Raw genomic sequence first — 143,386 nt, 5'->3', positions numbered from 1 at the left:
AAAAAAAAAAAAAAAGAGAGCATCATATCAATTATCTTTTCTGGTCATGATTGTATGAAATGAGAAATCAATAATAAGAAGAATCAAGGAAAATTAACAAATATATAGAAATTAAATAATATGCTTCAGAACTACTAGAATAACTATAGGGTCAAGAAAGCACTTAAAAGAAAGATTAAAAAATATCTTGAGACAAATGAAAATGGAAGCATAACATAACAAAATATTTGAGATGCAGCAGCCAAAGCAATTCTAAAAGGGAAATTCATAGCATTAATTGTCTATATATTAAAAAAAAAAAAAGAAGAGAGAAATAACTCCTTAAAAAAGCAACTTACTTCTAACCCTTAGAAAACTTGTAAGAAGAATAATAATCCAAGTCCAAGGTTAGCAGAAGGGAGATAATATTTCAGAGAAGAAATAAATGAATTAGAAACCAGAATGAAATAGAGGAATAAATTAAATAGAAAGTAGAAAAATAATACAAAATTTCAATAAGTCTAAGAGGTGTTGCTTGGAAGAGATAAACAAAATTTTCTAACCCTTGATTAAGAAAAAAAGAGGCACAATTCAAACAAAATCAGCAATGAAAAAGGAGACATTATAGCTGATAACATAGAAATGTAAAGGATCATAAATATTTACAAACAAATTAGACAACATAGAAAAAATGGTCAAATTTCTTTAAACATATAAGTTACCAAGACTGAATCATTAAGAAGAAATCTGAACAGATCAAGACTGAGCAAGGAGATCGAATAAATAATTTTTTTGTTTGCTTGTTTGTTTGCAGTTTTTGGCCAGTGCTGGATTTGAACCTGTCACCTCCGGCACGTGGGGCCAGCGCCCTACGCCTTTGAGTCACAGGCGCTGCCCATTGAATAAATAATTTTAAATCTCCATCAAAGAAAACCATCAGATAGTTTCATGACTGAATTCTACCAAACATTTAAAGAAAAAAATGATACCAATCCTTTTCAAACTCTTCCAATAAATTCCAGAGAAGGAACCCTTGAAAACTAATTTTATAAGGCCAGCATTACTCTGATATCAAGGTTATACAAAGGTACTACCAAAGGGTGGCACCTGTGGCTCAAAGGAGTAGGGCACTGGACCCAAGTACTGGAGGTGGTGGGTTCAAACTCAGCCCTAGCCAAAAAAAAAAAAAAAAAGATACTACCAGAAAGAAAATTATAGGCCAAAATCACTGATGAAAATAGATGCAAAAATTATTGATCAAATACCAGCAAACCATATTCAATAGGACATTAAAATGATCATTCACCATGATCAAGTAGCATTTATCTCTGGATGCATGGATGGCTCAACATATGCCCATCAATGTACGTGACTTACTTTATTAACAGAATAAAGGACAAAAACAAAATGATCATCTCAATAGATACAGAATAAGTATTTGACAAAATTCAACAATATTTCATGATAAATATTCTCAAAAATTAGATATAGAAGAAAAATTCCCCAACACATAAAGGCCATAGATGACAAGCTCACAGAAAACATTATAATTAATGGTGAAAAGTTGAAGGCTTTTTCTCTAACATCATGACCAAAACAAGGATGCCTACTCTTATTAACTCTGATCAACGTACATGTAGTAGTGGAAGTCCTAGGCAAAACAGTCAAGAAAAAGAAATAAAAGGTTCCCCCAAAGAAAGGAAGAAGTGGAAGTGTGTTTACTAACATGATCTTATATAGGAATACACTCTTCTTAGTAAAGCATCACAAGAATGAAGAGGAAATAATCCAGTGTATTCAATTCTAATATGAAGGCAGCAGATGATCTAACACAAGGTGGGGGATAGGGGAATGAGAGACGGGGAAAGGGAAGAGAGAGGGGGATGGGAGATCATGGTGTATGGCACATCTCTTGGGGGCAGGACACAATTATAAGAGGGATTTACCTAACAAATGCAATCAGTGTAACCAAATTCTTTGCACCCTCAATGAATCCCAAACAATAAAAAAAAAAAGAAAATAATAAAGAATCCACAAAAAAATTCTGTTAAAATTATAAACAAATTCAGTAAAGCTGCAGATTAAAAATAAACTTACAGAAATCAGCCCTTTCTATAATCTAACAGTTTCAGTACATGAAAAAGAAATTAAGAAAACAATCTCATTTTAACAGCATCCAAAATACACACTTAGGAATAAATTTATACTGAAAACTATAGAGCATTGAAGAAAGAAATTGAAGATGATATAAATAAATGAAACTACATCCTGAAGTTATGAATTGGATGGAGTAACATTGTTAAAATTTTCATGCTACCCAAAGAAGATTCAAAGAAATTTCTGTCAACATTCTCATGTCATTTTTTGCAGAAATAGAAAAATAATGCTAAAATTTGTAGAAACCACAGAAAACCCAGAATAGCCAGAGTAAAAAACAGCAAGCTGGAGATATGACACTACTGTATTTTAAAATATATTACAAAGCTGTAATAATCAAAACATCATGGTACTGGCATGAAAACAGACATATTGACCAAGAAAATAAGATAGAAAGCCCAGAAACAAACCCACATGCCTATGGATAGTTGATTTTCAACAAAGGTGCCAAGAACACACCAGCAGGAAAGGACAATTTCTTTAATAAATGGTGCCGGGTAAACTGGACATCCACACACGGAGGAATGAAAATGGACCCTTATCTCATTCTTTATACAACAGCCAACTCAAAATTGATTAAAGATCTAAAAATATAAGATGTGAAAATGTAAAACAAGGGAAAATCTCCATGATGTTGTTATGGGCAGAGATTTCTCTAATATGATGCCCAAATCAGAGTCATTGAAAACATGAATGAATAGCACTGCCTCAAACCAAATGGCTTCTACACAGGAAAGGAAACAGTTTTAAAAAATAAAGAGACAACTCATAGATATGGAGAAAATATTTGGAAATTATTCATTGTATAAGAGACTAATATCTAAAATAAACAGGAACTTGAATTACTTAATAACAAGAGAACAAAAAACCCTAATAAAAAAAAAAATAAAGGGCAGGCAGTGCCTGCTCAAGTGGGTAGGGTGCCAGCCCCATATACCAAAGGTGGCAGGTTCAAACCTGGCCCCTGCCAAACTGCAACAGAAAAATAGCTGGGTGTTGTGGGGGGCACCTGTAGTCCCAGCTACTCAGGAGGCTGAGGCAAAAGAATCACCTAAGCCCAGGAGTTGGAGGTTGCTGTGAGCTGTTTCACTCCATAGCACTCTACCGAGAGTGATAAAGCAAAACTCTGTCTCTAGGAAAAAAAAAAAAAAGGCAAAGGTCCTGATAGACATCTCTCCTAAGAAGACATACAAAAGGGCAACAGATGTGTGAAAATAATAATCAATTTCTCTAATTATCAGAGAAATTTAAATTAAACCATAGTGAGATTATTACCTTATACCTCTTAGACTGGTTATTCTAAAAAGATGAAAATAACAGTTGTGGACAAGAGGGACGCCTCATACACAGTGCGTATTATCATAAACTAGTAGAGCTTTTGAAAAACTGTATGGAAGTTTTCAAAAAAAACCCCCAAAATAGAATTAACTATACAATGCAGCAATTCCCCTTCTTTGTACGTATACAAAGGAATTGAAATCAGTGTGCTGAGGAGGAGTCAGCATGCCCGTGTTCACGGCAGCACTGTGCACAACGGGCAAAATACAGAAACAACCGCAGTACCCATCAACAGACGAATGGAGTGTAAAATGTCGACTATCCACAAAAGGCTATTTTTCACACTTTAAAAAACAGAAACCAAAACATTTGTACCCCTGTAATATGCTAAAATTAAAAATTAAAAACAAATTCAAGCTGGCCACAGGGAGGCAGGTAATCTCACTTATATGTATAATTTAAAAAATTAAACCTATGGAAGTATAGGGTACAATGGTGGCTACCAGAGGCTGGGACTAGGGGCTGGTCAGAGAAAGGGAAGGTATATAGTATTTTAATTAGACAGGAGCAATATGTTACAGTGATCTATTATACAGGATGATAACTATAGTTAATAATAACGTATTGACATATTCAAAATAGCCAATTATCTCCAAGTAGGGAAGAGATATTTGCTATCCACCTCATAGTCATGTTCTTCCATATTTCCAGCTTTTGTGATCAGGAGTCCGGTGACTGTATTTGTCTATGAACTTAAGTGACATCTATCACTTCCAGGCCAAAGCATTTTAAGGATCAGATGCAACCCTCCAGCTCCTTCTCCTGTCTCAACAGCTACAAGACCATGGGTCATAATGTAGAGACATTTATCAGTCTGGGCCTAGTGTGACCCTGTGCATGAGAGCCCCTGCCAACCCAGATTGGACACGTAGCCTGAAGGAGAAGTTGGACATTTGTTGTAGTAAGTCATTGGCATTTTGTGGTTAGCCTAGCCTATCTTACTACATTGAGCTATAGGCTGTCAAGGATATTAATGCATCAGACAGTGTTTATAAATTTCAGTTTCCACAGCTGAAAAGTAAATAGTCAATAGAATGGAGTTTGAATGTTCTCACCCCAACAAAAGGAAAAATATTTCAGGCAATGGATATATCAATTAGCCTGATTTGATTATTCCACAAGGTGTACATATATCAAAACATTATGTTGTTCCCCATAAAGGTATACAGTTATAATTTGTTAATTACAAATATAATAGAATTTTATCATACAATTAAAAAGATTGATTCCCCTTCCGGAAGGGCATTTATTACCCGTAAGTGTGTGTGGTAGTAGTTCCTCCTGTCCTCCTCACAGCAACCTACTACCAATAATTGAGTAACTATAGTGCCCATATTTGGGTATTTTTAAAAATCCTTTCTATAAATTGTTTTGTGTGCTTGACCGAATTACATCAAAAACTTTTCCAGCTGCTTTTGTTCTTTGCCTACTACTATAGATTTCTAAATAACTTTGACTTTTCTATTGATACTAAATTTCTTGCCAACATATAATTTCATCATGGTTGAATTATTACAAATAGAATCTAGGAATAACGGTGTTTGAATGTCAGTACTTTCCAAGGTAATCTGAGCTTTCATTTTTTGAAATGTTTAGACAACATTTTCCTTTTGAGAACCATTCTATTGCCTTATTTTGCAGAATTATACCTTTCTTTTTCTCACGCATTTCCGGCTACTTTGTATTTCTCTCCATGTTTTCCATCCACTGTATTTTTTTAATGCTGCTATGTACAGATCGCTCCCCAAATTTAGTGTCTTAAAGCAATAATCATTATCACTATTACTCATACTGTCTGTAGGCCTAGAATTTGGGTGTGGTTTACCCAGATAGTTTTGGCTCAGCTACTCTTTAGAGGTTGCACTCAGATGATTATTTCAGAGGGCTGGTCTTCAAGCTTCTTCATCACTTGCCTGGTGCCTGAATTGTGAAACCTTGAACCACTGGAAACCCTTGGACATAATCTCTATCTCTTTGTAATTTCTCTACGTAGTCCTCCCAACACAGTAACTTCAGAACTAGCTGAACTTCTTACCTGTTAGCTGGTGTATCCTTTGGCACCTGTCCCAAGTCAGAGCCAGACAGAAGCCATTATTGACTTTTGTATGTTAGCCTCTGAAATCATGCAACTTTATTCCCGCTGAAATCTATTGGTCAAGAGACAATTACAAATGCTTGTTTAGTTTCCAGAGAAGTGGGCATAGAACCCCACTCTCTGGAATGGGGCTAACGGAAGAGTGTCAATACAGCATTATAACAAAAGCATGTGTGATGGGATACATACATATAGATATACATACACACACACACACACACACACACACACACACACACACGGTGGCCATGAAGTTCATGTGCAATTTAAAATTGCACTCAAGCTTCATGACCACCTGTATTAGTGCAGCCATTATCGAAAGATACAATCTGCCATGCGACTCAAGCACTGGGCTCTTTCCTCTTTGACTCATGTTTCTTACTCTGTGTTCTTATTCTTCAATGTCACCTTTGGTCCCACGTGATTTTCATATTCTCTCATCATCTCCTGGCTTCACTTCCTTATCCTCTAGCCTGACCCTATGTTTAGTAATTTCTTCATACTCTTAGTTATCTTCAGATGCCTACTCTTTGTGATTCTTTTGTTTTGTTTTAATTTTTTGTCTTAATCACAAGTATTTATTGATGATATAATTTTAATGGAACAATAAGGCACGTCTTGTGATTCTTAAATACATTACACACAGTCAGCCTTCCATGGTTTCTGCATTCATAGATTCAACCAACCCTGAATTGACAATATTTTTTAAATGACAATATACTGAACATTCATGTGCTTTTTTTCTTGCCAGTGCTCCCTAAACAATGTAACAATTAAATATAACAACTGTTTACACAGCATTGACATTGTATTGGTTATTACAAGTAATCTAGAGATGACTTAAAGTATGCAAGAGGATATGTGTAAATTACATGCAAATATGGCATTTTATATAAGAGACCTGAGCATCTGTGGATTTTGATATCTCCACGGAGTCCTAGAAACAATCCCTCCTGGATATTGAGAGACAACTGTCAGTCCTTAAATTTAATTATCTGTTTTTTGCACTACTGAATCATACTAAAGAAAATTGCTTGACTGAATGTGTTGGTTTTACTATGAACTACTATTATGCTAACTACATGCTTAACTAGTGTTTTCAACACTGCCCAAAGATACTTACTCAACGAGTGAGAAATACTCCCCATTCTCAACATGGCTATTGTGAACACTTACCACTTTTTTGGAACCTTTTCACAACTCTCTCTTATTAGCACAAAATTCAGCCTCTGCTAAAAGAAATTTCTCTTATTTTCTGACTTAATTTAAAAAATATTTAATCTCTAAAATTTTATTAGTAGTTCCCTTATTTTCATCATTTAAAAAGAACATTTAAAACTTTCTTCCCTTTTGTTTTTAGTTATAGCTATATTCCATTTATTGTGTTCAAAGTCTTCTGTTTTGTTGTTTTTTAATTAACAATGTCATTTCATTTTGATTTTATTCTAAGTCAAGCATTATCTAAGGTCATCACCTTAACTTTTTAGAATGACATTTGTATATATCATATAAGTATGTACTATATGTCAATAACAGTTTTCAGTGTTTGCTATGTAGTGAGTCATTTATTCCTCAGAAAAAGACCTCTGATGTAGAAACTATTGTTATCCTAATATTTTTGATGGTTAAACTGAGGTACATAGAAGATAAATAACTCTCCTGTATCACAAAACCGGGCTACTGTAGAATTTATGTTCACAACCACTGTATGCTCTTGCCTCCATTTATAATCCAGATTATTAAATTATTCTTAAATTGACTTATAATATATTTACTATCATAGCTTTATTAAGGGTTTCTGAGTGGCCAAAATATTAATTTGTGTATATGCTTAACATTTTAAAATGGCAATTTATAGTCTTATTTTGTAAGCTCCAAAGTATAGTATACATGATATAGGTATATATTCTTGTTTTAGTTTGATATATTACTTTCTGGTATAAATGTATTAATGTTGCCTAACAATTTATATTTTATCAAGTTCTTTTATTTTTACATTGTCTCTGTTTTGTCAATATAACCTTAAGTCCATAAAAGTTTAGACCATCGTTGTATGATTTATCATTATTTAATGATTGTCTTTGTTATATTTTCACCTTAAATTATATTTTGTCTGATAATAACAGCATATTACTTTATTTTTGTTTGCATTTGCCCATGATATCTTTGGTCCTAATTTTAGTTATAATATTTTCTTATCCCCTTAAAAATAATATTTTATTTGAGACAGTCTCATTCTGCCACCTCAGATAAAAGTACAGTGGTATCACTGAAACTCATTGCAACCTCGGAGTCCTGGGATCAAGAGATCCTCCTGCCCCAGCCTTCATAGTAGCTGGAACTACTGGCATGTGTCCCCTCACTCAGCTAATTTTTATTTTATTCTTTTTATTTTTAGTAGAAATGAAGTTTCACTCTTGCTCAGGCTTGAAATATACTTCTCATAAACAATATATGACTGGAATTTGTTTTAATAGAGTTATTCAATTCATTTTTACTGTAATGAAAAGAGTTGCTTTTATGCTTTCTAAATCATTTTATTTTCTTAATCTTGGTGATTTTGTTCAAATTCTCTTTGTCCTACCCAACATCCCAACTCTCCACAAATTTTCAGATTTCTATCTGAAGTCATTAAACATTTTTAACCCCAGTCTGCTCAGAAGTTTTTCCTTAAATTTTACTCCTTGTTTTCAAGGACCATTTATTCTAAACACTTCCAGAAATCTTATCATCATTGCAAAAAAGACTGCTGGTTTTCTGTCTGATACCCATGTCACCATTTTTCTCCTAATTTTATTTAAAATATCAACGATTCCAATTAAAATACTTTATATCCTGGCCTTTCTGACAAATAGAAGTGGTTGGTGAAGGTTTCCAGGAAAGCTCCTTAAAGAGGAAAAGGCAGATATCGTGTGTCTTTCCGTCCCTCCTCAATGAACGGAGCTGTTGCAGCCACCTTGCGCATAATGTAATCTCAAGTGAGCATGAAAACCTTGCTCTAAGGACATGAGACAAAAACGTAGGAGCCTGGCACCCCCAGGACTGTGAATCCCACATGCCAATTCTTCCCCCAATTTGAACTTCCCATATTCTGCAGTTAAAACTAATCCTATCTAATGAATATCTAATTTTGATTTGACTCTGTTAACATGTATGCACATGGAAAATTTGCAGCTTCACCAATTTCTTGTCACCTTCAGTTTTTTCCCTGTTTTGAAACCTCAGATTAATTGTTATTTTAGTGTAAGTACTTTTTTTATTATCTTCCTGGAAAAATGTTCCCTTTGACTCAATAAATGTCCCAAAATGTCACCTTTTGGTTTGACATATTTTTAATTGGGAACCCACAGACCCTTTTGATGTCCGCTGCCACCCAGGCGCAGATTTCAAGAAGGTCTGAGGAAGAACTCAAAATAGACTTCCCGTTTGATTCCACAATCCGATTAGTAGGCATCTACCCATGAGATAAAAAACCATTTTAGAATAAGGACATTTGCACTAGACTGTTTATCGTAACTCAATTTACAATTACCAGGATGTGGAAACAATCTAAGTGCCCATCAACCTGGGAATGGATTAACAAGCTGTGGTATATGTCTACCATGGAATACTATCCTGCCATTAAAGAGATGGAGCCTTTACATCTTTTGTTTTAACCTGGATGGAGTTGAAACACATTCCTCTTAGCACAGTATTGCAAGAATAGAAAAGCAAGTATCTAATGTCCTCGATGCTAACACAAAGCCGGTAGACCAATACAGGTGCACACAAGAGAAAAACTCAATTCAATTCAAATTGGGGGGGGGGGTGTTAGTGTGCTCCCACCTAATGGGTACAATGTAATGTCAAGGGACGCCTCCTGGGTATGGGACACAACTACAACAGGGACTTTACCAAACAAATGAAAACTTTGTAACCTAATTATTTGTACCCTCATATTAACCTGAGATAAAAAAAAATAAAAATAACAAACAAGAATGTCTGAGGGACATTCTAGAGTTGGGCTGCTATGGTAAGAGGTTAAAATCTCTACTGGCAAGAAAGGTGGCCCTTAAGAAGCAACAACCCGAGTGTAAGCTGTGCCACTACAGAGCTCTTAAGACTTGGACCTGGGGTAGGTTTTTAATATGAGACACCCCTGGTGGTGTGTAACCTGAGAGGAGAAAATGCAGCCCGCTTCTCCCAGTGAGAGTAGACAAGCAAAAACCCACACTCAGCGGAGGGGGAGAGAGCAGAACCCTCGGGGCCCACACTTGAATGCGAGGCCGCCATTCGCAGGCCGGCAGCTAGCAGAGCAGACTGTGCTGGGCCAGATGGTGGCAGGTTCTTGGCTCTAAGACTAGCAAATTGGCAGCATGTAGGCATGCCTCGGGCAACATATGCCAGAAGGAGGCGAGAAGAGAAAGCAAACAGTTCAAGGAGTGAATTTCTCTGTGTGATTCTAACCCAGCCTCCTTCTTTAATCCACACACAGAAATTAAAGAAAAGAAACAGGTTAATGAGGGGAGGAGGAATTCACAACGGTATCTAAAGCATCTAGTACTCTCAGCTACTAGAATGGCACCTCTGCTAAAGTGGCTAGTGGCTGGGATCCATCGTAAATAGAAGTTAAACATTAATGTGCCTGCCCTTATTTCCCGAATCTTCATCTAGACATGAGATCTAGTATTTACTTTTCAGCCCACTGCTACTGCCTTTGTTTAGTTTCAAACTGTGTTTCTTGAGGATGCCTATGGCTATAAAAAGCTATCTGAGATCTAAACTTTTACATTTTCCATCTTTCACATTCCCTGTCTATCTACAGGGCTACTTCTGTACTCTCCGGAACAAAAGCCTTACCATGCCACTCCTCTGGGTAGAATGCCTAAATTGTCCCCACTCCCTAAGTTTCTAACGTCCTTGAAAACTATAAAATGCTTTCCACTCTCTGTCCTTTTCCTCCTGACCATTGACATTCCCTGCCATGGGCCTCCACTTTCTCTTTAAATTATGTGCAGTTCCTTGAAAGGTGGTGCTGCCCCAAAACCCATCTCTGTGTAGACCCATCCTTTCTGCCCAGAATGTGGTTCCTCATCTTTGTCTTCACATTTTTGGAAAAGTCGCCTTCCCTCCAGGCAGGCAAGCTGTTTTATACTGCCTAATTTCTACAACTTAAAAATAGATTTTTCTGCATTTTGTTTACATTCTTCTGCACAAAAGGGTTACCTTCTTGTGGGTAGAGATTTAGGACTTTTGATCTGTATATACCTTCAGAGTAAGCATTTAGATTAGTAGTAAGCACACAATATTTTTTTTCTTCCATGTCTTGTGTTATTCCTAACACATTTCAAAATTGAACAAGATTGGTGGCTGGGTGTGGTGGATCATGCCTGTAATACTAGCACTCTGGAATCTGAGGTGGGTGGATTGCCTGAGCTCACAAGTTCCAGACCAGCCTGAGCCAGAGCGAGACTTTGTCTCAAAAAAAAAATAAATAAATAAAGCTTATTGTTGTGGTGGGCACCTGTTGTCCCAGCTACAGCTACTTGGGAGGCTGAGGCAAGAGAATCACATGAGTCCAAGAGTTTGAGGTTGCTGTGAGCTATGACGTCCCAGCACTTTACCAAGGGTGACAAAGTGAGACTTGTTTCAAATTAAAAAAAAAAAAAAAAAAAAAAACAACTAGAACCAGATAAAGCCAACCCTGGGTAGGGGTTCCTTCACTTCCTGGTTTAGTCAACAAAAGTTTATTGAGGGCACATATTTTATGAGGTAATTAGCTTAACTCAAGGCTAGATGCACAAATCTCAGCAGTGTATGGTGGTTTCTTCCTACAAAGAACATATATTCTAACAGGGAAAAACATGGCAGAATCAAAAGGCCTAGAACTATAATTAACTGAGAAGAAACCTGGTACTATAAGGTTGCAAAAGGCTATCTAGTAGGTTACCAAATTAATAATTTTGAAAGGAAAACAGCATATACTTCTTGAAAAAAAATTTTTTTATTCTCCCAAAAATCATAACTGAGATGTTTGTTAGGATTTGAAGTCTTCCCTGGGAGACATTTGTAATTAAAAGTTATTAATGTGACGTGAGGTAGTATAGAGGGTTAGTGAATTTTATCTGGGGAGTCTTGAGATACTTAAAGCAAGGATAGTCACTCTCCAGATGTACCAGGGGCAAAATCAACTTGGCCAATCTTCAGTGGAATTTGTAGGCAGCAAAATCATTTCCAAAGAAGCCACAGTCTGGGAGACAAGGATTCCAAATCTGCATTTTGTTCCTCATACAAATTTTTGAAGTTCAAGTCCTGTCCCTATAACAAAGGTTAGTAAGTTTTTTTAAAAAAATAATTTGCTAAAATGATAGAATTTTAATTGTATCTGTAGCTTGTTTTCAGTTTTGCTTTAAATTTTATCTCTTTAAATTTTTCCAAGTGCAGTTGTTTTTTGTGTGTTCTAACACACTTTGTTTATATTTATTTGTTCCAAAATTAGTTAAGTGAAAAATGCAATTAGCAAATTAAAATGAAGGAAATGGAGGCAAAGAGGGAAGGAAAATAGAACAGTAAAGTGAAGCAAATGGAGATTAGCACATACAATGTTTGCTATGATGTCATGTGTCTCTGTGAAGGTGGGACTGGGCAGGTCATACATCTGCCTCCCGTTTTTCTCCCAAGTGATTGTTCCCAGTCTGAGGTGAGGGAGAATGATTTGGAAAAAAAAAAATAGCACACTGGCTCGGCGCCTGTGGCTCAAGCGGCTAAGGCGCCAGCCACATACACCAAAGGTGGCGGGTTCGAATCCCCAGCCCGGACCCGCCAAACAACAATGACGGCTGCAACCAAAAAATAGCCGGGCGTTGTGGCGGGCGCCTGTGGTCCCAGCTACCTGGGAGGCTGAGGCAGGAGACTCGCTTGAGCCCAGGAGTTGGAGGTTGCTGTGAGCGTGATGCCATGGCACTCTACCCAGGGGGATAACTTGAGGCTCCGTCTCAAAAAAAAAAAAAAAAAAAAATAGCACATTGGGGAAGGAAACAAAAAAATACAAGTAACATTGGTACCAGGCAGATATTTCTTTGCATATATTTTTGTATATAAGCTTAGAATCAACGAACATTGTCCTTACTACTTTTAAGTAAACAGAATAACATTTTTTTAACTGAGACAGAGACTCACTTTGTCATTGTCAGTAGAGTGCCCTGGCATCATAGCTCATAGCAACTTCAAACTCTTGGGCTCAAGTGATTCTCTTGCCTCAGCATCCCTAGTAGCTGGGATTATAGGTGCCCACTACAACACCCAGTGATTTTGTTGTGGTTGTTGTTTAGCAGGCTCTGGACTGGGTTCGAACCCGCTAGCCCTGGAGCATGTGGCCAGTGCCCTACCCACTGAGCTATGGGCACCCAGCCAGATGACATGTTTTTAATAATCTTTTTCAGAATAGTTCTTAAAGAAGAATAATAGCATATCAAAGTGACGGCATACACACAAACGTACATGCTCAGATAAAAGGCAATAAGAGGACACAGCTCCACTTGGGGTTCATATGGGAAGGATTTTAAAGTAGCAAGAGGAAAAAAAATGACTGCTTAATTTTAAATATTCTTCAACAATGTTATTTTCTGTCATAGGTTTTGATATGCAAAGAACCGTAGTAAGTCCCATAAATTCTTCAATTACCTCCTGTCAGTTTCTGAAAGGCCCCTTGGAAATCTATTTGTAGATAAGTCCAAAGTGACACCATTTGGAGGTAGTGGAAAGAGTTTTCCTTTGGCTTAGAACTTTTCTGATAGAAAGTATTCATTAAAATTTTATAACTGAGAGAATATCTTTGAATCTCAACAAGTGCTTAGAATGAAGCTATGTTATCAAAAGGAAGAATGGAACCATGTTATTTAGCCCCAGTTTCATAGGTATTCAAATTTTCTAAATGTTGAAACCAAATAAGATATAAATAAAGAAAAAAAAGAAGCCAAATAAGATGACTTGACTAAAATGGTGCCCATTCTATCAGAAGCAGGCAAAGAAATACTTGTTATAAATGGGAAGAGAGACCAGTAGACTATAGATATTCTCCTGAAAATATAATGGATTCTGTACTAAGTCAGTTAGTGAAAGGTCAACCTCCTAGAGTTCTAGGTGGTAAGGCAATGGTGGAATGCCAGTTTAGACCAGCTAACTCGGAATCCTTGCTATCATCCCAGACTACCTGAAATAGTATATTGGAGGTTGTATCAAGGAATCTGCATTCTTAACAAGAATCTCAGGGAAGTGTGTGTGAAACAGGGATGGTTTGGTAGTGCCTATAGGGAAAGCCTTTTCACGGCTAATTAATTTGTAAAAAAAGGTATAGTCAAACACCCCAGGAAAACACTTGCGCGATACCCAGTTTTAAGTATCACTAGTTTGATATACCCTCCAAGACCATCTGGTTGGATAACAAACACGAATGTGAATGGATAAAATGCCTTACTATATTGATGACCATGATTTCTACTAGCTAAAATTTTAGGGGCATCAATTTGCATACATATTGGTTGCTGGTCTCATTGGCATATAGCTACACAAAATGATCTTCTATGTTGAATATATTTTATTTAAAGCTCTTTATGATGGCAGTATTCAAAAAGTGTTTCAATGGTCTATTCTGGGTACCCCTGGTGGCAACATTGATTATCTCATATGTATGTAAAATATTCACTACTATTGGGTGCTCTATAGAAGAGAAGGGGATCTTAAAGCTATCAGATTTAAACATTTTATTAAACTAAAATTTTCAAATATTTAAAGGAGGAAGAGGACTCATTAAAGTTTCACTTCGTTGGAAAATCTTTATAAATGAATGTCTTGACAAATTCCTGCTCTTTAGAAAATACTGAACTTCAGAACCAGTATAAGCATCCCTAGCAGGGCTTACCTACACTCTGAGAAACAAAGACAAAGGAAAAATGGTTTCCGTTTCCTGAACAAGTTGCATTCAAGGCTGGTTTGACCTGCATGCAAGTTGATGAGTGTTAAGCCTGAAGAATGGCCTATAAGAATACAGAGGATGTGGTTAACTTTTGAATCACAGATTAATGTGAATGGAATGAGAGAAATATTTTGTCTTTCTCAACCTTTTAATGCTATGATCTCCATTCTGCTTATTTGTAAAATAAGTCTTAACTGAACACAATTTATGAACAAGAGGTAAGAAGGAGGTGGTACCTTTCAACAACAGGAGTATAATGGCCATGAGGTACCTTCTGAAGCCAGACAGCCACGTTCTATAATATCAGAAAGACAAAACAAACAAGCAAAAACATAGATGTTTCCTTAGAATAATGCATGCTAAAGGCCTACACTAGATTTTCACATGGAAAAAAGTGGGCTTTTAGAATTGGCAGAATATAACTTCACAAAGGGATGCATGCTTTTTAAAGATAATTTTCTAATGAAAAATCTTTTCCTTAATTAAATCAATTCTAAAAAGTTAGAATGTTTGACAGAGCACATGAAGAAAGTTCCTCTGACAGTAGGAAAAAATGTTATTTGTTTAGTAACTAAATAAAGAGAAGTTCTGCTACCTTTTCAAACTGCCAGAGTCTGGTGAGTTAAGTTCTATTATTCTAACAGCTTTGAATGAAAGGGATAAACCCTGGGTAGGATTTACAAAGTCAAAAAGAGTCCCTGCTGCAGATGAATTTGAAATGAGTACTTTGCAATTAAAAAAAGATGAATAAATAATGGAATTATTAATAGCTAGTGCACATTTAAAAATATTGCCACCCTCACATATACCCAGTTAAAAGAGATAATTGGACCTGAGGAAATATGGTTTGGAGAGGATTTGAGAAATAAAATAAGGCATCTGTACATGATCTTAAAAACAATTTGTAAATAATAAAATCCTTTTCAGAACAGCTTCTGAAACAGGAGAAAAAAATCATATGGATTCATAATAGCAGAGATAAGTGCATAAAGTGTTATTGGTAGCATCAGGTCAGACTTCCCACCTGGAGTGTCAGGAGGACAGTCCTGAATAGCAGAAGAGTGACTGGCTTGCCTGGCCTGGCCATGAGATGTTTACACCTTACCTGAACCATTTCCTTTCAGTGCTATAAAAGAGTGAGCTCTTTATTGTACGAATACTGTCATGATCTTCCTCAGGAGAAAAAGTAAGCATTTATCAGACATAAATAATATCTAGTAATAAGTCATTGGAATTTGATGGTCTTGCTTTTCTCTGAGTAAGCAAGGAGGTAAATCCAGGGAAGGACAGATAGACTAGGATAAAATTAAAGGGAAAAAAATCCAGTCATTGCTTTTGGGATGAAAAGGGAAGTTGTAGGGGGAAGAAAAGCCTGAGAGAAAAGGATGGAGAAGGAGTTGCTGGCTTAGCACAGAGTGTTAGAATTTTGAGTGTCAGTGGATGATAGATTGTCATAGGAGATAAAAAAGGACAAGGTACAGCTTATGAGTTACACTATGCAAAACCATAAGAAGAGTTTGAGGGAGAAAAATTGGAATCAAAGTCATTCATATCGGCTCTGCGCCTGTGGCTCAAGCGGCTAAGGCACCAGCCACATACACCTAAGGTGGCAGGTTCAAATCCAGCCTGGGCCCACCAAACAACAATAATGGCTGCAACCAAAAAATAGCCAGGCATTGTGGCAGGCACCTGTGGTCCCAGCTACTTGGGAGGCTGAGGCAGGAGACTCGCTTGAGCCCAGGAGTTGGAGGTTGCTGTGAGCAGTGAAACCATGGCACTCTACCCAGGGGGATAGCTTGAGGCTCTGTCTCAAAAAAAAAAAAAAAAAAAAGTCATTCATATCAAGGAAACCAAGGAAGTGTGAAGCTGGATTCCTGGATGCCTCCTCGACACTGACGAGGGCCTAGACAGTATTGCTATAAGCAGGTGCCTGAGAAGGGACTCTAAGAAAGAGGATTCAAGGGGGAGGGGAGAGAAGCCTGCCCTGCCCATAAGGATGAACAGAATAACCATTGATCAACAGGAAGAGACAATCAATGGCCAGTAGAAAAGGACAACATTGCCTGGAGGCGCAGAGAAGCCAATGAAAGCTCTGCAACCAATTTCACATGGACAGAGTGTTTATGCCCCTGCAGGCCTGTGTGTCTCCTCACTCTGACTTTTCCTCCATGAGAGGGACCCACTCCCAACTTTCTTTGGAAGTATTCTAAACTTTTCTCTTTGTTCTTTCTAAATAAAATTTCTCTTTATTACACTGAAGCTCGTACAAGTTACTTTTACTTCCTATTCACACTGCCTGTGTTGCTCCAGCTTATTTCCAGTGTCCATTCATTTTGCTTTCAATTACTGCCCTGCCTTGGTGGAACTTTCTAGCTCAGCAGAATGATTGAATCAAGTCAATGGGGTTCAAGGATAAGGTGACCAGATTTTAACATTGGTAAACTGGGACACCATTGATGGTGGGCAGGGTCTGACAACAATGCAAACTTTGATAAGCAGTTCTTGATAATCACTTCTCAACAATTATTTGTTATTATTACGATTTAACATTATAAAATTAACAAAAATAACATAAAACTCATATCCTAGTGAAATAGCCACATGGCAGCCGAAAACCGTATATTCCCTTACTGTTCTCCTGCCCATTGGTGCATTCTTTCCAAAAATCGGGACTTTTTTAAAACGCCGCAGACCCAGGACAAATTGTTAAAAATCGGGACTGTCCCACCACAAGCGGGACGTCTGGTCGCCCTATTCAAGGAACTGGGACCAACGACCCCCAGCAGTGCCAATGTGTGTGAGGAGAACCCAAGAGGCTGACAATGTCAGTAACAAAGAGTGGTTCACCATGGAAATGGTTTTACTCATGACAGAAAGAGGAGAGCACAAAATTGGTGAGCAAGGAGAATACTGGGTGCTACCTGCCAGTTTGATGATGTCTAGAAAATGGGGATTGGTGTTCTCAAAGTATGGTTTAATTTTGGTAAAAGAAGGCACGCACTTTGAAGACTCTCAGAATATTGGGTATTTTGTTCACAGTGGAAAGAGAGCTCCGCAAAGCACAAAGAAATTGGGAGAAAACGAAGCAAAAGAATAAGTTAGGGAAAGATTTCTCATAGTTATTACTAACTCGATAATTGAAGAAATATTTATCAGGTGACTTCTATGTGCCAGGCACTGTTCTAGAAACCATGAAAAGAGCAGGCAGTTACCGTCCAGAGAAGCCTGGAGTTGAGGACTCCATATTCACATAGACTATTGGACATGGCATTATGGAGGAAATAGGTTGCTCCTTTTCACTTTCTCCAAATTGCTATAACCATATAAACGTTAGCCCAGAATAAAACAGACAAAACAAATTAAAAGAAAATATATTACTGGGGGGCAAAAGCTCTATAGAAGAGATGAAATATAGAAGCAGGATATTTGTGAAAGTGTGAGCAGAACCAGCCACCAAGCTAAAAGATATAACTTAAGAGAATAAATTAGATGAAGAAGGGAAATTTTTAAAAGGCTAAGATATAAAATGAGTATACTTTGTGAGATTTACTTAAATAATTGTTGCAAATATCTAGAGGTACAAGACACATAAGCTTAGATTTAGAATAACTATAATTGTTTTGAATGTGTATATTGGTATTACTCTAGAATTGTAATTTTCCCAGTCTATGATGGATATTCTACATAAACTAGACATAGTTTTATAGACAAATTCTCCCATAGGTCACCTGAGCCATATAAAGAGAGCTTTTAAATCTGTGTCCCTGTGAAATGGAACATCATTTTTTTTCCTGAAGGTGTTCTCCTGATCACATCTGCAGTAAATTAAGTTTATGTAGACATGCACCATTCAAGATCCTCCAGTTCCACGAACATTTTGTTCTTACCACTCTTCCTTGGTAATTAAAATATTACCTAAAGAATTCTGACATTAACTAGACATTGATCACTTCCTTGGTAATTAAAATATTACCTAAAGAATTCTGACATTAACTAGACATTGATTAGGTAATAAACAACATTTTAAAAAATTACTACCACATTTCTTTGTTATTGCAGAGAGGGTGGGCCTATGAAAAATTATGCAATAGATATTTTGTTTCTGAAGGTGCCCCCATGTGGTACCACCTCAGGTATAACTATCCACTGACTTGCCATGGCTTTAACCTGAGGTTCTCAAAACTGGAATTCCTTCCAGCTTAAGGCAGCAAACTTGGGAGCTGACACTGATTCAGAAGACCATCTGAAGAATCAGAAGAATATCTATGATAAACATAGATATTCTAAGAAGAAAATGAAGAACTTCTTTACAAATTTAGAATTGTAATTTTTTTCAGATATTGAAATGTAAAATTTTACTTTCTCCTTGAGCTGTGCTTCATTTATTCTCAGATTAGCTAGTTGGTACTTGTGCCCCTCAGGAGATAACAGGAGCCTGAGGCAGCTGGATAGGGTTGGGCTGAAGGAAGCCCCAGGTGTTCTGAAGGGCAAGGCAAGCAGTGGAGGGCCTTGGCTGATGGTAAACTTGAGGTAGGACTGCGGGTAAAAAGGATAGGTAGAAAGTGAGAAAACAGTCAAGGACAGCAAGACCAAAGTGGTGCTCTAGCAACTTTCCTTTGCTAACCTACTTCTCAGACACCCCTGCCCCTTGCCTGGGTGAAGGGCCTTTGTCTTGAATAAAAGTGAAGAAAGTATCTAGTCTGCCATGATGAATTACTCACAGCAGAACATTTTCGCCACTGTAATAGCTTGTTTTTATAGAAATTTCACAATGGGAAGATTTACTTCATCTGAAGACCCTGTTTATTTCCCTAGAATTTAAGTACTTACCTTGACAGGTTACTTCAGCTTATACTTTGATAAAAGTCAGAATTGACAGTGCTGAATAAAAATGGGATTTTACATTAAAATCCTTGGCACTTAATTTTGTAATTTATCAGAATCACTTAGGAAAAAAATTTAAAAATCTGAAAATATACATTTTTAAAATGCATCATTGAACTTAAAATAGTCCTAAAAGTCTTATCTATAATGGCCAAAGAAAAAATAATTATGTTAATGTCATATTTACTAGTCCAATAGCAAGTTGAAAATCATGAAATTATCATTCCCTCTATATCAAAAGTAGATTAAATTTCTTGACTCAGATAAATGATCCAAACTTTTTTTTTTTTTTGAGACAGAGCCTCAAGCTATCCCCCTGGGTAGAGTGCCGTGGCATTACAGCTCACAGCAACCTCCAACTCCTGGGCTCAAGCGAGTCTCCTGCCTCCGCCTCCCAAGTAGCTGGGACCACAGGCGCCCGCCACAACGCCCGGCTATTTTTTGGTTGCAGCCATGGTTGTTTGGCGGTCCGGGCTGGGGATTCGAACCCGCCACCTTAGGTGTACGTGGCTGGCGCCTTAGCCGGTTGAGCTATAGGCGCCGAGCCAAATGATCCAAACTTTAATGTTGTGTGAATGAAAATAAAATCTAAACCACCCGCCCAGCTTACAGATTAAGGCGACCCCAGAAAAACCTTAAAGCTTGAGTTGCAGGACGTAAGGAGGAGGCCTAGTTACACCCTGTCCTTTTTGAGTTATTCTTTATAACAATCAGATAGTAAATCATTAACAGGCCTAAGGCCATGTAAGATGAGAAGGGACACTAAGAGAAGGGCTCCAAAGAGGGTGAGAGGAAACCAGCCCTTGCTGAACCCATGTTTGAGGGCCCATAACAATGTGAGTAACCATGGCAGTAACCATGGTAACCAATGACCAATTAAAAAGAGATCATTAATGACCAATAGAAAAGGGCATTACTGCCTGGAGCCAGAAAGGCCAATGAAAGCCTTGCAACCAGTTTCAAATGGAGGGAGTATTTACACTCCTTCAGGCCTTAGGTCTCTCTCCCTCCCTCTCTCTCTCTCTCTTCCCTCCTTCCCTTCTTCCCTCTCTCTCCTCTCTCTCTCTTCCCTTCCTCCTTCCCTCCCTCCCTCCCTCTCTCTTCCCTCCCTCCCTCTCCTCTCTCTCTTCCCTCCTCCCTCCCTCCCTCCCTCCCTCTCTCTCTCCCTCCCTCTCTTCCCTCCCTTTCTCTCTCTCTCTTTCTCCTTAATGAGAGGGACCCACTTCCCCCTCCCTTTGGAAGTACTCTAAACTTTCTCTTTGTTCTTCCTAAATAAAATCTCTCTTTGTTACCCCGAAACTTGTGTAGCTTACTTTGGCTTTCTACCCACACTGCTTGTGCCGCTCCAGTTTTATTTCCAGTTTACACTGACTTGAGCTTTCCATTATTATTGTGCCTCAGTTCAACTCTAGCTTATTGGATTACTTGAACCAGGTCAACTGAGTTTGAGGAACTGGGGCCCTCCACCGGAAACATAAGACAAATATTAGAATCACATCTTCACTCTTCAATTTTCTTAACAGATCACGTGAGTTTCAATTAATATCCAGCAGCTTGTCTCTAATTAATGGACTTCTTTATCATAACTTAAAACATTACAGGCCTTTAGATAAGGTTCATTTCCTTAACTAGTTACAAATCAATGAATCTTTTAAACCCACCTGTATCCCATAAGCACGCCACCTCCCCCTGATTCTAGATATCCTGCTTTTAAGTGGGGCCAAACCAATGTCAGTCTTCCATGTATTAAATTATTATTTTGCATGTAATTCCTGTCTCCTTCAAATGTATAAAACCAAACTGTATCCCTGCCACCCAGGGACCACTTGCTCAAAGCTTCTTGACCACAGCTCTCCTTGACACAGTCACATACATTCAGTTCAAAATAGAGTTTGGATTCTTTTCTGTCTATATATGTATCTGGGTTTATACAACTTCTATGAAATATTTCTGTGGATGTTAACCTTCTTTATTGTAGTACCTGTTCTTAAAAACAATATTAAAAACACTTTATATCATGATTATCTCTAGTTATGTAAACTTATTGGGAAAATATTTTGATCATTAAGTACTGCCCCAGAGGGCTTAATTCAATCCCTAACTGAAAATATTTGACACTAATTAAGAGTGAATATCCAACTCATCTAATGAACAACAAGAAGATTTTTCATACAAAAGAGAGGGCAGTGTGAATGTGATTATAGAAGTCTCAATAGGTTTTTTACTTAAAAATTACATAATGCACATCCTTTACAGCAATAGGTGTGTAATCACATTGGATTGGAAAAGAAATTTCTTTATGAAGACACAGTACAATCAGGCATAAAGAACACTAAAGAGATAAGATAATTGTTAAACAACTGATGTAACATAACACACATGGGGTATAACAATTGTAGAAATACATTTCATGAAAAACTTAAAGGACATTCTAACTCCAAAGATTATAATGAAAATTTAAGAGAATAGAAATACGTGGCAAGTGGAGGGGGTATTGCCCCCCTCGTTAGTAGTAGTAGTTGTGTAGAAAACAATTCCCTTTGAACTTGGGAAATAATAGTGTGTGTCATGCCTTGGCACTTTATTTTCTGTGGTACAGAAGGTAATAGCACAGACTTAAATTAACCTTACTTTCTCTATATATTGTCTCTAAAAGAAAATCTGTGATTTGCTACATGCAGTTTGAAGACTAATTGAATCAAACCTATTAGAATTTATTCTTTTTTTAAATTTGTGACTTGGAGGAAGTAGAAAAGTCATCTGTTGTAAAATTTCCTGGTATTGAAAGATTTTCTAAATTATAATGACTTGCCAATTTTTTGAAATGCAGTTAGTTGCTAATATGACTTACATCAAGTACATTTTATTATTATACTAATATTAAAACAGTAATAGCCCTCCTCACAATTTGGGTCCCTAAACACTTTTGGGGTTTTTGCCATTCTGGTATTTCAAGTTTCAGCATATCCAGATTCCATTTTATAAACCTATGTATTTACCTTAATTTTCATTAAAACATTGTATCCTGGGAGTGAAATTCATTATCACTGAGCTTGTCACTTGCAATTAACTCATTAATAATTGTAACAGGTATTTGATGCCTGATAAATTCTGCAAGCTTTGGAAAATGTAGAAGTGGTTTTTCTAACAGAGTAATCTTTTTCCAAGAATGAATGAATTCAACATCCAGGTGTCTATGGTTTTTGTAGAAATTCAGGAATAATTAGGTTCAAGTGGATGCAATATCAGATAGAATTATATCATCATCCCTGCTGATAACAAAATTTCAGTGACATTGATCTTACATTAAACCTTTGAAATACAGGAGAGAGAGAGACAACAGAGAGAGAGAGACAGAGAGAGAAGAGAGAGAGAAACATGTAGTTCAATGCATAATATAAAACAGTCTCAACACTTTCCTTTCATAAGACATCTTCACATTGGTGTCACTGGCACATAATGAGGAAAGGAGTTGACCGTTTCATATGACTGGCAGGATTTTGGGAACACCTGCTTATTTACCATTTGTCCTATTATAGTAATCATACAAAATTCAGACTGCTCAGGATTCCTGGTTCCACACGTTGAGTGCTATGTACAGTCTGTTATTCCATTCCCAGATTTTCTTGTCATTACTGGTTTTAGTTTATCAGTTTTCGTTCCAGGCAATCATCATTCTCAGAAACTGTCTGCTTCTGCAAAATTTTAACTTTAGCAAGTATAAATAAAATGGGAGAGTTGAAAGTTTTAATTAAAAACTCAGGTCATCCAGGTGGACGTGAAGTACACCAGTGCCTTGACCCAGTCTTCTTTCACACCTGGCTCACAGCACGGTGGCAATGGCTTTGTAAACCATTGTCTCTCTGAGTGAGATGACAGTGGTGAGGTTCAACATCAACACTCAGCTGCTTCTCCCAGACCTCCACAGGTTGGCAGTACTGATGATGGTGGCCCCTGTTGTAGAAACCTGTGCAGTAAGAGACTTTAGTTCACACAGGCTAAAAATCTGATGTCAGGTAGTATCATTTAAAGCAGTGGCTCTCAATGCTTAGGATGCTTCAGAATCACCTGTACGGCTTGTTAACACACAGATTCCTGAATACCCCCCCCAAATTTCTGCTTAGTTAAATTGGGACAGGATGGAAGTCTGCATGTCTGCTAAGCTCCCAGGTGATGCTGACGCTGATGGTTTAGCAACTGCACTTTGAGAATCATTGATTTAGAGCCAAAGAACTCTGACTTCTGATTGATGTGTCATAATGGCTGCCCAAGTCAGTCTTTCTCATTCCCTCCCCGTGCCTCCCAGTCTGTCTGTCCCACTCTCTCTCTCTCTCTTTCCCCTCCCTTCCCCCCACCTCAAATGACAAGACGTAAGCATACTAAAGTCTAAAGAATTTATTCTTACTCTGAGCTAATACTTTGCTATTAAGGCATATATCAATGTTATTTGATGATATCCTCACACTATTTAAAGTGCTTTCATGACTATCTGAAAATTACAACTCTCCTTTCATGCAGCATAAATAAGAAGTTCTCTAATGTCCAAAGCGGAGAAAGGAGAGAGTTAAAATAGTTTGCTTTCATCAATATAGTGTGGCTATGTAATAATATAATCTCAATAAGTCTTGCATAAGAGGGTAGTTTTTCTTTGTGTAGTGACAAGGCACAGGGTAACAAAATCTCAAATTCTAAGATTTAAAAAATAAAATGTGGATAATTTGGTAGTATCATTTATCTCAGAGGTTGGTGAGTGGGAAAGAATATATTAACTATCTTCTGTGAAAATCTTTTAAATACCATGCTCCATATCTTTTTTTCAATACAACCAAAACACCTGCTGGTATAGCAAAAGAGGAAAAACGTCTTTTTCATAAATACCTATTGTACTTTTAACTTAATTTTAAAGTGAATATTTGAAGCAGAAGAATTTTTCAGGGGTACAAATTTAAAATAGTCAAGGCTTTGACTCCCAGATCTTCCAGTTGGACAAAATATGTGATAGTCTTATTCATTTGTGAGTTGTGAGTGACTCTCTGGAGTCTCCTAACCACCTGGTACTCAGCCCCAGGCTCTGGTGGAACTTGCTGATACTAACTGTTACCTAATTAAATGGGAAAGAAATAAAGTGTAGTCATACTACCAAGGTTCTAGAGAGGACCACTGTGCTTGGTGGCTCTGCCATGCCCAGGAATTGTCCCCCCACCCCAAGTCATTCACAGCTTTGGTCTTCATCTACATCTCTCCCTCACTAGACTACAGCTCCTTTGAAAGCATGTTCCCACCCACCACCACCCTCCCATTCCCTAGCACTTAGCACAGTAGTGAATTTTTAATTTGATCCGTCAAGGCTGTCTACATCATTTTTATTGGTTAGGAGAATAAAATAATGTGATTTTCTCTTATTCTTAAATGGTAAAGTCTTTCCTTAGAGATGGAAATTATTATGTATTAGCAGTTACTCAGAAACTTTTATTTTAATTCAAAATCTTTCTGGCTATAGGCAAGAGAAAACTGTTAGCAACGGTCAATTTAGAAACCTGAGAAAATTGTGTCAATGAGTGATGAAATTCATGGAAAAATAGGGTTTGCTAGTACATATTTCATGTAGTTCTGAAAGCTAGATTTTGAATTACCTAATATAATATGCTATTTTACTATTTTCTATGTAAATATTTTCTCAGATGTCACCTGTAACCACAATCTTTTGTGATTTTTAAAAAACTATAAACTCAACTAATGTGCGTGTTGTCAATTAAGTTTGCAATGGCCACTTCTCTTAGTAGCCAAAGAAAATCAATGGGCTACTTTAGGTAATTGGGGAGAATTTGAATGTGAGAGATCAAAATAATAAGGACTTAAAGAAGAATTAGAAATGTTCAAACATTTAATTGACAAAAATTACCATACATGAAACCTAAAGTGAAATCCTCTGAATTAAATTCAGTTGAAGGTTAAACTTCTAACACATTTAAATCAAAACTTGAGAGATTATTTTAATACGACTTTTTTTATTTCCAAAGAACAATAGTTTTTTTTTTTTTAAAAATGGATCTACAAGTAATTTTAGCTTCCAATCATTGGGATAATAAAATTTCTGTTTTCCAGTGATTTTAAAAAGAATAGTTTTTTTTTTTTTTTTTTTGAGACAGAGCCTCAAGCTGTCCCCCTGGGTAGAGTGCCGTGGCATTACAGCTCACAGCAACCTCCAACTCCTGGGCTCAAGCGAGTCTCCTGCCTCCGCCTCCCAAGTAGCTGGGACCACAGGCGCCAGCCACAACGCCCGGCTATTTTTTGGTTGCAGCCGTCATTGTTGTTTGGCGGGTCCGGGCTGGGGATTCGAACCTGCCACCTTAGGTGTACATGGCTGGTGCCTTAGCCGGTTGAGCTATAGGCGCCGAGCCGAAAAAGAATAGTTTTACTCAGGTATCTTGTCATATGAATAAATATTCTACCAGTTTTGAAGTGGTCCCGCTCCATTGGCTGCTGGGAGTGTGCTTATGCTGGTGAGCACAACTTGCTCTGAAAGTTTTGACATGTTATCAAAATTGCTGATCTGGGTGGTCAGGGACTTCCGGCTCTCTGTGCTGGTCCGTCCCCTGGTAAGCCGATCCTCCTGGCGATGGTGAACTCCAAGGCAACAGCAAGAAAATGCAGCTTTAAATTCCTCTCGAAATTTTCCTGGCAAACCAGAGAGAAGGAAAGGAAAAGGAATTATGCGTAACTGTTTCAACAAGTCGTGAATAGGGTCCAACCGACTTGCTCCCTTGAGCCACACTAACGATGAGGTGTAATATTTTGCAAAGATGGAGAAAATAGAGAAAGGAAATTGAGTTTATTGGAAGCTGGGTAGACTCTTGAAACAATGATGTATTTCCATAAAATAATGAGACCACTTTTCATATGTGAGGTTTAGAGTTTGTTTTATTCCTCTACAGTCAATCCTCATATATTTGTGTATACTTAGGTAGACTTTTACCATAAAACTATAATAGAAGCGGTCATCTGTAGAGGAATGCCCAGAGATTCTTAATTATTTCAAAAGCAATAAAATCTATTTTAGGTACAAATGCCACTACTGACACAATTCCACACAGTATCCAGAAAAATATATTAAAATATCTAGAAAAGTTTCAGTTTTATAATCTACATAAGGCAGAACAAAAAAAAAGAAGGGGGGGAGCTTTAGAACGCGTGTTTTAGTTTTAAATTACTGATGAGAAAGTAGAGAACTATGAAGATGAACAAATCACCTTTATTAGAGTAAGTGACACTGTTAGGAATCTTTTTTTTTTTTCTCTCTGAGCCTCAGTGACTCCACTGAGTTATTAAGTAGATAAATGAGAAGATGGACATTTAAGGACCTAGCACAATAGCAGGTGTATAACAAGTTCTCTAGGACTATCAGTGGCCTCTCCTAACTCACCCTTTACCCCCATACCAGGATCGGACTTGGTTTCGTGGCTTCCACTTCAAACACTTCTTATCACAACTTTTTATCGGTTTTACCTGCTGGTGCAGACTTAGAGTCTTAGTACAGTAGTGCAATCTTTTCTTTGTTTCTTAAGACAAAGCTATTTTTAAAAAATCGAATTGGTTGCCTTTTTCTTTTTAACCTATGCCGTCAGAAGGCCAAAGATGAAGTTGATTTACATAATTTATTAAGTATGCAATAAAATGAATTGCTATTCTTCCTTATAAAATTACCATATACGTGAAGACAGAAATAGCAAAGGAGCAGCCAATGGGTTGGAGAAGAAGGCAATGTAAAGATGTAGCTAATCAAAACATAAAACATAATTCTAAAAGGAAGATAGGCAAAATATAAATCAAATGGTAGTAGGAAATGATCGTATTGAAAGGATTTTTATAATTATGTTGACTTCACAGAGATAGACATGTGTATGTGTGTCATTTAGATTATTGGTTAATATTATTTTTGGTGGTCAGAGAGAATTCTTGAGATGAACCAAGAGATGACAATCCCAAGAGAAATGTAAATATGGGAAAATATCTCAAAGTGAATAGTTTCCAACTCAATCTCAATTAGGCGAGACATCTTGGTTAAGGAATAATGCAGCAAGGCAAAACAGTTTAAATTATTTTATTTCCTTGTAAATCGTAAGTTTAAAGAATGTCACATAGACTCTGTATTATTGATTTCTCACAATGCTTTTCTCTTATTTCAACAATTTTTATGGAGAAAAAAACTTAGATGATTTTATCTGATGAGTTAAATAACATGTATTTTATCACATAAAGGAAAACAAAAATACTCAACACCAATCAGGCCAGGAGAAAAAAAATCTGAGTAGCAACTAAACTTTTCTTATAGTTCAAGAATGTTTGAAACCTTCCGATCATTGATTCCTCACCCTTGGTTGGGTTTATAGAAGAAACAGCTGAAACTCACCACTGAGAAAATTATAAATAATTGGGTTCGCAGCACTATTGGCATATACAAGCCAGTGTGAAAATGTAAACCAGGCGTACACAGTCTCTCTGTCTTCAGTGTGGGTGAACATTCCAAATACTCTGCAGGGAAAGAAGCAGTAACAGAAATTCATTGTGATTCTGGAAAGTACCTTCAATGAACTAAATTCAAAGGTGAATAAGGCTCTTGATAAGGGCTGTCTGACAGCTGTTGTCTTCTGCGCAGGCATTGATTGACCACTTACAGTTTTCTGACACTGCAATTGGTCTTAGATAATTTCAGCACCTGAACAGAATCTCCAGGGCACAATTAATAAATCAAAAACCAAATCAGGTCTGAGAAGGGCCTCTTCCTTCTGTAAACAGCTAGGGCAGTATTTCTTTTGAATAAGAATGCAGAATTTGAATTTCCCTTATTTCACTTTGTTTCAAATACAACCCAGCAATAGTGTGTTGATAATTCAATTATGTATGTTATTTAAAAAGCACTTTGAAATTGCAGGCTGCAAGTATCTTTTCCTACTTTCATGTATACGTTAACCAAAGTACCATAGGTCAACTCCAGTTTTCCTGGCCTTTTGGAAATTTGGCCTCTGGGGCTGCCGTAGGACCCAGACAAGAACTCGTTTTTAACAGGCAGAATTCTGGTAATTTCTTAAAATTCATCAGTTTTAATTTTTAAGCTCTGAAAATATTTTATTATGATATCCTTAAAGATGATTTTAAGATTTTCTCCATACTTAGAAATATCTAACCTACCAAATTCTATTCACTAACCTACATCAGATAACTTATACCTACTCCATAAGTTAATAAATTATTATCAAAGATAATAATGTATCTCCTGTCAGAGGCAGCATCATGGATTATATGACTTGTGCCCTATCTGTATTTATTTTTTTAAATAAGAAGATATATGATAGAAATGCATTCACAGAATGCAGTGATGTTGTACATTACTAAAATTTTATCAGAGTATACAGTGAAACAATATAGCTACCTCAAAATATCTCTTTTTTTAAGTCTCCTTCTGTCACCTTGGGTAGAGCGCTGTGATGTCATAGCTCACAGCAACCTCAAATATTTGACCTCAAGTGATCCTCTTGCCTCAGCCTCTCAAGTAGCTGGGACTCCATAAGGCCTGGCTAGTTGGCTAGTTTTTCTATTTTTTTAGCTTTTTTTTTTTTTTTTTTTTGCAGTTTTTGGCCAGGGCTGGCTTTGAACCCCCCACCTCTGGCTTATGAGGCTGGCGCCCTACTCCTTGTGCCACAGGGGCTGCCCTAGTTTTTTTATTTTTAGTAGAGATGGGGTCTTACTCTTGTTCAGGCTGGTCTCCAACTCCTGAGCTGTGACAGTCCACCTGCCTTGGCTTCCCAGAGTGCTGGTATTACAGGCACAAGCCACTGTGCTCTGTCCCTAAAAATATCTTTGAAGTCTAGTCTTAGATTAATAAGGATTGCTTTAAAGAAGTAGGTTTTGACTAATCAGGCAAAAAGTTAAATTTCAAGGAAAGAGACCTAAGAATTTTTATTTCTTTGAGAGAAAGAAAAAAAAATTTAATATGCAAGGGGAAAGCAATAAATATTTGAAGAAAAGGTATAGGGTAATGAGAAAAAACATTTTCTATTTTATTTTTAAAAGTTTTTATTGAATGTCTTAACACAGTAATTAAGTAAACGAGATGAGGTATACATTAACCAGTGTGATGTAAACACTCCTAATTCTATATGAAATCAGCACATTGCACCCCATAAATGCAAGAATGTATACATGATCTATGTTTATGATTTAATTAAAAAAAGCTTTTATTTTGTGCAAAAGAGAAGAATGTCCAATATGATTTAAATAATTTAAATGCATCACGGACTTTCTCCCTTGAAAGTTATTTGTTTTCTTTGGAAAGAAAAATATTTAAGTGAGATGAATAAGAGAAATATTATTTATAAGTAGGTATTTGAAAGTAATTTTTAAGAGGAGCAAGTGCTGAGATACAGAGAACCCAAACAAACAACTCAGGGATTATTAAATCTGATTTTTCTTGAATTTAGACCAACTAAAAGAGTAAAAAGAAAAAGAGAGAAAGGGAAGAAAAACTATCCAGTACATAACATATTTATAAAGTTCATAAGAAAAGAAAACATCATCTAGCAAAAGACCAGAATAAATTTAAATGGAATTTCTGCAAGCAAAAACAATAAATAAATAAAAATAAGAGAGAAAGCATGAAAAGATATGGAAGGCAAAATAATTTTCATTTTCTTTGGAGCTGGCAAATGTCTCAAGGACCTAGGCTTTAAGGTATAAGATTCATATACCTTTAAAGCTTTGCCTGCTATAAACAATACTTCTGAATAAAAGTTTATTTTCCACTTCTTCTTCATTGAAAAAAAAAGTATCAAGCAATCAAAAACAAGGGCCAGGGGCAGCACCTGTGGCTCAAAGGAGTAGGGTGCCAGCCCCATATACCGAAGGTGGCAGGTTCAAATCCAGCCCTGGCCAAAAACTGCAAAAACAATAATAATAATTAATAAATAAAATAAAATAATAAAGGAGTGTAACTTTTTTTAAAAAAACAACAGAAAACAAGGGCCAAAGAATGAGAATCACTGCAGCTGGTTATACCATTGTTAGTCCAATTCTAGCCAGAGCTCTAGGACTCCCAGCTGTGAGGAGTACACCACTGACTCTGACTCAGGGAAAAGTAAGAGGAGCAAGTCTAGTTTAAGTTTGAAGCTGATTATAAATAAAATTAGTATTGCCTTGGGAACAGTCCATGTACAACAGTTGTGATAATTCCTAATTAAGTTCGTTGGCCATGAAGTGCAGGGGGTCCCACTGCCTCTGCCTCTGCTGTTCATGACCTTGGTCAATGGTTTGAACTTAATAGTTGACTCTGCAGCATAACAAATAACACACTTTCCCTCACTGAAAAACTTTGTGCTGTCTTTTATTAACAGTTGTCCTGAGTTTGATTCAGACTCCAGGAAATGGATTTTCTTTCTTCTTTCTTAGTTTTAAAACATTCAACACATTTCATCTGCCTTGATTACTGTGTAGCTGTTGTTGTCTAGTGCTCAAAAATGCGCTTTTAAGTATATGATGAGAAAACTAACAAAACAGTCTTATCTCTGTTTTCATTAGAGAGAATTCTGTCAAGATTGCCTGTGTCTTTGAAAACAAAAAGTTTTGGAAAACCCATTTGTTCTCATCAAAAAAGAACTGCAGGCTGTAAATTAGTTGTTTAGCGTTAGAACTTTTTCCGTATCTGAGGCTTAGCAATTAGCTTGAAGAGATTGGAGAAACATCTGTTTTATATCTGCCATTCAACCGAGAATCGGCCCGGACACCGGCGTCAGTGTGTGTGAGCATTCTAAAAGGCTACTCACCTTACCTCGGCCTGACAAGCTATCTAGGCGGAGAGTTTAAAATTTTGTTAACTAAAAATACACACAGCTCTTAATTAGGAACCAAGAAATGACAGGCAACTTCACTTTCAAACAAGAGATGAACTTTACCTCTTTAGCACATTGAGGATGCTAATTGGTAGATAGCAAATTGCAAACACCAAAAGCACCACCATCAGCATCCGGGCCGTTTTCCTTCTGGCTCGGATCTGCTTTATTTCAGCGGCCACAGCGCTTATCCTAGACTTGGTCTGTTGTCCTGATCCCCGAGGCTGTGACACAGGCTGCAGGGGCTTCCACTTTCTCTGAACTACAGACGATGTTCCAGGGATCTGAATGGAGGAAGAGAGTCTGCATTGCTATTTGACTTAGGAAAATTCCACTTGGGAGATTTAATTAGAAGACAGTCAGGAAAGTGTCCCGGACGCTTGGGAGGTTGGAGCGCCTGTTTCTCCAGAACATTTGCTGAGCTGAGTATTTTCTTGGCATTTACTCAGCTGAATGCCAAATAGGGGTTTGGGTGGACAAAAAGTTAAAACATCACAATTTTGTGGACGCCTAAAGAGAGCTCCAAGTGGAAAAGATATCTCCGTGTAAGAAGGGGAAAAACCTATGGAAGGGCAATGGTACAGGGATGTCAACTATATTATCTTGTTCGAGTTCTTTACCTAACTTAGTTTAAGGAAAAGGAAAATCTGCAGGGACTGTCAAGGGGAACGTGGACGGATTTTTCATGCGTCAACACTGCCATCTGCTGCCCGATAGAGAGATAGGCCCTGACTACCTAGTGCTTTTATTAGGTTTTCTGCTTAAGTCTTGACAAAGCAAACCTTTGAATGAAAAGTATAGGAAAACAGATCAAATATTCTCTGTTCACTACTTGTATTTATGAATTGTTTGAAACCAATTTTGTCCTGCGGCTCTTTAAAATGCCCACAAAACACTGAGAATTCCTGATGGTCTTATATCAACATTTCAAATAGCTGGGCTATGGAACAACAGTTACACAACTTGTACTTTTCCGTTCCTTTTCAGTTGTATTTGATAATAGCCTGGAGTCCCTCCAAGTATAATATTTTCTTAATTATAAGCTCATGAAGATGGATAAGGCTTAGCGAGTAAAACAATAAAAATCAGCATGTGTAATTTTTTTAAAGAGGAAAAACTCCAGCAAGCACAATATAAGGCCATCTTAGTTCTATTAAGATTATTCAGCTGTTGCTTTTATCTCCCTGCTGCAAGCCAGGAGAGACCAATGTGTCCCTGTGGTCTCTCAGAATGGATGTCAGAGGGAGTCTGTTGTTTTTTACACCATATGATCAAAGTCTGTTAGATAATCTTTAACTTGAGAACAGATTTTTACTTTTATGTTCACACACATAAATTAATATGATGCTCCCTTTGACCATCTTCTGTCTTGAAAAAGAGGCAGATGATATTAATGAAAACTTTCCGCTAAGTAGAAAAACCTCTGATAGGTTATTTCTCTCCCAACTCTATTCATCTCTCAGGTGGGGGACAGGAGCTGAGAATCCTCTTTCCCCTGTGACTTTCTTTTTACATAGCATTTTTTAAAATAATTGACAGGAACCAACATTGAATGCTGGAAAGTTCCAGAAGACTCTAGCACAGTGTCTGCTAAGTGACTTTGAACTGTTTTCTAAATGATATCTGAGAGATAATTTAAACTTTATTGATTTTACCATTGAGTTCTCCCCTCAAGGAGAGAGCCAAGATTCCACATCTGATGATTTCAGCAATCATTAAATACAGTTCCCATAAGGAAAAATTACCATGGGGAGCAGAGTTATGGTCCCTGCAATCAGGGAAAAATGTGGCTATGGACCTTTTAGATGGCTACTTAAATAGGGACAAAAGATGGTTAATCCTGTACTTATTTTGAAAACAGGTGACTTTCTCAATTGATAAGCTGTCCAGAGAAACTGAATGTCAAGGGGAACTTTATATAAAATTAGTAGGAATCAAATCATTGATGATAACTGAGCTTCAGGGACTATGTATGTCATCTTGAGTAATCCCTAATGCATCGCTAAAAGTAGATGATTATAAATCCCAGTTTACAAATATTGCTCCAGGAGACACTAAGAATTAAATAAAATATCCAAGTTCATATTTACATATATATATATATATATATATACAAAAACTCAAGCCACAATTTGCATGCACGTCCATGTGACTACAAAGTTCATCTTTTTACACTATGGTACAAAGTAATAAACACAATATGATACAGAAGTTAGTAAATCCTTGACTACTTGCCTAGTTATATAAAAGCAATAATAATCATACAAGTCATACAAGAGGACTTTGAAAGATCCGCCCTGGGATGCTGTTCATGTGGGAAGGTCATTCACGTCAGTGAGGGCCCAGTGACCTCTGACTGTGGAAAGTACTCATGTCATGCCCACACACCCACACACCACTTTTAGTCTACTATTATGAATAAACTTTATAAATCCGCTTTCACACAAAAATACATTCTGAGGGAGGTACTACCACAATTATGAACTGGAAATACCATGTAAATGATAGACCTTAAACCCCACCCTGTCTAAGAAGTAATTTTTGACCAGGCTGAGGTTGTAGGGAAAGAGAAAATATGCTCCAGGCATTGAAAAGGGAAGAAGAGATCATGAACAATCAATCAGTTTGCCAATACACAAGAAATGCACAAATCCATTAAAAACCAGAAATTACCAAAACTGACACTGTGCTTATAAATTTTGGTACAAGTATTCTCTAGGTCTATGTGTATAGTTCATTAATGAATTTTATCAAACATTAAAGAATAAATGATACCTATCTTGTTCAGAATCCTTATGAAATTGATAAATAAGTAATATTTACTAGCCATTTTCGTGAAGCTATTATTATCTTGACAATCAAAGATCTGACAAAACCAGACAGCAAACAACTAAATATTCCACATGAATAAAGTTAAAAAACACCTTAAAAATATGTTATCAAGTCAGCATTATATAAATAGGATAATAAAGTTTGCTCAATTAGGCTTATTCCAGCTGTGCACTATAGGCTCAACATTCAAAAAACAACCTACATAATATATCATATTAACAATATGAAGAAAGAAATGATCGTTTCAATAAATAAAGAAAAAGCATTTTAAAAATGCAATACCCATTTATGATTAAAATCCTCAGTTAATAGTAATAGAAGGAAAAATTCTCTACCTGATGAAGGGCGTCTATGAAAAGAATTTAGCTATTGTCCTAAAGTTACTAGCCAGTACAAGAAGACAAGAAAAATAAGTAAAATGCATACAGATGTATTTTATTGAGAAAAAATTATTGCTTACCAAAAATCCTAAGGATTCTAAAAATAATAAAATAGAATCCCAAGTGAACTAATAAATGAATTTAACAAAATGCAAGACACTAAATGAATTAGCAAAAATAAATTGCATTTCTATATGCTGACAATATACGAATAGGAAATTAAATTATAAAACAAAAGTTTTAATAACAAAAGAATGCATTTTGGGGCATACATATAATAAAATGTGAACAAAACATGTAAAAAGAAAACCATGAAACATTGCTGAGAGGTACTAAGAAAGATTTAAATAAATGAAGAGATTCAGTATGCTTATGGTTTAGAAGATTTAATATTATTAACATGAAAATTCTCCCAAGATTGAGCTATAGATTTAATGCAATCAATCTCATTTAAAATCATAGCAGATTTTTTTGTAACAATTGAAGCATTGATTTTAATTTTTTTATAAAAATGCAAAGGACTTGGGTTAGCCAAAGTAAATTTTTAAAAGAGTAAAGTTGCAGGACATTTGTCATCTGATCTTAAGACTCATAATAAAAATAAAGTGTACGTTTATGTGTATTGGGATTGTGTGTATCCTCGAGGACTAGTCTGTTGTATGAATTTCCAATTTATCTCATTAAGAAAGTGTCTAAGAAAGAGACTGACCACATAAAGGTATGGAGCTGTGACGACATTCGGCAAAGTGTCCTCTAAGAGCCAGGGAAAAGAGGACAACTATTTAAAGTAAAGAGAAGCAGAAAGACATATTGGACAGCCACAGGAAGGGAATATATGAACAATGAAACCATGAACAATGTTGCTCAATGTTGCCAAAAGAATAAGCAAGAAAACTTTGGTAAAATATTCTTTAGAAATCATTGGTGACTCTAGGCTGGGTATGGTAGCTCACATCTGTAATCTCAGAACTTGGGGAGGCCAAGATGGAAGGATTGCTTGAGGCCAGGAGTTCAAGACCAGTTAGGACAGTTTAGTGAGACCTCCATCTCTGCAAAACTGAAACAAAAATATTAGCAGGACAGGATGGTGCATGTCTATAGTCTAAGACAGTAGGAAGGTTGAAGCAGGAGGATTTCTTGAGTCTAGGAATTCTCTTGCATCACTGCACTTGAGCCTTAGCAAGAAAGAAAGAAAGAAAGAAAGAAGGGAGGGAGGGAGGGAGGGAGGGAAGAGAAGGAAGGAGGGAAGGGAGAGAAAGAAAGGAAAGGGAAGGGAAGGGAAGAAATAATCCTTGACGTTAGTGCAAGCTACTTCATAATAGTGATGAAAATATAGTGATGAAATTCAAAGGCAGATGAGGTAGGCTGAGAAAACAGTGGCAGTGAGATAGAGTGAGAAAAGGGAGAGGATTAAGTGGAAATAAGTCAAGAATTTTATCTGTTAAGTGGGAGCGAGGGGGAAAGCTGGTAGCTTGTAGCTAGAGGGGCCTGAGAGTTTGGATGACGCTTTCCTTGGCACTTAGCAAATGCTTGCTCTAGGAAGTCAAGTCTGCTTTACTCTAACCCTGTTCCAGGACTCCTCGCCCATTTCGTCATAATAAAGTGCAACGTGGTACACATGGGCTGTCTTACAAGAAACAATAACTTGAAACAGCAGGGAGTGTGGGACATTTTCTTGTCTCTCATATTTGAGGATGATTGTGTCCTGATTCTGTGACGTTTCCCCACTAACCTCTATGACTTCTTAACACATTTGTTTTCTTGCCTTAGCATTGCTCTGTCAAAATTGATAATTTGCATGATAGATTCTTATGATGAGGATCATAATTTTCTTTGTCCCTTATCGTCATTCTCACCCTTTCAGAGTCTCCAGATAGATTTGTGGACTAGAACTGCAATACCTCATCCTGTTACCTAACCCCACCAACCTGTGCTTCCTTATCCAACCCCAGATTTGTTGTCTTGCAACATTACCCCATCACCCAGTCTATTAGCTCTTCTTTATGGAAATTCGTTTCTTCTTTCCTCTCTGGAATCTCGTATATGGTTATCCCTGGATAGATGTCTAAGTTTCTTCACTCCTCTAGACCTTAGAAATTTCAGTCACACACTAAACTCACACTCTTGCTACAACATGTTAAACTGTGCATTTAACCTGTTTTCTTTCCTTGTTTCAGGAGAATTTTCGAAAATAATTTCTTCAACTATCTGATTTAAAAAAAAACATAATTGTGTTCTTCTTTTTTTTTTTTTTTTTGAAGAAAGAGTCTCACTATGTCTCCCTCATAGAGTGCTGTAGAATTGCAGCTCACAGCAACCTCCAACTCTTGGGCTTAAGCAATTCTCTTGCCTCGGCCTCCCTAGAAGCTGGAACTACAGGCATCCGCCACAATGTCCAGCTATTTTTTGTTATAGTTATCATTGTTGTTTGGCAGGCCTGGGCTGGATTCGAACACTCCAGCTCTGGTGTATGTGGCTGGCACCATAGCCACTGAGCTACAAGTGCTGAGCCATGTTCTTTCTTTTTTAATAAGACAGATTTGTTAATATAATATTTATAATTTAAGGGATACAAATAAGTGATTTTAGAATATTCACAGAGTTGTGCAACCATGGAATCATCGCTATCTAACTTTAGAACATTTTCTTCATCCCAAAATGAAGCTCCAAACCCATTAGGACAAATCTTTTTGCCTTTATAATTTTGCCCGTTCTTGTTTCATGGAAATAGAATCAGATCATATGTAGTCTCTTTTACCTGTCTTCTTTCACTTAACACAATATTTTCAAGATTGATGTTGTAGCAGAGATAAGTACTGCATTTCTTTTTTCTTTTTACAGCTAAATAATATTTAATTGCATGCACACAGCACAATTAGTTTACTCATTTATCCATTGATGGATAGTTGGGTTGGTTCTAATTTTGGGCTACTATGAATTATGCTCCTATGAACATACACATACAAGTTTTTGTATAGACGTGTTCTCAGTTCTCTTAGCTATATATGTAGGGATTGAATTGAGGAGTCCTATGGTAATTATTTCTTTAGGATTTTGAATGACTACCGAACTGTTTCCCAAAGTAGCTGCTTATGTTTTTATTTCTTCCCACAGCCACAGAGTTTGAGGGGTTTCAGTGTCTTCACTTCCTCACCAACAATTGTGATAGCCCGTCTTTCCAAAATCATTATTGTTATTAGCTTTCTTCCTGAGTGTGGACAGGCATCTCATGGTGGGTTTGCTTTGCATTCTCCTAATGATGAAATGATAGTGAGCATCTTTTTATGTGTTTACTGGCCATTTATATATCTTCTTTGGAGAAATGTCTATTTAAATTTAATTTTAAGTGGGAATTTCTTTTTTATGATTGATTCATGAGAGTTCTTTAGATATTCTGGACACAAATTCTTCAATATGTATATAATTTGCAAATATTTTCTGCCATTATATAGATTGAAATTTTGCTTTCCTCATAGTGCTCTTTGAGATACAAAAGTTTTAATTCTGATAGTGTCCAATTTAGCTATTGTGTCACTGTGGTTTATGGTTTTAGTGTTTTATTTAAGAACCTATTGCCTAACCCAAAGTCATAATCATTTACTTCTATGTTTTTTTCTAAGGATTGTTGGTATTAGCTCTTACATTTAAGCCTATAATTCACTTTGAGTTAAGTTTTTTATATAGAGTGAGGTGGGTCCAACTCTATTCTTTTGCACGTGGCTATGGAGTTATCCTAGCACCATTTGTCAAAACTGTGATTTACTCTGTTGAATTGTGTTAGAACCCTGTCTAAAATCAATTGAGCATACATATAAAAATGAATGAATTCTATTTGTGAATTCTAGTTCATTGATCTATATAACTATCTGTATCCAACTACCACACGACTTGAACTCTGTAGCTTATATTAAGATATGACATTAGGAAATAAGTTTACCAACTTGTTTTTCTTTTTCAAGATTTATTTTGGCTATTCCTCTGTCCCTTGAGCTTCCACATTAATTTTTGTATCTGTTTGCTAATTTGTGCTTGAAAAAAAAGACATCTGAGATTCTTATAGGGATTATATTGAATCTATAAATCAATTTTGAAATTATTGCTATTTTAACAAGATTAAATTTTCCAATCCCTGAACAAATAATATATTTCTATGTATGTAGTCCTTTACTTTTTTCCATGATATTTTGTAGTTATAAGTGTACAAGTTGTGTACAGATTTAGCAACCATTATCTGAAATGCTTGGGGCTAGAAGTCTTTAAAAGTTTGGATTTCGAATTATTTTCATATACATAATGGAATATCTTGCAAATGGAGCACCTTATATACAAGTAATTTTATATAATATTGTCAATAATTCTCAATAATTTTGACCATGTTTTGACTATTGCATGTCACAAGATGAGGTCAGTTGTGAAATTTTCCATTTCTGGCATCATGTCGGCACTGAAAAAGGTTTTTGATTTTGAAGCATTTCAAGTTTAAGTCTTAAAATCAGGGATGCTTAATTTGTAATACATGTAAATCAAGAATCCTGGCTGGTAAATTATCTAAGACTAAATACGGTGATGAAGAATAAGACCGTAGAAAACTGAGTTGATGGAATTGGTTCTGAGCTAATTCTGAATTTCCCTCTCAGCATTTATTATGTTGCATTTTGTATGTTTTGTTTTCATTTTCATGGATTTAAAAATATTTTCTAACTTTCTTTGTGATTTCTTATTTTACCTGTTGGTTATTTAAAAGGTATTGAGGGCTTTTATCTGTCTATCTATATAACTATGCCTTACTCATTGAAGTTGCTAGTAGTTATGATTGTTACTGATATTCATGGTTGAAAATATGAAAGAAACATCTATTCTTCTCAGTATTCTTTGGAACTTCATTATATGAGCTATTCTCACTGGGATTGGCTTTGTGTTCCATAAAAATTCTAGAAGAAAATGTTGGAGATACTCCTCTAGATATTAGCATAGGCAAAGAATTTATAAAGAAGGTCTGCAGGGAAAGCATAGCAAATTAAAAAAAAATGGGATTTGGTTAAATTAAAAAGCTTCTGCACATCCAAGGAAACAATTAATATAGCAAATAGACAAGCTACAGAATGGGAGGAAATATGCATGTGCTATCCATTCAATAAAGGGCTAATAACCAGAATCTATAGAGAACTCAAGTAAATCAGCAAGAAAAGATTAACCAGTCCATTAAGAAGTGGGCAAATGACATGAACAAAAACTTTTCAAAAAAAGATAGCCTAATGGCCAATAAACATATGAAGAAATTGCTCAACCTCACGTATCACCAAAGAAACACAAATTAATTTGCAATGTCAAAGTCTTTCTATTTTTATTTTCATAAATATTATTTCTTGAATAATTTTTCTGGAGAGAATCAGTTCTACTTATTATTGAATGGAAGTAGTTATAGCAGACTTTCCTGTCTTGTTCCTGCTCTTTGTAGGGAAACATTGGGTCTTTCACTGTTAAGTATGAATGAAGTTTTTAGACGTCCTGTATTATATTCAGTAAGTCTTTTTTATTGCTAGTTGGTTGAGTGCTTATGAAAGAATATTGTACCTTGTCAAATGCTTTTATTACAACTACTGAGATGATTGCTTGATTTTTACCTTTTATTAGTGATAAGATGCACTACATTGATTGATTTTTCTTTATGAAACCCACCTTGCATTGCTGGGTTAAATCACACTTGGTCATCATCTATAACCCTTTTTATATACTGTTGGATTGGGTTTGATAGGATTTTGTTGAATACTTTCACATTTATATCCTGAAATAAAATTGTACTACTAATTTCTTATAATGTCTGTGATTTTAGTATCAGGGAAATTTTGGCCTAATGGCATGAAATGGGGAATAATTTATCTGTTTTGTTTTGTTTTTTTTTTTTTGAAAAGCATGTAAAGGATTGGTGTTAATACTTTTAAACTGGTTTGGTAGAATTAGATGGTGAAGCCACCTGGGTGGCTGGGTGGCTCTCTGGAAAGTTTTTGAGTACTAACTCAATCTTCTTAATTATCACAGGTCTTTTCAGATGTTCTCACTATTCTTCAGTTTCAGTAGTTTGGGTCTGTCTACGAAATTTTCTATTTCACCTAGGTTATCATCTAATTAGTTGGCATTCATTTTTTCATGATACCCTATTATTTTATTTTTGTAAAATAATACAAATTCATTTTATTTTTGTACTGTCAGTAGTGATGCCTCCCCTTTCACTTCTGAGGTTAGTATTTTGAGTCTTTTCTTTCATGGCTAATTTACAAAAAAGTTTGACATTTTCTCCAATCTTTTCAAAATATTAACTTTCAGTTTAATTTTTCCTCTTTCCTATTTCCATTTTAATATTTATTATTTTCATCCTACTATTTGCTCTGTGTTTAAATCTTTTCTATATTTTTCTTTTCTGGTTCTTGAAGGTAGAATGTTAGGTATTGATTGAAGGTCGTCTTTTTAAATGTAGATGTTTACAACTATCAATTTTTCTCTCAGCCCTTCTTTTGTTGCATTTTGTATGTGTTTGGAGTATGTTATCTTTTAATTTTCACTGATTTAAAACTGTTTTCTAATTTTCTTGGTGATTTCTTCTTTTACCTACTGTTTTTTTTTTTTAAAGACCAGTACTTCATTCCCATAGAATTGTAAACTTCCAAATTTCTTTCTGTAGTTAATTTCTAATATAATTCTATATATTTTCATTATTTCATTATTTTAATTATTTAAAATGTACTGAGGCTTGCTTTTGCCTATCATGTGATCTATCCTGGGGAATGTACTATGTGCATTTTGTACAACTCTGTAGCCTTTTATTTGTGATGGTATGTTCTATTGATATCTGTTAAGTACAGTGGTTGATCATTTTATTTAAATCTTCATTTATATTTTTGTTGATCTTTTACTTGTTTTTGAATGTATTACTGAAAATGGAGTATTAAAGTTTTCAACTATAATTGTTGAATAGTCTGTTTAATGTCCCAGTTTTATTAATGTTTCCTCAGCGTATTTTGAGTTTCAGTTGGTAAGTGCATCTATGTTTATAACTTTGGTATCTTTCTGATGGATTAATTCTTTCAATATTATAAAATACCCCTCTTTGTCTGTAGAAATACTTTTTGTTAGGGTTAAATTTATTTTATCTAATTTTAGTATAGCCACTTCCACTCTTTTTTGGTTACTGTCGCATGGTACATCTTTTCGTTATATTTTTAACCTATTTGTATATTTGAATATGAATTATGTCTCTTGCAGACAGCATAAACTTTAATCATTGCCTTTCTAAAAATATTGGTTGGTTTTATTTATTTTGCCAATCTATGCCTTTTGATTATAGTATTTTATTGATTTATATTTAATGTAATTATTGAGAAAATACACTTTACATCTACTATTTTGCTATTGTGTTCCTCTGTTTCTTAAGTAGATATTTTCTAACATACCATTTTAATTTTCATTTCTTTCACTATATATGTATATATATATAGAGAGAGAGAGATAGATATAAAATACTTTCTTAGTGGTTACACTTGGCATTAAAATAGTAACTTAATCAAAACAACCTGTTTGAATTAACGTCAACTTAACTTCTATAGTACAAAAATTTTGCTGCAATGTAGCTCCATTTTCTCTTCTATCCTTTGAATTATATCTTTCCAGTTTTCTATAATATAATTGAATCTTTCCAATTTTATGATCATTTGTTTATTCAGTTGTCTTTTAAGTCAATAAGAGAAGAAAACATTTTCAAAATTATTTTTATACGATCCTTTATGATAACTATGTAGTTACATTCACTGGTGCTTTTTATTTCTTTGTGTGCACTTGAATTTACTGCCTTCCTGATAGTGTCTGTGTGATTTCAACTTGCTGTTCATTTCCTCACCCTAGCCAATTTTTCATCACCTAATGTTATTTATCTCAATTTCTCTTAGAATAGTGTTGCAAATAAAGGGCCTCATAAGATATTGTGATAAAATCTGGGAAGGGGAAGGTCTTTCATAGTCCCTAGAAAATTGAAATACAGCTTAAGATCCTACTAGCTATTACAGCTCACACCTAGTGCTTCCCACATTACCTGACACATAGTAAGTGCTTAATACATATTTATGAAAGGGATTAACGTAAGTGCACATGATGATTAAGGTTTAAGTGTTGAATTATCTGAAGGTTCAGAACCGGCAAGAATGCTAACACAGGGACAAGCAAGCTAAGATTAAGAAGTTCTTGAGCAGTTTTAGAGAAGTCTGCAAAATTCTCTGAATGAGTTCTCTGAGTCACATTGTCAAAAAAGAGAATTTAAGTAATTTATTTTAGCAAAGTGTTAGCCAACTTTTTAAATGAGGCTGAAACTTCTTGAGAAAGTCAGACAAGGACACACAGTTTACTCACTAATAATCTTACACTTGCTAATTCAAAAGTATACACCAGATTTCATGCATCTCTGTAATTTTAAGCAAATAGGATGGGCCTTTCATTTGATGGCTGGCTTGATGTAGCCTATGGCACACATAAGCCTTGTGACTCTGTTTATAGATGCTAACAGTTGGAAATTGAGAGTTGCTCAAGCAGAATTCTATATAATCACCCATTTGGGGTTAATTTGCTTTATTGTGGCTGCTACAGTGAGCTCAGCTGAACTTGGCATTTTCCATTGCAATCTGTTTTGTAAATGATTTTAGTTTCACAGCCCAGGCATTTTGCTGCAAATCTTCTGACTCATGTAGCTTATACTAACCAGGGCAATTCATACAAAGAATGTGGATTATTTCTTAACCTGTGATATGGTTTTTAAAATTTATTTTAGAGTTTGAGAAATTGAGAACCAGATGTTAATAAATTATGGAGAGGTAAATCTTTTTTAGAGTTTGGGAGTCCTATTTATTCAATAAGTATTTTTTGAACCCTTGATGTGAGGTACCATATAAATTTTGGTGATATGATGGTAGCAGGACAGATCTACATACAACCCTGAAGGACTTCTAAAGCTATGCCAATTTGCAAATAAATGAATAAGCAAATATAAGCATCTATTACATATTGTGTACACCAACGTATAAAAATATAAAAATAAGGGATATTAACACTGAATATGCCCTGTCAAAATCTAATCTCAATCAATGTGCCCTTATACCCACATGCTCAATAAATGCTTTTCCCCTTTATTACATTTTTAAAATTCCAGTTTTTTTCTGAGAAGTTTTTTTTTTTTTTTTTGACTGGGGCTGGGTTTGAACCTACCGCCTCCAGTGTATGGGGCTGGTACCCTTCTCCTTTGAGCCATGGGTGCCGCCCTTTTTGGAGAAATTTTATGTGAGTAATTGGAAATGGATACTTTATGTTTCATTTATCTAAACTTCCCAGCACTATCTTGTATTCTTTGACTTTTTCTTATCAAGTTTTTCCGAGTGTCTGATGTGTTCTGAGCATATGCTAATTGGAGGGATACAAAGATAAATACAAGAGTGCACTGTCCTTACCTTAGAGGAGCAGAAGAGACAGACAAAGGAGTCACTGCAATGTGATTGAAGAGACGCATTTATACAACCACAGCTGCATGCAACCAATTCAGCACATAGCTGTGGCTTGGCTTCCCATGAGCATGAGAAGTTCAACGTACAAGAAGAATATTTAGAGAAAGAGAGAAGTACATCACTAAGAATTGTGGCATTTTAAAGATAGAATTTACAAAATGAAGGAGACTGAGCCATATCCTTTGTCCGTATCTTTGTAAGCCATTATAAGTGTGTTACTGATTTCCTTCAAATCATTAAGATGCAACTTAACATGGCACTTGTCCTGGATTAGATACCCCTTCACTCTGATTCCCTGCACCTATATGTATTTTCACTCTGCATGTAAGTACTCTGTCCTATAAACTGAGAAATTCCTCAAAGGCAAAACTAGACCTCTTAGTGTTTGTGAGACATGAATGCAAAAATTATGTGATTAATATTTGAGGAATGAATCACTGCGTGAGTGAATACAAACCTTCACTGATGTAGCAGAATTATCCAGCAAGCTGCAGTAACCTCAAGTCAGTGTGATAAACACTTCTTAAAATTCTACATTTTGCTTGATTCTTCTATTCCTCCAAAAACAGAGATCTATGAAGTTGGAGATTTAATCCATATGTGAAAATGTATCGAAAGTATAACCTTCCAGACTTACAGTCTCAGAAAACCGTAAAGAAATTTTTACTTGCCGTTTGTCATAAAAAGCAGAATTAATTTTACGACTAGACCAAAACAAATCAAGTCAATTGATCACAGAGGTTTAAATTTTGGTTTAAATTTTAAGGTCCTTAAGCCACGTAATAAGATGTTTTCCCTGTATATCACTCTAGAAAAATGCCTAGACATGTAACCCTGGCTAGAACCTCATTATTTTAGAATGCACAATAATTTGCTGAGCCAAATTATGTTGGATCAGAACATTTCAAATTTTTGTTTTTAAGCAATCCTAAAGAAAACAGAAGAAAATTATTTAGAAATTACATACCTGTCGACACCACAGTTTACGAAATATTTGCAGATAAGCCAATACCATAAGACATAGCGGTGCCATGTATGTCACCAGAAAGAAACAGATGTGGTACATCTTGGGGTAAATTTCACCTGAGAAATCAAAATAATACAGTTTTGCATTACTACTAATAGATTTTTTTTTAGAAGATACATATGTTCATGTTTTTCTATACAAATTTACTTTCTATATACTTTACGGTGCATTATATATACAGTAGGGAAATTATATTTACCCCTACTTACCTTTACTCATATATATGTGTATACATATACCGAAAGTGAAGTCTTAATTTCACTTATTGTACATAGAAAGAAATAACAATTAACTATTTCTTAATTTGAGATACTATAGTCTATCCAAAGTAACCATTCATTTTTTTCAAAGCTCTTTAATTTGGCTTGATTATATCAGGCAAATTAATACAATTAATATGGCTTGTCCTATACTAACATATGAAAGGGGACATGACTCACTCAAAACAAAATGGCTAATGCTTTGGTTAAAATGGGAACAGACTGTAAACTTGATTGATTCCTCATTAGAATGTAAGTACCCTGAGAAATGGGAAGCTATTCCCAATTGTAGTTCCAAATACTATGTGGAAAAAACTTAATTAGGAGAAGTAAATACAATAAAGGTTTGTGTGTTGTTGACTTCCTAGAATATACACAAAATTCCTTCTTAAGCCTGGTATGGCAATGTATACATACGTATGTGTGTATGCATGTGCTTATAATAAAAGTAAGAATTTTAAGGCTTTTAAATTTTCAGTCCAATCTGGGTATTTACTTTTCACTAATTCATCTCCTTTATTAGTCATAAATACCTCTACAACTGTAGTGATTTTTTATTTATCATTAATTCTATGTATACAGATGATTCATGTTAGACTTTTATTACCCAGTCAATTAAGCAATTGATTACCCAATCACTTCATTACTTAGTATTACTATTTTAGCTTTTCTATATATCTCATACTGCAATTTTAATAACTTTAAACTGACTTTTAAAATGCTTTAGGAGATGTTTTCTTCACACTACTATTTGCATATATCACAGTGGTCCATCTATTTTTCTTGCAATGTAAAACAGGAAACAAAATGTCCTACGGAGACTCCATGGATATTGAATCTAATAACTCAATGTAATTTGAATTGAATGCTAATGCAATGAAGTTTTCAGTTTTTTTCTTTAAAAATCACATACTTTGACTACAACGTTGGCAAGGGGGTTCCATGCCATTAGTGAGGGATAACGAACAGAACGGGCTTTATTCTTTCACTCCTTCAGAAAGGACACACAGTGGTAGCACGGAGGCTTGGTTAGGTGATGTAATTTGCGATAAGGGGAACTTACAGTCAAGATTAATCAATAATAGGTTTGACGATGGCCATAATGATATATAACATTTATTCAGCAATTCACCACTTAATTCCTACTTTATAGATTCTAAACACATTTATGAGTTATTCCTTCACAATCTCCCTTCCATAGTGTTCTCTTCTAGAATCAGTTGTGTTTGAGTTACTATTCTTCATATTCTTCCTTATAAAGCTCTGTGTTCTTTCTCGGGTTAGACATTTTTCTCTACTGTGATCTTCAGAGTGGACGACGGGGTGCATTTGTTTCCAGGGGGGCTAAGAGACCAATCTGAGGTATCATTTTTAGCTTCTCTCTGGCCCAGGGGGCATGCACCTATCTCACCAGTTTCTAACTTCCTTTCAAGTTCATCCTGTAAAACAGGCCAGTTACACAGAAAGAGATAGAATTCAAGTATCCTGACTAGGGGAATAACAAATGGCCCTTCCCTTTGAAGTGCTACAGGCAGAGCAGCATTTGGTGGGCCAATTTCAAAGGAATCTGAAGGTGACCTCAGCACTTTCCAGGCACCTTAGTGGCTTTGAACTTTTATTTGTATTGAAGAAAGTGTCACATGAGCTTTGCACATAAAAAAATATGTACCTTTGAAGCTGGCATACCTATGAAGCCCTGAGGTCTGCATCACACTAAGGGAAGAGAGTGGAGGAAGGAAGGTTAATTTTTTTTTCTGGACTATAGTTATGGGCGCCATCCCTGTAGTTTTGAACAGATGGGAGCCAAAGCTCATTATGTGGTTGGCGTATTTATAAATAGTTGAAAAAATATGTAATTGCTTGGTAAATGCATTTTATGATAATGAACACTGACACTGAGAAAAGTTGATCAAGCAAAATTACACTTTCCGGCCAGGATAGATTGTTTTCATAAGGAGATTATAATAGATAATTGGGGAAACATGATGTTTTTAAATTCATCATTTCATATTTACAGTCTAAGCTAATTGAAAACTCAGATATGCCACTGAAATTTTAAACTGTATGTGGTGAAAATATCTTAGAGTCTCGGCACTTGGTAAGTAGTGTCTTCAATGTATTTTAAGATGTTCATATATCACTTAAAATGTAGATACATGAAATGTGTTTCAATTAAGTAGTGCCTTAATTAGAAAACAGATTGTAAATATTGACAACCATTAAAAATCCGTTTCTAATCTGCAGGTGAATAGATCTAAACAAATTTTTATATGCAATCTAAACAAATTCTTATGTGCATAACAAACTTATGAATAATGAAAAAAAGTAGACTTTTAGTCTTTGAATTCAGATATTAAAGAGTATAACATTCACATCATACGTTATACATTTGATATGAATTGTCATACATTATAAAGGCAAAACATAATTTCCCTCAGATAAGTTAAAGTCCATTGTTCAGCCAGCAGGTTAACCTAATTATTTAAAAACTACAAATATTTCTGGGGCAGCACCTGTGGCTCAAAGGAATAGGGCACCAGCCCCATATGCTGGAGGTGGTGGGTTCAAACCCAGCCCCGGACAAAAACTGCAAAAGAAAAAAATATTTCTTTTCCATGCCACACATACCAGGGATTGAAGGGGTGAGTAAATGACATATAATTTCCCAACATTTAATTTGGACTATCTTTTTAAAGATTATAGCTCTATTAAATTTACCTAAATTTTTAATATGTTTTATTATCTTCTCTGTAACAAATGTCTTTAAGAAATGTTCCAATTAATATATATATACACACATTTGTATACTTTTAAAACTCCATAATAGGTCTGACACCATAATTATTTTGACCACAGAGAAAGGCATCATTATTATATTTTTTTCAAGGTGCCAAAAAACATATTTGTCAGATTCAGAAAAAGATATATTACTGCCAGGTGTGGTGGCTCGCACCTGTAGTCCTGGCACTCTGGGAAGCCAAGGCAGGAGGATCACTCGGCCCCAGGAGGTTGAGGTTGCTGTGAGCTAGGCTGACACCACAGCATTCTAACCTGGATGACAGAGTTGAGACTATGTTTAAAAAAAAGAATTACCAATCTCCAATATTTCACCAAGGGTACACACTCATTAAACATTGGATGCATCGGGGTGGCACCTGTGGTTCAAGGAGCTGGGCGCCGGCCCCACATGCCCCCACATACTGGAGGTGGTGGGTTCAAGCCCAGCTCGGGCAAAAAAAAAAAACATTGGATGCATCAATGGCAATGCAATTATATCTTTGACTGAGTGTATAATAAGAGTTACTTCTCTTTCATAGAATCTATCCTTACTTGTGGAACTATGCATTTAGAAATCAAGCAATGAGACATACATATATAGTTCTGGCACAACTTAAAAATTTTAGAGGTTTGAAATGATGTGACTGAAACAGTGAACAAATACAAATGAATATTTTAATGATCATTAAAATTATATGTTGCTGAGTGTTAACTGTGTCTGCCAGAATTTCTGGTGAGTGGCTTTTTATTTGAAGAAGCCATAGGCATGAATATGATTAGTTTTAGAAATCAATTAGTCATAAATGATTACTTATTTGGGGCAACATTTTTAGCAAGACAGAGTTCTCGATTATTTTGCATATATGTGAAATAGCATTTATACAACTTTCCTAAAAGTGATTTGATAGCTATGACTCAACTGGCCATATTGCTGTCATAATTTTTTTCCCCATTGTAATGGTTGTAGGACAATCACTGCCTATTTTTATAACTACCTTATTGATTTAATGTAGAGTAAAGGTAAACAGAGATCATGGAATACTGTCAAAAAGAATGTATTTTGCTGTTTTTAAAATTGTACTAAATAGTAGTAAGCCTTTAAACAGGTTAAATTTTAGAGAGTTAACACTATAAAATATACCTCCTTGGGTGGTTTTAACTTTTGACTATCACACATCTGCCATTTTGAGTTATCAACATTTTAAGTTGAACATGGAATTACAAACATCCTACATGTTCAGAGTCATGCTCTTTAAAAATTATAATTAGTATTATAATTAGTGTCTAAGAGGCAAAATAAGATCCTGCTTTGAATTATTTTGTGTTCTCCTTAAAAATATTGAGTGACTAGCAATTTTAACTAAATTTTTGAACAGCGGATTTTATAGCTTTTATTGAGTTTGATTTTTTAAATGATTAAGTCAATTCAGTATCACTTAATTTTAGCTTTTATAAGCATTTTAAGTAATTATAGACTACTACAAAATCACTTTCCAATAGTTTCTTAAATGAGTAATGATAGCTAGGTTTAAATTTTTAGGTATTCAACAATAGTTGTCTTTTTGAAAAAAAAATGTCAATGGCAGAGTTAGATAATAAAACACTAGAGATAATAATGAGTTTCATATATGAATATTTATATTTATTACTAAAAGGTAATATGAAAATCATGTGTCTTTTTCCTTAATCATGACAACTGCTTATGCCTGTTAACAAAGGTTGATGCTAGATGATTATTCAGGACAACATAAAAGTTGAAGGAAGCAGACCATCAACATTCAAATGAAACAATTGCCAGAGAAAATACTGACACCTATTGAATCCCAGATGACAGATAGTAACAGTTTCCTAATTTTTCTAATTACTACTTCTATAAACTCAAAGAATCTCCACTTTTGAATGGGAAATTTTAGATTTAAATGTATTTATTTGCTTACAAATAAATAACTTAATCTCTCTAGGGTTCAATTGAATCATGAAGTAATTAAAGGATTTTGACCAAGAGATTTTTAGGCTGTTTTCTAAATATAATTCACTTTAAAAGAATTGTGTAAGAGAAGCATTGTCATTAGGCCCCAACCCACCTTGTTTCCAAACTCAGTTCTTTAGACTCTCTTCTGTGTTTCAGAAACTGTAAGTTCTGACTCGCTTCCCTTCTCCTTCAAATTATGAGGTTTTTTCCTTTCTGGAATACCCTTTTCCCCCTTCCCTGTGTGAAGAATTCCTACTTATCTTTATCTTTAATGCTTTGCTGAAACATTAGCAGATATCCTGTAAACTTTTGTTCAGATGACCAGAACTATTTGTGTTGCTAGCACTTTGTACATGAGAGCAGTCCAGAAAGTATCCGGCCATGTATGTTTCTCTTTTGTATATTACATAGTTGGCTATTTTCTAGACAGCCCTCATAAGTATATTAAAATGCTGATCACACTATGAACCTTTGTTTATTAGCCTCTCCAACTTATGGCGCATGAGTTCCCTTAGGCAGAGTCTGGTTCTCTCCAGGTTGGCACAATGCCTTGCAAACCCTAAGTACTCAAGATGATTCCTGAGCATTAAATAAATGGGACTCAAGACACTTCAGGAACGGTCCTACCATTTTGGAACTTTCCATTTATGTTGGTTTTGTCTACACTACCAGTGGGGGAAATTTGGGAAAAAAATGAAGATGATCCAGAGAAAGGATTGCGGGTTTGAAAATGCTAGTAAATATCCATAAAGGAGAGACATTTAATATTGGGGGCAATAAAGAGAACTGTGAAATTTTAGTGATTATAGGGTTTATGACCAAGGTAGACATTACTGTGTAGATAAAGATTCCAGCATTTAAGAATGCCATATTCATAAACTATCTCTGGGGTGCACTTTTTTGATATATCTATCTAATAAGCAGAAGTATATACCTTTCTAATTAATAAATGCTTTCCTAATGTTTAATTCCTTAAATACAAGGTGTTGTGATATACTTATCCAGAAGAGGTTATATTCTTCTTTTCCGATTTCATGTGACACATTTTAGAACTAGTGTATTCTATGTAAATGTGGGATTATTTTATTTCTTGTCATTTTTTTCTGTATCCAGATTCGTGTGAGCACCAGGCCTTGCTAAAAGTATTCAGACCAAAACCTCAAAAACTGAGTCTGACAGTTGGTAACCAAAGGAGCATAAGGCCTCCACATACTATTTACTTAAATTTCTCTATTATATGGGTCAGATGGGAAACCAGAAATGATTCATAATCAATATAATTCTACAGTCAGAGAATAACGATCTCAGTGATAAAAACCATCAATTGTATATGTTGTGAATAGAGAAAGCAAATTTGGATAATTTGACTCAGAGAATGGAGTAGGTCCACATGCTGTGCCTCACTCATGTTCTCAAAACATGTCTTTAAAATGAAAAAAATCTAGTTGTATTTGAAGCTCATTAGGGATACTTTAGACAATGTAATTTTGAACCATCTTAGAAAATGCTAATAATTCCATAGTGCATCCTTGGATTTGAATTACGTGGTGCGTTCTCTTTGAGAGAATTTGAGAAAAACTAACATAACCAGATCTGAATGGTGGAGCAAGCGCCTCCTTTCATTTTCTATCTGAAAGATATGAAAACTGGAACATAGCACATACAGCATCTCCAAAGGACTCAGGTAGGTAGAGTTATGCCATGAAACTGTTTTGGGTTTCAACCCGGTTTTCACGCTTTGGCAAAACCACATGAACACATTCTAATGGACCATAGAGACCCAGATTTACAAGGCTATCCTAATCCCATTTTCAGTGTCAGGTTAAATGGATTTTATAAATGCCAGTTTATAGAGAACAACATACTCACCACCCCAACGCTCATCACACACTGTGAAGAGGGTGGTTTTATTGGCGAGGCCGGGTAGCATGGTGCTGCACTCCATGACAATGGCTTGAGGAATCATTATGATGCAGGAGACGATCCAGATGATGACGATACTGTTCCGGGCCCGCTTGGCTGTGCTCTTAAACATCAAAGGGTGACAGATTGCATACCACCGATCCAAGGCAATGCAGCTCAGTGTGAGGACGGACACAGACACTGATACAGTCTGAAGGAGAAAGAGAACGTAGGGATAGAGAAGCACGTGTTGTTAAAAGAACCACAATATATTTACCATGTGAAAAAGACAGTCTCAATGGATAGACAAATTCAAAATTGCAAGGAAAAAAAAAGACCCATGCAAGTGTTTTCTATTTCAAAAAAGATATGTCAGAAAGAAAAAATGCATTTAAGAGATGATTATTTCCTGTTAAACATGAAAAGGATGTAATGAAATCTTTGCAATCTTTTTTATGCTAAATGTTTCAGTTTACTATCTGGCATTTTTTGAAGAATTACTACCATTCTTTTGTTTTGCAACTTTTCCATTGATAGGAAAATCATATCCTCAAATGGAAAGAAAAAACACAGATGTGTAGTCTGAATTGGAAAACTCTCAATAATCGAGAATAATATGGCATGCCTTTCTTTTAAATGATAAGATAAAAGTTTTATTAAAATTTTGGTTAAGCATGCTTGAATTGGGGGTAGCTCATTTCACATTTTCAGGTAATAATGGCTATTGGCCCACCAGTGCATTTTTAACATGTTACACCCCAGTAAAAGTATGAATACTTTAAAAGAGAATTTTGTATATGAATCACCTTAGTATAGTTTGCTAAGGCAATAGGCAACTTACACCAGGTAGATTAACCCACTCCAAATTTCTGTATAACTAACACCACCACCAAGGGTGTTTTGACTTGGCGCTTGAAGGCAGTCGTAAAGAAGTGTGTGTAGCCCGCTGTACCCACATGAAGAGTTAATGTCATTGCATTTCATTTCCTCTCTTCTATGGGATGAAACACGAAATCTGACATCACTTTTAAAAGTACCTCCCCCAAGGGAGAGTAGTTCTTGTTTCTCTTACTTTTTAATTACAGATTCCTAATCTTTTCTTTTTTTCTCAGCACTGTCACATGGCAAATCATTCTGCTTACTTCACTTACTTATTGTCTGTTTTCCCTGTTGGAACATAGCTCTGTGTTGGCAAGAACTGCTTCTGTTACCCGTGTTCATCATGTCTGGCACAGAATTTGATGTCCATTATGCACTTAATAAATCTGTTTTGAATCCACAAATAGTAAGCTTTAATCTAAGGAAACAGATGTAGTTCAGTCATCTTCCTCTATTTTTCTTTTCTGGTTATACTGATTTTATAATTCGTGGTAAGGGGAGGTATCCCTGACTTTTACATCAGGACCTTCCTTGTTGATGCCTTCATTAACTATGGGTACAAATGAATAAAGGGGGCAGAAGAGCCAGTGTAGTGTAGAAAAAGGGCTTTATGCTAAATTTCGGGATGATTTATCTATTCTCACACTCCTACCTGCTTGATGCACAATGTTGGGTCACTCACTTTATCTCAGAGGGCTGAGTGTGTGTGTGTATGTGTGTGTATGAGTGTGTGTTGTTGACAAATGAAGGGAATTAGCAGAATAAGATTCTTACCAACTCTGAGTCTTTGACTTTCTCTAGGAGAGGGAAGAGAGTATAGTTAGTGTCAATTCTACAGTGGGTGTGAATCCCGTCTCACCTGCTGAGTGATCTTGGGAGGTTACCTCTCTATTTTTCAGTTTTCTCATCTGTAAAATATGAACAACTAATAGCACCCAACCATGGGATTGCAGGGAGAGTTAATTGAGGTGAAAATGTCTACACCAAGGCTGGTATAAAAGAGCTATGTGTTTGTTATTACTTATCATTGATTATAATGATGATGATGATGATGGTTATATTTATTTTTCTTAAGAGATAGGGTCTCTATCTGTTGCTATACTGGACTGAAGTGGCACAATCACATCTCACTGCATCCTCAAGCTCCTGGGCTCAAAGATCCTCCCACCTCAGCTTCCTGCGTAACTGGGACAATAAGGCACAAGTTAGCTGATTTTTAAATTTTTTTGTAGAGATACAGTCTTGCTATGTGGCCCAGATTGGTTTTAAGTTCCTAGCCTCAAGCAATTCTTCGGCCTTAGCATCCTAAAGTGTTGGGATTATAAGCATGAGTCACCAGGCACAGCTGAAGATTATGCTATTAGTTTTCTCTTCCACAACTGAGTCTAGAGTTCTAGGTTGTCTTTTTTTTTAATTATTATTATTGTTGTTGTTAGGAATTTATTGAGGGTACAAAGAACCAGATTACATTAATTGCATGTTTAGGTAAAGACCCTCTTATACTTGTGTCCCACCCCCAAAAGGTGTACCACACCCAGTGACCCCCTATCTCCCTTCCTCCTACCCCCCAATGCCCACCATGCACTAGGTCATTAATTGTCCTCATATCAGGATTGAGTATACAGATTCTTGCTTCTCCATTCTTGTGATGCTTTACTAAGAATAATGTGTTCCACTTCCATCCAGGTTAATAGAAAAGATGTAAAGTCTTCATCTTTTGTAGTGGCTAAATAGTATCCCCATGGTGTACATATACTACAGCTGTTAATCCATTCCTGGGTTAGTGGGCATTTAAGCTGTTTCCACGTTTTGCAGATTATAAATTGAGCTGCAATAAACAGTCTAGTGCAAGTGTCCTTGTGGTAAAAGGATTTTTTTTTCTTCTGGGTAGATGCCCAATAACGGGATTGCAGGATCAAATGAAAGGTCTAGCTTGAGTTCTTTGAGAGTTCTTTATACTTCCTTCCAAAAAGGTTGTATTAGTTTGCAGTCCCACCAGCAGTGTAAAAGTGTTCCCTTCTCTCCACATCCACACCAGCATCTGCAGTTTTGAGACTTTGTGATGTGGGCCATTCTTGCTGGGGTTAGATGATATCTCAGGGTGATTTGGATTTTTATTTATTGAATAATTAGGGATGATGAGCAGTTTTTCATGTTTGTTAGCCATTCGTCTGTCTTCTTTAGAAAAGATTCAATTCATCTCTCTTGCCCAGGGATATAAGGGATTGTTGGCTCTTTTTATGCTGATTAATTTGAGTTCTCTATAGAACCCAGTTATCAAGCTTTGGTCTGATTCAAAATATGCAAATAACCTTTCCCAATGTATAAGTTATCTATTTGCTTTGGTTGTTGTCTCCTTAGCTGTAGAAGCTTTTCAGTTTAATTAAGTCCCATTAGTTTATGTTTGTTATTGTTGTAATTGCCACAGAAGTCTTTCTCATAGAGTCCTTTCCCAGGTTAATATCTTGCAGTGTTTTCCCCACACTTTCTTTGAGGTTTTTTATTCTTTCATGCCTTATATTTAGGTACCTTATCAACCTTGAATCACTTTTTGTGAGTGGAGAAAGGTGAGGGTCAAGTTTTAGTCTTTTACATGTGGTTATTCAGTTCTCCCAGCACCATTTATTGAATAGGGATTCTTTCTGCCAGTGTATGTTCTAGATTTTAATTTGAACAGACTATTTTCTCAGAGAAGAATAATCAGAGAAATTACAAGTAAAACTTAAGCTTTGCTAAATTTTTGGAGGCTAATTTCATTTTAAGTGTTGTCTTAAAGGCCTTAATTCTATCACAGTGCACTTAGAACTGTTGGTGATTCCTGGAAATTCCTTGCTGCTATGTAGGAATGCCCTCAATTCTGTTTGTTAACCAATTTCATTACCCCACCTCCTTCCCTTCTCTGTAAACAATATAAACACCTAGGGCACCTCACCTATTGCTATCCTGGGAATAGAACTATGGTAGTCTAGATTTTCATAGTTGACTTGCCAGAGTTACTGGGCCAGGCCTATGTTTATCCTCTCTAGCAATTAGAAGCCCACAATGTTCATCAAGGCTCACTCACGAATTATGATCAACCTGGATGAATGGGATAAGAGAAGCATGGTTCAAACTTGCATGCCATTTCAAGTCTTTCCCAGTATTATTAGATAAGAGTAATCAATTCCTAAAAATTCATTTGAAAGACTAATTCAGTATGTAGCGACCTTTCTGTTACAAAGCAAAGTGAAAGATTATGCTGGTTTGATTAATCTAACAGTAGCATGAACTGATCCACTTAATGGACCCTTGACAATGGGTGATTTAATATTCTCTGTTTCAACTACATTTGCTTGAGTACAAGACCATTAATGTACAATTAACATGCTATTTACAAGATTTTCTTTGGAGGGATATAAAATTGCCTCTTATGAAAAGTAATTATATATAAGAATTTTGTTACTGCTTTTCACTTCCAGGAGTGCACTTCTAGATTCTGATAGTAGCTCATACCAGTTTGATAGTAAGTCACTTGAGAAATTAATCTAGTGTGAATCATGAATTGTAAATGAAATAGAGTGAGGTGATGAGAGTTTCTTCTACCTTCGGGAACTTGACCTTTACCATATACCTTGGGACCCTATTATACACCAGTGTCATTTTGGGGAATTTCCCTTGGTAAAGAAAGACCCTATTTTATACTGTTATATATATATATATATATATATATATATATGCTAGAAAAGATAAAAGCCACCAGATCTCAGGTGGCTTTTGTTCTTTTCTTGGCATTTCTTTTGCTGGGCTTCTACAATTGTTAAACAAAAAACTCACTCTTTAAAGAAGCTATTTCTCCTTTCATTATGGGAAGAGACATGGAATACATGATAATTCTAATAAATGTTACTGGTCTTGTATAGGCAAAACTATATGCCTATATGCCTCTGGCCAAAAAAGCTGTTTGAAAGAGAGAAGTGAAAAGACTTTGTGCAGGCATACTTATAAGAAACTGAGGCAGAATCCCATATGGCCAGGTTGGTTGTGAGCCTAACATGAGCAAGGCTTCAGCTGGAATAGCATTTACCGTGTTAAGGAATTAAGGTTGACTTTATAAGGCCAAAAAAAAAAAAAAGCCATCAGTAACCTTTCCTGATCTGTGGTAAGTAATGAAGGTTGCTTGCTGATGGGTCTGGGAATGGAAATGTGCTCAGGGACCTCAAGAGAAGAGGAATTTACCCAATGCATACAGGTATCTAATAGCACAGATGAAACTTGGGCTTGTGAAAGGCTTTTGAGAAGTCCAGCCTGAAAATTCCTTATAAAAGTTTCCAGCAAAACCCCCCTGACTTAAGGCCTACATGAGAGCAGAGGTTTGCACACAAATTCCTGTATGCCCAAGAAGTTTCTTTATGCCTGTTTAAAGATCCAAAGTAACAGCCTCCAAAGGGCAAGGCCAGCAAGGGCAGGTATTCAATCCACCTTGTTCCTCCATAGCCTCAGGCATCATCAGATAAGAACAAAGAAGCAATGGCTAACAACATGTTCTCCATTCCCTATATAAACCAACTGCAAATAAAGAAGCTCACCATTTTTCCTGAGCAAGCAGATGGTCACCTTTATTTAAAACACAGTTTCAATAAGCGTGCTTATTCTCCGTGACATCGCTTTTCTGCAAGACCCTTACAGCAACAGTCTTGAGATTAGACAATTGTTAAAGATACAACAGGGTCATTTTAATTATTCACCTAAGCTTTATTACATTTGTGAGATTTATGAGATTTTTTGAGCATCTGCCAAAGTCTTACAGTCTGTCATTTGTAAATCTACAGGTTGCACTATATTTAGAAAAAAAAATATATATAAATCATAGCAAATAATAAATGCCCAAAGAATCTTAAATGCAAGAAAATAACCTTAAAATGTAGTTGGGCATTATGTAATATGTTTTTACATATTCAGTAAGACATAAATACCAGATGAAGAATAAAAGTCCTTAGTTTCATGATATCACAAAAAGGGGGCAAAACTACTTAAATTTAAGTGATGGGTGTATTGTCCATTGGCACTGTTTGTTGTATTAGGGAAAATTTCCATGAAAATGAGGCAATACATATTGAGAATTTGGGGTACTAGTTTTACCAGTGCAACAATGTCTTTGTGCTTTTACACCTGTTTAGCAAGAAGCAATGTTGAATGAGGTAATGAGTAGATCTGGTCTTTTCCATCTTGTGGTTACTCAATTGTTTTCTGCTTGCCCTATAGAAAAAAAGATCACCTGAAGTGTTGATCAGGCTGGCCACTGTTTACAGAGAAGCAAACAGAATTTGTCATGAGATGACGATATTACTTGAGCAACAGGACTTGTTAGTAAACTGTCTGTGTGGAAGAACACTGTCGGCGACTTTAAGAGAAACACAGGACCTGTATCACTCACTGATTAGATGCTGCTTCTAGTCTCTCCTGGAGTGCTCACAGGTGACGTTGGAATGCCCATTGTACAGAAGCTATTTTGTGCATCAGAACCCACCTGCCACAGGGTGTTCCACCACTCTCATTACCCCACTCTCCACCTGGGAATCTTCTGGTTCATGGAGACAGCATGAAATATTCTCAGCCAGCTGAAGAATCTTGGCAACTATAACTTCCAGAAACTTAAGAGAATCCTCAAATTATTCTCCTGGGTAATTATTAAAGCCAAAGAAAAAGAAAAATTGCTGGAATCACCACAGAGATGACAAAATATTTGAAATCTCTGCTATTTATTACTTTCTCACTTCCTCTGTGCAAACACCAACAGAGCTATCCATTTCTCACTGATTTTTATATGAATAGGGTATTTTCTTCTGAATATTATTTCTTTCAAAAAATTTTGCTACAGTTCATTTTTGTAATCCATTCAATTTTTTCAGTTATCTGACCAAAACTCATCTTAAAATTAAATATAATGTGTACATGAAGCTCATAACTTCTGTGATATTTTCCAGTTACTACTCTATAAATAATATCTGACCTTAAAAAATAATCACTTCTCTTTAGAAAACTCACAGAAGAACTATTGAGCTAAACATCCCTTTGCAACATTTTAGTTCCAAAATCCTAATCAATAATAGGTTCCTCTTCCACCTTTTCATTACTGTCTGTTCCTCCAAATATTATGATCACCACCTGGGAGGCTGGATGGAGTAAGGATGTGGGTGGAGGAAGACTGCGAAAGAGTAGAGGGTGGCCACCATTTCATTCATTGTCCAACTCCCAAGAACATTTCATCTCTTTAGATAGTGTAGCTGTGGCCATCATGTTGGGAAACATTTTTCTTTGATATTTATGACTATAAGAACCATCAGAAAATTATTCTTTGAAAATATATTTTCCTTCCTTTTTTCTTTTTTTTCCTAGCAAAGGCCACAGCACAAAATTTATTGAGATTATTTACCAAATAATTCATACATATCCAACATCACTGAATGGTAATAATGTTAATTTTAAAGAAAAAGCAAGGCTCAAATTAGGGTCTTTCAAAATACTCAAATACTTCTTAGAGACTATAACTTTAACAAATGGAATGATCCAACTAGTAAAGTCAGATGTATCTCAATCCCCTTCAAAACTCAGTATTGCCAATATGTTTTTCTACTTAAAAGAAAATAAAAAGCAAAGCCTCATAATTTAGCAATTATAATGTTTCTTGGTTTCTGTTTTCAAATGCCAAAGAAAGATATCTGATGAAAGGAAGCAAAGCACCTCCTCTCAGCAGTCTTCTTCAAAACTTTAAGGTTACTTTCAATATCAGTATAAATATTTAGATTCTCATCTGACAGATTTCTTCACTTATGTGAGTAAGAATGCTCTCAAAACCTTAGTCTTTGACTCTTGCTTCATACTAGACCTGTTTGATTAAGCCACTTTTCTAATGGCTGGACCAAAACATTAGATAAGAACTCATTACAGTGTCTTCCAAGAAACCAAGATAATCTCATTACAAATTCTGGTGGCCAATATGTTCCAGTACTTAGTGATACTTTGCTTTCTAGTGGTAAGTATGTGGAAAAATTTAAGTGAATTTCATAACACATAGAAATAGATGATCCTTTATTATTATTATTATTTTTGGCCAGGGCCAGGTTTGAACCTTCCACCTCCGGTATATGGGGCCAGCACCCTACTCCTTGAGCCACAGGCACTGCCCAAATGATTCTATTACAATGTAAAACATCCATTAACTTGTCCTCACTATTCCCTAGGACTTTAAATAGCAAATCTAATTATACAACAACAAAGTTCCTTGCCCCATTTAACCTTGTGTACCAAACAGTGTAAATGCCAAAAATGAGAAACATTTTAAGAAATATCATAATATGAACCTCGGATACCACTTAGGATTAGGGATAGAAGGAAAAGAAAAGAGAAAAAAATTATCAGAGATTTATCAGGAAAAACAGATATAGAAGAATATTCCTATGGGCCTTTAAAAAAATTCTCTTTTAGTGCTTCAACATGATGACAAAAAAATAAAAATTACTGAATAAAGACAGCCAACCATTTATAATATATATTTATTATTTTTCTGACCAAAGTGCAAGGATTTTTAGCTCTTCTTAAACAAATAACTGTGAAAATAATATTCAAAAAAATAAATACAAAGGGGAAATTTAATTGTTAAATTACTTATTTATGCTAAGCTTGTATTTAGTCTAGAAAGCAAAAATATTTGAAGTGTTACTAAATTGCTAACTGAATTGTTTTAGCATAAATCTAACACATGCATTTCAAGGTCCCACTGCTAGGGATTTTGTTAAGATCAATTGAATCATGAATAACACTATCTAACAGAGTATGAGGAACACAGGGCATTACGTGTGATCCTTGCCCCCTCCGCTGGGATTATGTCAGAATGAAGCTGACAATTCTCCCAGGCTCTGAACCCCCAGTGCCCCCAAACCAAACCTTAGAAACAAAGAATATCCCCTGTCATACAACTTTCTACAAAATGCAGTAAATAAACAAAGACTAAGCTTTTTTTTTTTTAACCTTTCCATAGGAAATGGTCAGTTACTTGATAAATATTAAAACACTGCTAAGAATCCATTTTATGAGTTTGTTTACCAAACATATTGTGCAAGAACTGACTACACAAAAGTTCCTCTGAAATTTGGTCTACAAATTCACCTAAGCTTGGAAATTTAAAACTTACAAGAAAAGAGGAAGTGGATATCCCTAACCCTAACATACTGTAATTAATAAATGGATCTAATATGCATATTAAAAGACATTGCTCACAGAAGGCACAAACTATAAAAGGGATATTCTTTTTTAATAAAAACAAAGAGCTAGCTGATATCCTTCTTTGTTTAGTGAGCACCATAACTAGGATGAAGTTAAAGCTGAATTTACTGTCTATTCCTGTGAACAAAGAAAAAGAAGACATATAAAATTAATATCTTGGGTGATGCCTTTGGCTCAAAGGAGTAGGGTGCTGGCCCCATATGCTGGAGGTGGTGGGTTCAAACCCAGCCCCAGCCAAAAACTGCAAAAAAATAAAAATAAAAATAAAATAATGTCTTGCTATAATATACTTTCCAGCCATTAATTGAGATATAGTTATGAAAGATTAAAATTGTCTTAAAAAGGGGTGTGATAGCCACTATCAAAGCCATATTCCAGCATGATTTCAAGGATGCTTTCAGGCTTAGAATTAAATTGCCTTCCTTGCCAAAAATCTTCACAACTCCATTAAAAACTTCATCAGCAGGTTCAGCAGCATCTATTTTCCTGACTTTCCCCATTTTTTCATATAAGTCCATAATTGGTTTTGTTGATTGAAAACAGGTCTGAATTCTCTTTTCCAAGCTCTCTCTGTTGTCACCCTCCTACCACCACTCTGTCCCCTCTCAAGGCGTCCTTCCATACAGATCTCATTATCACAGTCAAAAAACAGGACGAAAGATGCATCTGCCTTCCCATCCATGGTCTTGTTCCAACCTGGAAGGTTGTCTTGACTTCTCGGAAACTTGTCAACCAAGAATTTATTCTTCTGAGCACTGACAGCCATTGTTTTACCCATTCCCCTGTTTAATAAACTGATGGTTTTCTCAACTGGCACAATCTTTCCGTCTTTAACGTACTTTTCAATGAGTCCACCATATTGTGAATCTGGATTCTTCCTTTCATCATGAAGAAGTTCTCCTGGAGGAAGGTGTGTGCAGCCATATTTCTCGAGGATCAGGGCGCAGTGGGTCTCCTTGCCGGCGCCAGGAACGCCAAGCACAAACGCTACCAGCGGCTTCATGAGACGGGAAGGGCAGAGGGAAGCCAAGGCCTAGGATGTGTTGCAGCCGGCGGCGCCCCAGTGGCTAAGCAGCTAAGCAGACACCGCAGTTCTGCAGGACTCTGCGGAGCTGATAGCGGCCGGTGCGGCGTAGGCGTGGGGCCAAAAATATTTTTTCTAAAGCAGCTTTCACTCTTGAGCAATCAAACATTTTATAATGTTGATATTGATTCTGTAACTGGTGTTTGTTACATCATCTACCTGAGGGTAATTACTACATCAAGTGATTTATATAAATTATCTAAGAAAACTGTCACAACAACCTTAGGAGACAAATCTCATTAAAATTACTAATAGATGCCCATATAAGAGGAAAACTTAATTCAAGTTGCGGGAGGGGGCTTGAGGAAGGGGCAGTAGTGGAGGAAGGGAGGGGATTAGGGTGCTCCCCCTTAAGGGAAAAATGTAGGGGTATATGGCACATCTTTGGGGTGCAGGACAGAACTGCAAGAGGGACTCTACCTAACAAGTGCAAATACTGTAACCTCGTTGTTTGTGTCCTCACATTAACCTGAAATTAAAAAAAAAAAAATACTGTCTTATTAAAAAAAGTGAATGCACACAAGGAATTTGTGGGTTTAGGGTATTATCAATGAATTACAGAACAGAAATTGGATACCTGGTAGTTGATTTAGAATCTACACTAAAACCTATTGTCTATACTGCTTCCTTTGATCAAGTAGCTCTTAATTCCTTAGGGAGAAAATTAACTACTTCTGAAAACAGATGCCTTAGATTATTTGAACAGAGGCTCAGTCATTGATTGGTCCGAGTTTCTTATTTAACAGTAAGGAATTTAGAGAGTAGACAGTACAATGTTTGCATAGCATTTAATGATGATTTGGGGCTTTGCCACTTTGTTTTTATCTAGAACTTATATTATTTTCCTTTAGAAATATTTTATTTTTATTTATAATGAACAAATATACATTTCTGAATTTCCAAAGTGATGTTTTACGATATATTAAAATTTATATCAAATTAAAATTTAGAAAACATTTATATCATTATGAGGGTTACTTGGAACAGAAATTGTTTTCATAAAATTGATATGCTGACACAAATCTTAATATAATATGTTGAATATATAAACTCCTAATTATGTTTATTACATGGTTTATGTCTTTAATGCAATTTCAATTTTAAATTGAAATCTCATTTAATACAACCACATTTTATTTATTTGTACTAGAAATTTACATACTGTAATATATATAAATTAACTATGTAATATATATAAATTAACTACTTTTTTTTTAAGTATGACAACTCCTTAGGCAAGTGTATCTATTTTTTAATTCACTAGTTAATTACTGTAGGGCCATGATTGAAAACTTTTTTATGGCACCTTCTGTGTTTGCACATAAAAGATGTGTAAAATAATTACCTGTAAATAAGGAATCACTTTGCAGAGGGACTGTCCAAAAAACCAGGTCTCAGTGATATCCACGACCAATGTGGCAGGGAGGCAGGTGATAGTCACAAGCACATCAGCCAGAGAAAGGTTAACTATGAAATAGTTGGTTACGGTCCTCATGTGATGGTTCTTCCAGACTGCCACACAAACTAATTTGAAAAAAACAAACAAAAAAGAAATAGTAATTAAGCAAAGAAAATAGGTACTATTAAGGAAATACTTTCAAGCTAATTAATACTCCTATGAAATCCACGTATATGTCTTAAAAAAAAAATTTTAAGCCTGTGTGGCATTTTCCTTGAATCAGTCTGTATGACTCCTGTATACATGGTTAAAATCAGTTCATTTACTTTCCAAGACATTTCTCAATAGATCAAAAAATTGTGATGACTTTTACTTGATCTTGAGTTACAAGTCCCAGAAGTTAAAGAATGATCCTTGATTCATCTTTCTATTCCCCTCAAACTCCTCCACTCTCAGTAGGAAGTAGAACCTCTAGAAATAGTTTCTGAGCTGGGACTATTTAGGAGCGAGCAATTTTCTTTGCTGCTGTTGTTTATTTCAGATTAAGATGAAGATACCAATGATTAGGTTACATTGTCAATGAACTGTAGTGTTTACTTCCTCCATGACCTTGACCCAAATCTGCTCCCAGACTCTGCATTTGGAAATTTTCAAAGACATGAGCCAACAATTACTCAGTTCCTACTATTGCCAAATACTGAGCTAGATAGTTCATATACTTACATTGTTTCATCTTTTTTGTTGTCATTGCAGTTTGGCCGGGGCTGGGTTTGAACCTGCCACCCTCCATATAAGGGGCCGGTTCTCTACATACTGAGCCACAGGCACTACCCATGTTGCTTAATCTTAAGGGATGATGTCATTATATTTATACATGAGGTGACATATGGCTCACAAAGTAAAAACCTATAGTTACAACTGGGATCTAGCTCCAAGAAGAGAGTGGTCTTTTCACTACAAAAGTTGCCTTCTTCAGTGGAAATGAGAGTGTTGTAATAAAGTACATAGAAATTCTAATCAGTCAATCCTCTCTTCTTCCTATTACCATAATGGCTTCTAAACAATACCCTCAAATCAAACATTGTTTTCAATATTTTCGCTGCCAGCCTCCATCATTGCCTTGTGGTATATCCCCAGTTTGAAAGCTGTACTATCTCACTCAGTTTCTCCCAGAGGAACGCCCAGTTCCTCTAGTCTCTGTCTGATGTGTACAAAGGTACATTATCTCTGGCTCTGGACTGAATAAAGTACAGACTACCACTCGCATCTGTGGATGAGCTTGCTTTATTCAAAATGACAGAATGTGTCTTGGATACCACATTAACCTGACAGAGCTGTCACCCACTCAAATAATGCAGCGATTACCAACTTACCTAGTGAATAAATAAAAGTACATTTTATTAAATGTATTCACAACTCGCTGAATGAGGATTTCTTTTTGACATATAGGTACCATTTAATATTTTCATATGCTAGAAAAAAGTTCTCATTATTTCTGAAGCTACAATTGACCATAAGCTATCAACAAATGTCAATTTAAAAAAGATCTAGATTTCTGAGGATTTAATTTTGAAAACTTCACATCTTCCTCTAACTTTAGCACATTAAATTTAAGTCTAACACCAAAAATCAGGTAAGCTATCATTAGAGTAAATTACGGTCTTGATTATTTTAATATAATGTTGTTGAATGCTTTATTTCCCATAATCTTAAAACACACATAAACATGTAGTCACACACACACACACACACACACACACACACACTCACCCCTCCTAGCAGGTGACAAACACATTATCACAGTTTATTATGAGAAAATTGGCAAAAATATTGTATTTCTGGTACTAGGTCAACAAATGGTCCTAATGATCAATCCTGAATGTAGGGGGGAACAAAAGCAGAATTTTAAAAAAAAATGCAATTAGCTGTAGTTTGATTTTCAACGCCCCACATTTGGGGTGTGAGGACTGGCGGTGATGGGAATGTTATGTGTTGTAGTTAACCAATACTGGACAAAGTACATGTTCAAAAACACTTCTGTGGTGCTTACCATGTGCCATGCCCTGTTCTGAGCATTTTAAATTACTAACTAATTAAATTGTACTAACACTGTGAAGTGAGTACTATTACAATCTCTGCTTATCAGGTGAGAAAATAGGAGAGGTCAAGTAAGTTCAAGGGAAGGAGAAGCGAGAGTTAAGAGTTGAATGCTCGTAACTGTAAGATCGGTGATAAGGGCAAGGGGAAGGGTTCTGCTCGCCTCAAAAAGAGAGCAGGAGCGTCAGTGCTTGGCACTCTCCATGTCTGTGGTGCAAATAGCCACGGGATCAGTTCTCTAAGTAGCTGCAGGAGAGGTTAGTGGGGATTCGTTCATTCATTCAGTCACAGACTCGCTCACTCAGACTCTTTCTCTCCTCCTGCTCAGAGGGCACCTGCCCGGCACCTTTCTTCAAAGACTACTAAGGTTCACTCTCCTACTAAGGCTTTCTCTTTCTCTCCCTCTGGCTAAGACAAATAGTCCTCAGGCATCTAGGGAATTGATCCCGAGCAAGGTAGCACAGCTATCCACATCCAGGCAGTTTCATAGACCAGGGCGGGTGACTGGTTGTCCCAGACCTCGACAAAGTAATATACCTAAGAAAGAATAATAAGTACTAGACTTAAATTAGTCTACCATGATGGTATCCCATATATATATATTTGACAGAGTCTCATTCTGTCTCCCTGGATAGAGTTCTGTGGTGTCCGCATAGTTCACAGCAACCTCAAACTCCTAGGCTCAAGTGATCCTCTTCTCTCAGCCTCCCAGGTAGCTGGGACTACAAATGCCCACCACAATGTCCTGCTAGTTTTTCTATTTTTAGTAGAGACGAAGTCTCACTTTTGCTGAGGCTGGTCTTGAACCCCTGAGCTCAGGCAACCCACCTGCCCCTGCCTCCCAGAGTGCTAGGATTGCAGGTGTGAGCCACCACCCCAGACCATCATCCTTACATGTTCTTAATTGAGGCAGAAAATGAAGAGGAAGCCACCAACTTCTATTTGATAGAGCTTTAACACAGATCATAGAATCTTTGAGTTGGAGATCACCCAGTGTAATCTGCCATGTGAAGTATGAAAAAATCATCTCTGTAGCATCCTGGAGCCCTCCTGGTTGAACATTCATAACAGTAAGAAGTTCATGACTTGCTGGAGCCCTCAAGTTCATGCTGCCGTGGTTTTATAATAACTACTAGCAAGTTCTTGTTCATGTAAGATTGAAATCACTTCCATTTCAGTTCTCTTTCTAGTTCTTAGTTCATTCCTGGAACTTAAGGAGTAAGCCTACTTTTCTACATTGTTTAGTTTCTTAGAGCTGCTGTAGCAAAGTACCATACACTGGGTATCTTAAACAATAGACATTTATTTTCTCACCGTTCTGGAGTCTAGCAGTCTGAAATCAAGGTGTCAGCAGGATCATATCCCTCTGAAACCTACAGAGAAATCCTTCTTCATTCCCTTCTGGCCCCTTGTGGTTAGCTATTAATCTTTAGCATAATTTCAGTCTCTTCCTTCCTCATCAAAGGCATTCTACTGTGTTGCTATCCTCACGTGGCAGTCTTCTTACAAGATACCAGTCATACTAGGTTAGAGGTCTCCCCTATTGCAGTAGGCTTTCTTGACAATTACATCTTCAATAACTCATTTCCAAATAGGGTCATATTTTGAGGTAATGGTGTTAGTATTTAAATATATCTTTGGGGGGATACAATTCACTCGTAACAGTATGCATTCAAATATTTAGGGACCACAGCTATGGCTTTTACTTCTCCAGTAAGTTAAGGTCTCCAGAACCCTCATGTGCAACTGCAGGATTTTGCATCCCTCATCAGCCTGGTTGCCTTATTCTGAACACACTCCAGATTATCAGTAATGGCTCTGAATGAGCCGTCTATAACTCCACACGCGTCTCCAGGTGCAGTCTACTCAGAGGAGCCAAGAAGAGAATGATTGCTTTGGTTATTATCTCTCTAATAAGGACACTCTGAGATCTTATTACCCTTCTTAACATCCAGCTCACACTTTGGGGGGGGGAGGTCATATCATATGTATATCCAGTTACTAGAAATCAATTCCTTTGTAAAAATGTTAGATTGAATCTTTATCTTTGAGTCCTAGCGCAAAAAGGGGGAGGATTTACAAAGAGCACTATGAGAACAATGAGAATAATTTAAATTTGGACTTTATGTTAGATAATATTACTGTACTATTTCAAAATATCTTAATGTATTATTCACAGTATGTCCATTCAAGTATTTAAAGACTGTGGCTATGCCTATTTCCTAAGGCTTTGGTTCTTTGGGACAAACATCACCAAACCTCCTCAGATACAGCAATAGGATTTTGCCTCTCATCATCCTGTTCGACCTGGATGGTAGGGAGACATTTGTAGGTCCATTGCAGTTAGGCTGTGGTTTGCAGCCTGCCTCCATGAACCATGAGTAATCAAGGAATAAATGACCAGGCAAGGAAGAAAGAAACAACAGAAGGCACAAGTGCTGTCCGTGGGGTTCTACCTTCAACACAGGCTTTTTTGAAGATGTAATTGTCAAGAAAGCCTACTGTTGTTTTCAGTTATTAAAACAAGCAGTTGTTTATAAATGCAGGTTATAATGACAAAGACCTTTTAAATATAACATTTTATTTTCCCATTTTAAAAACAGTTTAATTGCTGTTCCATACAATTAACAGACAAGAGCTCAGGGAGTTTCTAAAGATTCTATTTGTATATTATTTTTTAGATATGTTTTTAGAAGGTGTCTGTCTGCATTGAGCTGCAGAATTTCTCAGTCAGCTCCAGGCTCTCTCCATTTGTCCTGCAGAGAAAACACAGGGGCTATGTATCAGCAGATTCTTACAGAGAAAGAGATGGTCAGCCAAATTCCAGGGCGAACGATAAAGGACAAAGGGATTTTTTACCATCTTGGCACCTCTGCATTTCAGATACTATGTTAACAAAATATTTTCCTATTTCTTGATTGTTTATTTAAGTGATGTATATATTTACATAAATATATAAGATAATGATTTCTTGATATTTGTTATATCACACACATATAAAATAACATTTCAGGAAATAACTTGTTTAAAAAATACTGTAGTTCCATTCTTTGCCAGAAGATGTCAGTGAAGCCTTAGAAACTGCTGATCTTGTCCTTTCAGGATGAGCTTCAGACATTGAACAAATTCTAATATTTAAAATGTAGACTTTTTATAATGTAGAAAATGAAACCGGCATTGCAAGTTGAATTTTATAGACCACAAAGGTGGCTTAAGAAAAACAACAGCCAACACCTCTACATAAATACAGATGAATTAATAAGTCAAGGTGAAATAAAATAACTTCCTAAATGAAAAACAGAAAAACGGTACCTGAATATTCATGAAATATTGCCTACATTTCACTCCATAAAGAATATATCTTGAAACAGGTCATGGAATGGAGTGTCCTGAATTATTATAAGATGTAGATTTACTTTCATAAGAATGACAAAACACAATTATAGCCCAGAAAGGAGAGAAGAGGTGGGCAAGGGGAGGGAGGGGGGCCGGGTGGAGGGAGAGTGGGACCTCACCTATTGTGCATATTGCAGGCATACGTGTCAAATATATTAAGAGTAGAGTATAAATGTCTAAACACAACAATTAAATGAGGTGAAGGCTATGTTAACCAGTTTGATGTAAACATTCCAAATTGTATATAAAATCAGCACATTGTACCCCATAAATACTGTAGTGTACACAATTATGATCTAATAAAGAAAAAAAAAAGAAGCTGGGAAGTGGATCAGTATTGCCCTAAAACGGTGAAACAAACTTTACAAGCAATCATGAGGGATTTTCCTATTCCTCATCTTCACTTCACCCCACCACTATCACATCAGACCTCCTTCTTTTTATTATTACCCCCCTCTCTTCCTGGCCCTGTAGGCCTATCTCAATCTCTCATTGTGTACCTACATACCTTGGCAAAGTTGTCTATAAATCGGCCTCAGGGCCGGGCACGGTGCCTCACTCCTTTAAACCTAGCAGTCTGGGAGGCTGAGGCAGGAGGATCACTAGAGCTCAGGAGTTAAAAACCAGCTTGAGCAGGAACAAGATTCCGTCTCTACTAAAAATAGAAAAACTAGCCAGGCGTGGTAGTGGTGCCTATAGTCTCAGCTACTAGAGAGGCTGATGCAAGAGGATTGCTTGAGCTCAAGCGTTTGAGGTTGCTATGAGCTATGACACCATAGCACTCTACTCAGGGCAATGAGACTCGGTTTCAAACAGCAACAACAACAACAAAACAGTCTCAGAAGAATGACATGCAAATGTTGTCACTTCTTTTTCTACAAAGCCGACAGATGGGACACTGCTTATAAGTGCATCTGTGTTATGCAATTTGCCACCCAAAAAGTTATCTAATATGAATAGAAAGAGAAAATTTTAAAAGCAGCCACTCTGTATGCACAAACAACAGGTTTAAAATGTATAATTTTATTTCCTTAATAAAATATAAAAATCTATCATTAGACAAATACTTTCTCCTTGGCATTTGTTCGTTACGTTAAAGTTGATAAAATTCTCCCGAAGACCAATGGTATCATCGCAGTGTTGATAACAGTGAAGAGGCGGGAGGAATACTTAACATACCACACGTAATAATTTATCTGGGAAAGGATTTAGGAAGACAGCATTTTTACACACACAAATGTGCTGGGAGCAAATGTGTTGAGGAAGTTGATAAAACTGATTCCTACAGAGTATCATCTAATCAAGTCCATAAACAAATTCTTCAGAGAGGAAAAATACAGGGAAGAAAATAAAAAAAGACAACATAGGCATGACTTATCAGCTCTCTCTGAGTGGCACGGTGCCTCCCAGGGAGAGGCTCACCCACAAATTGGCACCAAGCTTTCTTACCGTATCTGCCAGAGAACAAGGCAGCACTGTCCTTAATTGGTCCTCACAGGCCCTTAAGGTTGGCCTGAAGAGACGGTGAGGAGGAGGGACGGCTCCAGGCTCGTGGCATCTGCAGTTCTATGAATAGCTGTGTATACAGTAGTTACCCTTCCCCTTCAGTGAACTTTAGTTTGGGGAAATATCAAGTTTTTGGTTACTCATATCTTTTACTCTTTGGATATAAATCATTACAAGTTCCTGTTCCTGTTCCTGCAGCCTCTGACACCGGCCCCTGCATTTCCCCCGGTCCTCAGAGCTCTTCAGGGCCTGTGGTCAGTCCGCAGCTTTGCCCTCATGCCCTCCTCAGAACGCACAAGCAATGGGGCCTCCCCAGGAAGTTTCACTTCTGTTCTTCCTACTGGCTGCAGTTAAATTGTTCTGGCAGTAACTTTTGTAGAAATGCTTTCTTTCCACACATATATATTTTTAATCCTCTTGCCTTTTTTCTTTGATATTCTTTCCTTGGTTGTTATTAACTCTCACAATTTTAATTCTCCCCTCTAAGAACATAACCCTAAAATTAGAACCCAAAGTTGTAACTCCATTTCTTGGATATCTCTGAATAGTACTTTGAATACCAGAATTTCTAAATGTAATTTTTTTATCTTTTAGATCTTCATCTTTTCTTTAAGTTCCACATGAATCATGAAATGTGTGTATGTATGGCTGTTTATGTGTGTGTATATATGTGTGTGTTTTATATATACACGTGTGAGTGTGTGTGTGTGCGTGCGTGTTTTAAAGCATTTAGACATTGTTCTGAAGACCTTGAAGAATCACTGAGGAATTTTAAGCATGAAAATGACAACATCAGGAAGTGCCTGTGGTGCCAGCCCCATATACTGAGGGTGGCAGGTTTGAACCCAGCCCGGCTAAAATGCAACAAAAAAATAGCTAGGTGTTGCGGTGGACACCTGTAGTTCCAGCTACTTGGGAGACTGAGGCAAGAGAATTGCCTAAGCCCAGGAGTTGGAGGTTGCTGTAAGCTGTGACGCCATGGCACTCTACCAAGGGCAATAAAAGTGAGACTCTGTCTCTAAAAAAAATGACAACATCATATTTGTATTTTTCAAAGATGACTGGGGATATGTCTAAATTATGCATCTGTATACTGGAAGGGGCTTAGTATTCTCACTGTTTTAAAATTCCAAGAAATTTAGGTGATGACAAAAAAATATGAGGAAATAAATGAATTCAAAATAAAAGTAAGATGCAAGGTGAGAATTTGGTGAGAAATTACATGTAAGAATAAGGCAGTGAGGTGCACCGAGGATGATTCCCAGGTGCATTGCTGCACAGCTGTGGAGAAGACCAGGATGCTCCCTGAGCTAGAGAACACAGGAGAATGAGGTGGCTCTGTATGAATGGAGAGATAGGAGCTGGATGAAGACTTCAGTTTTGTATATGTGCGTTTGAAGCACCTGTGAATTACCCTGGTGTCAATATCCAGTTGACATTAGGATTTATGAGTCTGTACTTCAGGAGATGTATTTTATTTACGTGTAAGTCTCTGGGATTCATCAGAATCGAAACAGTGATGAAACCAGCTGAGTACATAAGCTCAACTAATGGTAGAATTAGAGTAAAAAGGGAAGGACTTAGCCCTCTTCAGAAAACTGTGCAATTTTATCAACATATTCCTGGTTGATAGATATCTAATTGTGCCAATTGTCCTCTGAAGTACTAAATGTTGTAGTACTGATGTTTACTTTTTTTTTTTTTTACTATTACTAAATAGTTTATATCTCTGGTAATGGCAGATAAGCTTGCAGGACAAACATCCCCCTAAAACAACCAGAAGGTGAACACACCTCTTTAAGACATTGGAAATCTATCAAGGCAGCAATTTCCTGGAGGGCCAATATCTCGGAGAAAATGGGAAAGGAGGTGTCCAGGCATTTAGCATTTCTTTCATCTTAAGAATTTTGGCAATTTGCAAGCACTAGCTAAAAACAGAATAAAAACAGTGGCCAGGAGCTGAGAACATGAGTTGAGCAGGAACTTCACCAGACCTACTGAAAAGAGGACAATAACTGGAGTTCAAGGCCTGTTAAGTAAGTAAGTTGTTCTCTCAGCTGCAACTCCAAGGTGTGACTGTAGGAGGATGAACGTGAAGCCTAGAAGCTCTTCTGAAGAATGATAACCAGCTTCAAATGCCTCCACTGATTGACTGGATGGAGGTTTTCTGTACCAACACTCAGTGTTGACCAAAGCAAAATTAAATCCTCTGATAAAAGATAACATTGTCTAGACTCTGGATTATATAATAACTCTACTTTTTTTTTTCTCCACTCATAATATCCCTTATTCCGTAAAAGTTCTATGGGCACACAAGAAGGGTGCACAAGACTAACAAGTCCATAGAAAAATAGAAAAAAATTAAAAATAATAAATTTCCCCCAATGTTTAAATGATTGAATTATTAAATTCAAGATATGAGCTATTATTATGGAGAAAATAAAAAATAATTGAAAAAAAACAAGATGATATTAGAAATTAAAAATATGGTAACTAGAAACACACATGGATTGAATGGAAGATTAGGTGAACTGTCTGACAGCAATATCCACCCTATGAGAAAACACCCAAGCTAAAGACAGAAAGAATGCGAGTAATATGGTAAAAGTTCTAATATACATGTGATTGGATTCTTGGTACATGTAGAGGAATAGAATGAAGTGGAACCAATATTTAAGAAAATAATGACCAGGAAGAAATATGGCCCAAGAATTTTCCAAATAAAATTAAAAGTCTCAATCCACGTATATAAGAAGTACTACAAATCTCAATCCAGATAAATATAGAAGAGAATTATCCCCAGTTTTATGATCATAAAACTACGAAAATCCATAGCAAAGGAAAAGTTGTAATGCAGAAAGAAGAACTACATCACCATCACAGCGTCATCAGGACATTGCCACCTAAATTCTCAAAAGGGAATGCTTAGAAATATTTTACAAGTTCTCATAAACAGTTTCTCCCACAAAAGATCAGGAGTAAGTCAACAAGGGTATTCTATTCAACATTACTCTGGAGAAAATGTAATAAAACGAATGAAATCATACAGTTTGCAAAGGATTAAATAAAACTGATGATTGTCTGCACACGACATACTTTTGTAAGTGTGGAAGATTCTCCAGAGACACTAATAATCTCAATAAATGAATTTGTTGAGTTTGCTGAAAATGAAGTAATCCATAATATATAAACTATATCAAATCAGTATATGAAATATAGAAAATAAAATCATTTTTAATTAAATAATAAGAAAATATAATTTTAAAAGGTAACCCTGAAAATAGTATTGAAAATATCCAATATCTAGGAAAAAATAATAAGAGATAGAAACATTTAAAACAAGATAAATAGAGAGGTAAATCTTATTTATGCAACAGAAAAATAAATATTGTAAGATTATCGGTTTGGCACCTGTAGCTCAGCAGCTAGGGCGCCAGCCACATACACCAGAGCTGGCGGGCTTGAATCCAGCCTGGGCCCACCAAACAATGACAACTACAACCAAAAAAGAGCCAGGCGCCTGTAGTCCCAGCTACTTGGGAGACTGAGGCAAGAGAATCGCTACAGCCCAAGAGTTTGAGGTTGCTCTGAGCTGTGACGCCACAGCTCTCTACCCAGGGCGACATAGTGAGAGTCTTGTAAAGCTTGACAGATTTTAAAAATTGTATAAAAATACAGTGGGCCAATATTATCTAATATGATATTGAAGGCCAATTAACTATCAAATGTCATAAAGTGTCAATAGACAGAACAGTTAGTATTGGCACAAGGATCGAGAGGAGATCAAGGGAATAGAATCAAACTTTGAAATCCGCACTTACACATATACAAACTCTTGGTATATGTGACAAAATGCCATGTACTACATTATGTTGTAGAGACTTTCCTATAAACGATGCAGAATAAATCCACATCTACATAATAAAAATCAACATTAATATTTATAACATCCTCTACTGTATATACAATATGAATTCCAGATTAATTATTGATCTAAGTATGAAACTTAAAAAATAAACTTCCCATAGATAAGACCTTAAACAGACACCCTCAAACATGCTAAACATTTAGGAAATGTTTGATAAATTCAACAACTGTAAAATTAAGATACAGCAAAAGAGTTTGAAAATACATGACACAGAGGGAGAGAATTTACAATGCATTGATGTGAAAAAATTCGGTTGGCATAATTATTTCTAGTAGTCAGCAGGCCTTGTTGTTGCCACTTCTGTTGTTATTGTAGCTTTAGGATTCTTTTAAATTGAGGTACCACACCTACAAACATGTACAACTATGAATATATCACTAGGCAAATTACTATGGAGTGTCCCTACCCTGGTAAGCATTCTACATTTCAGACTAGTAAATACAGGAAGAATGTCCCCAAAGTCACCATGCATAGGGAAAATGGGAAATGCATCTTTCTTTTTTTAAATAAGATATTCACTACTAAATATTTACAAACTATTCTCTATGTGTTGGCCCCTCTCTACACACATGCGAAATCTTCTTTTCCACTCATGGTCAACACACTCCAAGACGCCCATTATTATGTGAGTTTGCTAATTTTTCTTATGTTATGGAAATTTTGGGGACACTGGAATATGACCAGCAACCACTCCAGAAGATCCCTTCATATTTCCTCCTGACCAATATCGTTCCTGCAACCAAAAGAAACCCTATTGACTTGTAACCTCATTTCACCTGTTTTTAACTTTGTCTAAAAGGAATCAAGACGTCTGCTGTCCAGCATTTCAGTGTACTAAAAGCTTACCGCTCTTCTCTACTATTGATGGACATTGTAGTTCATTATCATTCAGGGCTGTTGTACAGGCTGCTACCAACTTTGCTGGGCATATATTTTGACACGTGAATGTGGGGATAGAGTATGCGTGTGATCACCATACTACATAATTGCCAAAGAGTTTTCCACTGCTTGTTGCAGTACCAAATTTTACTCTCACTAGCAGGTGTGAGTGTCTCCGTTGCTTTACATTTTTGTCAACACTGTTACTCTCGAATTTTGGAGTTTTCTTCCAGATTAGATATTTTGATGTAGGAAGTTTAACACATTTTTGTATGTTTGTGGGGTATTTGAAAACAGAGCAGACCATTATTCTCTAGTACCTTGTTATTTTACAGAAATCTTATTCAAAACTTAGGGAGCTATTAGGTAACTATTTTAGAAGGTGATTTTTTTCAGAATTGATGCGGTGATTTCTTGGTTTTAATCTGAATTTAATTTGAAACAAAGTATCTCTCAAACCAATCTAATGATTTCTCCCCATCCTTTCTATAATATTCGTACTCTTATATTTTTACCATCTAATATAATCCATCTTTCTTTAAATTGCGTGTCATTTAACAGAAGCAATCTTTTACTTTTTATCTTCTACACTCGGAGGCTCCATTCTGAATGTAGTAGGTGCCTAGTAAATTGTTGCTGAGTGACTGACATCATGTAAAATTTACATGACTCAGATTTTACTTTTTGACATTGGAGAATTTGTCATGAATATTTGACCCTGAAAATTGAGAAGAAAAAAATTTAACATAAGTAAAGCATAACAACCACTTCTACATTGGTGCCTGATATCGTTTTTTTCACATAAATCCCTGAACTAGTGTCTGAGAGTGTCTTAGACAAAGGCTAAAAACAACAGAACGACCTTTTTGATAATAGGACGGACCACACAAAATGTGTCTGCATCTAATTTAAAGACAGAAAGAAAATCTTTCTGTCATGTTGTAAGTACATTATGATTGTGCAAAGTCCAGTCTCGGTTACAAACCACACTGTTTTCTGTTTTATGGTAATCTATATTTAATGAACTTAAGTAGATTTTCTACTTAGAAGTTCATGTTTCACTTTTTCTAAATAATATTCGATCATGTATGGCTTGCTGTCTTTGAATATAGCTTAATAACATTAAATAAATAGAAGCAAAGACTACTTGAATCACCCAAAATATTACTACTTTTTAAGCTTACCCCAAATTGTTGACATTCAAATGAAATTTGATAATAACATATCATGACCATTTTTAAAATCAAGCCTTATTAATTTCTCTAAAAATCCACCTTCATCTCTCACTCAGCTTCATAACACCTATCTCATTTTTCTTGGGTCATAAGACATTTGTTTCTCCAAATCACCTTGAAGATTCTGAAATCATGTATAAATGTTGCTTTCTGGGGAAAAAACATAGTTTTAAAAACATCAATCCACTTGTATTAAAATTATTATTGAATAAAAATTGATATAATAGAGGTAAAGTACACTTTGGAGTTCAAAAGCCTTAATTTGGATCCCATTTCTAGTATCCTGTACACTTTGGGCAAGTTATTTACCCTTTCTGTGCTTCGGTTTTGAAATGTGCAAGGTTAAAATACTTGGATCTATTTCTATAGCCATGTTTTAATGAACATAAAAAACACTTTTTGTAAAGCGAGGAACATAAAGCATGATAGCTGTCCACTAAAAATGATATATTGTCAGCTGAAGAGAAAACATAATAAAATTCCTCACTAGTGATCTCTGTCGAACAACCAACACTTCTATCACTGAATAGCTTAAAAATTGTGCCAAAGAGGCCGCTCTTTTATTCAGTAGTTAAAACTTGACTTGCGATCAGAGATCAGCAAACATGTCCTGGTTTTAGGATTCACACTGAGCAAGGTAAAATGACATTCTTTTAGATAACATATCAAAGAAAGTTAATTTTTTTTTTCAATACTATTCCAGAAAAAATTAAGAAAAATAAGAAGGTCCACCTGGCTCCATTAGCCAGCAAAAACAATGGCACAAACAGCTGCAGCTGTTTCAAAAATTTACATCCCATGGATTTAGTGAGAACTCCCAAGGAATTAGGAATTGTGTGGTGCATGTTAATAAGTGAATATGTAAAGATTGTATTAATTAATCGTCCATTTGACTAAGTAATATTCATACCCCAGTGAGTGGGTATGAAAGCGAATTACATGCAAATTAATGGAAATAGTTGCACATTGACAAAGAGAGGATGCTCTTTGAAGCAACTATTAGTTCTGTTAAGTTCTTAATTATATGTTGAGGCCAGTGTTTCGGTCAGAATAGATCTTTGGGGAAAAAAGGAAGTCATTTGTATACAAAAATGCATTTAGAAAAATGGGTTAGGACACATCTGTTCTATGGAAGATGGACAATTAACAAAAGTGGAGAAATTGATCACATTAGGAAGAGCTGGGTGGAGGTGAGGAGAGTATGAGTATAATTTTGAGCATGTTAAATTTGATGTGCTTAAGTAACATCCATTAGGAAATGTACTGAGGGGTAGTGAAATTTAGTGCAACAAAAACAAAATGTTTGATCAGAGACAGAGATTCAGCAAAGTTGATATAGCATTTATTAAGTGGAAAGCTCATCAAAATAGTTCACATTTACTAGCTTTTAATCCTTTCACATCTCACAATTTTACAAGGCTTGGCAATCTTTTTCTTTCAATGAATGATTTAATTTTTTCTTTTATTATTTTTGGGGTGAAGTAATACTTTATGATAATTGAATCTGCTGTATTAGAATGATATGTTTTTCTTCCTTTTTTGAAAAGGCACACCAGGTAGATGTATTTTACAAATAAATTCTTTAGTTAGAAATCAACAACTTGGACACCTTGAGTTGTTCTTTTAAATAAAGAAATATTATTTCTTTTAATTCCGTTATCTATTAAAACAGAAAAATGATATAATGTTTGATTTTATATCAATAGTCAGGTTTTTATTTCCCTTTGAAAAGGAGCTTTATTGTCTCCAGACATCTCATTTCATTATAATTTAAAAATAACAAAAATGGATATTGGAATTTTTCCGGTCAGTGGCTAAAAAGTATTTTTTTTAATTTCAGAATGTTGGGGGTGGGAGGCTCAGCACCTGTGGCTCAAGCGGCTAAGGTGCCAGCCACATACACCTAAGGTGGTGGGTTCGAATCCACCCTGGGCCCACCAAACAACAATGACAGCTGCAACCAAAAAAACAGCCGGGTGTTGTGGCAGGCACCTGTGGTCCCAGCTACTTGGGAGGCTGAGGCAGGAGACTCCTTGAGCCCAGGAGTTGGAGGTTGCTATGAGCTGTGATGCCATAGCACTCTACCCAGGGCGACAGATTAAGGCTCTGTCTCAAAAAAAAAAAAATGTTAGGGGGTACACATGTTGAGTTTACATACTTCATTTTAGTACAAAGTTACAGGTGTGCCCTTAACCCAGTGTGCGCTGTACCACATGATAGTTGTGAACTTCCCCATCCCTCCCCCTCCACCCTCCCTTCACCTGGATTTTCATTGAGATTTGCTTCCTGCATGCACTTAAATGTTAGTTATCCACTTAGTTCCAGTTTGGTACTGAGTTACACGTGTTTGTTTCTGCATGTTTGTCATGTTGCATGATGGCTTCCAGTTCCATCCAGGTTGTCGCAAAAACTACTAGATCACAACTTTGTGTGTGTGTGTGTGTGTGTGTGGCTGACTAGTACTCCACAGTATGCAGAGACTACATTTCATTAATCCATTCATGTGCTGGTGGGCACTTGGGTTGATTCCATGTCTTGGTGATTGTGAATTTCTGCTATAAACATTGGAGTTCAGGTGTCCTTTTTATAAAATGACCCCTTTTCCTTTGGATATATCCCCAGCAGTGGGATTGCTGATCAAATGGTGGGTCTCTTTCAAGTTCTTTGAGGAATCTCCATAAGACTTTCCATCACGGTTGTACTAATTTTCAGTCTTGTTGACAGGGTATAAGGGTTTCTTTCTCTCTGCGTCCACTCCAGCAATCTGTTCCTTAGGACTTTGTGATGTGAACTATCCTCTCTGGGGTTAAGTGATATCTCAATGTACTTTTAATGTGCATTTCCCTGATCCTTAGAGATGCTGAGTGTTTTTTCCATGTGATTGTTGGAAAGTTTGTCTTCAGTGAAAAGTTTTTGTTCATGTCTTTTGCCCACTTTTTAAAAAACGGGGTTGTTTGATCTTCTCTTAATACAACAACTAAGTCTATGCCTATTAAGTGAGTGTTATTGAGAAATTTAATTTATCTTTGCTTAGTTACTGAAAGAAATGTGTGTAGACGACTAATGGAATTAGGATAGTGATGGGACAATATCAATTGTATGTATTTCCTAGTGCCTGCCCAAACTATAATTCTGAATGACACTGTATTCTGGAAGTGGCAAAACCTTAGGCACACAGGAGTTATGGGAAGTAACAATTATGTAGGCTAACTGTGCAAAATGTTAAGTAATCTCATCTTCCTCACTGCCTCACAGACCGAGTGAAGGATTCCATGCACAGGTGAAGTGAACAGGCCTTGGCCTTATTGGCCAGAAATAAACTAGAAGTAAAATCTGTTTTTTGGGATAATGACATTCTGCTAACTGAGCTACATGAGTTTTTGCCTGGATGTTTATTCATTAATTTATTCTTTCAACACATATTTATTGAAGATGGTATTTACACTTCTCAAAATTAAGTACACATGTTGTAACATAATGATCGTTTTTTTGTGCAAAATATAAAACTGCATGCTATGCTTTAAATACTTTTAATCTGTTTCTCACTATTCTTGTATATATGTGATTTAAGGGGAGATTTATGTAGCAGTGAATACCTGTCATATCTATCAGTAACAGCACCAGATGACAGTGGAAAATATTGTGAGGTATGTCTTTCACTCATCTCAACTCATCTTTAACTCATCTCTAAGCTCAGTTCAGGAGAAATAATACAGTTTGTGTATTGATGTTTTCATATTATATATTTGAAAGAACTGATGATATTATTGAAGTTCCGGATTAGAAGATGACCACTACTAGTCCGTGGACTGTACTTTAAGGTATAAGAATTCTGCCATCCTAAACTGTTTCTCATTGTTGCTACTTTTGTTATTATTAGCTATATTAGCATAAAACACCTATAAAACAAACCATTTATTAAATGTATAGTTATTGCTCAAATCTCAGTAGTTTATTGTATGTAGATCTGTGCCAAAGATTTTACTCTCCAGGATGAAGAGGGTCTTTGCGGGATTAAAAAAGTTATTTACAGTTCTTGGCTCATTCATATCCTAGTTAGTAGACGTGGGCTCTCCTTTCTCAATTATCTCAGCAGTAAACTATAATAAAGGGGAAGAGTATTGTTGTTTGTTGATTCCTTACCAGTCAGAGTAACCCCAGTTCTTCCATTTGAGCCCCACCCCATGCCCCACTTCCATTATATAGCTCAGAAGACTTTCAATTTTGTTCCTAAATAGTTCTTGCCTATGAATCCATTAGTGTAAGGCTTACTACATTTTATATTTCATTTTATTTTATATTACTTTTCTTATGGTAAGAACACTTAACGTGACATCTACTCTCTTGATAAAATTTTAAGTGCACAATACAGTACCATTAACTGTAGGCAAATGTTGTACAACCTATCTCTAGAACGGATTCGTTTTGCATAATTGAACCTATATACTCATTGATTGACAACTCCCCATTTCTGCCTCCTACCAGCCCCTAGCAACCACCATTCACATTCCTTGTTCTATGGGTTTCTTTATTCTAGACATCTAATGTAAGTACAATCATGCAATAGTTGTCCTTCCACGCCTGCCTTATTGCACTCAGCCTAAGGTCCAGCAGGTTCCTTCCTGCTATTGCTTGCAGAAGGATTTAAAGGCTGAATTATTAAAGGCTGAATAATATTCCCTGTTTTCCTTACCCATTCATCCACGGACGAACATTCATTCAGGTTGTTTTGTACATAAAACTACGATGAACATGGGTGTGCAGAAAACTCTGAGATCCCAATTTCATTTCTTTTGAACATAGACCCAGAAGTGGAATTGCTGAATGATACAGAATTCTATTTTTAGTTTATTGAGGAACATACAAATTTTCCATAGTGCCTGCATCACTTTATATTCCTGCTGATAGTATATAGGGGTTTCAATTACTCCACATCCCTCATAACATTTGTTATCTTTGTTTTGTTGTTGTTGTTGTTCACAGCTGTCCTAACAGGTGTGAGATGACAACTCACACCTATATTTTTGATTTGCAAAAATCCTTCTTATCACCCCACCATGAAAATCAGCCTCTTCCACCTGCTCAAGGACCAGAAAAGTGAAGCAGGATTACCTGGTAGATGAATAACAGATATATAAAGTTTGTTCCTGAATTCACCCCAAAGATATACTGATAATCTAGATAGTTTTGATACATCATTTCTATATCTCCAGTTTAGTTTCATTAAGGCCTAGTTATTTTGTCAAAAAATGAAATAAGAGAATTATATAAGGTTATTGCAAAAGAGTTATTTGGGAGAAAATGATTAAAAATTGTGCAATCTAAAAATATTTAAGAATACAAGTAAACTTAATAATTAATAAATTTGTTCTCACAATACAGAAAGTTGAATGAGAACATAGAAAAATGGCACATGATGAGAGCTCGGAGGCGATTTGTTTGGCAGCCACTAAATGCTAGGTCATTTATTGGAATTTTTTTTTTTTTTTTTTGGTTTATTCATAATGCCTAGCAACACAGCTACTGAGAGCAATGATGTAATGAGTATCATAGCCCTGACTTTTCAGGGGTCACTTTCCATAAGATGCAGGAATTTGTAGATTCCAATGTCCATGTCAAGCTAAAGATTCCATGAAGAAGCATGGCGACATGAATCCCCAGGCTCAGGGTCATCAAACTGTATATTACATATTAAAATTTAATATTTCAACATCTTCCTTCTGAAACTCTATGTTATTTTACTTTCTTTCCAAGTTCCAAGTAGAAATTCTTTGTTTTCCAGGTTTGACTTTCTTTATTCAACTTGTGCGTTCAAATTTTAATCCTTTTTCCTACTCCTGTTGTCTTGACTTACACATTTCCCCCAGCCCTATCACTGTTCATATTATGTGGTGAGTCCACATGCTCCTTCGGCTGAGATTCTGTTCTTTATCATTGTTCTGGCAATCCTCCCACTACTTCAACCATGACTTCCACACTTGTTCAAGTCTTAATTGACACCTGTCTTGCTATCTATCCATACCACAATGCCTAAGGCCCAAACAAACTAACCTCCTGAATCATCTTCCAGACCAGGGCTTAAATAATCTGTGTCCCTACTGCCAACATACTCCTTATCACAAATCCCAACTGTCATGCTGAACTTCATTTCTCTTCTCTGGTCTCTCTATCCTAGGACATGAGTATCTTCACTACATAGATTTATCTATGTTTCCAAATTACAATTTTTTTAACTCAAATTCTATTTATCTTTCTTTTTTCTTATTTCTTCACTCACAATGGACATTGAATCTTCATGTTTAGTGTCCTCTCTTTCCCCACCAAGTGTCACAAGGAGCGTCTACATTGAATCAAGTGCGACATATGCACCATTGGCAAACTGGGGATGCACGAGATACAGTATTTATACTGAGAATGAAAATAATTAGAGGAAAATACATGGACAGGCAATAGCCACACATTAATACTTTTCATGTTTCAAAAAATCTGGAGGGGTATTTAGGTGTACACACACATACACATTAAAAGAATGGGAAAGAAATACTACACTTGCAGAGAACTGGGTTTCAATTAATGTCCCTATATGTTTAGTTCTCTGGCTTCTGACAACCTACTTAAATAACATGAAAGTAATCTCAACTTCTTGGCATTAATGTAAAAGTTAATTGAGAGACCACATATTGATGTGGCTAACACACAGTGAACAATCAATACGCATCTTCCAGCTAGTGAATATCATCCATTGAAAACTAGTGTATAACCTTCGCTAAATACTGAAACTTTTCTTTTTTTTTCCTTTATTTCTTTTTTCTTTTTTTAATTTTTGAGACAAAGCCTCCTCACTGTGGCCCTGTATAGTGTGCCAGGGAATCATCATAGATCACAGCAGCCTCAAACTCTGGGGCCCAAGTGATCCGCTTGCCTCAGCCTCCCAAGTAACTGGGACTACAGTGCCTGCCATAAGACCCAGTTAGTTTTACTATTAACTGAAACTTTGCTATGCCCTGCCTGTAACACATGAACAAAAACAGTACAGACATCATAGACTACTACGGGGGCTAAGTGAGGAGTCCAAGTAACAAAACGATTCATTGGCATACGATAGAAATACTTAGCAAATATTAATTTGACTATTGTAAAATTATGCTGAATTTCCTTTATTTTACTTAATCTATATTTTTAAAATGGAAATTATATCTTTTTATAAATTAGATACATGTTTAAGATAAGAAAAGTTGCTTTATGATGAAAAAAATAAGCTTTGGTCATCTCCACTTTTTATTTTCATGAGATCTTTAATATTTCAAAGAATCATCTGAGATTTGGTGTTACTCTGTAAGTGCAGGTGGCTCAGAGATGGAAGAAAAATACAATGATTTGGGCATCCTCATGCTTCAGACTTCATACTGCACAAAGAAGAAGCACTCCAGGCCACTATTATTCACCGTAGGTGGGCTTTAAAAAGCTCATGTAGCCACAAAATGAGCAAGAGAAAGAGGAAGGAGAACAGGAAAAGAGAAAACCAAAAAGAATGACAAAGGCATGCAGATTAGTAGATCCTCTAAAGGCATAAGTGCTGGTGACATTTGACGAATGCTGCTCTTATAAATCTCCAAAGATTCGGCAACTCAATGTCCCTAAACTTAAAACCATCTCCTTTGTCCCCTCTGTCACACAGAAGTACCCCACTAAACTGTCTTTCTTGTAGTACTATAATGACAACCAAATGAAATGATTCTGGAAATTTGTCATTGTTGAGCTTAGCTTATCAAATGTTTCCAGTATGAACACCCTCATGTAAGGCACAGAATGTCAAAGGCCCTTAGTAGAAATACTTAACAGAAATTACACTTCTAATTTCGGCTGATTAAGACAATTCTTATTACAATTTCAACTTAATTATAGTGAATTTTAAAAATGCATGGACAGTTTATTAATTACAACATCATTCCTCACATATCTTAAAAATGTCAGTCTATGTATACATGTTAGCTACACATGCATAGATCAGACGTGGACTATAGTCTACGTACAGTCCACGTGCACGTAGAAAGCATACATGTGTAATACACCGCGCTAGCTTTGCCAGGTACGTGAACATTGTTGAATGAATGAATGAATAGGGGGCAGTAATTGTGTTGTGTTTACACTTTTGTTCTCTATGCCTTATATAGGTCTGGAAGATGTTATATGAGAATCTTTCTAGAAGCTTTGGTGAAATTATTTACTCCCCTACACAGACAATGCTTGCCACACTCCAATTCCTTTGTCCCACTGTTTAATACCAGGTGGATCTATGTTGTAGCTTATGATAAGGTTTTCTTTATCTATAAGGCTGAATAATATCCCGTTGTATGTACATATACTGTATTTTTATTATTCATTCCCATGTTGATTGAAATGTTTATTTGTTTGCACCTGTTGGCTGTTGTAAATTATGCTGTCATGAACATTTGAGTACAAATATCTCTTCCAGATCATATTTTAAAATCTTTCATAAAAATACCTACAAATGAGATCGACAGATCAAATGGCAGTTTTAACTTTTTAAGGAACCTCCAACCAGTTTTTCCATCATGGCTGCACAAGCGTTCCAATTTCTCGACATCCTTGCCAATCCTTTTGTTCTTTCTTTTTGTATAATGGCCATCTATGTACAGAACGTTTTGTCTAGTAGCAATGATACGTGCATTTTTCTCAGGTAAACACAAAATATTCTCCAGAAAACATTGTATACTAGATCACACAAAGTCTTCACACAAATTTAAGGAAACTGAATTCACACGAAGCACATTTCCTATGTGTTTTGTGTTGCTGTCTAGTGTTTTTTTTTTTTTTAATTTCTCTCAGCTTTTGTTTTCCTGGGAAAGCATTTATTCTCTATCGTTCTGAAGGACATTTTGCCTGAAATAGTATGTTTTGTTGACAAGAGTTTTGAATATGTAATCCTACTCCCTTCTGGCTTTCAAGGTTACTGCTGAGGTATCTATCAATAGTCTTATTTCAGCACCTTATAGCACGTATGTGATGCTGTCTTCTTGTTATTTTCAAACTTCTCTTTTTGCCCTTGACTTTGTTAATTTTAACATAAGGTGTCTCAATGTGGATTTTTCTGTGTTCCTCTTAGTCTACCTCATTCTGCTATTAAATCTGTATGTTCTTTTCTCCTTCCAGGTTTGTGAAACTTGGGGCCATTATTTTATCAGCTATGCTTTTTGCCTCGTTCTCTCTTGCCTTCTCCTAAAACTCCCCTAATGCTTATATTAATCTACTTGATGGTGCCTTAGTGTTTCTTTCTTCTTCCTCAGTCTTTAAATCGTTATCATTTTCTTAAGGTTTCATATTCCTTTTCCTTTTTTTTTTCTTTTTGCTTTACTGAGAGCATAACTTCAAATAAACTGTCTTTATGTTTTTTTGATTCTTTCTTTTGCTTGTCCAAATCTTGTATTAAACTTTTCTTATTAAATCTTCAATTCCATTATTTCATTCTTCAGCTCTGAACTTTCTGTTTGATTCTTTTCTTAAATTTTTTATCTCTGTATTGATTTTTTGGGGGGGGGTTCATTCATTGGTTTTCTGAGCTCTTTGAGCATCTTTGTGATGGCTATTTTGAAATTTTTGTCAAGTGATTCATAGTCATACATTAATTGTTTAACAGTTTATAATTGTTCTTTACTGGCAGGTTTCTAAAGATTTATCTTGTTCCTTTGATTGGACCATGTTTCCTGTATTGTCATATGCCTTTTAATTTTATTAGGATCCTTTTATTAAAAAACAAAAAGAAAAAAAAAGAAAACAGCCATTCTCTCTCTTTTGCTATTGGTTTCATATGGGAAAAGACCTTCACCAATAAGTTTGGCTAGAAATTCTGAGCACCCCTCCATCTTCTGTGAATGCATCTTCTTTGGACCAGTGTATCTAAATTCTCAATTAGAATGAACTGCTTTCCTCTCTAGGATCTTGTAATCTCTTGCCCTCTCTGGTGTCTTCCAGAGCTTGCCATCTGTGGCCATCTGTGGCCCCCAGCCATCTAGACTGTGCTGGAGTCTATGCTGTCTGAAATAGGCAAAACAAAAAACTATCCCTCAGGTAGACACTGCCCTCCTGCCAAAGCCAGAATGTTGGATGCTAGACCCAATATTTTTTCTCCCCAGAGAGAATCTGTAAGTTGAGAGTTCCCTTCTGCTTATTGTGTGCTGATCTGAGGAGACAAATTATGGCAAATGAATGCATGCTAGCTTAAACGGTTGTGTTTGTTTTCACAGCTCCAAATCTAGTGCCTTTTCTGTCAGCCCTTAGATGCAGGAAAGATCAAAGCCAGTCCCTTGAGCATCTCTCCCCCCAAAGTAAAAGCATGAAATGTATAGTACAGTTTCCTCTGCTTTCTCCGGAAGAAGCCAGGAACTGGGAGTTTCCTCTGGATTGCACTGTGCTGTAGCAGGAGGAGTGACTGCGTAGATGAGTGCCACAAGTTTCCTACTGGCTTCTGTGCACTGGTTTTGAACTCACCTGGGGTACAGAAGCTTCTTAACTCATTCTTTCATATCTCACAAGGGTAAATTCTTCATGTGTTATGTTTGAGTTTCTGTCCCCATGAGAAAAAGGGGGTTCTGGGGCTTCCTATTTCTCTGTCTTGCTGATGTTACTCTCCAGCAACTAGTTCATTTTTTGTTCTCCCCAAATTGTTGACAAGGTTGATATAGGAAATAATGAAAATAATTGTTTGCTTTATATGTTGGTAATTTAAACATGATGTCAAAACGCAGTCACCTATTAAAATCTGATATTTTACAAACAACCAATTCCTCTAACCCCCAAGACTCTATCTGTTCCCATGTAGTATTCCTTCCTTTTATTTCACTCTACCTTTTCACATTCTCCAGCCCTCAGAAATTTACTTTCTATACTAACTCCTTACTCCGACCTTGTGTTTGACCATGTCCTAGTATTCTTTCTTTTTGTCTTGTCTGTCTCTTCTTATCTCTTCCTTTATTCATGTACTTTTATATGTTGTCTCTCTTGACAATCACCCTGATCTATAGCAAATGGAAAATCAAGAAACACAGTTACAATGCTAATGAAAGCACATTGTGAGTTATCACTTTTGGACCCATGAATACTTTGTAATATCTTTTCCAGATACTGACTTTACTTGGGGTGTGTAAAAGGTTGAAATTTTAAAATTCTATGGGCGTTTTCCAGATGCATTTGGATTAGATCAAGGAAGATTATGTTACCTATGATGTGTTTGTTTGCAAAGAGCAGGTTTAACCACAGGACACTTCATATTTAACAGGAACCAAGACAAATTCTGTCTTAGGGTCAGAGATAGAATTTGTAAAGTAAAAAGGACCTACTCCACCTCCATTCTTGCATATGGCTGATTACGCTTAAATTATTCATCACATGATTGCAAAGTATCTTCTTGAACTTCAGGTATCATATTCCTTCATAACTGCAGTCCAACCAGGAAAAGGGGAAAAGACCACACAGTATTTTCCCCTGTTGATGCTTTCTATTTATACAGAGAACTAAATCTTTCTTAGAAGCTCTAAAGCTGAATTCCTTTTAAATCTCATTGGCTGGAACTTGTTGACATATCCACTTCTATACTAATCACTGGGCAAAGGGAATAAGATTGATGTGGCCACGTTAGAAAATTCATGATACATCTCTGAAGGTGGGCATGTTTCCACTTGAACAAAGTCGAATTCTTACAATAAGAATGGCACATGTCTGCCTCGATGTCATTTCCAAATGATTGTGGTCTTGAGGAGTCAAAATTTCCCCATTCACAATAGCAGCAAGCCTTATACCCAGGGAAGAGCTGCAGCTTCTGTGTGGTTCAAAGGACATGCCATATTCATCCTGTATCCTCAGTCCTGGCACTGAAATTTATGAAGAATGTTGGTCATGATCTTTGGATATTGATAAAGATGGATACTTCTCTGCTCATATGTGTGTGTATATCTGTGTATGTTGCTATTATTATAACCCTTTTTATTGTTTTTCTGTGGACTTTTAGAGAGCCCCCATGTTAAACAGGGGTAAGGAGAGCATGGTTTCTGCTCACACAGCATTCACAGGCTACCTTGCAAGATATCATGGAACAAACAAATCACAACATAGTGAAGTAGGCACCATGACACATAGTCCTTCATTCTGTGACAGAACATACCTTGGAAATAATATAAAGCTTCCCAAAGGAATTGCTGTTCAAAGTGAGCCTGAAGGAGAATTTGAAGAGACCAGGCAGCTCTACCTCAATATTGTGTGTGCAAATGCTCAAAGGTCAGCAGAGTGCATTTAAGAATACAAGAGAAATCCAATAATGCTGGAGGGCAGAGAATTAAGGAAAAGTCATGAAAGATGAAGCCAGATCACAAAGGGCTTTTACTAATACCAAGGCATTTGGACTTTGTCCCCACTCCACAACAGTTAGGGATAGGCAGCATATAACCTGTGAAGTAAATAAAATATTGAATAAATTTGGGATTCTAGGGATAGAAGGAAATTCTAGGAAATTTGGGATTCTAGGAATAGAAGGAAAAAGCCATATTCTCTCATTGACATCTAGCAAAGACACTTTTCCAGAGTTAAGCCATGAATTAATTACAGGTTGTCTCAAAGATACGAATTATAACATTTGATCCTTGCAAAGCACTCGTTACACTGAAAGTCCAAATTATGAATGGTTTAAAATTTACTTCACATTTAAAACTTTTATTTATTTTAATGTATCTCATAATCAAATGCTATAGAATAAAATAGATGTGATAATAAAGTCACGTGTACCTTAATAATAGAAATAAGTTCTGGGAAACGTGCCATTAGGTGATTTGATCATTATGCAAACATTACAGCATGCACATATACAAAACTAGATGGTGTAGCCTAGAATGCACTTAACTATATGTTGCCTATACTAAACACTGTAGGCAACCCAATATATATCTAAACATAGAAAACTACAGTAAAATATTGCATGGTAATCTTATGGAACCACTGTCTTATATGCAGTCTGTCATTGACCAAAATGTTATTATGTGGCACATGACTGCAGTCTTCAGAGGTAAAAACAGTCAACCAATGTTCAGAAGGGCTATTAAATTTAGGACAGGTGAGTAAAATCTGATTATACCCATCAAGGTTTTTTCATTGAAGCAAAAGAAAACAACCCTAGCTTATAAAAATAAGTAGAATTATGTTGTAATAATACAAACATTCCTATGGAGCCAAGAGAGTGGTCTGTATATCCAGCCACAGGAAAAAAATCTGCCAACAGGAAATAAAATGTCCTCACAGCTATCACTTTGTGTCTCAGTCTTTTCCTGTCTTCTTCACTTCCATATTTTATTCTCCATGTTTACTGTCCTTGTGGACAAGCTTTTCACAATTCAACTACCACAGTGGAATATAAATACTCATCTTATTGTAATGTAAGTAATGGTAGAGATTACCTTCAGCTATTGAGTTCATAATAGAAATATTGTTTTCTTTTTCGTCCTTTTTTTATTGTTGGGGATTCATTGAGGGTACAAAGATCCAGGTTATATTAATTGCACTTGTCAGATAAAGTCCCTCTTATAAGTTTTCCTCCCTTAAGAGGTATGCCAAACACTGTGACCCCAAACCTCCCTCCCTTCTTCCTTCAGCTCCCCCATTTTGCCACGTACTAGGTCATTAATTGTCCTCATATCAAAATTGAGGGCATTTAGGTTGTTTCCACATTTTGGCAATTGTAAACTGAGCTGCACTACAACAGTCTAGTGCAAGTGTCCTTAGGATAAAATGATTTTTTTCTTCTGGGTAGGTACCCAGTAATTGGGATTGCAGGATCAAATGTGAACTCTAGTTGAGTTCTATGAGCATTCTCCATACTTCCTTCCAAAAAGGTTGTAGTAGTTTGCAGTCCCATCAATGATGTAAAAGTGTTCCCATCTCTCTACATTCACAAAAAGATTTCTGAGTGGCCTTAAGGCAGATATTCACTCCTTATATATTCAGTGAGGGGTAGAATGACAGTACCACAGAGTTTTTGTCTATGGTCATCTAATCTCCATCTGTACATTTGGGGAAAAAGTCCCTAGAAAAATATGTCATTCTAAACCTATAACAAGCAATGCAATAGAAGTAGTAATAAAAAATCTTCCATCAAAGAAAAGCACAGACCTGATGGCTTCACTGCTGAATTCTACCAAGTAGTCAGAGAAGAATTAATACCAAATCATCTTAAAATATTACAAAAGTTTAGGAGGAGAGCATACTCTCAAATGCATTCTATCAGGCCTGTATCACCCCGATACCCAAACCAAAGACACAACACATACACACACATGCACAGTATAAGCCAATACCTTAGATGAACATAGATGCAAAGGTCTTTAATAAAATGCTACCAAACTGAATTCAACAACACATTAAACAGATTATTCATCATGATCAAGTAAGAATCATCCCAGGGATGCAAGGATAGTTCAATCAATTTGATACATTAAGTGTAAATTAGAAAAACAAAGCACAAAAACCATAGATCATTTCAATTGATGCTAAAAAAAGCATTTGATAAAATTCAATATCTCTTTGTGATAAGAATAATCAAAAAATAGGTACGGAAATAATTTATCTTAGCATGATAATAGCGATACATGAAAGACCCACTAGCATAATACTGAATGGGGAAAAACTGAAAGCCTTTCCTCTAAAATCTGGAAAAGACAAGGTTGCCCACTTTTATCACTCTTAGTCAACATAATATTGGAATTTCTGTCTAGAGCAATGAGACAGGAGAAAGAAATAAAGGGCATTCTAAATGGAAAGGTGGAATGAAATTATTCTTATTTTCAGATGATATGATCTTATGTCTAGAGAAACCTAAATACTCCACACAAAAAGTATTAGAACTGATAACATTTCAGTAAATTTAAAGGATGCAGGATTAAAATATGAAAATCAGTAGCATTTCTGTATGTCAAGAGCAAACAATCAGAAAAAGAAATCACATAAATAATCCCATTTACAATAGCTACAAATAAAATTAAATACCTAAGAATAACCTTAAATAAAGAAATAGAAGCACTCTACAATAAAAATTATAAAACATTAATTAAGGAAATGGAAGAAAAGACAGAAAGTGGAAAGATATCCCATGTTCATGGATTGGAACAAATAATATTGTTAAAATTTCCGTACTGCCCAAAGCAATCTACAGATTCAATGCAATGCTGATCAAAGTAGCAATAAAATCCTTCACAGAAAAAGAAAAAGGAAATCCTAAAATTTATATGTAACCATAAAAGACTAGGAATAGCCAAAGCTATCCTGAACTAAATGAACAGAAGTGAAGGAATCACACTACTTGACTGCAAATTATACTACAGAGCTGTACTGACCAAAACAGCACTTTACTGGCATAATAAACAGACATATAGACCAATGGAACATAATAGGAAGTCTAGAAATAAATCTACACATCTACAATTAACTTATCTTCAAGAAAGTTTCCAAGAATATAGTAAAAAAAGGATATTCTCTTCAATAAACAATACTGGGAAAACTGGATAACCACACTCAGAAGATTGAAGCTATACTCTTATCTTTTGCTGCATACAAAAATAAAATTGAAGATTTAAATCTAAGAATTCAAATGATGAAAGTACTAAAAGAAAAGAGTGGGGAAAAGCTTTAGGATATAGGTCTAATTTGAGGCAATGACTTCTTAAATAATACCACCAAAGGACAGGAAAACAAAGCAAAATTAGACAAATGGGATCACATTTACCTAAAAAATTATGCACAGCAGAGGAAACAGTGAGCAGATAAAAGAGACACCCCATAGAATGAGAGAAAATATTTGCAAAATACCCATCTGACAAGGGACTAACAAGGAGAATATATTAGGAGCTATAACAATTCCATAGGAAGAACTCAAATAATCCAATTAAAAATGGGCAAAGGATCTCCACAGACACATCTCAAAAGAAGTGATACAAAAGAAGACATACAGGTGTATGAAAAGACACTCAACATCATTAGGCATCAGTGAAATGCGAATCAAAACTACACTGAGATATCATCTTACCCCAGTTAAAATGACTTTTATCAAAAAGGCAGTTGATCATAAGTGCTGGCCAGGATGTGGAGAAAGAGGAATCCTTCACTGATGCTGGGAATGTAAATTATTTCAACTACAATGTAGAACAGTATAAAGTTTCCTCACAAAACTGAAAGCAGAACTACCATATGACCCAGCAATCCCACTGTTGGGTATGCATCCAAAGGAAGGAAATCAGTATATTAAAAAGATGCCTGTGTTTATTACAGCACTTTTTACTATAGCCAAATTTGGAATCAAACTACGTGTCCATTGACAGATGAATGGATAAAGAAAATGTGTATATACACAACAGAATAGTATATAGGCACAAACAATAATAAAATCCTACCATTTGCAACAACATGGATGGCACTGGAGAACATTATGATAAGTGAAATAAGCCAAGCATGAAAGATAAATCTCATGCGTTCTCACTCATATGTGGAAGCTAAATATTAAACAATTTATCTCATAGAGACAAAGGGTACACGGATGATTATCAGAGGCTGGGAATGGTACCAGAAAGTGGGAAATAAAGTGGGCATGGTTAATGGGTACAAAATATAGTTAAACAGAATGAACAATATTTGATATTTTAAAATACTAAAAGGGTAGAATTAGAAAGTTTCTAACACAAAGAAATGATAAATGCATAAGGGTATGGATACCTCAACTACTTTTATTTAATTAATTCACATTGTATGTCTGTTTCAAAACAACTTACGTACCCTATAAAGATATACAAGTGTCCTTGAATTTTTTTTTGCAATTGTTATGTGCCCATAAAAATTAAAACTAAAATAAATAAATGGAATCATACAAAAATAAACGAATGTGTCTTTCTGGCCAAGGAAAGAACCCAAAAAGTCTATTGCAACACTAACAAACTAAAGACCAATTCTAATAATTGCATTATTAATTAATTTATGTTTAGTGATTTAAAGTATGTATCTACACAATTTACATGAATAGACTTGCTTAAGAAATAACACATTTCTAATAATCATTTATACGTATGTATTTTATTATTAGCATAAGAGAGGCTACACTGAGTTACATAGTTTTCAACGCTGTCATTCTGAAAAAGAAACCAAAGGAGAACAGTGCCTTTCAAATAACCTTTTTCTAAGTAATTTTTCCATGAGACTTGAATAGCATGATTAAGCTTCCTTTATTACATGACTCATTAGTGCATGAATTCAGGTAGCCTCGTGATTAAGTCACATCTCCTGAGACATTTCAATGATATATAGTAGAATGTAATTGTTTAAAACTCCATTAGGGGGCTCCCTTTTAAGGGATTTAGACACACTGTCTTACTTATCTTAAGATTATGATAACATAGCACACAGGGATATGCAAAAGCTAATTGAGCCAATATATCTGTAATGAAAGAATCGTGAGAAAAATAGAAATATTTGTTTCAGTTTGTCATTATATACAGCACTTCACATCTTTCTGAAAGAACCCGTAAGAGTGGTACTCACATCAGGGCCTTGATTTTAACCCTCTAAAGATGTGATTTAAACTAAACGTAACTCAGAACAGTTCATCTAAGTCTGATGTTGATTAAAACGTAACTCATCGTTGAGTCCTTCTAAATCTACCTATAAATATTTATCCTGGCTGCATTCCATAACAGATGTAATCTGAAGGTCTTCAATGCACATCACAGCAGGTGAAAATGGGATGATTGGCAGTTTAAAGTGTGAAATGCACCTTCATCCCTATGGATCAGAGGATAAATCACTAGATGACATGAATAACACCCAGGATAAACCTTCCTGTTTCCATAAAATATGTACTCTTGCAGGATTAGATCTAATATCAATGAGACAATTTTATGAGTAATACATTCTTAAGTGAAGGTTTATAATACAATTCAGAAGGATACTTTTTTGTTAAAGAGAGTTCTTATTCAAAAGATTGAATCCCCTCTCAAAGTAGCAATCCATGACTGTCCAAAGCCCAGTCACAAGCCAAATCACATGATGAGGCCAAAAAAGCTCAGCTAGTTCCCCAAAATTAGATTTTTTAAAAAGTTGGCATTATTTTAAAAGTAAAATTTATTTTGAATTATAGAGATTACAGTTTCTTTCGATGTTTGTACTTGTAGCAGATTTTTTAAAGGGATGCAGATATTTTGATGTTCAGTAAGAGTTACTGCATGTCTCCTTTTGATATTATGTATTCTCTAGTGGTTAGAAAAACGTAAGCTGTACTATTTTACTGTTACAAGAAACTTTACAGGTCACCCTGTCTCACCTGCCACCCAAGGCAGAAAATCTTGGTACAATAGCCCTGGTATAGTGAATTGCCTAAACATTTAACCGGTTTAGAAGCCAATGTCACTATTTTAACCTGTTTTACTATTTGGAAACAATTCTTAGCTCCTCCCTATTGTAAGCTACATTTTTTCCCTATTGCTTCTATCCTTGTGTCCTGCTACAACCCTACAGAATTATCAGTGTGGTCCTGTATCCTTTATGTTCATAACCTAATTGAGTTTTTAGATTTATTTCAAATAGTGATATTTAAAATAATTCACATTCATATTTCTCAGACTTCATATAGAGACCATCAGAAAAAGAAATGATAATCATTAAATTTTGGAAAACATATCTTTAAACTACCAATTTCTACATTTACGTTGAGTGAGTTCAAGGCTAAAAAAACCCTTCTGTTCCACACATTACACAGTTCATTTAGAATGCCAATAAATGCTTTCATAATTTGCTGTTTTCATTTTTCAAGTTAGGGGCACACATGTAAAATAAATTTTTATCTTATGGGTGAAATGTAATAATTAATTGATAAGTATAAATTTAACAAAATTCAGAATTTATATCTGATTTTGTTGTAAAGCATGGTAAGAGGGCTTTATCTCAATAATATATGAATTAAGATACTTGAGTACAGGGGTCCTTAGACTTATGAGATAATGTAGAAGTTATCCTCAATCCTCCCACATTATGGAAACGCAAACCAAGGCCAAGAAGATTAACCATATTTCATACGGTCACACAGAAGTTAATTATAAAGTCAAAAATATGATGAGATCTTCTGTCTTCTAACAATTGCATTTCTTTTTACTTCTTAATAAATCATGAAGTCAGGAATTAGCAATAAGTCAATCACAATACAAAAAATATTCTATGACATAATTCAATTATTTTTGCCTTTTTTGATGTGATCTTTTTCAAGAGAAACCAATAATATTTAAACATTTCTGTAATTAAATATATTGTAAAATATTTATGATCTATATTAATGCATATGAAACCTTTTGTGCTTTCAATATATGTCACATGTATGTATTTCTCTTTCATTATTTTTCATCTACTTAGGATAAGGACATGAACTTTAATTCTGGGTCTTTTGATATTTTTAAAAGAATCCATGGCTTTGCAGCTTCTGAGGGTAAATATTATCTTTTATCTCATTTCTTGCATTCATTTTTCTTATAAAGTAAACCAAATACTTATAAAAGTCTTAATAATCTCACAGCTTCCACTAACTCTAGTTTGTGGTTGAAAATGTACATCTTTTCTCCATACTTTACCTTAGCTACTTTCATAAAATAAGTGTTAATAGATTAAATACCATTTTCAATAAAAGGGGGTAATACAAATTTCCAGGCATTACCATGAAATCATTTTTTATTTATAATTGACTTACAATTCTACATTTTTATAATTATTTCTAGTAGTTCTCCAATCTTTCTAATACCCAATTTCCAAGTTGTTTCAAATATTTTGAATTCAAATAAAGACTTTAATTGGTAATTTGTATAATTCCACCCACACTTATTAAAAACCTGGTTGAGCCATAACTTCATTCTTTCTATTACTAAAAGACCTGAAATTTTCTCCAACCAATACTTGGTTGTTGTTTAATTTTATGAAATGTTTCCCAAAATCTTATTAAATATTATTTAGGCCCATTCTTCCTAACATATGGGAATGATTTTAATAGATGTAACAAGGAACGTTAATAAAAAAAATTTAAATACTCATAACAAGTTAAGAAAATAAAAGTACAAATGTGAGAAAATCCAGGCTCCAGAAACTATAATAGAACAAGAAATAGGGACGTGTTATGCCAGGCAGTGAAGGCAAGGATGAAAATTTGGTTAAAAAATACAAATGATGGTATATCTCCAACACTTTGTATAGAAAACAAGTATACTTTAAAAATCAGAAGACAAATAAATTCAAGAAATCACCTGTGAGTATATTCTGCCCTCCAAATATTTGCCATTTCTTCTCTTTTCTTAAATTGTAAACCTTGTGGAAAGAATTGCGTGTGTCAGTGTCTGTAGTCTCTCTCTATTCTCTCTAGCATTCACTCTGTTTATGGTCTCCTCTTCGTTATTTCACCAAATTCAATCTCCTTAAGTTCTTTAATAATCCCCACAATAATAAATTCCATGGTCAATTCCCATTCTGCATCCCACTTACGGTAGCATTTGAGCTGATCACTGTTCTCCTCCTTGAGACATCTCAATGTCTAGGCTCCCTTGGATTTCTTCTTCACTAGACAGTCTTCCCAGACTCTTTTAACATGCCCATTGTCTGACTCTCTGCCTCTTTCTTACATATTTTCTCTTATTTGTTTATATTTATCTACTTAGCGATCTCATCCAGGTTCGTGACTTCAAATACAAAATACACACTGACATTTCCCAAATATATATTGTCAACACGAAGTACCGTACCAAACTTTTCCTTATATAGTCAAGTTCGTACTTGGTTCTCCACTTGGCTATCTGATAAAGTATCAAAAATAAGATTTTGATATTATATATATATACCCTAAGCACAGAAGCTTGGATTTGGCATATCCAAGCTTCTGTGCTTAGGATGACAACTTTGGTCATATCTTTGATTCTCTTTATCTCTCCATCAATTCTCACAATCCATTGATCAGTAAATTTTGCTGGCTCTGACTCAAATTATACCCTAATTATGACAATTCTTATGATCTCCTTTGTTATCACTTTGGGCCAAGCTATCGGACTCTGTTCTACATCTTACAATGCACTGTCCTACAAAATACTTCCCTGTTTCTACTCTTTACCCCAATTGTAGCTCAGGTTCCTCTAAAATAAGATTCTAAGAAAAATATAAAAATAAACGTAAGCTTATTTGGGAGGTATTCCTAAGAAACACTGTTAGAAACTGGAAAAGTAGGGTCAAGAGGAGAGAAAATTAGTAAAAATTATCTATGTAAACAAGATACCACTGCTTGGGGCTGGGTGTGGTGGTTCACACCTGTATCCTAGCACTCTAGGAGGCCCAGGAGGGTGAATTGCCTGAGTTCAGGAGTTCAAGACCAGCCCAAGCCAGAGCAAGACCCTGTCTCTAAAAATAGACCTGTGTTGTGGCAGGTACCTATAATCCCAGCTACTTGGGAGGTTGAGGCAAGAGGATCTCTTGAGCCCAAAAGTTTGAGGTTGCTGTGAGCTATGACACCATGGCAGTCTATCAAAGGTGACAAAATGAGTCTCTGTCTCAGGAAAAAAACAAACTATCACTGATAATCACTGGCGCTTAATCCAAAGGGTGCCCTCTAAGTGATAGCGGAGAAAAACCTCAGAGCTATTGTCCTGAAGGAATGTGGCAGCTGAGGTAGATACCTGCCCTCTACCATGAGTCACAGGTTGAGTGTACTCTGGGTGGGAGCTGTGTCACTTCCAGCCTGACGAGTATGAGGGCATAGAAAAAATTTTAAGGAGGTCACACGAATTGGCAGTTAGAAGTTAGGCTTTTGTGTCCAACATTAAGTAGATTAAGGTTAGGGTCAACACAGGATCTAAAGTATACCCTTAGAGTCCACTGTCAACCCAGCAACAGAGTGGTCCTATGAAATGTAAACCAGATCATGTAACCTTTCTGCTCAAATCCTCCCAATGGATTTCTATCTCATTTGAACAACAACAAAAATCTTGTCATTACAGTGGCTACAAGACTCTACCAGATATTCTTTTGGGTCCCCAACTGCTTTCTTTTAATGTCACTAATTTTTTGCTGTTTTTTGTGATTCTGTATCAGGGATTTTGCATTGGCTATTACCTTTGTCAAAAATGTTCTTTTCTAAAATCACTGCATGGAATTGTCCCTTCCTTCAGAAGGCTTTGGTCAAATGCCACTTCATCTGTGAGAACTGTGACCATCCACTTAGAAAGTAAATCCATAACCTGCCAGATGTTCCCTGACACCTCATTTTATCTTTTCTGTAGCACTTACCATTGTCCAGAATTTCAATTTATATGTTTTACTTACTACTTGTCTTCACTGATTCTCAGTTCCTCCCCGACCCCCAAGAAATCGTCTCTAGAAGAACAAGATTTGTTTCTGTCTTATTTCTCTGTTTTTTACCTATAACACAATTTGGCACATAATATTTCCACAGGTAAAACAAGACAACTACCAAACAAACAAACAAATGTACAAACAGACAAAAAACTCAACCTTGGACAATATCAGATGTCATTGTTCAGTAAGAGAGTTATTTAATAAGAAGAAAAATAAACAATCTGGGGGCTGGGAGCTATGCATATCATTTGTCAAATGAATTTTTAAGTAATGAATATATATTTAAACATATTTTATGTGGAATCAAATATTACATAAATAAAATGTGAGTTTCTGAGTGGGATGTGGTATGTGTGGGAGAGTTGTTGTCACACAGTTTATCTCTGCTATACTTTGACAGGGCCATACCCAGAAAAGGTAATTCCATAGGCCAGCTGGTGATGTTAGGCAGTGTTACAGACTGAATGTTTACACCCCACCCAGTTCATATGCTGAAGCCTATTCTCCAATGTGATGGTATTTGGGAGAGAGCCCTTTGGAGATGATTAGGTCACCAGGACAGAGTCTACATGAATGGGATTAGTAGAAAAGAGCCCTCTGAGCCCTCCCTTGCACTTTCTGCCTTGTGAGGACACCATGAGAAGACAGTCATTTATCAACCAGAAAACAAGCCCTCCCAGGGCACCAAATTTGATTTTGGACTTTCCAGTCTCCACAAAACTTAGAAATGAATTTCCATTTTTCATAAGCCACCTAGACTACCGTACTTGGTTATAGGAGGCCAAACTGCCTAACACGGGCATGTACGTGTACACGACTCAGATGGTGATCTAGGATTTAGATCAGCTATTCCTTTAATGGAGGTCTGTCTCTCCACAAAGGGGCACATATCACTTACAGATATTCAGTGAATATTTTTCCATTGCAATTTAATTTTGTGACTGGACTAAGAAAATTTAGCAAGAACAGGGTATAACAAGGTAAAAGCAGATCTCCATATAGTTACCAAGTACTCAGTTCTTGCCTGATTAGCAAAAATAGAAAATGTTCAATGTTGTCAAAGTTTATCTTTAAAATTTAATTAATAAATTATTTGATCTGAAAAGTTTTTTCTTCTCCTCCTCTTACCAAATTTGAAAACCAATGGGCTCTCACAATACTTTGGACTTAACCTTTATTTTGAGTACAGGAAATTATGTTTAATTTGTTGATACTTTAGTTCATTTCTAATATTAGATTATTTAAACTGCTTCTTGAAAGAATTTATTATTGAGACCCAAGGTCAAGAAATATTTAAAAACCAACAAGAGCAGGATTTTGCTTTATGCTAAGTCTGAGCACTTATTAGTAGATGTTAATAGTATATGTATTTTCTTTTCTAGATGCTTGCTCTGAAATTTGCATTTGTGTATCAGAATAGTCTGGAAAACTAGAACTACACAAAACTTTCTTGAAGTGTAGAATATTCATCTAACTTCCAGTTAGGCAGGAGGTTGAGCATAAGGCTTAGATTTTTGCAAATGCCTGTGAGCGTTGCCTATGTTGCTTATGGTTTTATTTATGCTCATGAAAAATTAGTTCTGTTTGTTTTTTACTTCTGCTACTAGTAATATAGCTATGAATGAAGATTAATTTCTGTATTATGCTAGGCATGGATATTCCATGGATATGAATGAAGTTTAATTTCTGTTATGCTTACCCTTTAAAATACATTTATAAAAGAGTAAAAAGAATAACCTAAAAATCACTGCAACTTGTTCTCATCGTAAATTAGAATAGTGTTACTGAAAATTACTTTTAAAATTCCACAAACATGTGTTTTTGAAGTGAACATATGTGTATTCTAGATATAACCTCTCCAAGTTTTCGGTTCATGGAGTGTGGGGAACTGCCAGAATACTTAGCGTGACTTACACCCAAACAGAAAAAGGAACAGCAAAGGGGTAAGTCCAAATAGAGTTCTACTAATTACATTATTGACATAGCCGGATGGAAATGGACTTTCTTGGACTGCACATGCTTCTCTGGCCAAAACAGAGGAAGACAAATAGCATGAAGGAAGACAGAGAAAATCTTTGATACATTTGCCCTATTTGTGTCTAATCCCAGACACTAAGAGTTTAAATGACAAAGATAGGGGGAAAAAGATGGCTATCCTTCTAAAATTTGAGAAAACCTACCAGATATGTGTATCATAATTTTCACTCTCGCCAGCTTCACAACTCACTCTACACCCATGCAAGCATGCAATATGGCAGCAAGCAGAGAGAGATGAGACCCCGGTTTATTATCCAAGTAAAGAAATTACAAGTGAGGATAGAGCAAAAGAGAGCAAGATGGCAATAATGTTTGCTTTATGACTTAATCTTTGGATATTTTAGGCTCAACTGTAGTTCAAAAATTAAAAATGAAAGCTCATTGTAGTTGAGTTAGAGAATCTTATAATTTGTAGAGAAAAGACTTCAATACTAGTCCAGAAGGCTTGTCATGTATGTTTCATAAATTTAAATCTGTACCGTACTCATAAACTTGACATCATTTTGAATTAACTTTAAATAGGAAAAGCTGCCAATACACACGTAGGTAGAAGAGAGGCTGACACTCCACTGGAGCTCACCACTGTTAAATGCAAGGCATGGATATTCCAATTCAGAAATGAGTGATAGGGGTGGAGGAAGTGATATGAGTAAAAAACAAACAAATAAACATTGGACTGGAGACTAAAGACAGGGTATAGTTTAAAATTATTTTAAGCATTGGATGAAAATCTTGGGAAATGTTTTCTTTGAGGAATAAGGGAAAAGGCATAGTGGTCTCTCTGGAAGACTAGGCATTCATGAATGAGCTAAAATGAAAGCAGTCAACAAAAAAAATGGATAAATTAAAAATAAAGCAGTGCAATGAGATGTAAAATTCAAGGGAGAATTAAAATACACAGTACAAGCTATAGAAACTGGATGAACACTGGGCACAGAAATGTTTTCAGAAATCAGAAGGAAAAGATAATCAGATAAAATTATGTAAAAGAAAACAATAAAATAGAAAAAGATACAGTTAAAGGATTCATTCCTTGTATCTGCAATTATAGGATCAACGAATAGAAATATTTTCTAAATATAAGACTCAAGTCAGATAAATACATTCATACATTTTCAGCTAACAAGAATGATTACCTGGGAGAGAGAAAAACAGGTTACTTCTCAAAAAGGAAAAAGAGAAGGTTTGACTAAAATTATGTCTTCATACCACTAATGCACAAAGACTTTTGGACAAATATTTACAGAATCAGATTATAAAATTTTATGAACAAAGAGTTTTATGTTCACCCTTATGTTCAGTTGCAAAACTAGTGAAATTATACTCTTTGACAGAAATGTGAATTTGGGTCCATAAAATCAATACGTATATCAAGATCAAGAAAATACTAGAAAAACAAATCTTGATAAACTACTGTTGAATATTAAAACAAATTATTTCATAAAATAATAACAAACTTTCAAAAAATATATACAGAATATAAAGGACATATTTAAAGCTATTACACAAAATAAGATTTATAGAATATATGATTATCTTGCACAAAATGTATTGATCCTATAATTGCAGACAGGAAGAGTCACAATTACAATAAATGTTTTGGCAAAAATAAGAAATTATTCTATAACTTTTAATTTAGAGAGACGACCAAGGAAATGATGAAGATATATATGGAATCACGGGAAATTATTAGCAGGAAGAAGATAGAACATTTGCTTTCTGAAGCAAAATGGTAGATTTAAAGAAAACCATTAGTAGAATTATACTCGTGAAACCTACCTTCCAAATCACTAAAAATATTTTTTAAAAATATATGAAAGGAAACAAATACAAAAATATGGTATTAGAAAAAAAGGCATTTTAAGAACATCTGAATTCACCTATACGTTTTTATAAAAGGATCTTAATGTATGCGTTTCATCTTGGTTGCTGCAATGGGGTGGACATCACAGGTAGCGCAATCTGATTGGTGGTAGGTGCTCATTTGGACAGTGAGTGTCAGAGCTAGGTCTGCCCAGCACCAAACATCAACCCTTAATCCTCATCCTCCACTCATTCACATTCACAGCACAAGATGTGGATTTCTTTAATGTATTCTTTCAGGTACTGAGCACATTGATAGTACTCAGTGAATAATCTTGTGATGGATTTAGATTTTTGACTGATTAAATCCTTATCTTATGAATTTTTCATTTCATTCATCCAAACAAGGGAGAAACCAGGAATTTTAATATAATATTTTTTCTCAAATTATCAATTATGATGAGTTTTTTCTCTACCTTTAAGTTATCTTCAAATTACAACTTCTTGTTAATTTTCTTCCAAAATAAAACAAATGTAATTATTTTGAAGCGCGCATAAGAAATGGTGAACACTGCCATCCCTAAATGCATAATTGCATTTTGTATTTATCTTCCCATTGCTTTTTTTTTCTTGACACATAAAATTAATCACTACGAAAATCAGTCCGACATATGAATTTGAATATGTATGCTCTGGGTGGATAGATTAGGAGAAGAAAGGACATAATTTTACCTATTGAAAGGATAAACAAAGTCATGAGTTACTTGTTTCCCAGCAAGCACCAACGTTGCCTGAGACAGAAGGTCACTGTTTCCATCTCTGCTGAGTATTCAATCCTTCCCTTTGTAAACATGTGTAATTAAGTAGCCTTCAAATTTTCAAGGACAAAATGTGAACCAATCCCAACTTGGTGACTTGTTAAATTAAAAACAATTAAAAAGTCAAAGCCACAAAGTCCTCATTCATAAAATGAGAAAGTCAGGCAAGATGACAGACAAGGGAAATTCTGCTTCAAGATTTGTAGTGGCCATTTGTGTTTTTAGCCATTACAGCAGCCATTTCACATTCTCTTATTACAGTAATCTAATTTTTCTTTCAGAGACACATTTCCCCAAATACAAATATAAGTCTACACATTGGCATTGAGCCATGCTGTTCCTATCTCTAGAAGTGGCCATGGAGTTCAGAGCTGCTCAATATAGACCATCATTTAAATTTAGCCATAGTTACTTAAGTATAGTAATAAGACCTGAACAAAGCCAAAAGGTTCCATGTAAACTAATCCTAGAATGGAGGCTCAAGCAACTAGGAAAAACAGAACTCTTTTCCACAGGAGTTCATTATAGTATGTTATAGGCCTGGGGTATTGGCATAGGAAACTTGAAAATGAAGCCAAGTAGAAGAGTCTGATGGCAGTGTTAGCACCATTGAATGTCTCAGTTCTTTGAATCAATAATTCTCTTTTTCCTATCCCCAGATATTTATTTTTTGTCAAGCTGGTTTGCTTTTTATCCCTTGAAGCAGGACAAACTCTGGATAACACCTATGTACAAGGATTCTAAGACCCTGAATACCAGCACTATTTCCTGATTCATTACAGTGAGGGAAGTTGGAAGATTAACACAAAGCAAGGACACTCAGGATGCTAGTGGGTGCTCATATGCCCAAGTCATGGTCCAGGTTTGATGTTAGGGCTGGGGGCAGGGCTGGACTTGGGGTCAGAAAGGGATTTAGAGGCAGGATTTTGATTACAGTGAGGGTTAGAGGAGGTTTACAGTTAGAATATGCACTCTGGATAGATTTAGAGATAGTATAGTGGTTAATTTTAAGGTCAAGGTAAGAATCAAGATCAGGACTAAGTTTTGAGGTAGCTTATGAAAAGAAATATGTCCTGGTTAAAGATATGGTTAGAGACAGATTTGGAGTTTGAGAATTATGGGTGAACATTAAATGTGGCGTTTGGGGTGTGTAAGTGCTAGGGCAGAGAGACAGTTTAGGGTTAGTTTTCAGTATGAGGGTTATGGATGGGACTGGGATTAAGGTTCCAGGTAGCACTGAGATTTTGATAAAGCTTGGTGTGGAGGTCAGTGTTGAGTTATGCTTCATGTTATATTTAGTTCAGGGTTAGGAAAGTGTCACAGACAGAATTAATGTCTTTGTTCGTGTTAGAGGTAGATTTAGGGTTCATCACAGGACTAGGTTTATAATTAGAGTTACAGTTAGGTTGATAATGGTAGGCTAGTTTTAGTGTTAGTGTCTTGGAGACAGTTTGGGGCTTGGATTTTAATTAGTATTAGAGGTAGTTTTGAGGTTAGTTTGGGGTTTGGGTGATAGTGTTAAACTTAGAGTCATGGATGATATTAGGGTTAAACTTGTTTGTAGAATTGAGCTCCGTGTAAGAGTTGGGGTTCAAGATAATCTGTGGTTACTTTTTGACTTTGAGTTATATCAGGGGTTGTATTTAGAGTCAGGAGCAGAATTAGCAATCAAATTGGAATTATTAGAAATAAAATTTAGGGTTAGATAGAGTGGAATTTAAGTTAAAGTTAGAAGTGACTTTAGGATGAGGTTAAAAGGTTATGGTTAGGGCCAGTGTTGAAGGCACACTTGAGGTTAAGACAGGGTGAGAGTTAGGCTTAGAGTTAGTTTTACAGTTAGGTCTAGAGATAGGATTATGGTTTATTTTAGGCTTACATTTGGAGATAGGGTTGGGGTTAGTTTTGTACTTGGTTTTAGAGTACAAGTTAGGATCAGATGGAATTAAAAACAGAATTAGAGTTAGTAGGGGAGTTGTTAGGTCAGAGGTCAAGTTTAGAGGCAGGGTTGTTAATGACTGTAGGTAGGACCAAGGTTAAATGTTAGTGTTACAGTTTTCTTAGTCTTAAAGCAAAATTTGAGGTTATTGAGGGAACAACATGCTTCTTTCCTCATTCACTTTCAGCATCCTGCAGAGCACCCGGGGTGCCAGTCTATATTTCTCTCTTACCTTCATCTCTGCAGAACCTTAGTGAAGAACAAACTCTGAAGAACACAAGTCATGTCAGGGAAGAAGGGTGGTCAGAGCTTCTTATTTCCCCTTTTCTTTCTTTTCCTTTAATTTTTTTTTCTGCTTAAACTCATCTTCTCTCTCCTTCCTTCTCACTACCTGAATAACGCAAGTTGGTTCCTTCTGTTTTAATTAACACTTTGAAATACAGTCATTTGAACCTAGTGAATATAAACAAATTAAAGCTCCAGTAACAGGGAAGGTATGTGAAAGGCTTGGTTTGAGAGTCTGGAGATCCAAACAATATCATTCTGGGTTCCTCCGTCTATTTGTAGCTCTGGAAGCTGCTCCTACTACATCCTCCTACCATGGATGATATCTACATTTTAGTTTGACAAAGGGAAAGATCTTGGGCATCTCTAAGTATAATCATCCCTAGCAGCAAAATTTTAGAGGGAAAACTCCCTCATATCTCATAGTGATATGTGAAACTTAACAGAAAAAGTCTGATTATTTCCTTCTGAACTGACTTATTGCCCCTTGGTCATAGAAGAGTGATGATCAGGTATTTCTGCCTCCGGACCCAGCAGTCGGGGAGAAAGAATTGATCATCCCTGCACCCCACATCTTCATGGGGGTTGGCAAAAGAACAGTTTGCTAGAAGAAGAGGTAGTTCTGTCAGAAGAAGGGAGAACGTGAAGAAAGGGGACTGTGGTTACTGGCAAGATAAAAGCAGCAAGTGCCCACTACACATCTCTATGCTATCGTGAAATTTTAAACTCTTGAGGTTCTAGACATTTGAGATACACAGGGTTGTGTTCCTTGTGACGATCTGTGCTTGTCTGTGCTTGTTTCAGTTACTCTCTCTCTCTCTCTGATTTTAATTTAAGCCATTTCTAGTTTTATCTTCAACAGTTACCTGGAACAACTCGCTTGGGGCACCACTTTCCTCAGGATGCCTTTCACTAAATACATTTTAAAAGCTTAAGCCAGTCCTCAAGTCATTGAGATAGGCGTCTTCTTCTCCTTTCATGTTATTACTTGTTGATAGTCCCCTCCTTGAGGTGTTTCATATTATGACGTTCTGCCTTTTTAAAAAAATCACTATCTCATTGATTTTTCACTCTTTCTGTTCTGCGTTGTTCCTGGGTTTCCTCTTCATTCATTATTTTCTCCTTCTTCCTTTTAATACAGAAAGGGAATGATTTGATAATTATCGTTTTCACAGAATTTTTGGTGACCATTTTTCTGGAAAACACAATGTCTAGAGAATCCAACCTGTTTCTGTATTATTAGATTCTTAATATTTTATATAAATCACTCTATATTTGTTTTTAATCTAATTTATTCTTTCTGTATGATTATATTTTCATTAAAAACCTTAATTTTTTATTTCATAGAAATCCAAAAGGCCAAAATCTCTTTTATTACAAAAGTACCAGAATCAATGATAAAAGATTATTATTAATTTTTCATTGTTTTAGTGCCCAAAAAGTCATATCCCCATCCTACTGAGTGACAAAGCATTTAATTAAAGACCAAACTTATAGAAACTAAATATTGTGAAGTTGAGAAGAACCCCAAACTGAACCTCACAAATTAAATCCCAAACTATTTATGACCCTATTTATCATGTTTGTTAGAAAATTAAACTCTCATGTTAATATTTTGAGTCCTGCAATATTGATTGTGAAGTCAAAATAACACATAATTAAAGATTAGCTGGCATCTCAGATATATTTTTTAATTTATAATTTATTAGTGGATCCCTACATTTAATGAAGTGTTGAATCATTTTTAAAATACCACCAAATGTTCAGCGTTTCTTAGTGACACGTGTGCTATATTTATAAACAAAATGGATTATAATATGAAAACACATATTTAAAATGAACTCTACTTCATCTACTACTGTTTTTCAAAAATAAACTCACCTTGTTAGTTACTTAGCAACATCAAATATTTTCTCCTATTAGAATTTTACATTGATGAGCTGGCAAATAACTAATGTTTCCAATAATATCGTACACATCCAAAACAGCCTAACATATTAAAAATAAGCTCAATCCTTTAAGCTAACTTAGAGACTCCCATTCTAAGATTTTAGGATTCTACTTTTCTTTTCCAATAATGTTAATAATACTACACACAAATGTAGGAGACAATGTTGGTTTTTACTTTTTTTATTTGTTCTTTTTTTTCTTTTAGCTCCACTATCTATGACAATGAGCAAGCAAGGGGATTCAGACAAATGAAACAAAACTTTTCTAGGGCACTATTTTTAAATCTGTTAGGAAAAAAGGAAAAACTTCTAGTGTTACAGGGACAGACAATCTATTTGAGACTTTTCTCTCATTTTTGTTCCATTGCTGACGTGATAAGAAGCTGAGAACCAGTCATCAGGGAGGAACAGAGGAGGAAAAGAAGATGGAAAGGGAAGCAAACAGTAGTAACGTATCATTAATGGAGTTCACACTGGAATATTGTATTCCTAAATTGATCAAATTCGTGATGCCAACCTACACAGTCATGCTATTTTAAAGTCAACTAAAAAGTTAGTGGTCTATTTTAAAATCAACTGAAAAGAAAAGAGTCATAGAAAACCAAACTAGTGTTTGATGTGAAGTATGGAAATGATACTTTGACCCTGACTCATACATAGACAGGAGAATGGGTTGGGTTGGGAGCTGTTGAAATTCTTCCATAAACACTGATTTTTCAAGAAGCTCTCAAATTTTGCCACTTGGAGGAAGAGGGGGAGAAATTCTTTTAAATCCAAAGTTTTTTTTTTTCTGAGGATACTAAAATCGAGCAGTAACAAAAGTTGAGTTATTTTGCACCCGGCCTCTAGAGCATTTCTTGCTGTTTCTTTTCCCTTCCTGCTACGCAAGAGAAAGGCAGTGATATGGAGGAAGACTTTCTGTGTGAATGGTGCCTTCTTGTCCATCAAACTAATTTTATATATTTATGGTCCTATATATCAGCACTCTGCTTGTGTCCCTCTTACAGAATGGACACCATATCATTATCCACTTTAATTTATTGTATTTCTGTCCTTCCCACTCCTTGAGGTCAATGATGACAACTTTTGACTTTTGCTCCTTCTATTGTCGAGGGGAGCGCCTGGTGACTAACAGACTCTAAACATTTGTTTAATGGACGAATGAATGGATGTTCCCTCACTATTCGGATTTAGTTTGTACTTCTTTAAAAGTAGCACACCTCCTGATTATCTCAGCTGAACATCAGGATCCATGCTGATAGTTGTGGACATTTTCTCTCAGAAAATGGTTCCAGGCTAGGTGCAGTGGCTCACATTTTTAATCCTGGCATGTTGGGGTAAGAGGATTGCTTAAGGCCAGGAGTTTAGGATCAGCCTAAATAACATAGTAAAATCCCATTCTCCATTTTTTTTTTTTTTTCAATTATCCAGGCCTGATGAAATGTGCCTGTAGTTTCAGCTACTCAGGGGACGGAGGCAGGAGGATCTCTTGAGCCTAGGAGTCTGAGGTTGCAGTGAGCTATGATGATGCCATTGCACTCTAACCTCAGCAGCAGAGCTAGAGCAAGCCCCTGTCTCAAAAGAACGAAAGAGAGAGAGAAAGAGAGGAGAGGAGAAGAGAAAGGAGAGGAGAGGAGAGAGAGAGAGAGAGGACAGAGAGGAGAGGAAAATAGAAAATGTCTCCAAAGGAATCAGTCCCTGTGACTTTATAGTTATTATCCAAAAGACTTTGGCATTTTTTTTTCACTTCTTAAATCTTTTTTTAAATTTAATTTTTTTTAATTGGTTGAGCTTCATGGAGGGTACAAAAATTAGGTTATACTGATTGCATTTGTTAGACATAGTCCCTCTTATAACTGTGTCCCACACCCAAGAGGTGTGCCATACACCGTGACTCCCTGTCCCTCTCTCTCCTCCCCCTCCCTGCTCCCTCATTCCCCTACCACACCCCTTGTATTAGCTCATCTACTGCCTTCATATTAGAATCGAGTACATTGGAGTCTTGCTTCTCCATTCTTGCGATGCTTGATTAAGATCACTTATTTAATCTTAGCACAGATCCTGTTTTTGTATGTTTAGTGCTTAAAATCAAACTTTGAGTGTTTAATTATTAATACTAAACAGAAAACTGGGCACATAAACGATAACATACACCCAGACTAGAAATTAACATATAATTTTTAGAGGCTGCTGCAAAAGCGAAAGGCAATAATATTTAGTGAAGAATGAGTTTAAGATGTTTTATCAATTTACCTTAATTATCGACATTCAAAGTAGAAAATACTATCTTGGGATATAGGTGCAGAGACAAGTGTATTCTCAGTGTTGAAGACAATGCTTTTCTTAGTAAAAGCTTAGATAGATCCTAAATATTTTTGTTGAAACAAAAATGAAAGCTTTACATTTGAATAGCTGAAATTAAATATCAAAGATATTTAAATTACCTACTACTAATGCCACTGATACTTCCTCAAAATACATGTAAATTTGCACAGAGTTACACACACACATCCCACACACATACATACACACACAAAGTTATTATCCCAGACTCTTGGAATGTCCTTTGGGGGTAAAGTTATATAATAAAAAAGCATATTGTTTGATATATACAGAAATAAATCTATTCTATATGTAGAAAAAACCCTAGAGATTTGCAATCTCCAAATCTGAATTATTGGGAGTTTAAAGCAGAAATGTCTCTTCCCTAACCTACTATAGCTAAGTATAGCTCAAGTCTTATAAATCTTGCACAATATTTTGGTAACCCTTACTCTTTGGAGGTAGATTACTTTCAAACTCCAAAATATTGAAGAAAGGAATAGGTAACCATCTGTCTACGGTAGATTGGATGGAACATGCTAACATCTTACATTTTATCCTTGTTTCCATATAAAGGAATAAGGCTATTTCTATGAAATATTGCATAGTCAATATATTAGTGCAGCAATGTCCTTGGGGGTGAGTTTTTCTTCTTTGTCTAAATTCTTATTCGTCTAGTATTTTTGCATGTTCAATATTATTGCTGAAATTTTGATATTTTTAGACTTTCCTTTAATCCTGGTATCTATTTTGTAACCAGAAACTTCTGAACATTTATGATTTAATAAATCAGAATCATGAGGTCTAAATCAGAGCCAGTCTTCCACAATGTTTTTGTGTAATGTAACACTTAGTTTTTATAGCAACCTTTCAATTCTTTCCATGACATAATTGATTAGCTACATTTAATTAATAAGCATAGCAATATGTGTGTAAATTTTATTTAATGACTCAAGGGACCACACAGCAAAATGAGGTGACACTCATATTAATCCTAAGAGACTGTATTCATAGAGAAAACCGTAAATTAGAAAATACAGCACAAGATTTTACACCACTGATTCTACTGGGCAGTGATTTCTACCTGGGGACAGGCAACCCACAAAATAAAGAGGACCAAGGAAACAACGTAATGCATCAGAGGAGTTGGTCTGTTACTTGAAATTCCCCAGATGAGTTCTTGAAAGGCTATGTTTTACATTTTCATGTGGCTTATGTTTAATTAGTCAAACATCTTCAGACTGTCATACATTTACTACTTCACCATCTTTGGCATAATTTCTTTTCACTCCTTGGAACGTCTCAAAATTATCCTCACATGGCAATCAGACCTCAAATGCTACCTCATCAGTGAAGGAGTGCTTCGTACCCCAAGTCAGACTCAACTCTTACATCCTATGCCCTGACACTCAGCACACACCTCTTCAGGAACCCTGATCTGACAGCGCATTGTTCACGACTTAGTCTCCCCCACGAGATTAGAAATTCCTTGTAGGTAAGGACCAGGCCTCATTCACTTCTGCATTTCCTCCGCAGAATGTAATAGAACAGATTACGTGTTGTGGGTGTTCAATAAATATGTGCTGAATGAAATAAGAAAAGGAAATAGCTCCAAATTAGATCAGGCCTAGAAAGTCAGTGTGCTGGTGCAGGAGGCTTTGTTTTTGCATTCTCCTTTTGCTGCTGCAGTTGGACTGAGGCCTCTGCTGCTGCTGTGTGCTGCTTTTACCTTCTTTTGAATGAGGAAAATGTATTTGTATTTGCATGACTTCAGACCAATAATCTGGAGATACTTCTGCTGTTGCTGATGGTAACTCACGGCTCAGGGCAGTCTTATGAGCTCCTGTTCCCCCAGAGATAAAATCTGTGCCCGGCGTGACTCTGACTCTTGTATTCTTCACTCCTCTTCCACCCTAGAGCTTGGGACCAGGTACATACAAAGAGTTATGGATTACTGAGGCAATGGTGATTGGTTACGGAACACAAATCCCTACCAGTTGAGTATACCAGAAAATATGTACGAGACGGTTTGTTACCCTTAAATGACACAGATCATATTTTTCATTTTGCTATGTAGTCTAGCTTAGACGGACTATCAAAGGGGGAATGGAAATGGAGAGCAGGCACTGCCTTTATTCACTGTCCAGGGATGGGAAGGCCAAGTGATAATACACAAAGCTATTCAGTCAGTCAACTGACACAACAGCAGCTCTCCAGTACTGAATTTCACTCCTGACAAAAGAAACAAATAATAGGCCTATCACCCTAGTTGTTATAAGATTAAGTAAGACAAACACTTGGGTTGAAGAGTTATATAATTAGGGCAATGTAACAATCTGCAAAAGCCTGTTCTGAAAATTCTATTGTCATTTGGTGATTCAAAATAATGAGAAATATTGATAAACTTAATTCAATTGTTTCAGGGTCTGCTAGAGTTAGCGAGACCTTCCTTCGGTGGGCAAGATCGCATTTGTTTTGTTTTGCTTTTTAGTTTATAATTGGATGGCTCTTTAATAAAACTGAAGTCAGAAGCAGTGTTTCTTTTATTTTGTATTAAAATATCTAGAACTATGCAGCAATTACTGACATTAGTATTGTGTTCTGCCTAAAAGTGTGATTCCCCCCCTCCCTGCCAATTATCTGCATAGTCCAGAGTCTCAGAATTGGCAGATGCCTCTAGCAATGAAAGGGGATGAAAGAGGATTCCTAAAACTGAGCCTCTATAGGCATGTTGGAAACATCTTGAGCCCAGGTGGGCATAGGTGTCACTTTATTTATTACAGAAAGTACGGATTTGGCATAATGTGCAGTCACAGCTCTCTTACCTCATTTGGGACATGGACATGTGTTTCCTTAGACTTATATTAAAACAACCAAGAATTATTTTGAGAGAAAAAGAATTCAAGTAAGGGTTTTTCACATGACATGCTCTTCTCAGTAACTACAGAAAGGTAGCATATTATTGGGAACAATCTTGGTATATATTCCTTGAGAAAATAAAATAAATCTGGCACAGTTTATAAATTGTATTTGTTTTTCATGAAAAGAGTATGATGGTTTCATGGTTTCCTGACAGTTTCGAGATCACATAGTAATGTCAAAGGGGTTTCAGTGCCAGGCAGACATTTTTCAAATGGTCTCCCATACCTTACTTGAATAATTATAAAATATTTAAAGGATGTATTACTTAACATATAGACCAAAATGATTACAAATGTCATTCAAGTTATTGAAGTTTTCTTGTAAATACTTATATAGAAGAATTTAAAGCCTACAATTCCTAATTTAAAAAAATGTATTTATATCTAAATATGGAAGTATGATGGAAGTAGGACACTTTAATTCATTTGGTAGCTAAATAATGCTCTCTTCCTGGTACTGTTGTAGGCACTGAGGATATACTGGCAAACACGAAAAATGAAAGAACCACTTTCATGCAACTTACGTTTTGCTTAGAGAAACAACAAGTGAACAAATAAATTAGTGATACAATTTCAAAAGGTAATAATTCTCTGACTATAAATTAGGATGTAATTTTAGTATATTAGAGGTAGGAATCCAGTCTTGGTATTCTAAGAAAACTTCTGTGAAAACGTGATGTGAGCTGAGCAGGAGCCAGCCCAGGAAGGGTTGGAGGGAGTAGAAGATGCTCAAGCAGGAATATGTTGAGTCTGTTCGAGGACAACGAATTATGCTACGATGATCAACCACGCAAGGGATGGTCCTTCTTACCTGCATGTTGATTCAATGGCTCATTCATCTGCAGCCTTTTTCTCTTTTTTACTTTCCTAAAGGGTAGAAATTATTTACTCAAAGGACAGTCGAAAATATGTCTTGGCTTTTGACATTCAAGGCCTTCTGTTCAGTTTTTAGCAATTTTATTGCTTAAAAGATAGTTTATCAATCCTGCTTGAAAAAATTAGGGCATATTGATCACATTATTCTTATCAAATGTGTTTGTGTCTGTGCTGGTATAAGGGATGCACATGTTTTTATTTATATGTTTCCAAATTCTTAAATTTTTATTCTCCCCCTTTCCACTAAGATGATTTGGCTTCTTGTCAGTGACCAGTTGTAAATTTCATTATGCCTGTAGAAGAAAAAACATAGACTTATATGTATGTAGAGTAATCTTCCTGACTTTTAGGACTCTCTGAGTCACATCATCATCTCTGATGATTCAGAGAAAAACAGTATTTCTAGGTTTCCATGTTTCCAAAGTATAAATCAAACCCAAGCACATAAATGTCTCAATAATTATTAAGTTCTTTCTCTGTGCCATCTGGTGACAGTTCTTAGTGTATTTGTTTTCTGCCTTTAAAAATTGAGGAACTCTTATGCAAAGTATTTTAATTGGAAAGATTAAGGTTTTATTTATTTTTTAATAATGAAAGTTGTCTAAGTTTCACACAATAACAGAATGATTTCTTAAGCACTTACTCATGCCTTCCTACCCCTGTCCCAGAAAGATTAGCAGAAACCTCACATTTTAAGAAAGACAAATTGCCTTCAAAATGGTATTTATGAGCTAGATGATTTTCTACCAAAGTGGATGACTCATCAAATTCATTCTGAATTGATGAATTAAATTATTAGAGCCGGTGGCTTTTTGACCCCATTTCTAGCAATGTAGTGATAAAATCAAAGCCTCATATGGTTACAAACCACGTGTCTTATAAATTCATTTTGGAGTCACTGAGTAGGCATAAAAGCTCACTGAGAAGCTAGAAAAGATATTACAAATTTTAATCATTGTTGTATTTCCATTGTGAACTAGAGATAGCAAATAAAAGCTTTTAAACTAGCCCCAATTTTATAAATTTTGAAGTGTGTTACCATGCCAACCTGTACAGAAATATTCACTGAAATTCCCTAAGGGCTGACCCAGAGACAATGTAACATCTTCATTGACTATTTGACTGGAATAAATGTCATTTGAAATCAATTTTTAAGTGAAGATATTCATAAAGTTAGAGATAATTTAGAAAAGAGGTGGATCTAATTGGAAAATATTGTATCTCACATTTTTCGATATTTGGATTTCCCTGGGAGGTCAAAGCATAATCTAAAATGAGTGGTGACTAGGAGTCTATGACCCATTGAAGACCCAATAGGCAACTTACTACAAGAATGATGCTAGTGAAAAATTGAATGGTGGAAAGTATGAATTGAAGTATAGCCTGCAAGATTCACGAGCGTATCTTCTATGGAAGACGTAATTTAAATATTTTAAAGAGACATTGCTTCTCAAATTTGAATATTCAGCAGAGCAAAATCACGAACAGTTTTTCCTGTATGCATTCTTCTTTTCCCTTTCATCTCTCTTGTTTTCTTTTTTCTTCATCTCACCTCTCCTTTCCTTTCTTCATTTCTTATGCAACATGTAGAAATCCCCCTGGAATAATTATCTGGAGAATTTGGATTATGCTTTTCATTGTCAGGGTTTTTTTTTTTTTTTTTTTTTTTAATTAAAGCAACCTCCCAGCCTTGATTAGATGAAGCAAACAGGACGTCTTTCCCCCTTTGGATTTAACCTCTACAGCTTCTTCAGAATGCTGTCATGGAAAACGCAAACCAACCAAGCACTCTCTTTAAAATCTCTTAATGACTCCCTCCTAAATTACAGTGTCAAAGCCTAGATCTTAAGGAAGGTACACAAGGCCTTTTATGGCTCAGCTCTTATCTACTGCTCCAGCCTCATCTCCAGTCTCTCCTCATCTGCACGTCACACAGGAGTTACCCAGTTGCTTCACATTCTCTTCATAGCTCATTCTATTTCACGCCTCTTTGGTTTTGCTCATGTTGTTTCCTTTGCTTAGAACATCCTTATCCAATTTTCTTCACCTGGGTAACTTGAATTCATCTATTAAAAACCAGTTTAGGTGTCATCTCCTCCTGAATCATTCTCTAATCCCCCAAATGAAGCTAAATGCTCTTTTCATATGTTTCCACTATATCACAGCACTCACCCATCTATCATAGTGCTTGCCACATTATAATGAAGGCATCTCTTCAACCAGAGTGCAAATTCCTTGGATTCTATTATCTTGCTACCCTCAGTCCTGTTACAGGATTATTACAAAGTCCTTTAATATTTTCAATTTTCAGCCCTGTCCTGATTGTTACAAAGTCCTTTAATATTTTCAATTATTCCTATTGTCAGAAATCTAATATTTAAATGATGTATGTTTCAACTTATCTTAGTAGTATACATGCTTCATTTTGCCTAAATGATTATGAGAATGACTGACTTGAGTGTTGCTTTTTGGCAAACACAGTTGGAGGCCAGTATACTTTTCCAATTCACTCTTCACCAACCATGACAACTTTAAAGGCTGCGTAACAACTTATCCCAAAATTTAACAGCTAAGACAACAACATTCTATTATGCCACGGCTTTGTTAGGGTCAGAGATTTGTAAGAGGCTTAGTTGCATAGTTCTGTCTCAGTATTTCCCCAAGTTGGGCTGGGTACAGGTGCTGTTTCTGCCACCTCCAGATTCAATCTGGGCTGAAGGATTTGCTTCCAAAGCTCACATATGAAAGTGTTAACAGACCTCATTTCCTTTACAACTGTTGGCTTGAAATTTTAACTTTTCACCAAGTAGGCTGCTCACAAGAAGGAGAGAACCAAGAGCAAGAGAAAAATCAGGCACTCAAGCCAGAAACTGTAATCTTTCACAATGATGTCTTGAAAGGGACATAGTCTCATTTCTCTTGTCTGCTGTTGGTCACTCGGACTGATTGTGTTATAGTGTGAAAAGCAACCACAAAACAGTGTGAATAGCAGGAAGTGAAAGATCATTGGAAGCCATCTTGAAAACTGGTTACCACAGAGTCCATGAGTTGAGATGGTGCATAAAACACAGAGGATGCCTACACCTCAAATCATGGATCATGGACGAAAAAGATTCTCCAACCCACATTATACATTAAATGAGCAAGAAATAAACTTTTGTGGTACTAACCCAATGAGAATTCAGCATTTACATACTATGATGGCATAGCCTAACTACTCAGATAAACAACAGTCTACATGAAGATATGTCTACACAAAAAGTCTGTGATAATTGCAAGATCTTTGGGTATCCTAGGACTTGCAAGATGAACCTCTTACTGTAAACTAAAATATTATTATTATTATTTTGCTTTGTTTTTGACAAGTTTATGAACTGTGTTAATGTGTCTTCAGAGTATTGACAAAATCGGCTATCAAAGACAGAATAGCTGAAGTCCAGACAAAAGTAATTATATCACTTATCCTGGCCTCTTGAAATAGAAGAAATTGGCAAGTTTTCCCACAATGACAAACAACCTCTTGGTATTTCTGTGCCCATGTTTTTCTTCCACAGTGATTTTTAAATTACTTCAAGTACTTGAAATCCTTCATTAAAAAGATCTACCTCATAAGGTTGTTGTGAAAAATATGAGTCAGAATATGTAACAACGCTTTTTGAAGACTAAAATAGTATATAAACTTCAAACATTGTTCTCTTGTGTTTACTATTGAAGGCAGATTATTGGTGAAGAACCAATAATACTCCCCAAATATATTTTAGAGATAAAATAGTCATTTATTTGAGCAATTTGGGTTTTGGTGATTGTTGCTTGTTTATGAGGAAACAGTTTCACTGGCAAGGAATTTAATGTTACTTTAAACATCTATCCAATTCATTTAAAAGATCACTTCTCATTAAGAACAAAGGTAAAATGAACAAATTTTATCCTCAGGGTCAGCTATTCAAAAGACTACTCATATATATCTCTATATCTATATAATATATTTCATCTAATAGTATCTCCTTGTGTCACATGATCAGTGTCTAAAGGTCATTTCATGTCTGGTGTGCAACGAATACCTCTTTGTACATATACATCATTCTGTTCTAGGAACATTATCATGTGAAATAAAAATTGATCTATCCAGGACAGTCAACAGAAATTTAAGATTCGTGTAAGTAAACATTCATTTAAAAAAAATGCATGACAGAAAGAAAAACAATCTAGATTATTTGAAGTCTGAAGAGTTTAGTCCCTCAGTCTTAAGTTTTGTCTAAAGATAGCACTTTCAATAACAAAATAATTTTTGGCCATAATTATCTACCTTTTTTTCCAGTGAGTCACCACCCTGAACAGGTAAAAGCATTTTTGGCAGCACCGATTTTACCTTGAAATTTCTCTCTTGTAAAGTAAGCCTCGCCTGACCTTGATTAACTTATCAAATGAGCTCATCCTCAGAACTGAAGAACTATGGTCTATCAGAGAAATAGCATGGCCTGGCGCCAGAACCACCCTGTAAATCGTCTAGAGGACACATGGAAGCATCACTCCCTCCCTCCTTTCTTCTGTGCTTCCCCGATCAGAATGAAAAGCTGGGGAAAGAAGGAGGATGAACTGACAAAATGAGCCGGACTGCGGAAACTGATAAACTCATATGTGAAACCTGCTGTGCTTCTTACTACATGACTTAACTTTAGAATAAGCTAAGTTGCTCTTTGAATTTTATTTTTCTTAATTGTAATAAACCAAATGTCCTCACTATAAGTTTGTTGTGAGGCATTAAGGAAATACATATCTGTGAAGCCTAGCATATAGTATTTTATAATATATATATGAATGTATATAATTACATCTATACACATACATGTATGTTTGTGGTGAGAAGAGGAACTGAAGAGAAAGACGCTCAGCCTCGTTGATCACAGGTCACTCATTGAACCATATCAGTGAGCCAGCACTCAACAAGATTAGCATCCCCAAGGGGATGGGATATATCAGAATGCTATAGGGAAAAGGATCCTAGTGAAATTACATCAGTAATCCATGTTTCTGAGCTGAGTGAGGATGACGAGACTCTGGAATCTTAGCCTAGCTACTGTACATGAAAATCTTGAAATATAATCTAAAATACAAAACAATTAAATTTTATATAAATACATGTTGTATACTTGCATGTAAGCTTTACTAAAATCAAGAAAAAAATTAGGGTGAATAAAGAGGAAAGGGTTAATGGGAACAAAAAAGTTAGTAGGGCTGGGCACCTATAGCTCAGTGTGTAGGGCACCAGCCACATACACCAGAGGTGGGGGGTTCGAGCCTGGCTCAGGCCTGCTAAATAACAATGACAACTGCAACCAAAAAATAGCTGGGTGTTGTGGTGGGTGCCTGTAGTCCCAGCTACTCAGGAGGCTTAGGCAAGAGAATTGCTTAAACCCAAGAGTTGGAGGTTGCTATGAGCTGTGATGTGACAGCACTGTACCCAGGGCGATATAGTGAAACTCTGTCTCAAAACAAAAAATAGTAGAATGAAAGAGAAGTAATATTCAGTAGCTCAGTAGACCGAAAATAGTTATACAACATATATAATTTATGCATATTTTCAAATAAATATAAGAGTAAAATGGGAATGTTCGTAACACAGAGAAATGATAAATACTCGAGGTTATGGATACCTCAATGCCCTGATTCTATCATTTAAAGCGTATGCCTTAGCAAAACATCCCATGTTCCTTATAAAGATGTATAACTATTATGTATGTATAATAATTAAAAAATTAAATAAAAATTTAAAAAACTGGAGCATCATGTTTATATTTGAGCTTTATATTTTGCCTCTTTTCAAAATTAGTACTTTTACCATTATTTCACTTTTATATATATATATTTTCAAACATAGGAAGAATTAATTATATTCAAATTATCATTAGCACAAGGTCCTCTCATCATGTGCCCGTAATATATGTTCTTGTTATCTGTGAGACAGATATTCATTTAAAAAGTTACCATTCTGATTTTGTTCAAGCCAAAGATATGATTTATTTAACCGAATAAGACTAAGTGGTCATGGTTTTAGCAAAAATGCAGAAGCATTAGCTTAACTCTCATTATGGTAAGCGTTTATTTTTTGCACTCTATACTTAAAACGCCCAAGAGGTTTAAAGCTTAATGGCTGATATTACCTTTTATTATCGCTATTCATGATTTTTATTGCGTCTTGGTAGAGAGGAATAATATATTTTCTCTAGCCTCTTTTTGCTTCATACGTAGGAAAGAATGGGTTTACAAACACAACCTCAATCAAGCTGGACATTAGGAAAAGCGGAAAAGAGAAGTCTCCTAGGCTCAGGAGGAGCAGGAACTTGCAACTCTGCCACTTACCCATCTGAGACATAAGACGACTTCTACAGGAAGCCACCTTATTACAGATAGTTCCCTCATCCCACCCACTTAATTTATACTAACTATTGTTAGATAAATTCTTTAATGGACAATATGCTTTAACTGAGTGTAATCAATTAAGAAAAAATATCCAATGTACTCAGCCCTACTATGAAACTAATTTATAGCTTTCATAGGAAAGATATAACCCAATTTTAGCCCAGGAATATGGGGAGAGGGGAGAGGGAGAGGAGTGGAGGGAGGAGGGTGGGGAGAGGGAGGGTGATTGGTGGGATTACAACTATGGTTCATCCTATAAGGGTACATGCGAATCTCTCTAAATGTAGAATATAAGTGTCTTAACACAATAACTAAGAAAAAGACATGAAGGCTATGTTAACCAGTTGGATGAAAGTATTTCAAATTGTATATAGAAACAGTACACTATTCCCCATGATAGTATTAATGTACACAGCTATGATTTAATAAAAAACAAAAACAAACAAATATATTGCCAAAGAAAGGGCATGTGCATATGTGTGTTATTTAAAACATTAGTAGTGAAAGACTAGCCAACTAACAATGACGAACAACTCAAAAATCTACTATAGTCAAATTTAAGCTGGAAAAAAAAAAACAGAGAAAAAAATTATCCTAGAGTTAGGAGTGACTTTCATAGAGAGGAAGGAAATGAGTGGGCAGAGCTACCATGGGGGGGGGGGGAAATAAAAGAAAGAAACACATTCCAAGTCCATTTTACTCACACTTATTAGGAAAATATGCAATTTAGAAAAAGGCTAGAGCAGAGGCCATAAAGAGCTTAGAGGGATACAGACTGGCCAGGGAGGCATAAGATGGCTACAATCCACATCATAGAGAGATTTCAGTAGTTGAAACAAAGGGGTAAAAGTTGGCATTAATTAGTATCTACAATGTGTCAAGAAAAAAAAGTGTGTGTACTTTTATACATCTATATAGAGGCTATTTTCACATTTTATACCAAAATGATTATTACATGGCAGGTATTATCAACCTTAATTTACAATTAGAAAAACTCAGACTTGGAAAGTGGCATAGTTGGACTGAGGTCTACATGTACTGAGTGTTATTCCCATTTTCCATATGGAGATAAGAACAGGGATGACAGAAGTATACCAGGTGAAACTTATGATATCTTTGAATGCAGAAGTAAGAGAGGCAGAAAATTGATCATTTTTCATAAGTATTTCATGTTTGAGCTAACTAGAATACATTTCTACTCAAGGAATCAGGAGTAAAAAATTACATCAATTATATTCCTTTGCATGTCTCCAAGAGTTCCTTTCCACAGAAATATTAATTTTAAAAAATATAGCTCAAAATGTGCTGCTTGACCAAGTGAATGTATCGACTTGACTGTATGGACTTAGGAATAGGTTCTGGGCGGCATGTAACACAGATGCTGGAGAAATACGTCTCCCAACATGAACCTTACCCCATGTTCCTTCCTAGAAAAATCCCACAGTTAGACATGCATAAGGATTTTTATTAGAATGTAAATACCCACACAATTCTATAGTCAGTTTTTGTCTAGGAAAACTATCTTCTGTCTCTGAAAGAAGCATTTGATAGTAGAGAGGGGGCATAAATACAGACGGAGTGTGGGGAGAAGAAAAAGAGGTGGGGATGCTCCAGACCTTGCTGTTCTACTCAGAGCACATTCTGATACGCCACCTCGCAAAAGGACACCGTGGGGCTTCTAACTGACGGCCTTACATTTGTAAAAGCAACAAGGTTGAACTTTTACAAGTAGTCAGTTACATGAAAGTGAAAATGGTGAAAAGCCCTGAAGGGTCGGTGATGACATTGGCTGCCTACACGTGGTATTTCACCTTCCGATGTAATGTTGCCTCTTTATCTTGCATAAATAATATGACTTCTCATTATGCCACTCTCTGTGTAAAATTACTTATACCTGAGGGGCAAAAAAGCAATTCTCATTCTAATTCATTTTGCCAATTTGACAGTGACATCAAAGAGCAGGAAGTTGTCTGTGAGTAATGACACTGCTCATTTGTTTAAATGTCAGACTGAAACCTCATCAACTTTCACAGAATCTGTCAGTAAAGAATGGGTTTCAGTTCAGCCAGAGAGGATCATTCCCGAGGACAACAGCTGTCAGTTTCTTGAGTGCAGAGTGCTTTGAGTAATTTTTTTTTTTTTAAGCTGAATGGAATAGGCCATTTCAGCACTTGGGGCTGTGGACAGTGCTGTCTCCTTGACATTATCAAAGAAGTAGATGTAACATAATGGTCTTTCCTTCTTGAGACTAAACCCCCCCTAGGTTAGCTAACATGTATCACTACACTATACAATTAGGAAATAAAGACTATGTATTACCAGATCTGTGCAGAAAAAAAAAAAAAAAAACGAAATAACAGCAGCAAAGAATAGCATATTTTATCACAAAGATTAAGCCTGAAATAAAATTAGGCAAGTCACATAGCTATGGTCCATAGCTATTCCTGCAAAAATGTGATTTTTTTACTGCAAAGCAACTGCATTCTTCTCTAGACAAGTTTTTGGTGGATAGAATGACAGTTCCATTAACCCTTCATTGTACTTTATTTGCAGGGGAGGATAACAGAACATATCCAATATGCTTGCAGACATCTATTCTCTATATGCTTTCTGGCTCTAGAGTAGAATAACAATGGAAAATTCTGGATCTGAGGTCAGAGAATCTATTCTCTATATGCTTTCTGGCTCTAGAGTAGAATAACAATGGAAAATCCTGGATCTGAGGTCAGAAGAAATGGAAGTCAATTTCAATCATGTTCCCTATTAAGTCACTTCATTTCTCTAAATCTTGTTTCTTCTTCTGTCCCATATGCGGATATTTTTGATGTTTAAGTGAGAGAGCGTATATAAACGTATATGGCATACAGTAGGTATTCAAATAGATGCTCAATTTTGATTATTCACTTTGTAAGTGTTGGCATAATGCAGAAAATATTTAGTATCCATAGGTCTTAATAGTTGTAACCCTAAGGATGGATGACAAGAAGGCGAAAAGCAAAAACAGGGGGGACATTATTATCACAGAAATATCCTTATAATAAGAGCCCTACTCATGTGCATTGTCACTGTCATCTGCTTTCCAGAATCCCAAGCACAGTCTCTTTATTTTTACTTTTAAAAAAATTAGCAAAGGGAAAACAGCCTAAAATAATACAGAAATAGTAAACTACAGTTCTCAGAGGTTTCTTGTCTCTTCAAGTAACGTTCTACTAACTCTCTGGAGAATTCCTCTCATTCACATACTAGCGGCTATTCTGCTAGCTGAATTGGTGAGAGACTACTTTGAAAGCTTCCTTACCCAGAGCAACACACTTAAGAGAGAAAGTTAAAAAAAAAAAAATAGATTTTGAAACCCCCGTCAAGTTCTTTACCATTTCCCCTGCAGCTACAAATTCTTTGCTTTTGGCTTCAAAGCTTCCCAGCCTAACTTAACCTCACTCACTTCCTTCCCTTTTTATAACTGAAAGCAAGAACGTCTTCCCCTAGCCTCCCGCCGCCTGTCAGTTTCCACGGCGACTTTCTCCACACTGCCCTCTGCAGGTGAAAGGCCTCCCCGCCTCCCACTCTCCATTCATCAAGGTGCACTCGTCTTCCATTCACAATTCATTCTAAGTTGACCCTCCCTTCCAAAGCTTCTTTTCTTGAAGTGGGTTTCCCTCCTCCTCTAATACACTCTGTTATCACAGTCACCATAAAGCCACCTCCCACCTCCTCCCTAACCTTCAGAAATTGGGGGCAAGGGGAGAGGGGCGAGGAAAGGTGTTTGCATACAGATTTAGCCAGGAATAGAGAGAGTTTAGCATTAAGCTTAATCCTGTCTTTGAAAATGAAACAAAAGACAGTTGATACAAAATATTTCCAGAGCCTGGAAATAAGCACGCTTTGAAGAAAGAAAAAAAAAAAATCCGGCTGAAGGGGCGAATGAATGAATGGATGGGTGGGTGACTGAGCTCCTGGGGTACTTTTCCCCACGCCCCTCCTTCTCCTTGCTGCTGGCATGGTTCCTGCTTAACTCAGCTCCGGCGAGTGAGTGCGCTTCCCTGCTTGGCTTCTGTCTCCACTGCCTGCCTCCACATTACCTCTTGACTGGAGCCTAAACCTCCTTGCCAAAGGGCATGCCACCTAGTTCCCAAATGCTTTGTGACTTCAGCAGCCTCACAGAGCTTGCTCCTTCGGGGCGCAGCTCCGCGTTCTGCCAGCTCTACCGCTCCCCCACTCCCCGAGCCCCCCAGCCGCGTTGCACTCAAGGCTGACTGATGCCCCCACACTCAGCAAAATCCACCTGACGACCCCGCGCCTCCCCTTCCCCTGCGCTTGTAACCTGGGTGTTCAAAAAAGAAACGCCCTTTTCCTTTTCTCCCTGCAGAAAAAAAAGGAATAACCATTCTAGGGCTCGGTCCTGTTAAAATCAGAAAACTTTTCATGTTTTTTTTATTAGGAAACCCCGCTGGAGAGAGCAGGGAAGCTCTTTGTTTGCATGCCAAGCGGAGGGAGGGGTCTTCAGAGCCTTTGCAGCCCGGGGCAGAGGGGAAGTGACAGCCCTCGACTCACCCAGGACGTTCCCAATGAGAGCCACGACGAACACGATGATGTACCCGGCGATCAGGACCCACTCATATTCCTTCGGGTGCAGGTATTCCCTCCACAGGTACCGCAGGAATTCCTCGTCGTCATAGTCGGTGGGGTTTAAAAAGGGCTCTTGAGTTTCATTCAGCTCCAAGGCAGATGACCAGTTGCGACAAGGGGGGGAGTCCTCCAATTTGGTGCCGGACATCACGGGCTGGAGTCCGGTTCGGCTCAGTGCTGCAGGCTGCTCCTCGCCTGCCCCATGAGCACTGGGGATTCGCGCTGGGAAAGGCTGCGCGGAGCGGCGACCAGGGGCTCCGGAGCAGAAAATGACGTGAAAAGTTCCCGAGCCAATGCCTCGGGACTCGCACGCCGGCAACTTCTGCGGCGGCTGGGCTGTGGTTGCAGGAGATTTTGCACCGAGCAGACAGGCGGCTGAGAACTCGGGACCCGGCACCGGAGGCTGCAGCAATGACACCAGAGGAGGAAGCCACCTCAGGTTTAGCTTAAGCTCGATCACTCCTCATTCCAGCAGAGTCCGCAGCCCACAGCCTCCTCCCGCGCTGAGGGAGAGCTGAAGCTGAAGGAAAAAAAAAGTCATGAAAATTAATTTCACCTGTTTCTTTGTGGGTTCAATCTCTTCTTCTACTTTTTTCTCTATTTTCATGTTCAGTTTCTATGAACCATACCTGAACATGGGAGTCTGTGGACAGGACGCGAAGGTCAGCACATGGTTAATTCAAGACATGATGCATTTGCCTTTGTAATGCAAATATAAAAATCTAAGGCGGAGCCAGTGTGTTCTCCAAACAGAACACTGCAAAAAGTCATTTCAGGCAAATATTTCAACATTTAATATTTGGCAACTTGGCCCTTGCTGAGTCTTTAATGCATCTCCTTATTCCTCGTCTCAAAATTGGGGGATGAGACCATTTTTGACAATGCCCCAAATGTACCCATTTTGAAGGGTAATATACCATTTTTGAAGAGTATATTTAGCGGGAATTTATGCAACGGAAACTGTCATATGAAATAAAGCAGCCAATCCTTGAAGGACGCTAAGGATTATGAATATGATCATAGTGTTGTCAAGCAAAAGAGACCAGCACTATATTAAACAGTCTTAAACAGATTCCCTGCAGGATATAATAACATAAGCAACACGCCCTCTCTGGTGGATACATCCACATGGTCTTTCGTCTCTGATTCTGGGCTGATGTCACCCGCTAGCCTCTCACGAATTGTTCTCTGAGAATCAGTGTTCTGGGATGTGTCACATATGAGTGCACGATCCTTTCCTTCTTAATAACCATGACAGAAACATTGCATTTGATTAATTACAACCTTGGATTTGTGAAGGGAGTGGGAATCATCTAGCCTGAACTCCGAATTAATAATAGAAGCCTCCTAATAATATTGCCGCCAGGTCCACATCCAGCTTGGATATAACCATCACAGTTCCCTACCTTCACCGTGGCAGGACTTCTGTAAAGGTGAGGAAATCATTTGCTAGTGATTAAACCAAGGGTTGAAACCACGAGTTGCCCTCCGGAGTCTGTTACCTATGTTACCTGTTTGCATCTTGGGGCTACCCAGAGTAAATCTTCTACAAGACAATCCTTCATATATTCTAAATAAGCCCCCTAGCCTCCATCCCACTTGCCATGATCCTTATGTGTAATTTTCCAATTTGTTCTACTGATTTTCAAATCACACTATTTCCTTGTCAATAGTCGCTTGGTTTACGTTTGTCAATATCTTGCAAAATATGCAACTGAGGGGAAATATGGCAATCTGGATTGGATCACGTCAGCACAAAAGGTACACTATTCTTTGGATGCAACCAATATTTGCCTCTAATTATTTTTTCAATAGTACTTTATAGTTTATAAAATTCTCTCATATACATTATTTTAAAATCCCTGAGGAGCTTGGGGATTTTATGCTTGTTTTGTGAATAAGGAGACTGTTCCTAGAGAAATTAAATGATTTACCAAAGATCAAGTGACTAACAAATAGTAAAACTATCCAGTCCTTTCTTCTGATCACAATCAAGGGCTTCTATTATTCTACAGAGGTTATATTTCGTAAGAAATACTATTGGTATATTTTCCCTATCTGCAGTATTAAAATTTATTTTTAAGAGAAAGGAATGTATGGACTTTTTTAAAACCAGTATTTACTGACTGCTCTTATTCTAGTCTCAGTGATGCAAGTTAATCAAGTTGTTGTTTTTTGTGCATAGGAAACAAATCACCAAGTAAATACAGAAAAATTTTAGGAACGAATAGATGCGAGGATGGAAACCAAACAGGGCAAAGTGATGGAGAGGGAAGGACGTAGTGAGTGGGAAAGAAGGCCTCTGTGAAGAGATCATTTATAAGTAGAATATCCAAATTTTGTATGCGGGTATTAATTTAACTTTGTTAATTTGAAGCTTAAACAGATCGTCTTAAGTGCTAACCCTATTATCTCTCTAGACCTGTTGTCACCAGTAAACTTAACAAGCAGAACTTCTATGGCTTCATTCAACTTCATTGGTACAAATCTGCTACCTCTATGCCGTAATGCGATATCTCTCTCTAGCTTATCAATTAACATCTGCATTTTCCTCTTCCAATGACAATTCTTTTCAAAATGAGAAAGGTTATTGCAACTTTAGCTCACATCTGTATTAATTAATGCCTACAAATTCCTGGTCATTGGCAATCTATAAATATGGACCCAGTAGTCAGTGCCATTCGCTTTTATTTTGTGGCCCTTCAACTTACCTTAACTTCACTATTTTTTTAAATCTTCTACTTGCAATTAATCATCACTGCTTGTTGAAGTTCTAAATAAAAAATTAAAGGAAAATAATTTCAAATTTTTATTCGGATATCTGCTTTTGTTGTGGCGAGCCTGGGTTTATCTTGATTCTTCAAACATTTCATTTTCTTCTATCTATGAATTACCAGGTACTTTGTTTTAAATATGTGGTACTCCAGCGACCTACAAACATTTCATGTAAATCTTCTCATTACTTTTTTGGATGCACATTTGAAATGATAAATATCATGATACTCATTTTGGATGAGATCTACTTCATTAGATCTTTTGATATATATTAAGACATTAGAAAATAATTTAAGTTTTTAGGTATTATCATTTTCTTCAATTCAAATTCTTTTTAGTGAATTGAGGGAAAAGGAGTCAACTCAGATCAAAAGACACTAAAACCTGAAATTTACCTTGGAAACAAAAACAATGTAATCTAAACATTTGTACCTTCATCTTAGTGTGAACAAAAAATAAAATAAAACAAAAACAACTACAGAAAGTTCCAAATTTGTCCTGTGATGTCCTCATAAGATCATTATTAGAATTAAATGAACTGATATTTTTTGAAGAGTACCTGGTAGATAGAAAGTAATCTAAAAATATTTGCTAAACAACATTTTAAAATATATGTAGTACGATCTCCTAGTGTGAATATTATTTTCTATACGTAATAGAAAATAATTACTCTGTTAATATTTTTTAAAAGAAAAGTAGCTCATGATATTCTGAATAATTCTGTTTAACTACCTAGATCATTTTTTGTCATCTTAATTTTAATTCTCCATTAACCTCAATATATTAAAAATAGGGCGGAAAAAGAATAAATCTCAAAAAAAATTTTCCTTCTTAACAGTTTTAGCTAGGTTGTTCAGAGATCTTAAATTGATATGGTCTTTCCCAGCTTTTACATTCTTATTCCTGGTAATAGACCACCCTTTGGCAAGCCTATAATAACTATTCAGGTTCATTTTAATAAATATTTGTCAGTATTTACTATGTGTCCGGGAGTTCAGCTAAGAAGCTGGGGATATCAAGATCAATAAGGCTCAATGATGTCTTTATTCATTGGCAAACTGGAAATGTTATGATTTATTGAATAACTCAGTGAGTTTCTAGGGTAGGGAGGTGTGCAAAGTGGCGTGAAAAAGTGTGGAGAAAAGCAGCCTGGAGAAAAGCAGCACGGATGCCTTCCACACAAGGAAAGTCACTCTTGCAGAGATTGCCAAGTAGTTGGGAAAGTTAAGCGGTCAGGCAGGGGAAACAGCACTTGGGGAAGACTTGGCGGTCAGAGAAAGCACGGGGTAAGTAGGCAAAAGCAAGGAGAAGTCAAGCAAGGTGAAGCTGTCATGATTATCCCCAGCAGTGACGTGGAAAATGGTTAGAGGAGGATGAGAAAGATCCTGCTATCAGAAGAAAAGTACCGGTTGTGGGGTTGAGTGGGGTTGGATACTATTCAAAAACATAAGCGTTTAAGTAGCCACCTTCCAGAATGTGGGCATCTTGTTTCATTACTTCATTAAAAAGGCTGACTACAAGGTAACAGTAATTTTAAAGGTTATTTTTGTGTTGGTTTCTCTGTATATTTTGAAGAAGCAGGAAAAAAAAAATGCCCCTACTATTGACTTCCTGATATTTGAGAAGAACTCGCTTTCCTTCCTTCTTTTCTGTTGGAATGAAAATAAAATCAAGTCTGAGCACTCTTGGTAATGACTGTACTGAGCTTATGTATTCCCAAAATAAATGCATTAGCTTCGCAGGAAGTTATCTGACATCTCCAGGCTCCAAACACGACATTTTTTAACAAAATGGCCTTGAGCTAAATCCTTCTGGAAATGTCCTGAATCACAGAGTGTCCAGAAATCTAATAAAGGTGTGTGTGTGGGGGGGCTGATAACATGTGTTACTATCAGGACTCTCAGTGGGTTTCTGAGAATGGGATAACCTCGTGCTGTGGACGACGAGGCCATAGATAATCAAAGCCATTGTCACAAATTACTGCAAAACATGTCTCTCTTTCTTCCTCCCATCTTTCTTTCTATTCCCCTCCTACACCTTCTTTTAATTATGTCTCATCTCAGACAAGCTTCTCTTTGTTCCCTCTTGCCTCTTGTCTTGATATTTCACCTGCTTGGGTCTTTTATTCAACAAATGTAAAAATGAATGTCTGCCTTCCTATCCCCTTTTGAACATAGATGGACACCATTCTTGTCTTGCTCAGTTTTTGTACGTGAAAAGTATAGAGGTAAGTAATTGAATTTAGGAAAGCAAATACTCTCAGGTACATACCTAAAATGGTCTGACAAAGCAAGTCGGAGAGATAACTATTGCAGGAAAGTGGCATCAATAAAGTTATTTGGGAAATACTGTGTAAGGTGAGAAATAGAGAGTAAGGAGTAAGCATATTATGGGAGTTGGGAGAAGGAGCTGGTACCACATTAAAAAGTAATTTTTATGTAAGATAACAAGAAAAGTCAGCAGCTATCAAGTAATCGCATGGGCCAAACTCTATGCCAAACACTAGCTCAACTGACCTTCACAACTCTAGGAGGTAGGTTTCATTAATTATTATTCCAATTTTAAAGATGAAGAAAGTGAGGTACAGAGAGAGTAACTTGCCCTATGTCCTATGATTAGAAAGTGGCAGAGTCTTGGAGCAGAACTATCAAGGTACAATTCCAGAAATATGCTTTCTGTCATTATTCTGTCTCCACAGGAAAAAAATAAGAAAAGTTTTCGATATTTTAATCTGTTTCTACTATTAGTAATATTGTGAAAGTCTTGATTCCTAGGAAAACAGTAGCGAAATTATATACTCTTTTTATATTTGTAAAATTCTGACTATATGTTAAAAAGTTTCTGAGTTTAAGGTTGCAGGGGGAATTATACCCCCCAAGATGATGTCTCCCCCCGCAAAGCAAATCAGTCTCCTCCTGTGATCTCTAAACTGTAAATGTTTATTTTTCTCCACAATGTACACTAACGGCATGAATATTGCCCAGTTCATCTTTGTATCTCCAAACTTAACTCAGCACTTTGAGTTTAGATATCTGCCGATTACTACTTCTCGATCAGGCTTGAACTCAACTTAAAAAAGAAATTCCTCTTTTAAAAAAAAAAGTGAGCATTTTTTAAAAAAATTATACATCTGTGTCACTTTGGTTTATGAAACACCAAGTAAACTCCTGGATATGTCATGATACTGATGTCTGTTACCAAATATGTAGATTAGGAAAGACTTGGAAATCTTTCCATATTATGTTCTATTTTATTAATTCAAATCTTTTTTTTTTATAATTTAAAAGTTCTTCTTTCTTCTCAAAATGGCAAATGGTTATAATGGAAAAATAATAATGGAGGGTAGAAAGAGAGCGAGTTCCAAGGATGTCTTGCAGTACAGACTGTAACTTTTGGGGAGCTTGACCCCTCAAGGCACAATTTTCTGAACATTGTCCATTTCCCACAGGTGCTCTGACGGGTGGACTCCCAGGGGAGAAACTGTGACCAGGATCAATCTCTGGGCCATATGAGGTTCTGCTACAGTCCACGCTTAGATTTCATTGAAATACTTCTTCTATATTCTTTCAGTAAATGTTATTTTTCCTTGAGATAATTTCTCTGGGCTAATGTTCCTTGAAAATAACAATCTTTGGCTAGCTTAGAAGAAATGTATTCATAGGTAAACAGCGCGGTTGGCATGTAAGCATTAAGGTGTGTATTCTGATTTTTCGTAGGAAAAGAGACCCATTTTATTGCACTGCGAAATTCATCTTAATTCTATTTTAACAAATATATATGGTATATACTCCATATAATATAGAGAAAGAGATTCCTGTATTGAACTTCAATGTTAAAAGCAACAAAGCCAGCTAAGTGCAAACGCAATCCCTGAACTTCACGGAGTGGCCCTGTGAAGATTACATTGAATCAAATTATATTGAATCACTTTTGTTGCTGATCTTTGTTGTTTTAATTTCCTAATTGAGGTAAATTCACATAGTACAGAAGTCACTGTTTAACCATTTTGAAGGGTATAACTTAATGGTTTATGGTACATTCACAATGTTTTGCCACCATCACCACTACCTAATTTCACAAACCCCCATAACCCCTTACTCCCATCTGCTCCAATATCCTGAAAAACACTAATTATCCTGACAAACTTTCTGGATCTATGGATTTAACTGTTCTGAAAGTTTCATGTAAATGTAATCATAGAATATGTGGGGGATTGTGTCGGGTGTATTTCACTCAGCATACTTTTTGGTTCACCCATACTTTAGTCTATATCATACTTTATACTTTGTATGTTGAAAAATACTTCATTTTATGGTTCTGTCATCATATTGTGTTTATATAGTCGGCAGTTGACAAACATACGGGTTGTTCCCAGTTTCCCCTGTTATGAATAGTGCTGATGTGAATGTCTGTACAATGTCTGTGCATTTACATTTCTCTCTAGTATATATCTAGGAGGAAAATGTCTGTGTCATAGAATAGCTTCATGCTCAACTGTTTGAGGAACTGCTAAAATACGGTCCACAGTAGCTATGTTCTTTTACATTACACCTGGTAGTATATGTGGATTTCAATTTTTTTTGCATTTTTACCAACACACATTATGTTAACATCTTTTTATAGCCATTATAATAAGTTGGAAGATGTATTTCTGTGTGTGTGTGTGTGTGTGCGCATATGTATTTAAGTCTCCCGACAAGAAAAGCCCAAGACTAGATGACTTTACTTTTGAATTCTAGCAAACTTTTAAAGAAGAACTAACACCACTTCTCCTCAAACTAAAACAAAATATGAAGAAGAGGGGAGGATTCATTCTCACTTACTCTACAAAGCCAGCATTACCTTGATACCAAAACCAGACAAGATCTTGACAACAACAAAAAAATATACAGCTCAATAGTCTTCACAAAAACAGACACAGAAATCCTCAACCTAATACTAGCAAACTGAATCCAATAACACATCAAAAAAATACAATGGGGTAGTGCCTGTGGCTCCGTGGGTAGGGCGCTGGCCCCATATACGGGTAGCAGGTTCAAACCCAGTCCCGGCCAAACTGCAACAAAAAAATAGTCGGGCATTGTGGCGGATGCCTGTAGTCCCAGCTACTGGGAGGCTGAAGCACGAGAATCACCTAAACCCAGGAGTTGGAGGTTGCTGTGAGTTGTGTGACCCCACTGCACTCTACTGAGGGTGATAAAGTGAGACTCTGTTTCCACAAAAACAAAACAAAACAAAAAACAATGATCCAGTAAGATTTATTCTAGGGATACAAGGATGGTTCAACATACCCAAATCGATAAATGTGATACAGCACATCAAAAGAATGAAGAATTAAATCTATATGATCATCACAATAGACAGAGAAAAAAAATTTATAAAATTCAACATCCCTTCATGATTAAACATTTTCAACAGACTACACATAGAAGGAGCATAATTCAACATACTGAAACCCATATATGACAAACCCATATACAGCATTCTTGTGGGTTTTTTAGTTGTTATTATTTGCATAAATTCATAATATACACATGTAATTATTTTGCATCCACAGATTTCATAATGGTAATGCCACGGTTTCTAAGGTGTACGCTACCTGAGTAATATCCATTGAACCTACTAAGTAATTTCTCATCCTTTACCCTTCCCACTTCTTGCTTCTATTGCCCGTTATTCCATACTCTGTTCATGTTTACACATTGGTTACCTTCCACTTGTAAGTGAGAACATGAGGTATTTGTATTTTTGTGTTTGAGCTGTTTCACTTAAGCTAATGCCTCCGGTTCAATCTGTATTCCTCCACAAGATATGATTTCTTTCTTTTTATGAATGAATAGTATTCCACAGTGTACATGTACCATATTTTCTTTATCCAACCATCCACTGATGGACACATAGCTTGATTCCATATCTTTACTATTGTGAATAGTGCTGTGATAACATACGTTATTTTTTTAGATATAATGATTTCTTTTCTTCTGGGGATATACCCAGTAGTAGAATTGCTGGAATAAATAAATGGTAGTTTTCTTTTAAGTTACTGGACAAATTTCCATAGCCCCCCCTTTTTTTTCTTGAGACAGAGTTTCACTTTGTTACCCTTGATAGATCACCTTGACATCACAGCTCACAGCAACCTCAAACTCTTGGGCTCAAGCGATTCTCTTGTCTCAGACTCCTAAGTAGCTGGGGCTACAGGTGTCCACCACAATGTCCAGCTATTTTTAGGGACGAAGTCTCTCTCTGGCTCTGGATGGTCTTGAACCTGTTAGCTCAGGCCATCTACCCACCTCAGCCTCCCAGAATACTAGGATTACAGGTGTAAGCCATTGCGCCCAGCCCTCCATACCCTTCTTCATAGAGATTGTGCTAATTTACATTCCCACCAACAGTGTATAAATATCCCCTTTCCCCACATCCTTACCAACATTTATTAAACTTGCTTTTTATTAATAGCCATTCTGACCAGTGTAAGATAATATCTCATATTTATTTGAAGAAGTTCAGCATAAGTGTAAACTTCTCTGATCATAGTTATGCTTAAAATTTTCATATGCCTATTGGCCATTTTTATGTCTTTTTTTCTTAAAGGTCTACTCTTATACTTTACCTACTTTTTAATGGGCTTATTTGGGGGCTTTTTGTTGTTGTTAGGTTGTTTGAGCTCCTTGTAAATTATAGATATTGGCACACTGTCAAATGCATAGTTTTTGAATATTTTCTCTTCTTCTGCAGGTTATCTGTTCACAATGTTGATTATATCTTTTGTTATGTTAAAGCGTTTTGGTTTAATTAAGTCCAATTTGTCTACTTTTTTTTTTCATTACCAGAACTTTTGAGGTTTTAGTCATAATTACTTTGCCTAAACCAATGTCCAGATGATTTTTCTCTAGGTTTTCTTCTATCATTTTTATAGTTTCAGGTCTCATATTTAAGCTTTAAATCCATCTTGAGTTAATTTTTGCATTATGATAAGAAATGGGGGGGTCAGTTTCATTCTTCTACATAAGGCAATTCAATTTTTCCAGCACCATTTATTGAAAAGGGTGTCCTTAACTATGATGTATTAGTTGATTTTCATAAGCTTAGTTAACCTTGAGTTCTGGGATAAATCCCATTTGTCGTTGGTATATAAATATTTTTAGACTATAATGCTGGATTCTGTTTGCTATTCATATTTTTGAGGACTTTTGCATCTATATGCATAAGTGAGATCAGTGTGTAGTTTTCTTATCTTGTGATATATTTGTCTTGCTATGGGATTACAGTGATACTGGCCTCATGGAGGGACTCTGGTTTTGATTTCGGTTTGACTATTCATTAGCTGTTTAAAGCTGGAATAATCACTTGATATTTTAGAGCTTTTCATTGCTCAGCTCGGGATTCATAACAACTCCATACAAACTGTTGTGATGATTAAATGAGATCATTATGTTTGCTTTCACACTTTAAATCATAGTATTTATATCAAATTTTGAGAAAGATTGGTGTGGGCTGTGGGAGTAAGAATAGCAAGTAGAGGATGTAATTAGAAGAGTGTAGCTTAACTAGAATTTTTATATCTAATTTAGCTTGGTCTCTGCTACAGCATTTACAAAATGAGTCACAGTAATTCCACTTATGTTATAATAACAATGTTAATAAAAATAAGAATGTAACCATAATGGCATAAAAATAATATTACTAATATTATACATACTGTGAGCATACGGCCCCCAAAGCTTGGCATATATAAACTTATTTCATCCGCCCACCACCATAATGAAGATGCTGCCATCCTCCTTCATTCCCCAAGTGAGAATGGTACCCAAAGTGTGGATAACTTGTCCAGCATCGCACAGCTTATAAGTCATAGAGAATCAGTTCATTCTGATATAATAATGGTCACAAATTTCATTATTTTTCACTGTAATGATTTTGTTCTTATGTTTCTGTAGGGCAGATGAATCATCTTCAAATACTATACATTTTTCCTAAATAAACAATAAGTTTAAAGTAAAACAAAATGAAAACAAATAAATCTAATTTTTTCCATTGCCTCGAAAATTGACTTCTTATAACACTTACTTTTGTAATGCAAGACTATATTAATATTAGGCCTGTTGAAAATGTCTAACCACCACCCACAAACTCTTCTGTAATGAATAGATCTTAGGCCTTGGTGATTCGGAGAAGTGTTTCTGAAATAAAACACTAACATTTATATGAAATGTTTAACAGCAATGGTTAGGTTTCTTCTCTGAAAGGCAACAAAGCCACATTCAGATTTTTTTTTTTTTTTTTTATTGCGGGTAATGAGGTAATTGAGTTTTTTTTAGACTTCTTTAGCTAATTTTTTTTTGTGCTAACATGTAAGATATTATTTAAATACAAGATTGGCTATTAAAATGGCTGAGAATTCACTAGCTTTGGTTGATATTTATTATTTTATGTAAAAATTAAGAATCAGGCTTTGAAATTTAGTTGAAGTAAATTCGGAAAAATAAAAGGAAATCCATTCTAATGCTTTTCATCAAGTTAAAACCATAGATTTGTTTAATTTGTTTAAATGTATATTGTCATATATGAATAGTAAAAAATGTTCATTGGCACTTTGGAAGAGATTATATTTAATCTAAAGATTAATGTTGCTATTATGTACAACTGAACAATATTAGTTCTTCCAATCCATGAGCATAGAATGTTTTTTCATTTATATATGTCTTCTTTAATTTTTTTCATCAGCGTTTTATACTTTTTAAGTTTATTAGTTTTTCACTTTCTTGGTCAACTTTGATCTTAGATACTTTGGATACTGTTGTATATGGTATTGATTTCTTAATTTTCCTATAATAAAAAGCTTTGCAGATCTTGTGTAGAAATGCAACTAATTTTTGAATGTTAATTTTGCATTCTACAATTTTACTGACTTCATTTCTTAGTTCTAATTTTTTTTTTTTTTTGCATATGCGTGTGGAATCTTTCTGATTTTCTCATATAAGATCATTTCAGCTGCCAGCAAGGTAATTTCGCCACTTTCTTTCCAATTTGGATGCCTTTTATACCTTTTTCTTACTTAATTGCCTTGACTTAGACTTCTAGTACTATATTGACTAGAAAAAGCAAGAATGGATATTTCCTTTGCTCCTGATCATGGAGGAAAGCTGCCAGTTTTCACCATTGCATTTTACCTATTTCTTTTCCTTCAGTTTTATAGGTTTTTATATTTCTAGGAGCTTATCTATTTCTTCTAGATTCTCTAAATTATTAGCATCAATTTCATAATAGTGCCATATTATTTTTTTAATTTCTCACATCAGTTATAAATTTTTCTGTTTCATTTCTGATTTTATTATGAGTTTTCCATCTTCCTTTTGTAGTCAACCTAAGGGTTTGCTGATTTTGTCTTTTCAAAAACAAGCTCAGTTTTGTCAACATTTTTTAATGCTTTTCTGTTCTCTATTAGTATTTGTTTTTGCACTAACTTTAGTTATTGTCTTCCTTCTGCTAATTTGAGCTTAGTTCCTCCCTATGCCCTGCACCCTAGTTTGAAACTACTAGAATCCACTAGTATGGATCCCAAAGAGCAAAAGAAAATTTCAGCCAGAAGAACAAAACTAGAGGCTACAGAATTCTTGATTTCAAAATATATTACAAAGCTACAATAATCAAAACATCATAGTCCTATTGTTTTATGAAAAAATGTACAGTCATGCATGAAAAACTGATGTTATGGTCAATGACAGACCCCATATATGACAGTGGTCTCATAACAGTGTGATACACTATTTTTACTGTAATTTTCTGTATTTAGATAGCTAATTATCACTGTGTTACAATTGCCCATAATATTCAGTACAATAATATATAGTACATATTTGTAGCCTAGGGGCAAGAGGCCATACTATATAACCTATATAGGCCTATAACCTATATAGGCCATATCATATCATCTAGGTTTCTGAAACTACACTCACTGTATGTTAGTTTCCCAACAGTGAAATCTCATAATGGATCACTACAGTTAAGTGACTCATGATTATATATCAACCAATGGAACAGACCAGAGATCCCAGACATAAACCCATACATTTACTGTCAATTGATCTTTGATAAGGGTGCAAAATAACACAAGGGAAAGGATGATCTCTTTAATAAACAATGTCAGGAAATGAGATATCCATATGAACAAGAATAAAATTGGATCTGTATCTTATGCCACACATAAAAATCAGATAAGGGGGATTTGATTTAAACCCCAGACATAACCATAAAACCTCTAGAAGAAATCATAGAACATCGGCCTATGTTAACATTGGCCTTGGTGAGGATTTCTTGGATTTGACACTGAAAACAGATAAAAAACAAAAATAGACAGTTGGGATTATATCAATCCAACAACTTTTGTACAGCCAAGAAAAAATCAATGCAATATAAAGGCAATTTATGGAACATAAGAAAATATTTCATAGCCATATGCAAATGTTCATGTCCCACCCCAAAATTTATATGAAATGCTAATTTCCACTGTGATCATATTCAGAGATGAGACCTTTGAGAGGTCATGGGATTTATTCACTATTAAAAAAGAACCCATAGAACTCTCTTGCCCTCTTTCTACCTCATAAAGACACAATTCAAAAGACTGCCTTTGCCAGAACTGACTATGCTGACATCCTAATCTGATACTTCAGAACTATCAGAAATAAGTATCTGTTGATTATAATCCATCCAGATCATGGGACTTTTTTATACCAATTCAAATGTATTAAGGCATCATATCAGATAAATAAGTAATATTCAAAATAGGTAAATAGCAAATAAAAAACAAATAGCAAATAACTCAATTTAAAAATGGACAAAGACTCTGAATAGACAATTTTTCAAGAAGACGTAGAAATGATCAACAGGTATATGAAAAGAGGCTCAACACCTCCAATCATCAAAGAAATACAAATCAAAGCCACAGTGAGATTTCACCTCATACCTATTAGATGGCTATTAATAAAACAAAGGATAACGCACATTGAAGATGTGGAGAAAAGAGAGTATTTGTATAATGTTGGTGGGGATGTAAATCTGTGTGACCACCACTATGGACAACAGTATGTGGAATCCTCAAAAAAATTCAAAATAGAACTACCATATGACCCAGAAATCTTACTTTCAGTTACACAGAAATACCTCTAAGTATTATGCAAAGTCTACTCTGCTTATCCTTTGTAAATGAAAAAAAAAAAAGTCTGGATGATAGCACATCAGTTTGCTGAATGATTTATTGAAAATTTTAAGTGCACTGTTGAGATTTACTGGTCAGAAAAGAGACGCCTTTCAACATATTACTGCTTATTGACAATGTACCAACAATATACCTAGTTACTCAAGAAATCTGATGAGGAAGTGCAAGGAATTAATGCCTGATAAAATACAACATCCTGCAACATTTCAGCAATCTAGAGAGCAAATAATAATTTAGATTTTCAAGTCTGATCATTTAAGAAAAACATTTTAAAAGGCTAGACCTGCTATATAAATAGAGATTACTCCCTCATGGATCTGAACAAAGTAAACTGAAAACCTTCTGGAAAAGATTTTCAATTCTGGATGCCATTAAAGACATTGAGATTCATGGAAGGAGGTCAAAATATCCACATTCACAGGAATTGGGAAGAAGTTGCTCCCTACCCAAATGGATGTCCTCAAGTGGTTTGAGACATCAGTGGAGGAAATAATGGCAGATGTCATGGAAATAGCAAGAAAAGTAGAATTAGAAGCAGAAAGAAAAGTAGAGTTCAAAGGGGAGCTCAAAGTTGAGACTGAATTGCTCCAATCTCATCATTAAACTTGAATGCATGAGTAGTTGATTCTCATGGGTAAGCAAAGAAAATGGTTTCTTGAGATAAAATCAACTCTTGGTAAAGATGCTGTGAGTGTTTTCAAATGACAAGAAAGGTTATTGAATCTCATATCGGCTCAGTTGACAAAACAATGATAGAGTTTGAGAGGACTGGTTCCAATTTTGAAAGAAATTCTACTGTGAGTAAAATGGTGTCAACCAGCATTGTCTATTAAAGAGAAATTCTTTGTTAGACAATGAATTGATCATGTAGCAAACTATTTTTGTCTTATTCAGAAAATTACCACAGCTTCCCCAATCTTCAGCATCTACCATCCTGATCAGTCAGCAGCTATCAATATCAAGGCAAGACTCTCTGCTAGCAAAGAGATTATGACTTGATGAGGACTCATATGATAACATTTCTTATCATGACAATATTTTAAATTAAGATATTTCTGTTGTTTTTAGGCATAATACTACTTCTCATTTACTTGATTATAGTTTCATATAAATATAACATTTACATGCACCTGGAATCAAAGAAAAATTATGTGACTTACTTTACTGCAGTATTTACATTGTTGCAGTGGTCTCTAAAACCAGTCCCACAGTATCTCTAAGGCATGATCATATAGTCAAAGCAAATGAAATCAGGATCTTAAAAGAGATTTCTGCACTTCTGGTTTATTGTAACGTTATTTGCAATAGCTAAAGCACAAAAGCAACTTAAATCTCAATCAATGGATGAATGGATAAAGAAAATGTTATATATATAAAATGGAATATTATTCAGCCTTTCAAAAGAAGGAAATACTGATTTGCAACAACCTGGATGAAGCCGCTTAGTAAACAAGCCAGACTCACAAAGATAAATGCTTTGTTATCCCACTTACATGAAGAATTTAAAAATAGTCAAACTCATAGAAGGAGGGAGTGCAATGGAGGTTGCTAGGGTGGAACGGGGAGGAGGAAATGAGGAAGTTGGTCAAAAAGTACAAAATTTCAGTTATGCAATATGAATCAATTCTAGAGATCTACTTTTCAGCACAATTAAAAATACTGTAAACATTTGTAAACAGGGAAGATTATTCTTATTATACCCATACCAAAAAAAAAAAAAAAAACTAATAAAGGGTTTAAGAGGAAGTTATTGGAGATGATGAATATGTTTATGACATTAATTTTGGTAAATTCTTAGTGGATGTATATTTATATCTAAATTCATAAAGTTGCGTACATTAAATGTGGACTGCTTATTTAATTTCGTCATAGCTCTCATAGCTCAATAAAGTATTTATAGCCCACAGTATTAAATGTATATGATCAATGTTTTGCTAGAAGAGTTTAAGCAGGTTGATAAGCAAATTTGGGGCTATATCCTGGAAAATGAGGTTGACATGAGGGAAACCTCATACTGGCAATATTCTTTGGTGCTTAGAATCACTAGTTTTTAATTTATATTAACAAAAGACTTTCTCCAGAATTAAAAAATATTAAAGTTTTATGAAGTACAGCATTAAAGTGATCTAACCTTATCAAGCATTCTAAATGATTTCTAATCAGAAGTTCTAAATGCCAAGTATTATGTTTGCCTTGTTTAACTAATGTATTCTAAACATTTTCTAGAAGTAGGTCTTTAAATTGTATATTGATTTAATTAAAGATAGGGATTAAAGAATTATAAATCCTCCTTCAGAGCATATTTAAATTAAATTTGTTATTAGAATAATTTTTAAATTGTCTATATGGCCAAAGCATTGATATCATGATATCAAGATATAATTTTTGACTGTCACACTTTTTTAAAAGACTACATTAATGGGTTTACATTAATTTCTAATTTACTATTCATTTATGAATGACCTGTTTGGTTGTGCCAAGATAGTTTGATATGTCCTCAACTAGCCTTTATTGTATACAGTCTTGATAGAAGGAAGAGAACCGATCATATACAGATCATGTTAATCATAATAGCAATGTGCCCACCTTATCCACACGATGTGTTTGGACTTGTTGGTAAGATTCTGAAAAAAGTGGCCACATCTGTGCTGTCTCAGAGAAAATCCCTGCTGTGTGATATTAAAGTTCACTGGGTGCCCATACTGTCTAAATATTAAATGCATTAATGACCTCTTTTGAAATATAGCAGCAATTATGAGCAAAAAGATTTTGGGCTCAGCATTAAAATGATTTCCCCCACAAAATAAAACTGTACTTGGTTAAAAGAGAAGGAAATAGAACTTTATAAGAATTAAAAACATAAGAAATGACAGGGAACAAAAGATTTAAAGGGTCTCTGTGGCAGGAATTTGTCCTTGTTTTTATAAGGTCCTCTGGCTATGTTCACACGAGGGTAATCAAATAGACAAGTACCTGAAGGTTATAAGCATCCATGCAAATGTTTTCAGTGAAATATTAACTTTCTCCACATTATGGCATTATCTAGGTTCACAACTAAAGCATAAAGCAGGAAAAAAACCAAAAACTTACCTACTAGAAATGCCCCATTAATTTTCTCATACTTCAGTTTCTTGCCTGTAAAATTGTATTGCAACACAGTTATCCCTCTAAAATGTTTCTTAATATCTGCTGATTTCCGCATGGCTTTAAGCATTCAGTAAAATGCCATGGATCCTCTACCCATGAAAATGTTCCCATGGACGTATGCACACGTTGAAACCCATCCATGGTCTCTGAGGTTCACAGTCTCTGTCTTGCAGAGATACAATTGGAAGCATCAAAGAGATACAATATTTTCCTGCCATAAATTAAGGTACACCGTTCTTGGCTTCCCATCACATCCCAGAGTTAGGTTTCCTCAGTAACCATAATGAAGGCTGCTCTCACCACCTGCTTCTGGAACAATTGTTACACTCAAGTTTGAAAAAAGAGAAGCACATGAAGAATGGGTGGTAAGTGAAGTGTGGGTAGTGGCCTCACTGATGCTTCCTTCCCTTAAGAGCAAAGAATGGCTCGCCCTATAATTTCCGGTCAACAACTGATGATCCAAAGCCTTAGATGAATTATGTGGGAAGAAATAAATTCTTCTGAAGACAAGTGCCACAAAAATTAAAGGCATTATGGCAATTTTCTATCATCTTTAATCATTCCTTTCCTTTGACATTTTAAAGACGGAAAATGAAGAGTGATTTTCAGGCTTCACGTAATAGATGCTCTAAAATTCTTTAGGTCATTATTTACTTTTTTAAAAAGATTGATGAATTTACCAGAAAAATAAATGAACACACACATACACATGGTCACACCTGCATAATTCCCAGTAAACAATAGAAGACTATATGAGTATTTGTATATTTGAAATTAATTTTGTCTTTTGCTGACATTTTTAATTAACCCTAGTGTTCTAGAGGATTTTGCTACTTTAAATGAAAGCACTGTAAACCTTGGTTTACCTCACTGTTGGAAACATTAATAAAATCAATTTCCATTAAAAAATAAATGATCTCAACAACAGTCTCTAATAATCCCATTCTCATAGATCCTACAGATTTATTCTGTCTCTCATTATGATTTCAGGAAAGCACATTTCCCAGAGCCAAACTGTTTACATCCAGACCAAGTACAAAGTCAAGTAAGCTTTAAGTATTAATTTCAAAGGGGCACACTGTTGAAAGGAAAATCAAATACACCCAACGGAGCTTCACAATGAATTATTGAAAGACAGCATAATACAGCAATATGTTGTACTGACCCCAAGAGAGTCTGGGGTCAAAGTCTCAG

General features: G+C 35.9%; 2 protein-coding genes across 2 annotated transcripts; both read right to left on the bottom strand.

The window, feature by feature from the left end:
- Window positions 1-25,854: 25,854 nt before the first annotated feature.
- HCRTR2 (hypocretin receptor 2) lies at window positions 25,855-125,455 on the bottom strand. The gene is made up of 7 exons (XM_003789655.3): window positions 124,975-125,455; window positions 63,549-63,727; window positions 51,946-52,189; window positions 45,007-45,122; window positions 31,352-31,572; window positions 27,817-27,938; window positions 25,855-26,084 (listed from the first exon to the last, which is right to left on the bottom strand). Exons 1-7 carry the CDS (start codon window positions 125,195-125,197, stop codon window positions 25,855-25,857), a joined length of 1,335 nt encoding a protein of 444 aa, XP_003789703.1. The 5' UTR covers window positions 125,198-125,455.
- LOC105886962 (UMP-CMP kinase-like) lies at window positions 53,337-62,131 on the bottom strand. Its single transcript, XM_012805041.1, is given in 3 exon segments — window positions 53,337-53,407; window positions 61,538-61,702; window positions 61,705-62,131. Coding segments are annotated over 3 exon segments (654 nt in total). The 5' UTR covers window positions 62,123-62,131.
- Window positions 125,456-143,386: the final 17,931 nt, after the last annotated feature.

The sequence above is a fragment of the Otolemur garnettii genome, unplaced genomic scaffold (assembly GCF_000181295.1).
Source record: "Otolemur garnettii isolate 467f Iridium unplaced genomic scaffold, OtoGar3 scaffold00035, whole genome shotgun sequence".
NCBI classification, from domain to species: domain Eukaryota; kingdom Metazoa; phylum Chordata; class Mammalia; order Primates; family Galagidae; genus Otolemur; species Otolemur garnettii.
The sequence above is the reverse complement of the archived record's forward strand: the minus strand, read 5'-3'. Positions and strand labels throughout refer to the sequence as shown.

Excerpts from the sequence above, each read along its gene's own strand:
- HCRTR2 (XM_003789655.3), bottom strand. The coding sequence starts at position 125,197 with ATGTCCGGCACCAAATTGGAGGACTCCCCCCCTTGTCGCAACTGGTCA. Across the intron at positions 52,190-63,548 it reads AAGTGATTCCTTATTTACAG|ACTGTATCAGTGTCTGTGTC; the intron begins GTAATTATTTTA and ends TTTCTCCTTCAG. Across the intron at positions 27,939-31,351 it reads ATCCTCAATGTGCTAAAGAG|AGTATTTGGAATGTTCACCC; the intron begins GTAAAGTTCATC and ends CTTTCCCTGCAG.